At 34.6% G+C, this 132,174-nt stretch overlaps 2 protein-coding genes across 2 annotated transcripts; one reads left to right on the forward strand and one right to left on the reverse strand.

Annotated features, from left to right (window-relative positions):
• Nucleotides 1–21,065: 21,065 nt before the first annotated feature.
• On the forward strand, nt 21,066–82,304 carry LOC129284279 (active breakpoint cluster region-related protein-like). Its single transcript, XM_064106294.1, has 23 exons — nt 21,066–21,888; nt 24,989–25,158; nt 26,517–26,636; nt 31,907–32,092; nt 36,028–36,178; nt 40,627–40,679; nt 49,363–49,488; nt 52,398–52,513; nt 53,304–53,395; nt 54,862–54,959; nt 56,443–56,502; nt 60,598–60,660; nt 61,185–61,322; nt 62,159–62,204; nt 65,872–65,940; nt 66,990–67,087; nt 68,209–68,370; nt 70,850–71,021; nt 71,825–71,902; nt 73,175–73,207; nt 76,581–76,715; nt 77,235–77,340; nt 77,639–82,304. The coding sequence occupies exons 1-23, from the start codon at nt 21,066–21,068 to the stop codon at nt 77,859–77,861; spliced, it is 3,318 nt and encodes a 1,105-aa protein (XP_063962364.1). The 3' UTR covers nt 77,862–82,304.
• Nucleotides 82,305–89,389: 7,085 nt separating this feature from the next.
• LOC129284278 (uncharacterized) lies at nt 89,390–95,557 on the reverse strand. The gene is made up of 3 exons (XM_054919702.2): nt 95,493–95,557; nt 90,107–90,716; nt 89,390–89,795 (listed from the first exon to the last, which is right to left on the reverse strand). The coding sequence occupies exons 2-3, from the start codon at nt 90,592–90,594 to the stop codon at nt 89,543–89,545; spliced, it is 741 nt and encodes a 246-aa protein (XP_054775677.2). The 5' UTR covers nt 90,595–90,716; nt 95,493–95,557; the 3' UTR covers nt 89,390–89,542.
• Between the last annotated feature and the right edge of the window lie 36,617 nt (nt 95,558–132,174).

Here is a 132,174-nt window from a genome sequence, read left to right on the forward strand (position 1 = left end):
ATCCATTTACAGTAGGCCTATACTAGTCAAATGATTTATGTTAAATCTTTTTATTTCATTTTTAATCAAAATTCTGAAACCGACTAATATGTTCTCAAAAGATGGCGCTATATATAACACTCCAGAGATGTCACAATCCCGCAAAGCATGCCGTGTTTACTATTATCATCATTTTTAGTTTATGCTTGTTTGATTCCTCTATATTCGTTCATATAGGCCATACTAACTTGTATGATGATGTTCCATCATGACGTTTTTCATTTTCGTTTTATGAAAAGGCAGAAATATGTTTACAATCACATGAATCTCACTTAGAGATGACAAATACCAGCGGTTTGTTAATATCTGATATATCGGATCATTTGCCGGTTTTTTCATTTTGTGATAATGATATTCCAAAAGTAAATATACTCAAATCGACAATGTATAGAAAAGAATCTCAAAATAATATTGAATCGTTTAAAAGGGATCTTGCTATTGAAGAATGGTTGGATGTATTTAATGAGTCTAATTCAAACATTGCATACACAAATTTTAACAATAAATTGCAAACATTTTACGAGAAAAATTTTCCTCTGATACCACTGGTCAAAAGAAAGAAGGCAAAAATGCCATGGATTTCTAAAGCAATTTTAAGATCCATACGTACCCGAAATAAACTTTACAAGGCATTTTTAAAGAACCCTTCTATTCAAAACAAAAATAAATACAAAACTTATAGAAATAGACTAACCAATACAATTCGAGCTTCTCGCAAATTATTTTATTCCGAGAAGCTTTACAAAGTCAAATCAAACATGAAAGCAACATGGGAGATTATAAATGATTTGATTGGCAAGAAACCCAAAATATTACCCAAAGATAATTTCACAGCTCATGATGTTGCGATAAATTCAGAAGATGTAGCTGATACCTTTAATTCCTTTTTTGTTAACTTAGGACCCTCATTGGCAAACAAACTTGACAGAACTGATGAAAATTTTGGAAAATTTCTTCCCACACCCATTAACACTTCTTTATTCTTTAACCCAACAAATGTTCAGGAATTAATTGAAATAACAAAAAATCTCAAATCAAGCAAATCACAGGGAATTGATAGAATTAGTACTTTCCTTCTTAAGCAGATCATACACTATATTGCCTCTCCTTTGTGTCATATTTTTAATCTGTCGATTAGCACCGGAATATGTCCTGATTCCCTAAAAATTGCAAAGGTAAATCCTGTTTTAAAAAAAGACAATCCGCATGAAATAACAAATTACAGGCCTATTTCTATTCTTCCCAGCATTTCCAAAATATTAGAGAAGATTATTTACAATAGACTTTATAAGTTTCTAGATACTTGTCATTTTCTAAATTCTAACCAATATGGATTCAGGAAAGGACATTCGACTGATCAGGCGTTAATACAAATATACGATAAAATTACAAATGCAATGGCAAAAAAAGAACATATAATAGGCGTATTCATGGACTTAAGCAAAGCCTTTGACACTCTTGACCACCAGATATTACTTAAAAAACTTGAAAATTGTGGAATTCGCGGAATTACACTATCTTGGTTTAAGAGTTATTTGTCCAATAGAAAACAATATGTAATTCACAATAATATTCCTTCTGATTTTCAGTTAATACAATGCGGAGTTCCACAAGGATCAATCCTAGGCCCCTTGCTTTTTTTAATATATATCAATGATTTGACTTCTGTAACACCTTTATTATCATATGTATTATTTGCAGATGACACCAACATTTTTTGTTCACATAATAGCTTAGAAACTTTAGTAGATATAATTAACCGTGAATTACCAAAACTATCTTTGTGGTTTAAGTGTAATAAGCTTTCACTCAATATAGATAAAACAAACTTTATATATTTCAAGCATACACACTCACATGATAACGAATTTCCTTACAATATAAACATAGACAATACTCCTCTCAAAAGGAAAAGAGAAACAAAGTTTTTAGGTGTCACAATAGATGAAAATTTAAATTGGAATGAACATGTACGTTGTATAACTACTAGTATTTCTAGAAACGTTGGTATACTTTACAAAATGAAAAACATTATTCCACATACAACTCTTGTCATACTCTACAATTCATTAATATTGCCTTATATATCATATTGCAACATAGTTTGGGCAACATGTGCAAAAACTAAAATTAATACAATATACTTATTACAGAAAAAAGCAATTCGAATCTGTACTGATTCCCAATATTTATCACACACAAATCCATTATTCCATAAACTAAAGACTCTAACAGTATTAGACATAAATACTCTTCAAAGTTTACTACTTATGTTTAAGTACGTACATAACATGCTCCCACCTTCATTCCACAATTTTTATACTCTGAATACATCTATTCATTCTTACCCTACCCGTAACTCTTCAAATTTCCATTTAATCAACCCTAAATTGCTTATTGCGCAGAGATCCATAAGACACCATGGTCCAGATTTGTGGAACTCTCTACCAGAGCCTGTAAAACAATCTTCGTCTCTTCACTCATTTAAGGCAAACGTTAAATCTATGTTATTATCAGAATATTTGAAGTAAAATTTCTGTGTCATATCCTTTTTATCGTAAATGTATTCCTCCTTCGATTTAGTCATTACCAATATCTTCATCATGACCACCATCATCTCCATGGCCTTCATCATCATCATCATCATCATCATATCACCGTCACCCTCAGCTTTATCATCTTCATCTTCATACTATAATATTGCATGAATTCATGTTTCGTATTTGAAAATGTATGCCCATTCTGCTTTATAAATGTATTAATTAATTCAATTAGTATAAGTTTGGGATTGTCATTTTTTTCAAGCAATCTGCTTATGATGACAATCCTTCTCCTGCAAATTGTGAATATCATATAGTTAATCATTTTTGTCTGAAATTATCTTTTTAATACTCTTTATTTATGATTCATGCCAAAAATGCTAGCATATTATGTTTATTATGTTATGAAAAATGTATTATACGAATGTTATGGATGCAGAAGAAAACAATAAATCAAATCAAAATCAAATCAAATTGAAGCCAGTTTAGTTATGACATAGAGATATATAGTAATATGACGACATAATACGTCATCGGAAAAGGGAGGTGCCTCTCATGCGCTGCATGCAAATTTTTCAACTTTTTTATTATCATATCGTATCGTACGTGGGAATGTAAACATCATTCTTCCAAAGTTTGTGCTAGTCTACGAAAAATTACCAGACCCGTTTTTATTTCAACCGTAATAAAACTACATTAAAGACATTACACTAACAAGAATACTATCTACCAGTCAGATATAAAGTATAATTAGACATTTTTAGTTCAACTCTGTTTTGAGATTTGCCAGCAGCTGGCTGATATGCCATACTAGTTACGGACAAATCAAAAACTTGATTTTAAGAGTTTAGATAAGAGACTACGTGAGACAATGCGTGAAAACACGCAGTCCATCGCAGCATGTTTTGCTCAAAGGTACTCGGAGTTCGTTCGCTCAACTGTAACCAGTCGCGATATCAGTGGTATAAGGTAAGGTCGCACGGAGAATATCTGGGCCACCTGTTCACTAGTGTTTGGAAACAGTCGAAAATTTGTTTTAATCTAAAGGGAAAGCGACACATTTTCCTCCAATTTGAAAGAAGGGATATATACATATATCCAAAATGACGATTAAGGACGCATTTATGGAGTCATGGAGGCGAAATTTTGGTGAGTTTCCTCCACCGGGGTTGATGTTTCTCTTGGAGACTACCGCTGCCGAAGCTCTCTCTGGAGGCAAGCGGCATCTCTCGGACATCCAGCTGCTGGAGGACGACATGAAACTTTGCAAGAGCCGCATCTTTAAACTCCGCAGTGAGATTCGGAGAGAAAAATACTGCCAATCTTGGATTGCAAAAGAAATCATAAAGCGCAGGAGGGCTGATGAAGGTTTGGAATCTGTTGGGTCGGATGAGACCAACAGCATTGATCTCGATAGTGAGGATGGTTTAAAAAGTGGAGAGGAGAGCCATGATGATGATGCGGATATGATTGAAGATGAAAACCTTGATGAATCTGGCGAAATCCCAGACATTCCAATCATAATGCCTGTTGTGCCCCCAAGACCAGTCCGTTCCAACACCCTTACACAACAGAGCATCACCAGGACTCCTTTCCCCACAAATGATGATGATAGCGACAGTAGTGGTGATGACTACGAAAACGTTGCATTCATATTAGCCAACAGAGAATCTGTCCGTAGTTTAAGTCCATGCACCCCCGAAAGCAGAGGCTCAGACACTGACTATAATAATGATGAAGGTGGTGTGGTGCGTTCTGGATCATTTGGAAGTAGCCTAGAGGATGTTAACATTACTACAGAGAAGAAACTTCACATTTTGAGCTCTCGAGCAGGTAGGTACCTGCCGGGATCTCCATCTGTGTCTGTACCCCAATCTCCGATCACAGACTTTGATAAATTCAGTGAGCAGGGATATGAGAGTTCAAGCACTACAGAAGATGTTTTGTTGAGTGCCGGAGAAACAAGACCAGACTTTGGTAGGTTTTACCTTTTTATTTTTAATTATTGCTTTTAATTCTTAAAGGTTTAATTAAAAACTATTTGACTATTTTGTCTTTAATCTGATGAGAGAACTTGGTCAAAATTGATTTTAATAGAATTTTTATGTTATGTGATGACAGAGACTTACTTGAACATTAAATTTGCTAGCAAAAACAACAAAAAACTTTCCTTTTTTATTTTACTATTATTTTGGATAGGTATCGTTTAATGTTTACTAATCATTGAAATGATGCAATATGCATGCTTATTAATATTGTGGTCAATAATGGGTATTTTTTATTGCTTGCTAGTTGAAAAGAGGTTAAGGGAAGGGGTAGAGGGAGAGAAAGAGAGAGAAATATAGAAAACACAGAAAGAGTGGAAGAAAAAGACACAGTTGTAGATAAATATTGACTGTGGGAGACAGAAAATGGATAATTGTAGGGCCTACTGTAAATGATAACAGAGTAGAGTAAAACAGGGAATCTAATATCAGTAGGTGAGATGATAATGGAAAGGTGCATGAACAGTATAAAACAATAAAATTATATTACACAGATAGGCTATATTCCACCCCGGGGGGTCACTCTCCACATGGACTGCTACCAACCCGTGTCCGACAACCTCAGAAATGCACCCTAAACGGCGTAATGACATTATGTAAATTTGCAACCCTAAACGGCGTAACCCATGAGAAAAGCAACCCTAAGTGGTGTGAACAGGGAAATCCCCTAATTTGATACCCTAAGTGGCGTAAACATCAAAATCGATTAATGTGATACCTGTGGACCATGTGGGTAACGCATGCTGCCTAGTATAGAGCCAGGTGTAAGAGACTAGCTAGAACTGTACGGGGGGGGGGGGTAACTCTCATCATGGACCTAATACATGTAGGTCCATGCTCTCATAAGTGCTGCGCTGGCCGTGCCGGCGTGTGGGAGCCTGGGAGGATTGTTTTGTAAATCGCCTTTCATGGTGTTTATAGCTTAGGTCTGCTCCCGGGTCTCCTCAAATTTGCCCAAATTTGCACCCCTAAATGGCGTAATTTTCATAACCAAATTAGCAACCCTAAACAGCGTGAAGAGAGAAAGAAAAGACTACCCTTATCGGCGATTTACAAGCGAATGGTGCTGAAATGCAACCCTTTTTGCCAAAGACATCAATGCCGCCCGAGTGCCTGAAACGGGACCCTTTTCAACGCTTTTTCTGGACACGGGTGTGTAGCAGGCCATGTGGAGAGTGACCCCCCGGGTATTCCACTTTGAATGATGAAGTCCTTTTTAACATCTGCATGGCATGCAAAGCAACAACAACAGGCAAGATATCTCTACTGCATACAGTACTTGCACAGCATAGACTGCTAAAGGGGAAGTGAGTGAGATATAATATTCAATGGGATAAGCTCTGGTTTGGGAACCTTAATAGTGATTCGCCATAGATTGTGGAGATTCAATTTATGTGACCCAGTCATTCAAATCGGTTGCTGTATTTAACCATAAGTATGCACAATCTCAGATTTCTCTGTGCATTATTTTCATTTTTTTTTTAAATTTAAGATTGACATATGAAGCCAAAACCTTGTCAAAATATAAAGCTGCCCTACCCCTACATTCCTGTGTCGCTGTACACATATGACTAAAGTATATTCTCTAAGAACGAACCGTTTGTTTACATTTCTTTGCCATTCTGTGCTTGTGTGTACATGTACATGTAAAATTGATACTACAGGTCAGATTCCCTATCATAAACAGAGCCGACTAATTGGGTTTCTATTTCATATCATTAATGCCAGAATATTTATTTTCTGTGATATTGATTATTCTTAATAGCATTCATATTCAATTTTACATGAGCATTGCATTGATCAGTGAAATAAAACCATTCCAAAACAAGGATTAAGATATGTGTATTATTAGGGCCGTATGAGTTTATTAAGGAATTGCAAATTTAAATGCCTTTTCATTGTGCACAGTCAGCACAGATATATCTGCTGTACTGTATCACACCCAACTTTTGTCGGGGTTAAGAAAAGGGCCAGATCTGAAAAGAGAGTGATTTAGCTTCATGTATTGTATTTGATTTGTAGAGCATAAACCAACCTCGGGTGCTACCCTTTTATAGATAATAGACATAGACTATACTATCATGTATTCATCCATGGCATAGACATTATATAGACTTTCTCAATTGTAAGCATTATTGCAGGAAATGAAATAAAGAAGGAAAGATTGTCTTGTGAAATGTTATGGTGTAAAAATTCATTCACTTTTCAAATGACTGTATTTTCAGGGAGTGATGTAATGTGCATGATATTAATAGGTATTACCTTTTCAAACCAAGGAGATATTGGCATGTTTTTTGTATATACAGTTGCAAGTCATGAGCTGGTATCCATAAAGGATGGCAGAGTTACAGTTTTCAAAATTTTGACCCAAAAAAAAATAAATGCTGACCATTGTCCAGCAATCCATTTTCTTATCAACCAATTTGAGATACTAATTTTAAAGGTAAACATCAGAGCTACTAAATGTGATGAATATTATCAAATAGTAAGTTTATACTGAAAAATGGGAGCAGAAAGTATAAAGTGAGGTAGGGGTGGCGACGGTGGCGGAACAGGTGGAGTGCGGAGGTGTGGGAAAATTTTGACATGATTCAGAGCTGATTATTTTGTTTTTAATGGTATTTTTTTGCAAATTCGTTTCGTCTATTGCTCCTAGATGTTCTTCATGTACTGGGGTATGTGTATTACATAATGTTATTTCTAGATAAAAGGTTCTATATGATGCATATTTTAATATTCTTTCAAATTAAACTAGAAATCAAGCCATTTTTTACTCACAAATAGTTTTAAAAATATGACTAGAGATGTCAGTTGTATCCAGCTGACTGCTAATTTAGTCATCATAGTATTGTATTTTGTTTCTTTTTACATTGAACAATTACAATTGATATCAAAATCATCATAAGAAAGTGAAAGAATGTCTTGCAGGCTGTTTTGAAGAGAAGAAAAAATGAATGGGCTTTAATATCCTTCTTTGTGGTTAAATTATGATTTGCCCTTATGATTGGTAATCATCCTTTGAAACTAAACATGTAAAATTGATTTTAATTAAACCATTCAAAATAAGACTTTGCTGTTGGTTTTAATGAATGGCATTTAAAGATGACAGTCCTTGTATGATTTTCTTCCTTATTTTACTAAGAAAAATATATGATATCCTTCATGTGGCAATAATCAAACATCTTACACCACATTTCACATTGTTCAAAGGCTCAATAAGTATTTTGAATGAATATGTATAATTTAGAATTGCTAGAAAATATTAGCTTTTAACAACACTACCTATATCCAGATGGAACTTTGGAAGGGACCCGATGAAGTTCTACTTTTAGTCTGGGAAGTCAAAATTGCTGCAAATTTATGTGAAGGGTATGATATTAACCCCTACAATGTATACCATGTTTTTGATGACCAAAATATTTAGTCACTTTTTTCATAAACTGTCTCCAAAGGGAATCGGCAGACAGACAAAAATACATGTAGGTATTTTTGGTGACTGTTTCGGTGGGCTAAGGGTATGTTATTGAATTAAGACATTGAATATGGTATTAAAATATTCATTCAGGAATTGAGTGAGACAATTGAAGACTGGGATGCTGCCTGAAATGGTGAACAAGTTGATTTTAGTGATGTAGATAAGGCTCAGAATGGCCTGAAATTTCTCCTTTTTAAGGAAATCTGTGTGTTCATAAAATGATGTAAATGTCCAAGAATTGTGTTAAGATTTGAACAAAAGAGTGTAATTATTACTTTTTAAAAGTTTGCATTGCCAGTTATTCTAAAATGGGAGTAATTTTAAGCAGATTGATGAGTTGGTCACTTTAGGTTAAGACTCCATAGTTAGCATGGTAAGGATACTGGACTACTTACTCATCCCAATGGTATGATGCAAATATTGCCTTGCTGAAGGCTTCTTTATGCTATTTTTTGTAGATTTTCATTCCTAAGATGCACAGAAGCCCTGAAAGGTGCACTTGTACTTTCTAATTCTGCATGTGGGACTGGATCAACAAAAGCAGATAACACTATCCCCTTGATTTCTTGATTCCGAGGCACGCTGAACAAATTACTGCACAGCATCAGCAAACAGTCCCTGAGAACGCACCACCAATTTACAAATTATGCCTCAGAAATTTCTCTTCAGACTTCTTTGCATGAGCAGCCGTATTTTGTTTCGAAACAGATCCATACCATTTGTGGGAATTTGAGAAAGTTGATTGCCTTAACAAATTAGCGTAAGTAGTTCAAATTGTGCATGGCGCAATGTTAGGATTTTGTTGTTGATGTGCTCCAATTCCTACCATTCTCAAAAACAGCAGTGTGCATAGTTTCTTGGAGCAGACTTCTGAGTTATGCAAGGTGAAGTAAAGAAAATGAAAATCTTGGTTGGAGTTCCCAATTTCCCATTTTAGATGTGGACAAATATTCTTTGCTATTCATCTATAGATTTATCCACACACTTTAGTAAGTTTTCTTACAACCAGAGAGGATTACTAATGATGTAGGTTCATCTGCTCTTTGATATTACAAAATACTCTAGAAATGGTGTACAATGGTGTAGAGCTATCTTCTTGGATAAATAGTATGCAAGCTTTTGATTTTCTCAACAGTTATTCTGTGTATTTTTTTCTGACTCATTATGCCATGATACAAATTTTATATTCATAATTTTATGATTTTCTTGATATATCCCTTGAAAACCCGAACAAATGCTGATTAGCATTCAAATGTTAAAAGAGGTCCTTGTTTGCTTCCTATGTTACTTTTGGGAATAAGAAGAAATTGTGGAAGATGACAAGATGTAGGAGAAGAAAGAGGAACGAGAAGGAAAAGAGGAAGAGAGTGAAAGAATAGAAAGAAGAAGAAAAAAAAAGAATGAAAGAAAGAGAGAGAGAGAAAAAGCTGTAATCGCTCTTCGGCCTGCTGCTCATGAAGGCAAATTATCTCAGCTTGCCGTTTGGCAGGTGAAGTCTTTGTGAGGAGAGGAGGCATCGTGTCAAGTTTCGGCCAATCGTCACATTTTGATGACTGTGTTTGCTAACTTGGGTCGCCTTGATGCAATCCATTCCCTGGCAGCCGTCTTCGGTTTGCGGGTGTGGATTACATCGCCAGAAGATGTGGAGGGTCCTTTGTCATGCAGGATATATCCAAAAATCGTTGTTGAAATTGAATAGAGAAATTGATCTTGTAAAAACAACAGAAAAGATTTGTTGATTATCAGAGCATCATTGAATCTGACTAATCACAACGGTGATGAGCATATTACTCAAATAAAATGATTGTCAAATTACATTTTACCATTCAAATGCAAAAAAATGCTCTCTTGATTTAAGGATTTTTGCAAAGTAAATGAATGCTAATTTCTTTGTCTTGTATTAAAGTAATTTGTTATTTGCTTCATAGGTGCAATTCTTGATGCATCCTTTATAAATGAAAGACAAAAACCCAGGGAAATGTCTACCAGTATGAGAAAAGAATTTCGTTGTAGCAGTCAAATTAATATCATCCTCCTTATACATGAAGGCATCTGGCATACTAGACTCATGATGAAGCTCAAATTTTGATTTATGAGTAAAATCTGAAGAGTCAAAAATTTTATTGGAACTATGGAAGCTATACATACATGTACATGTACATGACTTGTATTTGATATCAAACAAAATATAATGGCTCAAACTCTTCACTTGTTATGTTTTGTTTTTTTCATGTATAATGTTTAGCTAATCAAAAAAAATAAAAGTATTAGACTTAATGGTTGGATTTACAAGGTCATTGACCAGTAAATGCATACAGTATCCAGTCTACATATCCACCATCCCCGAACAATAGCAACGATCAGCCTGATGTGAACTCCTCCTTCTGGATGAGTCATCTTACAGCCTTTCTCTTCTCTGGTAGAGATTGGTCTACAGACATAGACTACAATTTGAAATTTATTGTTATCAAAGTCAAGGCTCTGAAGCATTTAGCCTAATCTAAATGTAACTTTGTTTCTGTCAAAAATAATCGTAGAACATTAGGCCTTTAAGGCTCTGTAGTCTTAATACAGATCAGATCCTGATGCAAAGTCGGACAGGCAGGTGGCAATAACAGTCTGTGTGAGCAAACTAGCTTGAGATGGGGGAAACTCTGATTCTTAATGAGAGAGGACAGAGCATACATCCTCATCCCACTCAAACCTGTCAGTCTGAGTTATGAATAATGTGCATTTCAGGACATGTTTTCTACCAGATTTCTTTCTACTTCAGTGCATCTGGAGGACCTTTCATGTGGAAGAAAGTAAGAAACCACCTTGAATGTTAATTTTTTTTCTCTCTTGAACTTCACTCTTGTTCTCGCGTTCTTGAAAAATAACATCATTGACCTACGGGTGAGGTGTAAAATGTGAAACATAGAACAAATCGTTATTAAAATCTTGTAAGGGGACTGAACTTCATGGATCATTAGACACAGTGAATATTCTCTAATATGCCCATGTGGCTTAGAAAATATATGATACATAGGCCTACATCTAAGTAGTCCTATTCCATTTCCATAAAACAATTGGACGTTTCAAGTTTTAATCCTTTCTTACAAGTAGCTATTCTGAATATTTTGTACACATTACTCACCATCATTTACTTATAAATTTCCCATCATAATACTAGCAGAACAGATTGGTGATTTGTAAATTGCAGTCTGAAATTAATGAAAAAAAATCAATGATCTTCCAAGAACAAGTTTTTGAAAAGTAGGAATATAATAGGCTTATGTCCTTAATTGCTTCCTGGTTAAGACTGCCAAACAAATTTCATTTAAAAATTAAAATGGGTACAGAGAAGCCATTAGGTTTTAATAGAGGTGAAACCATCTTGCTAGGTTTGTGAGAGAGTTATAAATTTTAAGTAATCATATTGATTGGATTGCAAACCAACAGGGAATTTCCCTCAAATTGTACTTTTTTATGATACTTGCATGAGTATACGTAAAATATTGTTGGGATCTTGTTTGATTTTTATTTATTTTGGCCATGTCTCCTTTCTATGTAGATCCTGGTAACCATGAAATTGATAGGCTTCACAGCCTTGTTGGTCTACATGACTTGTACATGTGCTGTTACACTTGTGTTTTAACGGCATTTTTACATTACAAATTTTAATTGTGCCTCTCAAAGGGGGGGGGGGGGGGGGGCACGAGCCAGCTGTGTCCTCCCTCCTCGTGGATCCGCCAGTGTTTGGAACAATTCAGAACAAGCAATGTACACAAAACTTGACTGACCTCTGCTGGCCATTGGAATTAAGCTACTTTATGCTTTTCACACTGCATTTCCTTAACCCCATACTATCTTTTTTTGGTTTCGCACTGTCTTCCTTAACCCCATAGTAATTGCTTAGCCGGGGTTAACGCATTAACCCCGGACTATCGCACAGCTCATGAATATTGATGATTTTGCCATACAGAGCATGATTAACGTGCAATTTCGACTTCTGTGATTGGCTTATGCTTAGCCCCACTCTTAATTAGCACGGTTTCGTTTCACACTACATTTCTTAGCACCGCAATTGTGGTGCTAGCACCGCAATTAGCCGGCTAACCCTGCTTTTTGCAGGGCCAGATAGTACCATACTATTTACCCTGCTAGCCCAATTTGCTAAAAATGTAGTGTGAAAACGAAGTGGGGTTAAGGAAAAAATAGGTGCAGTGTGAAAAGCATATATGAGTCCACTAGAATGATTGGTATAATTTTTTGTAAATCTCTCTTTAGCTTTAGAGCTAGTACAGGTTATCTGGCGATGCTCTCAGCTCCACACCAACTTATTATTTTTTTTTAAATCAGACAGACAGTGAAAAGCAACACAGCATTATTATTTTTTTTTTTTTTTAAACCCAAAATCTAATACCACATAATATCATTGATAAATAAGGGGTAAGAATAATGAATCCACTTTTACCCCAATGCAATTTCCTGATATGGAGAACCACCTCTTCAAAGTTGGGTTGCTTTAGGTTCAAAGTCTCGGGATAGAGGTCACCATATGTTCGCAGGGTTAGTTCAAAATTGTGACGTATTGTGATGGGAGCCCAACTTTGAAGAGGTGGCACTCCGTACAGGGAAATCGGATTGGATTCATTTTGATTATCCTGTTTCATGTTGTGTTATATTTTGGGTTATATTTTCCTTCAAGTCCTTTTTCAACTGCTGCTATAGTATTAGTGATAATGAACAAAAGCCAACAGATGTGTAAAATAAATAATAAAAATAGTCAAAATCTCTTGACTTCTCCTGACTTGACAACATCACGATCACATTGTAAATTGAATCAGGACCACATTCAGATCCAATGGTCTACATACATGTACATGGTTGGGTCCTACTTCCTTGCCCTATGTAGGTACATACATGTATACGTGTAGTCAATTAACCATGGTCATTGTTCATAGGGCCTTCATGAACATATTCAATCTGGATTACAGCCTTGGCTGCTTAAACCATTAATTGATGTCATCTTTTATTATTTCAACATATAGGCCTACAGTATACATGCAGATTCATGTTTTACGTTTAGTTAAACAAAAGCCTAATTCATTGCCATTTTACATTACTGCTAAAGTGGTTTGGAAAAGGAAGTTGCGTGGAAAAACCTTTGGTATCCATAGAAGCAATATGTTTACATTTTGGCTTATCTCTGTAAATATTATATAATGTACCTCATGGCTAATGATAAGGTCAGATTTAGTGATATCCTGAAATTTGTTGTAATACCTTGTTTTGGTTATCAAGGAATTGATGTAATAATTTGTTAAAATTTAATAATCCAAACTACATGTTATAACATTTTCAGGTGAGTATTTACCTATTATAACAGTCCTTGTTATTACTGTGAAGTTTTAGTAATAGGTCAGTAGGTCTAGACGTGTTGGCATTTTTCAGCTGTAAGAATGTAAATTTGGCATAAAATATTGAGCATTGTATAAAATTTTAGAATTTTTTATGCTTTATATTGGTATTGATTCCTTCAAAGTGCGAAGTTATGAACATGGGGAGAACATCCAAGCTTTGAACGTGATTAGCTTGAAACCTTGTTTGGGAGACCAGTTGAAGTGTAGGACTGTTCTTTAATCACTCACAATATTACAATGTATGAGGATATGATCCTTAATTGATTTCTCTCTTGGTCATGTTCCATTACCATTTCTTGGGATTTTTTTCAGTACGTATAAAGATTTTATGTTGGTACTAAATAATAGAAAATACGATACAGGTCACCAATGATACAAGTGCTTCTGGACTTTGCTTCAGATAACATCCTTTTTCCGGTTTATCAACCTCAGTTTTCATTCCATATCCTGTCAAGTTCCGGTCACATAATAGCAGATGAGAACCCATCTACCGCTATTCCTTTTATGACGATGTGGTTTTCATTGTGCAAATTTGCTTATCATGACCCCACCAACAAATTATTTGTTGTTGAAAATGATGGGAATTTTTTTAATGAAAAGGATCCAGTGTCTTTGGTTATGATCATTGGCTTGTTGGCATCCTTCGTAGGATGTCTGTAAAATATTTCTTATGATAAATGTGTTGTGATAGTTTTACGGAGAAATGATGTCATTATTTACCTCAGGAAATTTTTAAAAATCACGAAAATGCCGCCCATAAGATTTTTCATTCAGAATAAAGCATTTTATTAAAAAAGAAAAAAAAAATGTTTCACAAGTCAACAAATTTATTAAAAAATCAGCTCTCTATACCAAAATGGGTGGGTGAGAAGTTATTACAATGAAAATCACAAAAATTCAGTGTCCTTGCCTTTTCCTAAATCCTCAGTCACATTTCACATTTTCACTCCCACTATACCACCATCAGTATGGCGAATAATGTATTGATCCCATTTTCTATCAGATTTTTTTTCATACTTTAATTTTGCAAAACTTTTTATAACGTTGACTTCTGAACTTCCTAACCAACAAGGATGTCAATCAGATTGTAATTGTGTCATTGTTATAAATCATTTGATGATTTTGTGCATGATACCTGTAGACTAGAAACTGCATGTTATCCTGAGAACAATAGAGGAGGACATACAGTTTTTCATGGAATCACATTTTGTTGTACTTTAGGTCATTAACATTTGTTTCATATTCTTCAAAAAATTACCAAATAACGGATAATGACCCTTGGGTAAAAAGAAAAAGTTTTCCTGCTTTCATTTTTTTTTTATACTCTTCTACTTTAATGTATGTCATTATGAATGTTCACAAGGAAAATGGGGATTAAAACTTCAAAATCATTGAAATGATGTTACATAAAGGCCTTTGAAAGTTAATATTCATATCGAATCCATTGCATAGCACGAATGTCAATTTTATGTCGATGGTAGAACAAAAATATCAATGCATCAAGATTAAGATCAATAATTGCTGCTAATTTGAAGAATACTGTAACTTGTCAACAAAGATCAATGCCTTTTCTGAAGAAAATGAGGGGAAACCCTATTTGTCAAATGATTAATCAGTTATATTAATTATATTGCATAAAAATATAGTTGATTGTAGGATACACATGTTGTTGACCCATACAGTTCATTCTGTAAACAAATGTGTCAGAGAAATAGTAAGTCAAAGTTTCAACATACACAGAGGACTGTAAACATAAGTACCAGATATTGGTTATTGACATTACACAGAAATTATTCGCTATGATGCACGTGATGCAAAGCTACCAACTAGAGTGGCCAATTGTAAATAAACTGTGAGATAATATATAGTAAGCAAGCCTTTACAGGATGTCTGAAATTGATTTGCCTTGTAATAAACAATATATTTGCTGTTAGCTTCTCAGAAGGTTATTGACTGAATAATTTTTTATAGGTAGATGCACCGACAGTATTTTGTGTTTCATCTTATTTTTCTTTCTTGCTGCTCTCTTTATTTTGTTCTTCCTTGTGAAAATTTCTGTCCTTTTCTCTATCTTTCCCACTTTCATTTTCTTTGTTTCTGTCTTTATTTGTTTCTCATTCCTCTTTCCTTTGTCTTTCCTTCCTTCCTACCTTCCTTTTCTTTCTTTCTTTCTTTCTTTCTTTCTTTCTTTCTTACTTTTGCTCTTTCTTTCTTACTTTCTTTCTTTCTTTCTTTCTTTCTTACTTTCTTTCTTTTCTTTCTCTCTCTCTCGTTGATAAGTTTTTATGCAATGATGCCTTTTCAAATGTTTTAATGCACTAGAACTTTACATTTAGGCCCTGTTTGTCCTGTTAGGACAGTATACTGGGCATAAAGGTGGCACATTTTGACCTATGTTACTACCATATATGTCTGACCACGGATTAGTGGTTAGGAAGTTACTTGTGTACATGTATGTTCAGATAATCTCACTGAATAGTGCCTTTATGATGGTTATGGACTTTAAACCCAACTAAAATATTTCTTCCTTTCATTTCTTTGTAATACGCTGGATCTGTGACTTCACTGCACGCTACTTTATGTCATGGGTTATTTTGGGATATGCTGTCTGCACACGTCTGAACAAAGAGCACCAGACTAATAGAGTGAAGAAAAAATATAGAACTTGATAAAATTGCAGTTACTACATTGTTTGTTAGTCATGAACATGATTTGAAAAAGAAAAAAAAAAATTACACAGAAGTTTGTAAAGTCTCACTTAGGGACATATGCCTATATGTGTCACTTTTCAATTATATTATTTAAAAAGCCTGTACAAAGGCTTGGGATCTTTTGATTGATATATATTTTGTTTTAAAATGTAATTCTCAAACATGTGACAGGATAAATGGGGATACAATCTAAATCCTTCTGATTAAGTTTTGACTTTTGATGTATTCAAACTTCAAATGGCCTTTAGAGTTAGACACAGTTCAATTTTGACCAAGTCATGGAGCTATGAGCTATATATCTGATCAACAGAAAATTAAAAAATAAAGAACCAGTTAATGAAATGTGATTTGTAAGATACGAATGTGAGAATTCAATTCACATTATTACAGAAGCTTTATGAGGATTTTAATAGCTTTAAAGCACATTGTTATGTTATGAGGCTGAATTGACTATAGAACTGCTCCATCTTCATTTTCTTAATGTACAATGAAAAGATTGACTTCGACTGTCAACCCAATACTTTTTTAGTAACGAGCATCATTACTAGATTCAGAACGTCATGAGAATTTGTAAAGCAAATGTCATCAGAATAAACACTAATTTTTTTTAGAATTTTGCCCAAATTGATTCATATCACCATTGTTTTCTCATTGGTCAGTTAAAATTAGTATCTTCATCATTCTCTTCTGCTAGAGGGACGTTAATTCAATGTAAACATATGAAAATACTACCTTTCTTGCTCTAGACTGTTGATACTGTCTCCTAATACAGTGAGTCAGAGGTTAGGACGTGCAGACTTCTCTGACCCCAAGCTCAGCGTGAAACTAGGGAAGCAGTCCCGCCCAGCTTGTTTGGTTTCACATTCTATGCAGTCATTCACACTGGGCTGTAATTGAACTTAAAACGATTTTAGTAGGTGGGTAATGCTGAACGGACATAAGTTTTTGTTGAAGCCATAAAATTACCTTCAGTATTTGAGTTTATATGGAAAACTCACACTGATGCGTGTGGTAATAAATTCACTTTTTGTAGGTGAAAACAAAATGATCAGCACTGTACTGTAGGTGCAATAATAGCAGCATTTCATAAAGAAAGTTGAATCTGTTTTGTAATATTTTGCACTGTCTTTGTGTATAATTTCATAAGGGGTTGGGGAGGGGATGGTGATGGGGATGGGGCAAGTGGAGCAGGATGTAAGAGGTACAATACACACACTAATACTTCCCTCCCTGTTCACGTCATGAATCTTGGGGTAAATAACCACACCCAGGTGACTTCATAGAGGTACATAAAATCCAAATGTCAACATACATCAATGAAGACTATGATAATAGTTGCATACACATTTTCATTATTCCTATTCAAGTAAAGTTTTCCTTCCAGAATAACGTCACATACCTGTGCATGTATGATTTTTGTAAAGAATGTCAGCATACGTCAATGAAGCCGATGAATAAGTACCGGTAGTTGCTTTGGCTTTATCATTATTTCTATTCAAGTGATATTGTTAACATAATACATGATGTTTTCAAGTGCAAACTATTATTTTGATATGCCCTGCCTTCGGACGATATTGTCACACTTGATGGAGACTGCTACAGTATAGTAGCAGGTGGTTACAAATCGTTGCAATGTCTGAATCCCACTCAAGATCTATGGCCATTCCACAGTTTACAAAATATATTTTTGCTTTATATAACAGGTGCCTTACAATATACTATGTGCTTTTATAGGTTTGACAATTAATTATTTTGTGTAATTTTCATTTAAACTAATTAATTTCTTAACCAGGTCTATCTAACACCACTTTTCTTTTGTGATGAAGTGACTGATGATCATGATACTTGATAGACCAAAATGATTATGTGATAAAATGGGAGGAAAAAGCAAATGGCACTTAGCTTGAATTGATATTGGACTAAATGATGATTGGGCCAAAAGCAATTAAACCAAGTAATCAAACGTTTTCGACATATTGGTGTTAAAGACAATCACTCAAAAAATCAAAGACCAACATCTGTGCAGGGTGTCTGCAGACTCGCATCTTATTCTCAATTTATTGAATCAATAAGTGGGCCTTGAAAAAATCAAACTTTGTGGTCGAAATACAATTCCATCCAGCCTTGGAGGATAAAAATTCAGACCACCCTAGTTTGTCACACCTAGTTTGTTGTGACAAACGTATGATGTATGTTTTTATGTTGTCTATACCAAGGCAACAAATGATTCTGGGTTTGAATCTCCAACCTGATGCCGAGAAAGACGAGGTTCGAGGAGCGAATAAAAATGAATCGGTACTTGGATGCTTACTATGGTTATGGCGGAAGTTGAGGATGTTTTAGTTTGATCAAATGATATTCCATGGCCGGGCAAACAAAATCTGACATTCTAACCTTGGCAAAATGAAAGTAGGCTTGGTCAAGATCAACCCAATAATTGCCACAGTTAGTTCAGTACCGGTATATACGTCAGTTTCTACATGACTTCACAGAATGAAAAGGGGACAACGTGTTAAGTATAGGCTACTATTTGTCATACAGAACCTTTTTACTGACCAAATCAGTTTGATCGAGCAATGAGGTTATATATTCGCTAAAAATAACTTGAATCACTCCACATCCTATGTGTATTTATGAACATCTATATGTAGAGCATTATGCCTTATTTTATCACATGACTTTTGTGCAAATAGGCGCATTGGGTAGCAGTGTACAGTACATGCACAGTAGTGCTATACAATTTGTTTTCAGTGAAAATAATATGACCAGCATATTTGAATAACTGTTCATGTAAGAACTTACAGAATTCATTGTTCCATCATGTGCACATAGAGGGAAAAAGGGGAAGTGTTGATGAGAAATAGTCCCATCATATCTAATGTCTTTGTGTTGTGTTTACAACTTTTTGGAGAAAGAAAATAGTTCAGAATATTTTCTTTAACTGGAGAAGCCCCCCTGCTTCTGCAGCCCCTGGTGTTGATTTAATTTCTGTATGAAATGTAAATGTACATATCAAGAAATGTCTCAAATATGGCCTTTTTGAGGGGGGGGGGTATGTGTGTGAGGACTTCCCCTTGATATTGGTAGTGTGTACATCCAGAATTTGGGGCATAAATTGTAAGTTGGATTTCTATGGTTAGGTTCTCAAAACTACTGCCACTAAATTTTCCTGTTTAGGTTTCTGGTCCTAATGAAAATAGTGCATTGCATACAGACAGCTGAAACACCCCATTGCCACCGACCATCTTCCTTCCATCCATCAGCTACCAACATCTTATAAATAACAAAAACTTTGATGATCAAGGAAACAACTGCATAGAAACCTGTATTGAGCTATCAGTCATCCACATGAACATTGAGCGATAAAACTGGTTTCTTTGAGGCCGTTCTCATTACGCTTTCTAAAACTAGTTTACTGGAAACCGATTCAGGAAACCAGTTTGGAAGATCGCTCTGTTAGCGTCCCACTTGATCACACGAAAGTGGTTTTCAAAATCACTTCACTTAAAGCGATCTTGTTGCTATGGAAACACTCTCAGTGGGTGACACGGTTCGCGCGAAATTTGAAACCGCAGCCTAGGCTTTCTACACCCGGCGTGTGGAGTAGCGTGCTCAAAATGTGTGAAGATCATTTCCCGAAGAATGGTTGTTTCCTCACTTATGCTAATACCAGTTTAACGAGGCAAAGCGATCTTGAAAATTACTTTGCGAGGTGGTTTTCTGAACCGGTTTGGAAGATCGCTTCAACCGTTCTTACTACACGTTAAACTAGTTTCCAGTAAACCAGTTTTAGGAAGGTAGTGAGAACGGTGTCTTTGTCTTCTTAACACGGTTTCGAAGGAATAGTTATATTCATTTTCACTTTTACTCCCTGTATATTCTATTGTTTTTATTTCTGTACCGTTTGATAAACTATACATACTGTTGTGTAAATCGCAAAGTTCTTTCTGAAGATCTTTCGGTATTAAAGCAGTCTGTCTTCCTTGTTGTTGGTAAACATACCTACAAAGCATACTAGCCATATCAACTACTGGTATTAGAAAGAGATGTTTCAGACAGCATGTTCCAGCAATTCATGGATGTTGCCATGGGATTTTGATAATAGTCATAGATAGATTGGGAAAAATCTCACCAGATTACCTTGTGTTTTCTTGTAAGCACTTGAGTTTCAAGTACTAATATACAGAGGAGGATGTTTCAACTTGGAGAGGCTTGGTTATTGAAAAACAATTGACTTGTCCACACAGACGACTACAGTTCACACGTTTCTCAATATACTGCAACTTGCTCACATTCATTTTCATGCTTCAAAACTGTCGTAAGGAAGACATTTTTACAATACTTGATACACTGGACATTGTGGAACTCGCAACTACAGTAAGCCTATATCAAGAAGGAACATGATTTACAGTCTTCAACTTGAACTTCCTACAGCATTTCATGGAGAACTGAAATGAAAAATGGATTTCACTACATCGATTATACACTTATCATAATTTTTTAAAGGAAGATTTCTTAAAAATTTAGTCTGCTACATTTGTGGTATACAAATTCAGATGATAACTGAAAGGTGCTATTTACAAGGGGAACTTTTTATTCCTGGAACTCTTGAGATGTCCTGTAACATTCTATGAGAGCTGAAATGGGACTATGGTGATTACCCACATTCAGTTTGGAGTCTCACAACTCTTTTGAGAAGTTCTTTTATTCTAGATTACATAGCATGGCCATGCTGACAAAATCAAATGAGCAATGAAAGGTCAATATTCTGAACAGTTTGCTCAGTGTCTGCAAGAGTACCTGCAACATTTCTGGAGAACTAAAATTCTTTGATTGCTCCATGGTAAAGAATGGAGGGCATGGATAATGGGAACTGTGCTCTCACAAATGGAAAAGAGGGACAGGTACAAGAAGATGGAGAAGGAGAGGAGCAGGAGAAAGAAGAACAGGTGCAGGACCAAGAAGATTTGGAAGACAGGGTACATGGGCAGAAGCAAGAGGAAAAAGTGCAGGAACAAGGAAACGATAAGGATAAGGATAAGGAGCAGGAACATGATGACCAAAATAATTTTGTGTTAGAGCAGGAGCAAAGGGAGCAGATGCAGGAGGACAATGGAAATTGGAAAGAAGAAAAGCAGGAGCAAGAGTACCAAGTGCTGGATCAAGAAGACAGTGAAGAAGAGGAACAGGAGGAGAAGAGAATAGAGCAGGTGCAGAAGCAAGAAGATAGGAAAGTTGAGGAGCAGAAGCAACAGCAGGAAGCCAAGAAAGAAGACAAGCATGGGATTGAACAGGTGGATGGGGAAGAAGAGGAGCAGAAGATGCATATGGGTGGTAACGAAGAGCAGGAAGATGGGGAAGGAGGGGAACATGTGCAAAAGCAAGGAGATGAGACCAAAGAGAAGCAGATGCAGGAGCAAGTTCAGGCACGAGAAGATTGGGAGGAAGGGGAGCAGAAACAAGAAAAAGTGGAGCAGCTGCAAGAGCAAGAGCAAGGAGCTGGAGGAAATGATCAATATAATAATATGCAGGAAAAAGAGAAGCAAATGCAGGAGGGTGATCAGTGGGAACATGAAGAACAAGGGAAGAGTGATGATGATGATGGAGAATGGGATAGATATTGGAGTCGAGAGGAAGATTGGTACCTGAAGATGATAGACAGAGTGTTTAGTGGTAAGTTACAAATAATACCCATAGAGAAAATAATAGGTGTGGTGCATGTGCAATGATCGATTTGAAGAAATGAAACTTAACAATGCCTGTTATGAAACTGTATGTGATGTGATCAAGGCTCCTTTGCATAAAAGTTACTATAATCATGATAATAGTAACTTTGTCATCAAATGGTGTCTTCCATAGTATCCTTGTACTTGATTGGCTATTGAGCATCGTTGCCATTGTAGTTATATCATGGCAAAGTAACCATAATATTAACTTTTATGCAATGGGCCCAGAGCCTATTCAGATTGTCGTCAATTGTCGTGATAACAGACCCTTCCAACAGAAACTAGGGAATTCGTCAACTTCTAGTACATCATTTATTATTTTTCATTAATTGAGACCAGCATATTACATCCTAAGCATGACGTTCTACCATCATTGATGGCTACAAACCAGAATGATGGGTACATAAAAATTAGAGTTTCAGTGTGATTCCAACCAAAGGTTAGATAAACAATGATTTTTCAATTTGGGAAATTGACTTACACCTATGATTCATATTTGATCTGATGTGATGTGAATGAGTAGTGACATGAATTGCATATATACACAGCAAAGATGACTATGCTAGGCTATTATGTACATGTATAGTTTGCATTTTGCAGACACAAAACTCTTTGTTTGCTGGAAAATGTGTTTTAAAGGTATGGACTTGGCTTAAATGTGATTGTGCTCTATTTTTTTGTTCAGGGAATCTGGAGGGTGGTGTCTGGATATATTTTTTGTCTGACCATTTAACTTAACTATTTTTGCTATAATACAATTGTAAAATTATTGTTCAGGGGAATAAAACAATGTAAAATGCTTTACATTGAAATTGAGTAATGGTCCTAAAAATCAGTTAAATCATGGACCTGTTACAAGAGTGGACAGGATCTTATTATTAAAAGAAAAACAAATCAGCAAATTATGAGGGTTCTCAACGATGGTGAACCCTATCTATTGAGTGCAACAGGTGGTTGATTTCCCTGAAATGATGGATCACATCAGCACACCTTTTCCTCTTATAGTATAATTTAATTGATGATTAAGGTTGGTTGATTGTCCTTCAGACGGCTCAATCTCTTTGACCCTTTTTCAGGACAAGGAAACTTCAGCAAGTTAGCAGTGCTATTACATGTATTCACCACATGGTTATAAACTTGGAAGGTTGAGTGTGTTCAAATTAATGGAAGACATATTGGCATTTGTGTTCCATCCACTAAAAACAGTGACTGCATTAATAGTACATCACATAATTATTAGTGAGATTTTAGATTAAAAGAAGTGATCATAGTGTGGCAGAATTCAAGTCAGCTATTGTCTTTCATAGCTGCCCAAATTTTGAGTGGGTTACTATAATGTGAACAATTATTTTACTGATTAAAATACTTTTATGGACCTTTTTGTACTGTTGTACATCACAAACTTTTTTTTTCCAAGTTAATAATACTGAATATACTCCCTTTTTACAACAAATTTGTTTTAGTGTGAATACCATCATTGCACACACTTCCATTCCCTATCAGTAATACAAAGCCAGAATAGCTCTATAGCTGATGAAAGGGTTTGGTGATTTGGTAGTGATATTTTACCTGATTGCAAAGAAAGCATGAATGCTTTGCAATTTTGCATAGTACATAATGCAGAGTCTGAAGTAATGAGATCTGATTCACTATTCACTTTACTCTAGACCTGTTATTGGTTAAAGTGTCAAATATAAGTCTGTGCTTGCAGACGAAGGACCAACGGCTTTGGATCCTTTCCGAGGGACCTGGTGATGAGGATTTAAATGCCTTACCATAGGGCACCAGCGCACCAAGTGGGAATCAACCCCGGTAACTTGAATGCAAAACCCCCACTCCTTTGAAACTTTTATAGCATTGATTCTTCTCGTAGCCAGCTACTGTATAATTTGAAAGCCGCTCCATATCAGACATTCCCTACCTGAAAAAGCTAATGTAAATTCTTAATTCTGTGTAGAAGCTTCAATTGTGGCATTTATTTTACTATGAAAAAGTTGCCACATTCAACCAAAGGTAATAGGATTGGGAAGGAATATGTTATCTGACAGGCAGTTTCCACAATAGCTTGCCTCTGTATAACCTTGTTGTGATTATTAAGAAATTATTTATATATCCGGAATTGACTTAGTTTACGCCAGCTGTTATATGGGAGGGGGATGATCGGGTCCATTGAGGTCAATTGATAGATAAATTAGCACAACTCATATTTCCCCTTCCCAATAGCTGAACAATTGATTATGTTTCAAAGAAGCAGGGGCCAAGAAATCTCAATGTGGTTATGACTAACCTAAACCTGTCCAGCTGTTATCGTCTTCATTTGAGTGGGCCTGTATATGAAATGAAAGCTTCAAGAAGTTATTAGGGACAGTATCGAGTGTGATGAATCGCTTTGTTTTTCCATTGGATTCCAGCTTCAGAGAATTATTTTATCTCAAGTTGTACTTATACTTTCTTTTATGCCGATTGGATAAAAAAACTCTATCATTGTGTCAGATTGAACTTGTCACCTGTATGCAGTTGTTGTTTTTTTTAGTTAAAGATTTGGAAAGGATGAATACTTCATTTATGTATTGATAAGTGACTGAAATCTTACAGGAACATTTCACATTGGTTTGACTTCGCCCCTCTACTCCCCTTCACTTGTACATGGAATCTAAACAAGGATTTGTTTTAAAGTATGCTTGTGATTGAAAAAAAAGTAATTTGATCTTTGGAAACATTTCATGGTCATCATTCATGGATCTTACATGGATTTATGCAATATTTCTTGTTCAGTGGTTATAGTCCATTGAAGGAAACAATTTTTGATCCTGGTTTTATTGGACAAAATCTTGTTTCATTGAAAGGATTCGTGTGACAGTAGCAGAAAGCCATGAGTAAGTAATTATGCTGTTTTGAGTTCCTTCTCTTGGATGAAAATGAATTATATAAGATTTTTTAATTCCTGCAAATAATAAATTCACTCCATATTTTGTCATGTAAAAAAAAGAATATCATTTGAAATAAATGAATATTAAATCTCTATCATATTTTCCCTCTCTTACCAGGAGCGCTGTCTTCAGATTCAGTAAGCCTAAGCCCATCGGTGGATTCCGTAGAAGATAAAGATGTTGATCCGGCCGTTATCAGACCTAACGATATCAACATTACACTCACAGATAATGGACAACATAGCCCTTCTCTTGATTCACCACATTCTGCTACAACACCAAGCAGGGTAAGTGGAGATGTGGAAAGGGATTCAAACTTTAAATTACCCCCCCTCCCCCTGTAAAAAAAATGGAGAATAAAAACAATAAATAACAAAAAAATAAAAACATAGAAATTAATAAAGAAATATTAATAAATAAATAAAATAAAATAATAAAAAAATCAAATAGAATACATCAATAAAAGATGAATAAATGGAAAAAAATAAAAATTAGTTGTAATCGATAATAAAATAGAATAAAAATGAATAGATTAAAAATATAGAAAGATAGATGAATAAGATATAGAGATATTCAAAATTTAAAAGAAAAGTTTTGTTTTTTTCTCAGAAGCCAACAGATCTGGGAAAGATGTAAGTGAAAGTTTTTGCAAAAAAGGGCCTCACAGTAACAAAAGTTATGAACATTTCAATTCCCACATTTATAAATGTGTTGAGATTTTAGATTAACAATGCCCTCATGCTGATAAGATGCAGGGATGTAAATATGCTCTACTGTCCATTATATGAAAATCTACCTTTCTCAAAAAGTTTCTGAGATAATATAATTTTTTTATGGATTGTAGGTGATGTAATATAATGGGTTTGCTGAAAAGTCAAAAAATCTATAGGTTAGTTCCACTGGCACCCTACAACACCTTTACCAAAAATATTTCAAGAGTGCTTCCATATTAGAGCGGGCATTGACTCATTGCACTTATATTTTCCTTTGATGTGTTGTTTCTTTGTATGGGACCAAAATGTGGTTTGCACTTTTTTGGGGGTGAATAGTATATCCTATATTGACGCTCATTGATAATAAATAGGCTAATTTGTCTGTTGTGGAATAGAGTTAGGAATATATAGGAAGATTAGAATATTGAATCCTGTGTTGGTAACTTGGTGGTCCAGAATAAAAAGTACAGTTATTATTGAACTGCTTTTGTGGCTTTTGGTAATGACTCGAGAAAACACCTGTATTATGTGTCGTGATTCATACCCTAGTTTTAATAGATTTGATTCAGCTAAAAATGTAGTATCCTATTGGCAACGATTTGAAAGGATACATCGGAAGTAGTCTACCCTCTTTTATAGTACAGAGAGAGAGAGAGAGAGAGGGGGGGGGGGTGCTTTGGATTGTTAGAGCTTAGATGGTGACAGGACAGGGAAACACGAAAGTGATGGAGGTTTTGTATAAAAGCAAGGAGAATGAGCTTTCTTTGTGAATTATCAGATGAATTAATTGGCTGAAATTGAAAAGCTCGCTATATTGTCATCTGTCACATTTATCTAAGGTTTCATATTTCAACATACATGTAATTTTCAGGACATTGTTATAATTAATTTTTAGGTGTTTGATACCATTTTGTTTGTTTGTTTGTTAACAGGGTGATTCTATCAAGCTTTCAACACCAGAGGTAGAGAAGTTGAGCATCAGGAGACTGTTATTGGGTGGCATTCTGGAGAGCGAGCAAAAATACATTAAAAGCTTGGAAATTCTGCAAAAGGTAGGTACATGTATAAGAATATGTCTCTGAAAAAAACCCACAAAAACTCAATCATATTCAAGTAGTAGCCTACTTATCAGTTCATGAAACAAGGGACAAAATAATCATTGAAATCTGCATTGATTTCCCTTACAGCTTTTCCCATTTTCTACTTTTCGTCAATTTTACCAATTCGTCCCTACTGTGGACTTTCTATAAAGAGATATTACACCTCATTAGGCAATTTATACATATGCTGTGACCTTCACATATCATAATAGTACATTGTCATTTTCACCTGATTAAATCCATATTTACTCTTTAATACAATAACATCTACCATCTCTCACTGTCGTGAATAACTACTGAAGTTTAACAAATTGAGACATATGCAAAAGCACTCCTATTGAGTTTACACAGCATTTAGTGTATGCAGGAGTTAGTATTCACAACTTCCTATTTTGTTCCACCGACTTTTCCCTTAAGATTCAATCAAGTTTCATAAAAATCTTTCCTAATTATAGTTCTTACATTGATTTGAATAATAAAGGCACATGAAGTCAATACAAGATCATTATCTGTGATACCAGATCATTTTCATCGTCACACCAAAATTAAATATTAGAAAAAAAAGTTAATTGCTGTTTCTTTTTTAAACAAAACTTGGGCTTCAGTCAATCAATGCTGATGCAGAAAATTGCAATTTCTTAGGAATTTTTTATTGCAATGTTTAGCAATGTTCTTTTGAGAAATGAATGATTTATCACCTCGATGTAATTATACATTGTAAAGATACATGGTAGAAGAGTTTATGATTGAGTGCCTGAGCATGTACTGGGTACTGTGAATGTGCAATCTGATGTACAGATAACACATGTCATTAGGCCCAATTACTCTGACCCGTCCCACACAAAGGTTTCAATAATAAATTGTCAACATGATATTGCAATGACATTTATTCCAAGGCTTTATTTAACTGACTGAATTCAATATTCAAACAAGCAAAATATTTCCTCTGCTGGCTTGCTTTCATTCTGAACAGTATTTTTTACCATTTAGTGGACTTTTCAAGCATTGTGTATTTGTGTTATTGGATGAGTTGGTGTGTATTTGTTTTGTTTGTTTATTTCCCGATTGTTTGCTTGTCAGTTCAGGATTAGTGAACAAATATAAAAGAAGGAATTTTTACAGTAGGAAAATAAACCTGGTTATAAATAGTACAAATCGTCCAAGATTCTGAAGTGTTTATAACATAGTGTGCTTGGATTTTGGGTTATGTTGCATAGTAGTATATCACACTAATTAGAGAATGTAAACATCAGTGTGAAGTTTCAGCTCTTCCACTATGTAGCTCCTTATATGGATGTGAAGATTAAGCTATTAAGTGCACGTATATTTTCCCAATATTGGATTGAAAATGCACGTTTTTAAAGAAAAAAATTGTAAATGGGATCATTTACGTGTAGGTTGGTTAAACATGGAGATGTCTGTGTTGATAGATCCCAAATTGTGCTAAATTTGTGATGTCTTTAATATAGTCATTATTATGCTAATCTATATTAAATGGTTATTCAAAACACAGAATTACTGAATGAAAAGTGCATTTTAAATGAATTGTTGTTGGATCCTGGTGGGAAATCACAATAAGTGGTTCTTGACTTTATTATGGAGATCATATATCTTCTTTCACTTTTTATTTTGATAATAAAAAGGTGAATCTCGGATCTAAATGGGAGGGGCATAGAGCATTTCGAAACTGATTTATCTCAAGTCACCTTTCCTGCTTATTGATGAGGGAGGAGAGGAATTGAGAAATAAGGGAGGGGGAGGATATGAGTGTGGGGATGAAATATATAGAAAGAGGGCAAGAGATAAAGATAGAAGAAGGGGATAAAAAACAAGGATGATTGAAGGAATTTCAGGAACTTGGTACCTGCATCCAGTTCTAAAGTTGTATCCCTTCCAAAACTTGACACCTGTTTCTGTGGCTCTTCTGCAGATTCAGGTTTCAGGTCTTCACATTTTTCACTTATATTTGCCCCTTTTTTGCCCCCTCCCCCATAAGTGGCACCTAGGGCACTTGCCCCCTTCCCCCTGTGCCATTGGTGCTCTTTTAAACCACCTTCTTGCAAATTTCTCATTTTTAACATACAAAGTATGATCCGGGGATTCCCTGGTTAGATTGCATTACAACTATTGTTGCATTTTGGCAGGGAAGTGTACGCAAGTACTTAGAGGATATTGCAACTTTGCAAAAGTTAAAAAGACAGAAATGACTCATTAATATTTCATCAATAAATGATGAATGGCTTCATTTCTGAAGCTGAAATTGCTGAATTATATATATAAAATGATGACAGAGGTGTTCCTGATTGTGAATGTTATTTTATACCATGTTTGGTAATTCTCATTTCCCAAAATGAATAAATCACTGTTTCATTTTCATTCTCTCAGCAGTATAAATGCAAAACATTTATAAGTGCCTTTCTGAGTCACTGTTATTAGATAATTTTGATTCATAAGATCTCATGGTGTTGATGTAATGTTATATGCAGATGACACACAAATGTATATTGTCTTCAATCAATGTGATCGCCAGGTTTCAGTTGAAAAACTGAATGCCTGCATCGTTGATATTAGGAATTGGGCAACCAAAAATAAACTGTCTCTTAATGATGAAAAAACTGAACTTATACATTTCACTTCGAAGTTTCGTACAGAAATAAGTATGATTGATGTTAGGGTTGGCAACAATCATGTTGCTCCTGCTGCCAATGCTAGAAACCTAGGGGTTATTTTTGATAGACATATCAATATGAAAGAGCAGATTAGTTCTATCTGCAAATCTGCCATGATAGCAATCAGATGTATCAGTCGAATAAGAGGGTTTCTGAATGTAGAGGCAACAAAAAGCCTGGTCCATGCATTTGTCACCAGTCGAATCGACTCATGTAATAGCTTGCTTTTTGGTCTTCCCCAAAAAGACATACACCGTATACAGATGCTGCAGAATATTGCAGCTAGGCTGGTAACTCGCACTCCTAGACAACACAGCATAACCAGTACCCTGAAGAAATTACATTGGCTTTCTGTTGAAAAGCGCATCACATTCAAGATTCTTTGTTTAGTTTTTAAAGCTCAGCATGGCTTATCTCCATCATACTTGTCCAATTTACTAAATGATTACAACCCACCCCGTAACCTTCGATCAAGCAAACAAGTACTTCTTCAAATTCCCAAAACCCACACAAGCTTTTATGGTAGCAGATCATTTGCTGTAGCTGGACCAACCCTTTGGAACAAATTACCCCTACATATCAGACAGGCATCCACTTATTCAACTTTCAAATCCTTACTCAAAACCCATCTTTTCCGAAACTCATAACTAGGTGTAGTATAGGTATTTATTTTATAGATAAACATTGTAAGTTTAAATATTAAGTAATTCTGTAATTCACAAGTCTATTTTCTTTGTTTGTAGCATGTTTACTTTGTAACCTTTATTGTAAAGCGCATAGAGAAACGTACAGTTTATTATGCGCTATATAAGAAAAGTATTATTATATTATTATTATAACAAGGAATCCATTTACATGATTAAATAGTCTAATACTGATTTCAACATTTTTATACAATGAATACCCTCACAAAGAAAATCATAACCTGGGTCCCGTAACACAAAGGTTAGTGATTGATCGTACGCTTGATTGTCACGATTGATTGTACATTGTATTCAGTGGAATCAATCGTAGAAAAATGTTCTACGATCATTGCTAAGCTTTGTATTACGGGCCCCTGGTTACTCAAAAGTTGGAAAACTTTTTGGCAATGCATTGGTAGTCAATAAATTTGAGGGATGAAAGTTAAGAAATATGGCGCAGAGTTTATTTTACTTTGTAATAGAAAATACATAATTCATAACTTCTTCCATATACCTCATTATTCATCATTTTGTTTATTTTGCTGCCAAGTTTATACCATTACTAAACAATCACTATTTGTGACCTACACTGTCAAAAGAGTGCTTTTATCTGCAGTACGACACATTGGAGAATTCGACATTTGAATTTGTGTGTTGAACAACTGTTTGAAAAATTTAATTTAATGTGTCAGAGATATAAAAATCACTTTCTATTAAACTATGTGAGATGTATTTGATAGGTTCAAATTCTCAATTGTCAGTTTTTTTTCAATGAGTGCCCACAAGTACTCTTATTGCTGAATATGGTCACAAATGAAAGTGAATCTTCCTGTCTCTGCATGTATACATGATCATGCACTGTTGCTTTGATTATCCCATAGAGATACAGACTTTGTGATTATTCAAACCATTGGCTAATGACTCCCCTGTTATGACTGCATTCAAGAGACCGTCGTCCTCTTGTATCTAACAGTAAATTGGCACTGCGAGGCGGCAAGCCGTTTGGGTCAAGTGTTTAGGCGCTCAACTGACGCATGTTTTATGAGATGACTCAGCCTCATGGAGGGGACTGAAAGTAACTAGAGAGGTGTGACGCCTCGAAAGGGGGAGAAAATGACTGAGAAACGGAAAAAACTCTTCAGAGTTTGGAGAGGGATTAACGAAAGTGACAAAGTGGTGTCAAGTGATTACCTTTGTTTACAATAAATATATAGAGGTACTTCATAGATAATTTGTAATACTTATAGGATGTACAAAGTGACCTTTTAAATTTTATACTTCACTGTATCTAACATCTCTCTATCTGCACATCTCTTTTCTATATGCATATTGTTTGCATACAAAAAAATTTAATCAGTCATCTTAAGAATGACAGATTAAGTTGTGATAGTGGTATACTTGCCCCTTCAAATTACTGATTATCTTGGATCAATTGATATTAATTTTTTTTTTAATTTGAAGGTGTGACCATTATACTCTTCAAAATTGTTGACTAAATTGCCCTCTTGCATAAGATTGAATTTACTTTCAGGAGATCCAGATTTATATTGTTCAGTCATCACTTTTTACTCATGCATATATATTTGAATAAAATTTATTTATTTTCCTTGAAATGATTGTTGATTAATGTTTTATATGCGGTTATTGTTGAAATGATCAGTTATATACAGCATTCGATCAAATGCTTTGATGGCACTTTCAATCAAAAGTAATACAATTACGATTCCTTGAAATCGTTATTATTTTCTGAGCCCCATATCACTATGTGATATCAAAGATATTCATAGCCAGTATTGTCATTTCCCCCCTCATATGATTGACTTGCTTGAATGAAATTAATTTTAATTTTGTCATCTTCTCTCCATCTTAGGTAATGAAGACTTTCAAAGCCAGCATCAGCACATCTACACCTGTAATGACGGAGGAAGAATATGACACCATGTTCTTCAGGATACCTGAACTCCTCAATGTTCATCGTCAGTTTGTCCATCACATGGAACCAAAGATGGAACATTGGACTCCGGAACAGATGCAGGGAGATTCTTTTAAACTTCTGGTAAAGAACAATAATTCAAACTTCATAACAGTTGCACTTTATTAATGTTGTGATGTATTAAATGCATTTTCATGATTAATATTTTGTTTCTATTTTTGCTACTCTCAACACAGATGTGATATTACGATTATTCAGAAGTGTGATTATCAACATCCCAAGGATTTCAGAGATTTATCTTTTTCTGGCTTGAAAAATGATAAAAAGTTCATAAATGTCTTAACAAAGAACTGCAATATAGGGCATGCAGAACTTCTTTAATAAAATGCATTTAACGTCATTAATATATTCCACAATCACCTAATCTTAATCAAAATTTTTATAATATTGTCCACTCTTTTAGAGATTGTCCGAGGTTTGTTAGCTTTATTGATAATGCCATGACTAATGAACTTCTACACCCATGGATGATAATGTGTAGTCAGTTTCATCAACGTATAGTGTATTCATACATGTTTTGTATAATTGTGCTCTGTGCTCGTATACAAATTGGAGCCAAGCTGTGCTTTTCGTAGAATTAGCACATGCCTGACTTTGCCGCTGGCCGTAAAGTGAATTCGTTTGGTTATTAACGTTGGACTATGCGCTGAGCTGTGGCATCAATTAGATTAATGAACCAACATGCCCGGCTATTGAGCTATTTGGCGGGAGGTAATTGGTGTATTAGCTGGCTGTCCGGATTAGGCGGGTGTTGCAATGTGTTATTGAACCCGATGTTACATTTTAATGGAAATGATAGTGAGAGGGGACGGGGGGGGGGGTAGAAATACATAGGCAGACATGGATTACTGAAACCAATATTACATACCTTGACATCAGTTATAGAGACAGACAAACATGAATAGACAGAAATGGACATGTCTATTATACGAATGACTTTAATTCATGTGAGGGTAGAAGGATTGTAAGAAACAGAAACTCAAGAAAGAGAAAGGGGAGAAGGAAAACCTAAAAGATAATAACATATAATTTATTTAAAAAGTGGGGAAAATAAGCAAAAGAAGAAGAGGATGTAAAATGAAGTAATGTTTCATTTAGTCATGAACTGAAATAAATATATTCTTTATATTCCCCTCATGGTATTATTTAAATTACTTGCTTAAAAATAAGACTGTAGTCAGCTCTTAAAATACATGTGATGACATACCCTAGTTTGCCTTTTGTTCATTTCAAACCTAAAACAAAACTAAAATATAGGGTATTGCCCAAATAGGTGTGACAACTGAGTCACAATGGTATGATAGAGAGAGAGAGATGATTGTAACTTAGTTGCAGGATCGTCTGCCTGGCAAAATATAACAAAAAACAAAAGACAATTTTGATGATGAAATTACGGACCCTTCGTGTGTTGTCTGTTGAAATCGGCAGCTCAGCCTTCATCAATAAATGGTGAGATTCCGTGAGTCACTCATTTCAGGCATCAGGGGTGTATTGTTCCTCGTTTACTTTCCTCCTCCCTAAAGTCATACCAGACGAGTTGGTGATGAGGATGGTGATGATGATGAGGGTGATGGGACCGGTGTGTCAGTCATTCTCTTCTCTTTGTTCTACTAATGAGTTTGTCCATCTCACTTTATCGCCTTTTGCCTCCTTGTCCTTCTTTCTCTCTCTATCTCTCTGTGCCTCTTTTGCCCCCTCTCTTCCCCCTCGTCTCTCTTAAATTACTCTTTCTAACTTTCCTTCTCTACATTTCTCTATCTCTCACTTTAAACTTTTCCTCACTTCGTCTCCTATTGCTTCCTTGTCCTTTCTTTCTCTCTTTCTCTTTTTCTTTGTCTTCCTCTTTCTCCCGTTGTCTCTCCCTCTCCGTCCTTGTCTCTGTCACTCTTTCTAACTTTCCTCCTCTATAATCCTCCTTTCTTATTTTCCATCTTGTCCAATTTCCGCTGATTCCCATGATTATAGGCTGAATCAACAAAAGAGAGAAAAGTCCACTTGTAAATATGATGACAGTCCTCCATACCAAGCATGGTCACTGTCACACAGAAAAATAGTCTCTGTCCACAGACTGTCCTAAATAATGGAAATCATGAAATTCTCAATTGATGTTGCAGAGATGGATGGGAATACTGTATCTGTCATGTATTGAGACTGCTAATGATTAATATTTATGATGCCCATGTACATGTTAAAAGCATTATCTCATTATGTACAATTATTACATAATATTGCTCAGGGGGAGGGGTGAGAATTTCCCCAGGGTTCAGGGGCACGGGATCAATTTGATTAATTCCTTTCAACACAGCTTTGAGGAAACATGAGTGATGAGAAAGAAAAAACTAGTTTAAAGAAGGTGTTATCATCCTTATGTTATCATCATCATCCATATTATCATCAAGATTATCCTCATCGTTGTTGTCATCTGCATTATCATCATTATCGTTCACCCATCACTACCACCACCACCATCATCATCATCATCATCTTCACCATAATCGTCACCATCATCATCATCATCATTATCATCAACGTAATATTATAATGTCTATTAAAAATGTCTATTAAAAAGCTCTCTTGTCTCTCGGCAAACTTTCAATTCAATTTCAGTCCAAAATATTGAAGAATATGATTGCCCTAAATATGTATACTGTGTGCAAACTGTGCACGTCTCGATGCAGGGCATGCTTCCATTTGTAGAATACCCCTTCTTAAATTCACAGAAATGGTCTGGATCATTACACTACCTTCATTCGTTAGAGGAAACCCTAATTAGCATGAGGGGACCAAGATGAAAAATGTTTTAATGCAATGGACCGCAAAGCTAGATACCTCATTCGGAGGATAATATTTTGTGGTTTCAGACCAGATCTTGATGGGAATGTAATTGGATAAAGAGATGGTCGATTTCAGAAACGAGGAAGGGGGGAATAAACGGGGAAGGGAAAACAGGTATATCAATATTTTCCGGGTATAAACAATAACAGTGGGGTTGTGCTATCATTGTTTGATTAGTTTCAAGGGATGAGGGATGACTCACGGAGGACCAAAATTAAATATGAAGTCGAGATGCTCTGTTTTGGAGGGAAATTGGCCTGATTGTGCTGAGCTCAGGTTTTCTGGAAAGCCATTGGTATCTGGGAATATTAAGGCTGGCAAAGTTCAGGGAACTGGTCGAGCGTTGTCCTTGTTGTGCACGTTTAAGTGATTTGAAAGAAAATTATGAAAACAGAAATGATGAGGGTACTATGATGTCATATACTACATCATATTCCCAAATAAGGTAAATGACCATTCTCATGTGATTATATGTATATCCTGGAGGTAGAATATTCATGAACTGTAAAAAGTTATTTCTGTATAATTTCTGCAATACCATTGCACCATCATGTTATCATGTAGGAGTTACATACTTTTGTTTTGTTGTGTGATGTTCAGGATATGACATAAATAAATGATATGTTCAGGATATCTATCATTATATGGGCCACAATAAAAACTATATCGATTTATAGTTCAAATAAATGCCTCCTACTTTTATAGACTTCTGTGGCCTTTATTTTTTTAAATTCTTTTGTCAATGTGATAAATTGATATTTTCTTCCCAATAGCATCAACTTATCAAATATTCTAGTGTTGGCATTGTCCATTATCATTACCCCACTTATGGAAATCCTGATTCGATTTTTCACTCTTAATTTTTTATTAACTTTTCAAGTATAAAAACTCTTCCATATTTTGACTTTTCAATCCATGTCAGTAATAAAATTTCAACCTGAGACAAGATTGCATACTCATCTTATGATAACATTATTGTAATACCAATAGACTTTTGTAATCTGAGCGGGCCTTTCAGTACGCATGAATAGGAACTTCTTCCTGTGCACGTCATAACTATTTATCATTCGCCCGTCACCCCAGTGCCAGCAAATTGCTTTTTGATATTCCACCCTGATAACCCTCTGTCTCTTTTTTTCGGTTGTCACCCCCCCCCCTCACAGGCAAGCCATTTTGACATCCATGAAGAATACATCGCCAACTACAAGCGTGCCATGAGCACCTTACAACGCCTTCAAACCGAGAACGAGCTCTTCCGCAACATTGCCCAGCAGGCACTCAAACTGGAATCGGGAGAGATGTATACTCTAGAGGGTAGGTCTCATTAGAATGGGTCACTCTTTTGTGTTCTCGCCAGTGATTTTCACTGACAAATTTGCTATCCACCAATGAGATGCAAGGATTTCAGTAGCATATCACATTTATCAGTAAAAAAATCATGAACTATTTTGTTTCATGAAATGCTCCCCTTGAGAGAGCATCAGGGTATTATAATACCTGCATAATGCTTAGATACAATGTATGAAGCCCTATATAAAAAGCAGAATATGATAACTATATTACAGCAAAATCATATTGCTTTCATTACAGAGAAGAGGAGGGGGAGGATCCCACAATATAACAGATTTTACAGTAATATTACAGGTGCACATTGGTAACCACTTTCCATAACCCTCTTTCATAATATGCCTCAAAACACATTATTGCCCCAATATGGAGTAATATTGCAATATTCTGTCAAGGGTCAAATAGCTGCAAAATAAGGAGAAAGCAAAATCATGTTAAATGCCATTGAATGGATCATATCCATAAAATAGTCTCAATATTAATTGCTTTTGATAATATTGATAGCTGGAGTATATGAATGGGATAGAGGGTACAGTAGGTACATGTTACTATAAAGAGGATATGAAGTAAAGAGGAAGAGATAAGATAAGGTAAAAGAATATAAGAGAAGTAGCAAAATCAAACCCCTTCCTGAAATGGAAGGAGTGGGGCTATACAAAGGATAGATAGCATCCAGAGGTATTTCCATCTCGATAAAGTTATCACTAAAATGATCTTCAAACAGGAAAACTCGGCAATACTAAAGGTTATTTATAGCAGAGACAGCATCATAGTGTAGCGTAGTATTATTATGGCCTCATGTTTTTAAATTTTGTGGGGAGTAAAATCATCTTCATGTGGATAACAATGATCGCCTTAAACTTCAGCTTATTAAATGTACAATTGAAATATCATCAATTCTATAAAAGAGTTTGAAAATAGTGAGTTTTTTAATTTTAAGTGTTTCATTTATAAAGTGTGATTATATCTTTAACATTTTTGGTTTTATGAATAATTAACTTTGTGTGCACTTTAGACTGTTTACTTCTACATTATAATGAAAATGATAAAAAATTTGGAGATGAGTTATAACAACTATAGAGAGGGTCTGATTTCTGACTGTTTAAGTGGTATGTTTTCAGCTGGGTGTTATTTCTTAACCCTTCCCCAACTAGCTATTTTAATCATTACAATACAGCAAATTTAAATGTAATAAAGGATAAATTGAAGATTTTATTAGTTTACCACCACCAGTGATTCAAAGGATATTTTGGACTTGATTAGATAAATGCCAGTATTACTTGAAACAGAAATTTATGATTTCATAAACATTTGCTCATCCACTTTAGGATATTACTGGCCAATAAATTTGATATGATACTAATTTAGAAGATTCCCCCCAAAGCATCCCCAGGCAATCTTGAGTGTAGTATCAGAGCCCCATGTTTTCCCTCTCTAATAATTGATGCCAAGCACTCGGGTTTTGATTCATTGCAAGATGCGTAAGCCGGAGGTTATTTATGAATAATTATCTTGTTTCTGTAGCTCTCATTAGGGGGATATCGTAAGGCGAGCTGCAGTGATGATTGCGAATGATGCGTCCAAATTAGATAAACTTCTTTTGCTGCTCGTAATTCATTTGAGAAGGCCTGAACTGCATAGTTTTTTATAAGGACTCTCTGTGTTTTCATTCATTTTGAATTGTTTTGCTGCATAGGGTTTCTCTGGTAGTTAACAATAATTTTCAGGTGTATATTTTCCTCTCAACTTCCTTCTCAGATTTCTTCTGATTTTTTTAACAGTTTGCTTTAACAGTTCCAAGAAGTAAAATTATTTGATTTGAAGTTTGGCATAATGCTATTAAAGAATACTGAAATCAGATTTTCTTTACTAGCCTTGAGGTAGGAGTAAAGTTTAAATCAAAAATTTGATTGTTCAGATCTTATTGGTTAGAATGTTCATACCAAATGCTATTAGAATTTATTTGAAAATTAGATCACAACAGATTATATAGTGTTGTTTGGTGTGAGACAGCAAAACTAGAGCTGAAATTCCATTAATAAATCTAAACATATATTGAAATTATGAAGGACTTATTTGTTTATTAGAAAAAAGAACATAAAAGATAATAATTTGCAGTCTTAATATAGAATTGATTTTATTCTTATTTTTTTTAGTCCAATAACATCTTTTCAAGGTCTGAATACTTCAAAGACAAAAGTGCAAATAATTAGAGAGGCACTTATCAACTAAAACATGTGGATGTTATTCCAAAAGTATGAATGTACAAGGAATTCTAATAAGAAGTATTCAATATTTGTGTCACAAGACAAACATAGTGCTTTGTCTAATAGTATCAGTACTCCATTAGTCCATTAGACTATAGAACTTACAAAAAGATGAAAGATGGTATTAGCATACGGTGTACCTAATCTGGGAGCCTCTTTCGAGCTTTGCACAAACCCTTGTGCCAAGGTTGTGATAAATTTAGAACTGAGCCAAATATATGTGAGTGAATATTAGTCATAATTGTTGAAAATTGAATACATTTTATGATACCACGTGATCTACTCCTGGGATGTCTTTATTCAATGAGGAATTGCAAAATTGTGAGGAATGTCTGTTTTGAGTTTGGGGTACTCATTTTGATAACAGGGAGGCCTTTATTGAATGTATCTAGTTTGAAATACATGTTCATTCCATTTTTTTGGGTTCAAGTTGTGAGATTGAATTGTTGAAGAACTGGGCTCAAAGTGATCAAATGAGAATACAAGTTAAGATAAATATGTTGTGTGCTGTTCCAGAAATGCTAAAGGATAAAAATTGACTCCATTTTAGACAAAGAGATGCAAGCATGGGAGTGCATGGTTCTCTCTGAATATTCCAGTAATTTTGTAATGTTGTGAATGAAATGATATTTGAAGAGCATTTCTTTGCATTGGGCTTTTTAAAGAATAATTTTTATCCAATGAATGTGACGAAATCAAAACTCACAATACTGTATTCACACCTTTTACAACTATGTATATACCTTTTACATGTACCACTGTTAATGTTGCTAAATTACAAAGTTGTAAAATTAAATTGAACAATGATAATCAGATTCCGGACCTGCATGCTGCAGAACTAATGGCTCAAGTGCAAAATTGATATATTTAGAAAAATACCTTAATCATAAATATAGTAAGAAAAAAAGATTAAAAGAAATAGGAAAACGAAAACCAACAACATGAAACAGTTTACATAGTCATTCCATCTGAATTGATTCCAATTTAAATTCAGTATTCAAAGAGTTATACCCCTTTCATAAACCTAATTATGTGGCTAATAGCAGCATAATTTGGTCGTAAAATCGGAGGAGGACCAGAGTTATCCACATTATTTTGATGCTGCAATTATCCGCATAATAGCGGCATCGGGACCAGATTTTGACTTTATGGACGCAATCCAAAGTAATGCAGATAATTGCCATGGTGCGGTCACAAGGTCACCCTTTTCCAACACAACCGCATCGGAGGGGGTGTGTGCGGTTGAAATGACGATTATCCACCTTTTTCAGGACGGGCGCTCGTAAAAATAGTGCGGATTATTTTCGGAGTTTGTGAACGCAATTTTTATTGATTTATCCGCATTACTCTTAGGCGGCTAATTGGAGGATGGGTTTATGAAAGGGGTATTATTGTCTTTTATATCCAAATTGCTTGCTCCCTTTATGAGATGGGAGCAATTAAAAATAGCATGAATTGAAGTAAGTTACACAAATATGATAAATCCAGCTTCATTGTTCTTTGATTCTGGGCAGCTGCACGATGTTTACCAAATAATCCAGCTTATTATCCTGGATGCATCTATCTAATAGCTTCTATTTAGAGATAATAGAAGTGCTATTCATGCTAATAAACCATGCACAGTGGGACATAATTAATTAAACTCTTGCCAGAATGCCAAGCTTTTGATCTAATGAGCTTGTTTGATTTCCAGACGGAAGGAAAAATGGAGTGTGAAACAGGAGGCCCCATTGCCATTTTCAATGAATAAAAATAGAGTTTTGTGCCAAGTTTTCTCTCCTTATTTTTGTAGAGAGTGATACAGTAGGCTCAGTATCATTAAGACTAAAGCCTTGCTTTAATGGATGAGGGATGCCTTATAAGAAGACAAAAAGAGGTCCTGGTTGTGCTTCCCCATCTGAAACTAGGATAAATTTTAGCTGAAAATTTAGAATTAATGGCAGTTCTGTATTTTATTGTATTGGTGTTAAATATAATATAATCATTTAAGATTAGTGGCATAATCTCAGATATTTGTAATTTTATTTTATTTTAAAATATTACTGGTATACTGATATGTCTTTTTTCTTCAAAATTTACAAGAGATATTATGATGTTTATTATGATTGGTGATAGTCATTTTTCCTCTACCTTTGCTCTCATTTTCAGCTATGCTATATAGCCCCCTCCAAGGTATCACCAAGCTCACAATGATACTCAATGTAAGTATTCATTCACAAGTTTATACTCACTAGTAATCACAAAAAATAACTTGTTTTGCTTGTTAGAGGTCTCAGGTCATCAATATCTATTAAAATGATGGTTTAAAAGATATTACAGAATTGATAATTTTGTGGAGCGTTGTGGCCCAGTGGATTAGTCTTCTGACTTTGAAACAGAGGGTCGTGGGTTCGAATCCCAGCCATCGCGTAATTTCTTCAGCAAGAAATTTATCCACATTGTGCTGCACTCAACCCAGGTGAGGTGAATGGGGACCCGGCAGGATTAATTCCTTGAATGCATGAGTGCTGAAAGGCAGCTCGAGCTAAAGCCGGGGTAATAATAATAATAACAACGCGCCTCGGAATAGAATATTTCTAGATAGATGGCGCTATATAAATGCCTATTATTATTATAATTTCACTGGTGTTAGACACAAGAAATTTGTGAGTAGACTACTTAATGTATATGAATATACTCATCAGTATAATGGCTTGTAGGGACCTATAACACTGACTTTTTTTCTGTTCGAGTTCAAGAATGCCAATTATTATTTTCTATATATTTATTAACCATTGACCTGTAAAAAGATGGATATTATACAAATATATCAGGCTTTGAGAAAGTATAGTGGGAATTATTTATCCGAGGTTGGACTGGCAATTACTATTTTTCCCGAGGAAAAATAGTTACATTGCCAGTCCAACCGAGGATTAATAATTCCCACTATGCTTTCGAAAGAAACGCCTGATATATTTGTTTTATATCCCTCCAGTCCTTGCTGATTTTTAACCAATCTCGAACAAATCTAACATTGCCGGACCTAGTCCTACTCTAGCTGTCGAGCTATAAAATTTGCTAGACAGTTCATGGGTAGGCTGCGCGCGGCTTCTACCCGACTGCACTTAATGAGAGGTCCGCTGCGCTGCGTTGCCGCAGTGGCACTCAAAATAAATACCGGTACGCGCAGTTAAAATGTATGCTCTAACGTTAAAAATTAATATCGGATCTTGACTCACCTTGTTAGGTATGTTTATTCCATATTTAAGGATCCTGTATGAATGGCCGTCGGAATTATATTTTCTGCATTGTAATCTAGACCCAATTCCACACTGTTTTTCAGATTGTCGGCACGGTTATTTGGGCGAGAGCTTGTATTTTACTTTATTTACTTTTTGCGGATGATCGATACCGGTATATGGGTCAAGTCAGGGAGCATGCGCAATTCAAAGTTGAGAGAAAATATCGAGCATGAGCATGCGCAGTTATGCCCATGAAAGTATATCGAAAAATATACGGAGCTACAAGAAAACTATACGGAGCTAATTGCAGCGATGTGTTTTCCTATTGAAATTATACTTTGTCACATGATCACGAATTGACCAACCGTTTATCTAGAATACTCATGAATATTCATAAGAGGGATATAATAAATATTAAATGTATTCAATTCAATTTAATCTAATCCAATTTCAGTCTTGTGATAAATTGGATACATGACAGATGTTCAGAGATCAAATTTTTTAACATTTACAAGAAACAAATTTTAATGGAATTCTTTGATGACAAATTATTTCAAAGCTACACATCAAAACGATGCAACTTAGACACCACATACAACAGAAAAAAATTAGCGGTAGGCTAATTATTCATTTCAATAGGTTTGCACATTTATTATTGAATTTTCACTACATGATGTGCACTCAAGCTGGAAATTGGAATAATGGTTCTCGCAGCTTCATTAATGTTGGTCGTCTAGAACATAATAATTTTCCTGAGGTGAACCAAAACTCATCCATCACGTTTGGTTTGTCACGACACAGCTGTGGAAGGTGGACTGAGTCACAAACGTGCAACAAAAGTAATTTGAGAGGGCGTAACGAGATGATGAATAAGTGTTTAAAAGTTTTTCAGGTTCCTCCTGTCTCTGACTGTTCTGTGTTGCTCACACTAGTTTATGTATTTTTTGGTCTCATGAATCATTTTTGTTTCACTTTATTATTTTTGTTCTTTGTCAGTCTGTTTGTTTCTCTTTTTCTTGTTTGTCTTTTTGTAAGTTTTCTCTCTTTACCATTATCATCATCATCATCATCGTTGTCATTATTATTGTCATTGTCATTATTGTCATGGTCATGTCACTGTCATTACCACTACCACCACCACCACCATCCTCATCGTCATCAGCATCATCATTATCATCATCAGCATCATCATCATCATTGTAATCATCATCTCATTCATCTGTCTCCCCCTTCACATGGCTTCCCCATCCCGAGAAGTATCAATGAGATGAGTGTCTTATACTGAAAATATTACTTTATCAATCAAATTTGACCATTGGAATTTGACTCATTTCCAAATAAAATATGACTAAAATATTTAGAATTTAATGTAAAGTTTGTATGTTTTGGGATCATTGACTTCACCTTGTAACACCTATTATTTGCATTCATCAATATGAACATAAATCCAAGCTCCTGCCAACACTATAGCAACCAATCCAATGAAGTTGTGTTATTGTAGCATTCTAACATTATGTCAATCCCACATAGTTTCTTGTGTAAATCATGCCTTGTTCTAAAATGTATATGAGCAGATCCCCTATGTGAGCTCTGGAAATCCAGTTTCAGTTGTGGTCGCAGACTGTGAGCGAGGAGTGGGCTTACAACCCATCAGGAATTTACACACAGAAACCAAAACTTTGCTCTTCTCACCAGCTGCCTCAACAGAGGTCATGTTCTCACTTGCAAATAAGAACGTTTTGTGTAATTAAAAGCAGAATTTTATTCCAGACATGTTTGAATTAAAGTCCTTCAGTGATTAACAATAAATCCAGATATGCTACATGGTTAGTGACCATTTAAACTCTGTATTTAATTTGAATCCTAAAGATATGTTTTCAAATCTCAATAGATTTAATTTCAAATTTTAAAGGTTTAAATCTAAATTCAGTGTTCGCATGGTCATTAGTCACAGCTCAATATGATTTTATTTTATTCCATGAAATTCAGAGTGTATGATGTACAATCATTCTCTTAGCAATCATGATTTTGCTGTTGGGTGAAATTAACACATGATAGTACAATATTTTTGTTATTTTAGATTTCAGAGACAATGTCTGCGAATATTTAGAGAATTTAGATTCAATTCTAATTCAGTTTTATTCAGGAATCTTAACAAAATCGCAGAGGGCTAACAATGTAAGTTTACAATAATAAAACAAAAAACATGTAGGTATGAAAACAACAAAAAATGTACAAGTTAGTTAGTTACATGTTAAAAAGTATAAAATTCATAAATCATTATACTTTGTAAAATAGTATGCATTTAAGTCACTCTAATTATATCTTCTACATATATTTCTGTCAATACAGAATAAAAAAACCCCAATAATTTGGCAAAATTGGAAAATTAAATCATGCAAACATGATGTAGAGCAGTGAATAGTACTATACATGTACAGGAGTACGATTTAAATCTTTTGAATATCCATAGATTGGGTGTAGATCCTTTTCTTATGCATGGCATCATAGAGCTCAAGCTCAGATCAAAGTGGATATTGATATTTATTAGATATTTTAAAAAAGGATAAACTGAAGAGCTTTTTGGGGGAAAGTCACCTTTCAACATTGTAGACCAAAGGAGGAAAGAAAGATTACCTCTCAATTAAAAAAATGAATATAATACTCTCAAGAATTTTTTTCAAATTTGTTATGTATTTGATGGTCAATCAACCGGTGAGATAGATATTTTGTGAAGTGACTCTTCTTTTAGTAAGGAATTTTTTTATATACTCCTCTATTTCCTGCGGATATCTCGATGGATAGGCCTGAATAATCTCACTTTACTTGCGTATGAGAGGAGCGAAGCTTGATTAGAACATTTAATCAGAAAGGGAACCCGGGGATTTTGATTTATTACATCCTAAGCGGTCAGTTGGGCTGTTGAAACATCAGATTAATGGTGTCTCTTATTTTAGTCAGTGATCTGTTGGTTGTGGATGTCGTGTTACAGCTAGAGTTGTGCTCATAAGTTAGTGAACCCCAAAAGAAAAGCACTCCTTTATGCTGAGTGTTGATTGTAGACAACAACACTGCAATGTTTGGCAAGCCCAGAGAATCAAACTATTGAATGTAACATTTTATTATCTGACTTCACAATTAAATATCCAAAACGTGGCAGAACTTAAACACTTTAAACATGTTCATTTTCTGGTGGGGTTCACTAACTTTTTAGTACCGTACCATTGTGTTTGTGTTGTTATAGATTAGGGTTTGAAATAATGTTCATTTAATGATTTGGCGGTTATTGATGTTACTTTTTTTTCTTCTTTTTTTGCTGGGATTGATGAATCAAATCAATCTAACTCCTATTCCTACACATCTAAAAATAATCTCAAGTTGATTTTAACTTATCAACACATGCACAGTATGTGTAAACAAATCATTCCTTGTTGAAATGAATTGCACTTATGAGAAGGCCGGAAAGTTATATTTAGAGTGAAAACTTTCAATCAGTAGTTAAGTGCTGGTCATGAGATTTAATTGCATAAGAAACTGCCTCAAAGTTATTGGGATATGGTTATTATACTAGTTAATAAAACTATGAATTAGTGTAAATGATCTCAGGATCACCATACTGATGAAAACCTTACACAATTCTATGAAGAGTCCTCTGCACTTCACATACAAATGCATGTATTGGAGTACACACAAATATTTTGCTAAATATGTAAGCATGTTAGTGTATCACTCTTTTTTTTTTGGGGGGGGGATATATTTTGAATTGTGAATTGTGAGGAATCTGAAGAGTAATTCATTGTATGTGACTTTTATTCTTGTCAAATAACATTGAAAGAATTTGAAAAAAAAGTTTTTCTGATTGAATTTCCTTTTAAATACAGCCCTGTCATAGGCTAAGTTGTTAAACAAACCTGATAATATTAATTCATTGATGTCTTGATGTAGTTCTTTTTTCTCAAACGCTCAATACCAGCATAAAACAAAGAGCTGTCAATTCTGATAGTTCTCATTCCTAACTTTTAGTTAATGATGATCTTTCCCTCAGAAGACACTTTAATTTCCTTCTATGCACACTATTTTGGAATGAAAGTCGATAATCCGTGTTTTGAGATGCCCCGATTCAGGGCCTTTTCATCGATCTCCATAATGTAATACTTCCTGATAGGAACATGGCATTCATTTACTCCTAATGAACCATTCAAGGAGGTCATAAACCCTTCTACTCACTGAGCTGTGTCTCGCCAGGTGCAGTACATTGCGCATGATTTCCGCCATTTTCCATTTCCCCATTCATAATCTAGAATTAAACGCACCCCAGAATTCTAATGATAACATTCTGTATTCATATTGAAATTGGAATAGGAATTTTCGGATCTACTGAGAACTAAAATACCTCTAATTTATAAGATATTGTTCAGGCCTTGAAATGCCCTAGAAAATTATTTTTACACTAGTTCTTGAGGTTTTTAGCAAGTGACACTTGCTTTCAAATTTACTCACTTGGCAAACTAGCAACCCAACCTGGCAGGCGATAGTATATCTGTCATTTACAATCTTGCTAGGCTAAGCACTTGACACGTCTTCAAGGAAAACCATTTAACACCTGGGTAGAAAGTGGCAGACCTACATGTATTGGATGCTAGATGTGTGTATTATTTTCATTTTTTCTCCAAAATTGTCAGGATATTATTAGAATTTGAATAGGGAAAGGTACTCTTCAATAAAGGCACTATAAATAGCTGCATGTCTGCAGACGACAATTTACATGACTGGCTTACGTGCAAAATATTTTATATGAATGCCACGTGATATCCACTCTTTACAAGAATGCCCTTTCGAGTAAAATAAGGTCAGGAAATTCCACACCTTCCTTTGCAATGTATGCTCTCACCTTATTCATTAAATGTTGTCATAATTTCATAGTCTTTTCTCTCTTTTTTTCCAATACAAGATCGAAACCAAAAATATGATGAGAATGCTGTTTTATGACATTTTTGTTTGTTTTTAGGATGCAGCATTTGAATGGGGAGGGTTATTCACAATGTCTTTAATCTGCACTTCTTTTCAATAATACAACAGAGTCCAAAGGCTACCAAGGTGGTATTCCCCTTATTTGTTCTGCTTCAGGTCAGGTTGATCTAAGAACAATATTCCATTATAAATTTACATATTTTCTTTCATTTCTTTTTTTCTTTTTGTATACATCAACTTCATCAAGATGTATTTCAAACTTCAAGGTCTGCTTTGTTAGTCTTTTCATACAGACTCTTGGTGGTAATTAATAATTTCAATTTCTTGTGCAAAAAACCCCAATCATTTGTGAAGTGCATACAGGTTATGAATATTATGCACTTTTGAAAACACCATATCATTATGATTATTTTTTCTTACTTTAACTTACAAAGTATTTTATTTGTTAAAAGTATGCTGTAAATCATCATGCCAACAAGCAAATTCCATTCAGATGCATTCTTGTCAATTTCAGTTTCACAAAAGTGTGATTAATTTTGCAGTTGACAACTTTTCTCCTTAAGCCTCTGTAGCATGCACTGTGAGAATTGAAATATTAAAGAATATTGAATTAATGATGAATCCCAAGCACAGGGAAGAATAAGGGTTAATGAAGAGAACTTGCTTTGATATTCCTGGAAAAGAGTAGTGTTTAAATGAAATTTGTAATCACTTTGAATTAGAAAACATTCATTAATGCATTGTTGAACTCTTATTGTCGAGTAAACTTAACCAAAAGGATAAATGCAGAGGAGTGATGTCACAATATAAAGGGCGCAACTTGCGGGCACGTATTACAAAATGCATAAATTAACTTACTCTGCAATGTATAGCCTATATATTTTGTACTTGGAGTATTTTTTAACATTTTCCTTAATTCTGAGAATGAATGTTTACAATTTATTATGTTCAACTTTTTAAGCATGTAGGTATATGAGGAAGTGAATAAGTATGGGGTTGTTCAGTAGAAAAATCCTAGGCTAGTAAATAACAAGAGTGGTGAAAGTCTGTATGAAAATGGTTATTCTCGTCAAGTACTAAAATGTGTGTTATTATGGCAATTCCAATTCTTTTGTACTCTCAGATGCATATTATATTTTATGTTCATTTTCATAAAAAGGCCATTGCAAGAAAATTGTTGATACTGTACATGTAGTGTTGCTTTAATTCAACTATTTTTTGGTAACTCTAATTGTTCGAGGAAATTTGTATTTAGATTGGTGTGTTTATGGAGTAGAATAAGTAATCTATTAAAGTAAATTTGCCCTTAAGAATTTCAATATTTATGTTTGTACCTTACCTTTGAACAAATCATTAAAAATATATCATTCATTTACATCCATCTGTGATGTTACCTAGATATGATTCATTTTGTTATTGTGTGATATAAAATATATTTGTAAGGTGACTGTTGAAAATTAATGGTCCACTGTAAACAGAAAGTTGTATTTCTATTGAAGAACTTTTAGAAAACATTATGAATATACATTTTAGGAAGTAATATGAATTGTAAATGCAGTTCATTTATTACATTTATCAACGTGTAAATATGTCATGTGATATTGAATTATTGATGATACAAATTGATTAATAAATAGTTCTGTATGTTTTATGATAGTGCAGGAAGCAAAGTTTCAATTAATAGCCAAGATTACATTGTCACTGTGAACTCATCATTTAAAGTGTGTAGCATTAAAAACTTATTTGCAATTGAATGCAAATATTGATTGCAATTTTTGGAATTGATAAATGATTTAGGTATAGCAAATCTTTTTAATACTTCTTGTTGAAAGAAGCAGATTCAACAACTTTCATTTATGAATTCTCAAATGATTACAATAGGAAAACTTACAATTATTTTTTTGGTTTAAAACAGATTAGCTATTGATTGTAACTTTTTTGTTGTATGCCTGCTTAGTCTGTGGCTTATGCATTTCTGTCTTTGATGATTTATGTGTGTCAAAGGATTGTTAAGACAATCCAACATAAACATAATTTTTCTGCATATGTACCTTCTAGTTCTATACACAGTAAAAAAGGACAATTTTTTTCACCTGTCATTCCTAACAATTAGGTGATTGAAACTTTTGAATAACTTAAAAGAAAAATTAAAACAACTTGCTTAAAACTGTTGTTGGTGACCACTTTAACCAGGTTGCCATGACATTAATGCAAAGCAATGTAATCTGTCTATAATAAATTTTCATTGAAGACAAGGAGAGTGGTCTCTATGGCCAGGTTTCTTCAGCAGATGCTCAAATGAGAAATGATATTCAAGGGAAACAGAAAGTGATGATAAGCGATAAACAGACAGTCACTATATTAAAAAATAATAATTATAGCTGGATTTTTATAGTGAATTTTGAAGGAGGACACAAAGTGCTACTATTATTACCCTGGCTTTAGTTCATGGCACCGTTAATGGCACTCAGTTCATTCAAGGAATTAATCCTCCCGGGTACCCATTCACCTCACCTGGGTCAAGTGCGGCACAGTGTGGATAAATTTCTTGCTGAAGGAAAACACGCCATGGCTAGGATTCAAACCGATGACCTTCTGTTGGAAAGGCTAGAGTTAGAACCATCCCCATTAAAAGCAGGTGTGGTTGATTAAATTAGCCCATTATTCTTTTTTTTTTCTTGATGGAATGTAGGACCTCTTGAAGCACACACCAGAGCACCATGAGGATCACAGTATTCTTAGCCAAGTTCTTGAGAAGACCAGAAAGTTCTTCAAACAGGTTGATGATGCCACAAGAGAGATACACAGTACAAAACAGGTATGAAATAAACAAAGAGACAAGCAAATAAACAATTAGTCATTCAAATCATAGCTTGCACAATTAAGAGTGTCTTGCTATCAGCCATGATGAAGAAAAGACCAGAGAGAGGACAAAACGGGTATGGAATAATCAAAGAGACAAACAAACAAGCAAATAAACGTTCAAATCACTGAAAATCCTTACAAGCGAAGCTTCCAAAAAAGATATAAATTTTTGTGATTGTGGAATAAAGAACGATTTCTCATACATTTACTTCATAAATAGAACAGTCGGGATAATTTTTTTTTTGAATGATCAAGGAGATCTTCCAACCATTAAAACATTTTTTTTAAATATGTTTCCTCATGAATGATTATATCACATTTCATTTTAACATTTTTTTTACAATCTATTAGATTGAATTGAATTGATCACTGCTCAGCAATTCTGCCATTCACTGGCACATAATGTATAAAAACTTTTCCAAAAGAAAAGCAACTAGGTAGGGCCTGCATGAAATGATAAACTAGTTGCATGAAATATTTTGTTAAAAAGTACATTGAGGAAAGAAAACCAAGGAGTGACTAAAATATCAATGGTTTTATCAAAACCTTGACCATTGCATTAGGGAGAGAGAAAGAGAGAGTCATAATAATCCCCATGTAAAAGGCAGAAGGGCATTAAAGTCTGTATTACATGTGTATGATACAACTTTTAGTGCCCTTCTGTTACTGAATAGTCAATCTGTGGTTTCCTTTTGTAAAGGAAGTAAATCCAATGCTGTATTCATTGACCATGGCAGAGATAAAGAATAAAACGAGGGTTACATTTGTCAAATTGGTCATTAAAACTACTTTCATGGTGATCTAGATGGAGTGTATAGTGCTAATAGCATACACAATCGCTCGGCATCGAATAAATGATTAAGACACACCAAATATATGCCATTATTTGAATGTATTTTCAATTTGATGGCAATCTTCTGAATATTGCATTTAGGCTGATGATGAAGTCAAAAGCTAATTTCTTTCCACCCTTTCTATCTTTTCCAAAATATTCACCTAAAATCAAAGCCTTTGAAACTGAATTTTCTTCATTTATTTCACCTTCATGTATAAAAAGAACAAAATGTGAACTCACAATAAATACAAATGTTAGGTGTTGTTCAGTGCTTTTTACAAAATAAGTATACCTCTTCAATAAGATAGACAATGAGCATGTATTTTATTTCTTCACCTTTGAAAGGTCTGGCATCATTGCACACCTTTTTGCAAGAAAACATGGCATATTCCTGACCAAGGTGTATGAATATAATCAAATTAGAGCGGCCAATTTAAGTTTGCAATGTGTTTGACATCTTGCGCTAGGCAACTTAATGCCTGCTTGTAAGTTATTCCTTTGTCTTTGCAAGTAAATTGAATTAAGAGTGTATTCCCAGTGGAGAAATCTGCAAGTAATGCAGGTAATTTGATTGAGATGTACAAAGTCTTGGAGGGTTTGAAGCTGGTCTAGGGTATGGTATATAAAGTTGTAAGATAAGCTGTGTGGAGGGAATGTTTGAGATTTCTGTTTAGGTTGAGACTTCAAATGCTATAAATTTGAAACTGATTATAACTTTTAGAAGTATTATAAGAAACTGGAATGTACATTTTAGAATAGATAATTTTATTTATTTTTTCATATAAAAGAAAATACTATTTCTTAGTGATTTCTCATTTATCATTGTTCCTGTTTCTATATTTTTATCACAGTTTGCAATATTTCTGTTGTTGGGTGGGATATATCATTTCCTAATCTATTATCACCTTGGTGATTTATCAATTTCAAACAAGAAATGAGAATTATGTTTGAACCTTTAATGCTTATTTTCTTGTTCTTGACCCAGGGTGGTGTTTCATAAAGCTGTTCGTAAAGTTACGCACAACTGTTAGAACGACAGGAACATGTTCTAATACATAAGTCAGCTACATAGGGATATATCATATAGCACAAGAAAGGGTCACCAGCCGTGTGTTAAGTCATTCATAACTTACGGACAGCTTTATGAAACGGGCCCCTGGTATTGTAACTTTATGTATTGAACTATTCAGTCAACACAATCCTGCTCTCTAACAGTGAACCTAATATAGACATACATGAAAACAGTCACCTCCCTGTGTTATAGCATGGTTCAGTTAATAGTTGCATATTTATAGGCCTATATATGACTGCAGTATACAATATACTTCAGAATTCCTTAACAGTATAGAAAGAGGAACTGTAACAAGAAAATCACAACCTATAGAGCAGTTGATGTATGACAAAGAGAATAGATTTCTAGGGAGACATAAGCTGAGATAACTAACTTTTTCAGGAATTTGAAGAAAAAAAAAGAAGTTTGATTATAGGTACATGTATTTACCCCAATTTCTTTCATATATGTACAAAATTGTAATAGGTTTTACTTATGAAATCTTGGGAAAACATATTGTGTGTGAACTATAACAGATAATACTTTTGAAACTAATTGTGCTGTATTGATGATGATTTATTGTGTCATAATAATCCCCATTCAGACACTAGATCATGAAAGAATTGTCTGGGGAACAGTCAGTTGTTTCCTCATACATGTAAATCTGTGATATTGAATAAGAATGAAATTTTATTACCAAAGATTCCTTCACCTTGTTATGTATTTTGTCATTTATTCACCATTTATCTTGATTTGAAACAATTTTAAGTCATGAGAAGAACTTATTTCAAATGACTGTGATTTCATATCCAACTAATCTAAAAAAAAATTACAAAAATTTATTAGTCTGTATCTTTTTTGTGTTGTACATTGATGTATGTTTTATAGCTAACAATATATCAATAGAAAGAAAAAGATATCAACATATGCATAGAGAAATAGATAGTTGTTACTTTCTTTGTTTTTTATTCTCCAGAAGCGAGAGTTGGTTCGTCAGGGTTACCTCGTGGAATGGACAGAGGGAGGGCGTAAACTAAGGAGAGTACTTCTCTGGTCAGATCTTATCATTTGTGCTTCAAAAAGAAATACCAGGTACTTACATGGACCATCTATCCTCCATTTGTTCAAAAAGCAAAAAGAAGATTGTTGATGCATTATTTAGCATTTATTAGCACATTGAGTGTAATCCATTTTTTTAATTAAATTATTCTGTTTAGGCGTTTCCCCCCAAAAAAGAAAATGATGGTAATTTACCAAATGGATGAGAACATAGAAATTGTATTTCTAAATTTTTAAAATGTGTCAATGATACTTTTTTGTAGTTAGAGAATGATTGATGGTTGTTTTTTTTTTTTTTTTTTGCTAAAGATAGGTTATAGTTTAATAAAGAAGTGATTTTTTTTTTTAATTTCTTGTGAGATTGTAACAATGAAAATGAGGTAGAAATAAAGCTGTATATATTCTTTTATTCCTCTTTAATCTATAGAAACTTCTTGCCATATTTATGAGAATATGCTTTTCACTCCAATTGTAGTCTTTTGTAAAGTGACACTGCTTTACAATTGATATTATAATTAACCTTTAATTTTTCCCATTTTTGAAATAAATATTTCCATAGCAATGATTCCACTTGTGCATACAAGCATTTATTGTTAATTTATTCATTGTAATTATAGTAATATTACTGTTTTAGTAAAAGGCATGATTTATAGACCTTATACAACTTACGTATCTTTACCATATATAATATACACATGTTTGTGTTAGTGAATACCGTAAAATCCAGTATACATGTAGGTTAATGCTCTCAAATTTCTTGTGTATCCTCACCATATTCATAACCTGATCTGTGATTGTATATTTCTGCTGGTCAATATTTCAGTGGTATGTTCCAGCGTGACAAAGGCCAATACGACTTCCAATGGTACATTCCACTCACCGAGTTGTCACTCACACCGAATGATCGATGCGAAGGTTGGTGTTTGAAGGTTTATTGCTTTATAGGAATATATAGAATGGAGGTCAAAGGTCATTTTATCATGGCTTGATGAGATATATCACAGTGTTGATGCAAGAACACCCTTAACACCACTCTTTCGCGCATCGCATGCGTGCAAAAACGCCCTTAGTGAATTGTGTGAGGTCATTTCTGTACTGATGTGGTGCACGAAAATGTTTTGATAAGGGCATCCTTGCACTGACACAATGTTATTATGCATGACACAATGATGATTTCATACATTAGTTCTTGGTGTTTTAATGCTTGTTTATTCTTAAATCACAGTTTGACAAATGAACAACTACCATCAGAGTTCAGATGCCTTGAAACTAGATTGAATTAAATAAAACTTGACTCAAAACCATAATAATTAAAACCATTGCATCAATGTGACTGTCACATAAATGTTTGGGACATATAGATCACAATCTTTGTTTTATTTTGGGTTTATAGGTTGCTACTTGAAAGAGAAATCTGTACCTGATTCTATAAATTCTGTATAAAAAGTACTTTTACGCATGACAACCATCAGGATATTTCCTTAGTGCATTAAAACTCTTTAATCCAGTTAAAAAGACAGGTCAAGGGGTTGATATTTTTGCCTGGTGCCAATATTTCTTCATAGACAAGTCATTTTATCTGGAAAGGCCTCTCTTGACCCAGGTGTCAAGTAGGTGTATAGTGCATAGGAGTTGTTTATTGGCAGCTGGTAACAGCTGTGCATGATATACAACAAAGTGCAGTGACATATTTGTTAATTAAACTAAATGAAACTCCTGAATTAACTTTTGCATTGATAAATTCAATTTAGTTTGCCAGTGAGCAATTATATGCCCATCAATATTCCAATATGACAGTTCATATATATGTCTGTTTGGAAGCCTATAGTAGAAAACATATTCATAAACTAGGTGTTCTATGATCATGTTCTCGCACCAAGCATGACATGAGTTGAAATGATAAGAACACTGTACTACAAATGAAAATCAACAGCCATACATGTACAGTATATTGCATATATCTTATTTTGCAGGACACAAAAGTATTTCACTGGTAGGATCATTTAAGAAATTAAAAGCCAAGTACTTTGGTCACATTTGATAGTACCAAATCCTTGTAAAGGAGATGAAAAAGGGAAGAAATGAAGCCTTGGACTGAGAAAGAGATCCAGAACCAGAATCATTTATTATAAGTAAATGTAAAGAACCACAGTGGGGTAAAGCTAAAAATATTTACTGAAATGGCAGAAGATATAGTTTAAAAGGAAGTGCTGAAATCAGCAACCCCAAGAGAAGATACTTTGATGGATTGACATTGCTCAAGCATTTTTTCCATCATTCTCAATCTCTGTCTCTCACTGTTTCACTCTGTCTCTGACTGTTTTTCTCTCTCTCTGTGTCTTTATCTGTTTCTGTCTGACTCTATTTTTGAAATCCTTTAGCTGAACCAGATGTAGTTGCCAAGAGTGATTTTGAGTTGAGGCAGATGAAGAAAGACATCTCAGAACTACAAGAAAAGATTAAAAGAGACAAGGCAGCAGTAAGTATCATCTAACATGATAACATTCATCTATATTTGCTTCACTTTACCCACGTGAAAGAAATTCTTACCTGGCAGGAATTGATTCTTTGAAATGTTAAGCTGACTGATCAGCAGCTGTGCTAGTGCCAGAGTAATAATTCTGTAGAACCAGCAGTGGCACATTTGACTGACATGAGAGCTATATAGGGGAAGGCAGGGTAAGTTGAGCATAGGGGCAAGTTGAGCCACCGCCCCCAGGCCAATAATGAATTAGTTAGACATTATGGTGGTGTCATGTATTGATGACCCATTACATAACCCTTAACCCCACCACATTGTTTTCAACTTTGAAACAAAAAGTACTTTTTTAGAGGGAAAAATACAAATTTCAGCCAAAAAAAGTAAAAAAGGGTGTGAAATAGATAAGTGTTTTTTACACACACACTTCTTTACATATAATAAAGCATATGAACAACATTGTCAGTCCAGGTATGGATCTTCATTCTTGTCACAGTTTTTTACATGATGGATACATAAGAAATGTGTGGATGCGAAATTATCGCATTAAGTTCGGACTGGGGTAAGTTGAGCCAGCAAACATGGGGCAAGTTGAGCCATGGTAATTCTTATGGTAATGTAAATGAAAACACAATCAAACCTTAAAAAGTCATCGATATGCAGGCAGAAAAGAGCAAATTCACATGACAGTTCTTTTCCTTTTAGAGAATGTTAGTATTTTTAGAGAATTAGCAAGTGAAAAGACTTTAAATAAAAAAGTTGACATGCTGGTTCTTCCCGCATACATTTTGTACATAGTTTTTGTGGCTCAACTTACACTCGAAGGTGGCACAACTTACCCCCACAGATGGGGCAAGTTGTGCCACTTGACATCGTTTTTTTCAAAGGTCACATCGACTTTCAGTGTGGGGGTAGAAAGTTGAATATAGGTGAAAAAGATTTCCCAATAATCATATTTAAAGGCAAGGTACTTATTTCTACAATATTATTAGTCATATCAATTCTATCATGCAAAATGCAAAAAGTGTCACAACTTACCCCGTCTTCCCCTAAGGTTCTACTAAAATATCACTTCCATTATCATTTTTGAAATAGTACTCATCTTTTATGTCATTGTAATGATTCGGTATATCTTGGAACATTTGTTGTACAATTCTGTTTTTCATTAAGGAAGAGTGATGATAGTAATGATGCCCCTTCCCCCACCCCCCCCTCCAAAAAACAAAGAAGTGACATGAAGCATCAGGGATACAATCCAACCTAAGATTAGTTCTAACTTATTCTCTGACTTTGCGATAGGGTGCAGTCATACTTCGTAAACAACAAAGGGGGGAGTTCTGGTGACAAAATAGGAAATTCCCTTTAACTTTAGTGACCCCCTGCTTTTAAAGTGACAACTCTTTAGCATGTCTTAGATTATTTGAGCTGATGTATATCTACCTCTCTTCAAATCATAACTTTCTTTGATGTACTTACATTTCAGAAACAATCAAGAGCAATTCTGAAGAGTATTGATCAGAAAAGGAAACAAATGGGAGAATTGGTAAGAACACCTTACATTATATATGCAGTGTATAACCATATAGCCTCATTTTGTTGAAGGTGGTACAAAATCAATGAATGATTCACATTATAGTGATATAGTTAAAGAAGCTCAAACTAATTCTTTGTTCAATACTCTTGTTTGTGGCATGCAGTAATGTTCAGATTGATATATATGAATGATGTTATTTTCAAGATATCTGTGACTGAATAGTGCAATTCATGAAATGGTGTTTTGGTAATGGTACAATTTGTATGCAGTTGCAGGAATGATAACTCAATCTAGCAATGTTGTCTACTTACCAATTCTTTAATCTGTTGAAGCACATGATGACACTTATGATATGAAGTTCTGGGACCTTATCTTTATTTGAATTACATGTTTTTATACCATGTAGGACCATGCCACTCGTATGTTTACAAAGCTTCAAAATCTTGTCAGAACATAAGAAGGATATCAATAAATTTCAAAGTGCATGAAAGTGTAGACTATCATGATCCAACTTCTCTTTCATTTGATACTTTTGTAATTTGTTTAATGATTTAAAACAAGGTTTAATTATGTAAATACTGAACAAGAATCTAATGAACCAATTCATGAGGTAAACTTCCCTTTAAGTAAGCTCCCTTACTCGTCACACATTCTTTTGGAACAATGTGACTCTTATTAGGAACAATGCCTACATTACTTGTATTTAGAGTTGTGAATTTTAAAAAGAAATAATAAAAAAAAAATGAAAATGAGTCCAAATTTACAAAATGGTTGGGGAGGGGGGTATGGTATAGGAGAAGCATTAGGCATGTGATGCACTTTCAACACTTCAATTCAAAGAAGAAATGGACTTCAGTCAAAATAGATACTTGACTTGATAAGATATTTTCTCTTGCATCTCCCCCCAAAAATGAATTGAATGAGAATAAGCAGTGTGTCATGGAGAATCGTCATAGGAAAGATCTCTATTATGGTGCCAGTGGGGATTTCCATTTTATGAAAAATTTTAACCACACAGAAAATCATTGGGTTTATTGACATTCACAAGCATGCATTAGTGATGTCTTGATGAACAAATTCATTGTGTGAGTTGTATGTTTGAAATGAAGCATTCCCACAGTACAATACACATTTGTTCAGCTTTGTTTGCCTTTTATTACTCGTATACAACACACATCACATGGATATACAGATCCAGGGGGGCCGCAAAGGGTGCTTGTCCTTCCCTCTTGCCTCAAATTGGCCTTATGTCCCCTTGCCAGATCATATTTATTATAAAGTGATAGCCTGTCCCCATTATTTTGGTTGTTTTGGTTGTTTTGGTTGATTTATTTGTTGTTTGTCAGGTAATTGTATCCCCTCTCTTTCTGTAGAATCCTGGGTCCGCCCCTGATGGCGTGTACCTTTTGCCCTCGACTTGTGGTATCAATAGAACCCAAATTCCAGGGATACAAAAATATGGCTCGGCTCAAGGGCGGAAAATATCATTTTTAGAATCATATTCATCCCTTCTTTGACAAACAGTCTGTACTTTCATGGTTGCTCTGCCATTCTGATACGAAGTACTGAAATATGTGAATATTTTTACCACCAGCAAGTCAAAAAGCTATTGTTATTAGCCAATGGAATTGTGCAGATGTGATCAGCAAGTGCAAATTTATTATCAAATTCAGATATGTTCTCTATAGAAAATGCAAAAATAACCCATCCAATTTATTTTGTGTATTTTTTGGCCCTAAGTAGAACAGGTAGATTTTTCAATGCATTAAAATATGAATAAAAATGGATACAAGCAAATATTACCTGATGTAAATTTAAAGGTAATAGGTTGTCTACTGTTACAATTTTTTTTCTTAGCATTTTCTGATCTTTGATGTTACAAACAGTAGTTTAAGTGAATAGGAATTGGTTAAACCTTTGTACCCATGCAAAAATAACATCCCAGCAAAGAAATTGCATGTTTATTCAGTTTCTATGAACAAAATACTTTTTATGCGGAAAATAGACTAAGGGTATTAAGACCCTGAATGCATGTACTTTATGACATTATTATAATAATTTTTTGGTCATAACACTTTTCAAAATAAAGTATTGATGGTTTGACATACCAGATATCCATTTATGTATTATACGTGTATTTATTAGACATCATTGAACCGTATTCATATCACCCTGATCAGAACAAAATGTCTATTTCAAAAAGATTTTAATGTTCTAATGGCTGTTCACAGTATATTTATTGCCTTCCATTTGGCTATGGAAACCTAGACTAGGTGCATTCATTTTTTGCTCTTTGAATTCATCTGCTATTTTATTGCAAAAGTATTGCACATGCTATATAGCTACAGTTGAGGCCAGAAGTTTACATACACCCATGAAATTCAAAGAAAAGTTGACACTTGCCAAACATCATAAAATTACTGTATCTTATAAAATATTTGTGCTATCATGATGAATATGATATTAACAAATGAGTATGTCATGCCCCTTCATCACATTGCTTTGTCATCAGGAGCCAAAAAGTATTTAGGTGTCATTTTTCCCCAAAATCTTCATATTTTAGACAAATTAAAAACAAAAGCTTGACAGAAGCATTTCATATTTGTGCGGCTAGTTACTTCTCAACACAAACATTTTAGATTACACTTTTTTTGTTCAGTGGTGACATATCATGATAGAAAATGTAATATAAATCATAGATTTGACATTTATATATTTCTAGGAAACGATGTTTGAAAATATAATAAACAATAAATACATTAGGCACGAATATACCTGAAATATACTTTAATCCCAACTGCATCCCAATCATGTGAAAGAGCTTAATACACTTTTTCATTTGATACCCAATTCGTCATGGTAGTATTTATATTTCTGAAGATATAGTAAATTTTACAATGTTTGGCAAGTGAACAAATTTCACTGAATTCCATGGGTGTATGCAAACTTTTGGCCTCAACTGTATATATATATATATATATATATATATATAGTTAGGAAGATAAGAATTATACATGATTAAAATTTACAAGCGGTGCTCGAGTTGAAAGCTAGTAGTCGCTGATATAAACCTCAGTATGGTTATTAAAGCTGGTACCCATTTTAATAGCAGTGTCATATTACTTTAATGTATGAAGTGGAGTAATATGGTTGCAGGTGTGTGGAAACTGGGCTTGTTTGGATCTATGTAAGATATGTTAAAGCTTTATTAGTCTTGTGAGTCCAGGGTGGAGTGGGGTGAGGGAGGTCACAGTGTTTTAAGTCTGACCAGGGCCCTGTCTTACAAAGAGTTACGATTGATCCGATCAGTCACAATTCTATGGAAATCCAGTATTGTCATAATATTTTTTACAAGAAATTTTACAAACGTCCTTTGTAAACAAAAAGAAGCACACTGAATTTTCAAGAAAACCATGGATGTATGAATACATGTACATCATAGTAAGAAAATATTTTGAACAAACATGCATTTCAGATGTTGACATTCCTGGCTTTCCATAGTTGAGATTGATTGGATCAATCGCAACTCTTTGTTAAGACGGAGCCCAGAAATCACACTGAAATTCTCAATTATGTGTGGTACATAATGCATCACTACAATGGTCAGAGTATGCTGATGGAATGTGCATTAATGGTTACAGCATATTGAAAATATTGCACTCATTGTGGCACTTATGCGTGGTCTTTAAATCTTTTGGAACCATTTTAGACTGCCACCACAGAGAACATAATAAAATAATAACGCAGTACTTGTATAGCGCATATCACGTTATGTCATAACGTCCCTATACGCTTCCAAAGGACTTGGATATTATTACCCTGGCTTGTTGTCAAGTCCTTATATTTTATACAGATGATTCTTCTCTTGTATTGTCTTGTTTGAAGTTGAGGAAAATGATGTATTATACTCACCGCTGTATTTGATGACAAAAAGTAACATTATACATGTAGGAGTATTGGCAATTATGATTTCAGTTGAAAATTTTATTTTTTACTAGGTTTATATAGTTTTTATATAGTTTAAATGATATTGATAATTATTTATTATTGACACTTTAATTTGTTCATGTTACCATTTATTTTAAATAATTTCTCTTTTTGCAGGAAGTTGGATATGTTCTTGAATCTCCCAAGCTTCCATTTCACTTATATCACCATTCAGGAAAGGTAAATATTAGCTATTTCATAATAAGGGTTTTCAATAAAATGAAAGAGAAAAGGAAGAAAAGTGCATCCTTCAAAGAATATCACCCAAATTACTCTCTTAAATATTGTCCTGTACTGCTTAATTCTCTCTTCTATTCTTTGTGACTGAATTCTTTTAGATCTTCTGTGTGTGAAAATTTTCATTCATTTTAGTTGATTATTGCTATTAAATGTTCCAGTGCTTCCTGGTATCCATTGTTGTTTTAATTATAGTTGTTATTGTCATTATTCATAGATCAAGATGACAGCCCGTTTATAATGATTAACCAAAGATACTTTCAAGATGTAAATGAAATTAATTGAAATATGACAATATTATAACCACTTCATCAAAGCAATAACTTTGGGGAAAGCAAGGGGAACTAGGAAATGAATAATGATTTGACCTTCGATTAAAATTTCTAAATTATTCTAATTACAGGTTTCCTCTTTAATTTATGTTATAAATTATGAATTACATGTGTATGTTTCCCATTATCATACAGACCTACACCATTTTGATGTCATCGGACTATGAGAGATCAGACTGGAAAGAAGCCATCTTGACAACGAAGAGAGAGTGCAGAATGACGCCTTCTATCACTCCATACCACATTAGCAAGCTTATACCAAAGACAAGACGGGTAAGAACTATGGGAGCTAGAGAAATTATCGTATTAATTATCAAATATTGAGGCCCCTCGTTTCCCCCTCTAATGCAATACAGATTCAGATTTATATTTTTGTTGTCCATATATTTTGGAATGGAAATTCATACTTTTTGCACATTATATATATATATATTATAGAAAATATGAAAAATTTGAAAGAAAATAAGTAGACCTACAATGAATATGTGAACAAACAAAGTAATCTACATAATGCATGTAGCTGGTACATATGTCTGCTTATCCATCTACTCTTGAGAGGATAGTCGTGATCAAAGGAATGTCCAATTCATTTCATAAAATGTTCAACGAATTTCTCAGAATATAATATCTGTTAGTAAATGCAACATCACAGGGGAATAGAGGGCAATTTTTTTTTGTATGGAGAAGAACAGCGGGTATTCAAACCATTAAGTGAATTGGAAGGGATTTGTCCCTTACAAAATGGTAGAGATTTAACACAATACTCACTTTATGTCACCATCCATAAAAACTTGATAAAACCCTGTGTAATCTACATAATTATTGATATATTTCTTTTGTGTTATTTTTTTATCCATAGCTTCAAAAGAAAAACAATGAATTTTCTCTCATAATATCTTTATAATTGACTCTCTGATGACCAAATGTAGATTTGGTTGTTCAGAAGTAGACAAAAAAAAATTGAACCAAAGAGCAAAACCCTCAACCACTTTGCTGTACCTCGATGATTTTTAGGGCCACTTTTTTGGTTGTCATGTTTCGGTTTAGAGTTTGTTAGAGTGTATTTACTCCTGTTTCCTTCCTCTTTCCTGTTGCCATTTTCTATTCAGGGACGAGATTCCTATGTCAACATCAGCTCAGTTTTACTGAAAGACAGTGAGTATATAATCTGCAGCTGGGTCCTGTATTATAAAGCTTAAGGATTGATTGGAAGATTAATTTTGATTGATGATTGCATTGAACATTATGCATAATCAGTCTTTAGAATCAGTTGTACAATCGATTGCTAAAGTGTATGTTACAGGTCCCAGGTTAATATGTAATAAAGCCATCAGAAACTATGTCAAGTAACTTTATGAAGAACTTGCATACATGTACGTGCAGTATGAAAAGTCAAGTGTGATCATTTCCATTTTCATTAGCTCTTAAAAGTAGAACTAGGACTAATGTAGATTAAATGTCTTATTTGGTTTTACTTGTACAGCAGGTGCAATAAAACTAGGAATAGTAGTTGGAGGGGTGGGATCGAGAGATTTGCCGGGGGGGGGGGGGTTGTCATCTGCTTAATGGACGCCAACTGCTGACATCATGATTTGCTTCTCACGTACCATGGTTAATATGAAACTGAAACAAAGTCCAAGGATGGGTGGTTATGTATGTAATGCAGTACATAGAGACTGCATACATGTGTCATGCTGTACGCAGGGCCTCCTATTATAGAAAGTTTATATTTCAATCAATATCACGTATGTAAAGCCACCTGTTGCAAATTTATGACTTGTGGGGTGTCCGTTACTGAACAAAACGAGCATGCAGAGTGGTCAATTTGACGACGAATGCACAAGCATATATATACATCGTACATGTACATCTTGAGCATTATGCTTCATGCGTTCATATTCTGCATGACAAGTATAACACCTGAATGGGCCCATCACTTTTCATTTTTGAGAAATTATTTTTAAAGATTAAAGATCATTAGCATAGCTTTATATGGTAGTGTATCAGTATTTTTTTAGGGGGGTATTTAAGCAAATTTTCATTACTTCTGCATAATTTTCCTTGTGAATCATAAAATCCAGGGTAGTAATTAGCAAACAAACTCAGACAACATCTGTATCGATTAAAAGTTATTATGTAGTACAATGATACAGAGTAAACATACTTTGGCTATCATTATCTATGTTCAGATAATGTGTGTGCTTTGGAGGTGGAGTCTTACACAGCTTTTATTTCCATTTGTTCTTTATGTTTGGTTTAAACTTGTTTCAATGTTTGAACATGTTTTATGGTTTATTTTCTGAGATACATATGAGTGAGTCATGGCATCTTGTTAGATTATTATAAAAATCAACTACCAGCTTATGCTTTTCAATATTTGGTGTTCAAGTTAATATTAAACAGATATATTGGATGAAGAAGTTAGTCATCCTTATTTTTCTGTAGAAAAAAAATTCTTTAAAACTAATTCCCTAAAAACTCATTTATTTCCCCAAAAGGCGTGACCCCTAATACACCCAAAAAAGTCTGGTATTTTTCCTTGTTAAGGAGCGTCACATGTTTAGAGGCTAGATAGGTCAAAAGGTTCCAAGTTTGTTTGCCCATCCATGTTTTTTGTAGATGATTTAGAAGACATGTGCTAATGGATGTGTACACCAATGTGTATATGACACAACCCCTCCCCCTTGCAGTATTTCCCTTGTCTAAGGGCATAGACTTAATAAATTTGACCCTATAACACAAACTTAAATCATGGATCAATTTTAATGCATGATTATCAATCATGACAATCAGTTCTGCAATCAATTACAATGCTTTGTGTCATGGGGTCTTCATTAGTAATCAGCTCAAACCAAAATGTTCTGATAAAGTCATCAGTATTAGGACTGACATCTCATCCACTCATACTGTTAGTAATATCCTGCATACCTTGGTGTTCATAACAGTATTCCCATTAACTGTTGGCTATAAACTTGATGCCATATTTGTACATCGGGGCCTGTAGACATGTTTGAATGTCCTCAAATGGAATATAGACAATTGTTGAGGATCCATCCTATACATGTAGTGTTTTATAGTATAAAACAAGGCATGTCATTGTATAGATTGCTATTAAAGCAGGAAGCAGAGCAAGCTATTAGGACGCTAATCACCTTCCTGAATTCTCGTGTGGCTTTTCCCTATATTATTCTCCTTTTTTTGTTTTGCAATTAGCTTTTTATTCAGCATATTTCCTTTGTTTTTGAAAAAGAAAGACCTTTTCTTAGCTAAATGAAAAGCATGATATTTCAGTTCAACAAATATGGTATCTTTCTATGTGATTTATAAGATGATGTACATACACTTGCACACTGCACTTCACCAGTGCGACAATACACCTGACGGTGGCCTGTACTGTTTCCAGAAGAAGAAGATTTGTTTTAGCCCTTGTGTGCATAGGAGTATACATATCTTTATGCAGTTATTTTTCTCCTTAATGGTATTCAGTATTAGGACACTATAATTTATTCCTTTTCCAATGATTGAACAAGATCATATCTTATATTCTAATCTTTAATAAATACCCAATAATTTTAGCTGGTTTTCTTCAGAATATAATCATGATAAAAGTCAGTATTAGCTCAATTTTGTCTTGCAAAAACTTAGTCTTCTTAGTTCCTGAATCATATGTTCTACCTTTATTCTCATTAACTTTAATTACCGGTATGCTTGCTAATGTAAATGTGGGATGTATGGGTTATTCAAAGGTATTTAAAACCATTTAGTGTTTGTGATGTGCTGGTTTACAATAATGTATTTAATGAGTACTCGTCAAAGGACAGGTGCAAACTTCAATGATGACTTGATGAGGTGGGATGTTTATGTCGTGATAAAAGATCTGTGAAACATAAATTGCATAGTTTAATGAGATTTGTTTACAATATGATATATCAATGGGCAGTAGAAACTTGGGAGTACCCCACCTTGCACATACTAGTAGTTATAAAACATAATTTATGTGGTATATATGTTTACATTAATTTGCTCATTATAGAGTACTAGTATGGAAAGGATTCAGGAAGTATCTGTAGTTTCAAAGAGAAATATGAAAGGGTGTGTTTGCATCTAGGTATAAAAATTACATTTTTAATTACTTTTTTCTAGTCAATGAAAAGTAATGATAAACCAAATTTTTTGAATCAGTGAACTATGAAACATATAAACATTTGAACAAGGGTGTTGAGGAACCATCTCACACTGTGTAAAGTAATATGTTCAGTTTTGTAGAAGACGGTATTTCCACAGCACAAAACAAAAAATCTCCAAACTGAATCCTGAATTTCTTTAAATTTATAAGCATTTCCTGGAATTATCAAGTTTATTTTTAAACAAAAATAGGACAATAAGTCAAAGTCCTCTTTTATTTATACACTCCCTCGATGTGGACAAAGCAGTGCAAGTGAAATTTTTTGAGCTGAATAATGAGTTGAATAACTGTCCAAAAGGACATGTATATTAAAACTTGTTACATTTGATTATGTTGTATTTTTAATTTTTGTACTTCCCATAATTTTCTGGATTTTTTTTTCATTTCATGAAGATGGCCTGGATTTCCTGGAATTCAGGAAATTTCATTCTAAAGTGGAAACACTCGTAAAAGAGGGTTTTTTTTAGATATATCAAAGATATTACTGGACGTTTGAAGAAAGTGTTACTTTATGATTTCACTCAAACTGAGGCAAAGATATATTTTGCATCACAAGAATGTTTTTTGAATCGTTATATTTTAATTTTCATTCACATACATGTGTTATCTTTTATTTCTTGATTTGTTTCTTCCTAGATGACGAGCTGCTTACGGGCATGCTGCATGTAATAGTGAAAGAAGCTAGAGGGTTAACAGTCCCCTCCCGTAAGTAAACACATTGTATTCGAACCTCAAATTATCTTACATTAATTGAGGTCAATAAACTTTACTTTACTTGTAGGACTAAACCTATTCATCGATCAAAGTAGAGATGTCCTTTGCTGCTCTCCTTCAGATAAAATTATACTGTCAAGTCTATTCTTAAATGCATTCACTGAACAAGTAGTAACTACATCTTCTAGGAGACTGTTCCACACATTTATCACTCGGTTAGCAAAGAAAAACTTACACACATCAAGACGTGAATATTTTTTTCTAGCTTTAAGGAATGACCACGTGTTTTACCACTATTTCTCAGACAGAAAAGCTCAGAACTTGTATCATAGTATACCATGCAGATATTGTACACATTAATCATGTCACCTCTATTTCGTCTGTGACTGAGTGGCATTAATTTCAGGTGGCGAAACATCCAGTGTATGAAAGGTGCTTAATACCTGGGATCAATTAATATGGTAAAGATTATCAAATATGTTATCTGTTATTGTGTATTGTGGGAAATTGTGCATTTGTATAATTCATGAGCAATAACAATGCTTGCCTTTCTAAGTACTGTCTGTACTACTAGAGATATTGAAAAATTAGCTACTGTACGATTGATAATCATGATTTTCAAAGCTGCAGTGACCAAATACAGATTTTAAACTTAACATTACTGTCCCATCAGAATTAATTCAACACACAAAGAATATCAAATCATTGTCATGGCAGGAATGAACATCCATATAACTTCACCATGCGATTCCATGAGCCGTTGATTGTATATCTGATTTTTACAATTGATTCCAAAATTAAGGACCAAGACCCTGTTGCATAAAGTTACCATTATGGTAACTTTGCCATCCATTGGTGGCTTGTATGGAACCCTTGATTTTGATTGGCTGTTGATCATCAGCGTACCCTGGTAGTTACCATTGGATGGTAAAGTTACTATAAAAGTAACTCTTATGCAACAGGGCCCTGATCTTTGAACAATGGTTGCCAAAAGATGGCAGCAAACAGAATAGACAAATACTGTCACGTTTTTTTTTCAGAGTTGTATTGCTGTCTGGAGACTGATGCATACGGAATCTTCTCTCGTATGGCAAAAACTAGGAAGACATCAAATACAATCAAACCAAAGTGGAATGAGGTAAGTATTAATTTGTCGGTTTGCTTATTTAAAATCAACTCTTTTCCCACATGAATGCGTTAACACAAATGTATAATCATATGAAAAATGTATCACTCAAAAGAAAAATTTTATTCCAACTTATTAATATAATAATTTCCTTATTACTGAAATGTTATTTATCCAGGGCACTAAGTTATTCTAATGTCGACTCTGTTCTCTTGACCAAAGGCCATGTTATAGTTTTTGTTTGTAATTGCTTGTTGGGCTCACCCTACAAATGTGACTGTATCTGGTGTGCGCTAGATCATTTTTTTTTCATAAACACCCTCAAAGAGGTGTAAATGAACCACTGAGGCATGCAAATAAGCATACAGTAATAAACAGCCCCATTTTCACTACCACACTTATAAAGCGCCTGCACCGTACATGAACAAATATCTGGGGTAATGTGAATGGGGTCATAGTTTAATAGCCTTCTTGATGATTGATTATGGTTGTCCCCTCACTCAGTTTCACTTTCATAAATCTATTTTCATTAATGTCCAAAATATTGAATATTAGAGGGAAGTAGGCCCTTTAAAATCATAATAAAAGTTTCAATTTCGACCTTATACTTAAGTGCTTTGCTTTATAGCATTCTAATTGTGTAGTATCTGATGTTTCTATTCAAAGTTTAATTGAAGTATCTCATATTACATTAAAAGTGCACGTCACAAATCTAGCTAAGGGGTTCACGTAACAACCTTTTTTTAAATTACAATTTTCCTTTGTCTTCCATATGTCATAGAGCTATGCAATACATATTATGGTGTGATGATAATCATAACCACATTTTAATCATTAAAAATGCATATTAATTCCTACTTCAATTGATTGTAATTAGTTCAGTTTTTCAGTTCTTGAATAACAAAATATGAAAATAAAATGCATCAAATGACTTCAAATTCCACTTTATTTCTAGATTGAAACATTTTGCGTATCATCATGACCATTATGTGTTATTAAAAAGGTATCAATTTAGGCAACCAAAGTTTCTGACTTCCATTTCATTGACATTTAAATCATTTGTGATTCATGTATGATAAATGTTGATAAAAACTGGCTTTAAAATCTTCATTGAATTCTTATGATGGCAATAGGAGTTTGCTCTTGACGTGGATGGAGCGAAGACGCTGAGGATCCTATGCTATGATTTCACCAAGGGTCTGGATGATGAGATGTATGACAAGGGTGCTGTCAGTCTTGCAAAGCAGGATATCAGTGTTACAGGAGGCAAGGATTTCACCATTCTCATGGACCAGGTAAGTCATGTGGTATGACAGCGATATCATCGGGTTCATAGAATAGGAGATTTAGGGTTGCTCTCCACCCAGGTGTAGTAAATGAATACTCGGTAGAAAGGAATTCTGATAGTGCCTAGGCAGCCCAGCTAAAGCCGGTGTAATAATGTTATCATTAAGCAGGGCCCATTGGGAGAACATTTTTCAGAACTACAGTAAAGTGGCTATATACCATGGGTAAATATGACATTATTATCGTTTCTGTTGTTCTGTTATTATTATCAGAGAGTGGTATAAGTGGCAAAGACTTAATGGAACAGGTGCATATAAGAGAGGTTTCATACCACTGTTTATGAAGAGATGTTGAAAATGTATATGTATGTGAAGGATGGTAATAATTTGTACTGTCTTCCCATGGTATAAAGCTGAGTGAAATAGTACATGTGTAGTCTAAATAGTAGTTAGTGCAGATATACCAGATACATGGTGTTGCATAGGGGTAACATATTTCACTGATTGACACCAATTGGTCCAGAAAGACAGAATTGTACCTTTTGTACCACCAGTATTTATATTTAGTAAGACATACACAAAGAAAATCAAGTGTCATTTAATTGATTTTAGGCCTATTTCCCTAAAGACTCTTTATATTGATGATACGAAAGATGTTCAATAGGCATGACACTACCACTATATCAATGCTACTGTTGACTTCAACAATGGTTATCTGCCTATTATGTGATTTTAATCCATGAACCTGGACAATGAGGATTAGCACATCAATCACCCACTGGCCTGGATTGATTAAGCCCTCATCCTCTTGTCTTTGTCAGATGATAATTGAATAGAACTGTCCCCAGGATTTTATTGATTATCTCTGATCCTATATAGAGCGTTTTTGTGTGATGTTATTGTTTAGGGTTTATATCCATGTTCAGTGAGGTGGTCAAGAGCATTTTGAAGTCTCTGGGAACTGTGTGTTTTAACTCAAGTTTCTCAGGTAACATTACCTGTCTTGTCTTGGGTACAGTAGGCATCTGCAAGCTTGCAAGCTCCACACGTCCATCTTCATTGTGGTTAAATGTCATATTCTCTACCAGAAGAAGTATGCATCTACTTGTACTCTGGGTTTTAATTAGCTCTTTATAAAAAAAGTTCATCCTCACTCCTTTTGAAGAAGATTGTTTGCAGTGTTGGTAGCCAGGATTACATCTGGATCTTTGGACTCACATCCTTGGTTAAATTGTCCTCTCTTTGGTTACTTTCCAAAACCAAGGTTGCCTCTACAAGCGAACTTTGAGCAGGATACCACTCCTGCACATACAGGATACTTAGAGTCATTTGGATCACTTTTGATAGTTATTTTCTATAAACAGTATATGTGTTTGCAGCTATTTGGTATAAACACATACCTCATCAGAACTTCCTTCCACAGACATTTTGTGCTGTCTTAAATTTGGCCCATCCGTGATGGACCACTTGGGAGATCTGTCCACTTAGCGAACAGGAGGATTGTTATGATCATACGGATTGCTTTTTAATACTTCCTTGATATATCACCTGTTTTGATACATATATAAACATATATGCATTAAGATATCCTTCCGCTCAGATATACACTGGCATCATTGACTCAGCATTTGCCATGGCCTGTTAACAGACTCCATCTTCATTGCGGGACTGTATGCCAGATTTGTTAACTTTACCAGTTGAAGAATCTTTGTCATTTCAATCATCTTTGCTACCTGTTGATGAATGGTATAGCATGCGTATAGATGGACTGAAAGAAAAATGCTCATCCTTCAGAAGTTAACCGTCATCAGATGTACACTGTCCTTGTGAGTCTCTTATTTGCTTCGTCAACAGAGGATATCAAGAATCAGGTTGCCATTTGCATCATTTGACAAATAATTTCTTTTCACATACTGAAAGACAAAGGATTTCATAAAGATGTGGAGATTTTGTCTTGTGGTATATGCCTACGCAAGGAACAATCTGTTTGGGTGTTTTGGGATACCTTCAATAAAACTCAAAACGAAAGATGATGTGGTGAGTATCGTGACCAGGGATTCCTCAAAGGTCACCATCGCCCCCCCCTTCCACTCCCTCTCCATCTTTCCCTGCAAATTCACATGTATTTATGATTTATATTTATGTATGAGGTGTGCGTACGCAGATGATATTGATATATCCAGCACATGTACAATTGATTTGTCATTGTCTGGTTCCTAAGGACAGACATTATCACATTGAATTGCTTCAGCTATTCAATCAAAACCAAGCTCAAGGCTGGACCAAAATATATGTTACATGTAAGTGTTTGGAATGAAGCAGTAATATTTTTTTTTCTTTCTTTCCTTTTCATTCCATGGTTGGTACATGTATGTAGTCACTTTTTGTTCTGAATGGGGCATGTACCGATATATATTTTGTGCACAAATATATTTGTATAGTAGTCATCCTAAATGCATTTTTATATTTTCTAAATATCCATTCACAGCTCCAAGTTGATGTGACAGTACGCTTCGAGTCATCTGAAAAGACTCTAAAGAGAGTTCATTCAAGGAAGAAGATGGGAGTCTTTGGGGTACAGGTTGGAACCTTGGCTCATCGGCAGGGCAAGAATATCCCCAACATTATCACACTTTGCGTGGAAGAGGTCGATAGGAGAGGTATGTCCACTTTTCATTTTCTCCTAGGCCTGTTGTAAATAAATTTTGCAATTGACGGCAACTATACTTTCAATGACAATTACCTTAGTGACATATCAAACCAATGAAAACCAAGGTTTTCCTGCAGTGGCACAGGTACAGTCATATAATCTTTATGTAACATTGACCTGGTGATGTTGAGATTTTGGGCGACAGTTTGGAAAGTTTAACTTATTCATTTTAGGTATCTCTGTGATACAAACAGTTGTATTTACCATGGCCAAATGGCAGGGAAAAAAATATCAAAATATAAAAATCTAGAAAAAGGTGTGAAACAACATTTTAATAGTTGATTGACAAGTACACCCATTTGTGATATTCTCTAACTCTGAAGTGAAATTTCTGCAGAATAGTTTGAAATTATTAGACTTTGACTTCACATTAATATCTTTGGAGCTCATCAAAGAAGTATAGCACATGTACATTCAGAAGTATTCTGAACATTCCATGAGTGCGGGAGTCGGTAGCTTGATATGATGGCTTAATTCTCTTGGTTTTCATCATTGTGAACCTTAAGGTTTATTGATTTCAACTCGCTTCATATGTCTTGGTTGTACTTTCCCATAGCTTTGCTGGTTTATTACACCAGCTGTAAAATTTCTAGTGTTAATTCCATCTTTACCTGGTACATTTCACCTGCTACATGTAAGAATTCCTTGTTAATTCCTATATTTGATTGAGTGAAGCTTACATTAAGAGATTCCGATGGTTAATTGATGAAACCGCCACATAACTTTCCATTCTATTTTTCATCACTTTTGTAGGTATCCACGAAATGGGAATTTACAGGATATCAGGATCATCAGCTGACATTCAGAAATTGAAGAAAGCCTTTGAAATAAGTAAGTTAATTGGAGTCTTCAAAATGTTATTTCATATTTCATGAATATCTGCCAATCCATATTCATGTTATTACTCAATTATTAATCCATTTCTAATATGAATATTATTCTTTTCATGCCTTAATTTATTGCAGGTCTCAAATATTTTTCTTTCTAGTTTACATGTAGGGCAAATTTGCAAGTATTTTTTTTTCTTTAAAAAGAAGGATTTAGATAGAAGTTACCAAAAAGAGTAAGCATGTAGTATTTCTAAAACTGCATAATACACTCATTCAATTCCACATATACAGTATCTGGGCATTTTAGAAGAAAAGTTCAGATGATATTTAAAGAGGTGCTTAATTTCCTTAGCAGATCACTGAAGAATAATCCTAAATGGATACTATGTTTTACAATATAAATTCACATCACAGTACCCATTCTAGGCTGTAGTCCCACTTCATATATTTTCATGCCATATTTGCATCTCTAATGGTCCTATTATCTTTATATTTAATATCAGTGCTAGATATCAAGTAGTATCTTACATTTATTCACTAAATCTTTATTCTCGCTCAAAAGTCTCAATCTGTCTTCTTAATATGCTCTATAGTACTAGTAGATATGTGACATCCCATCCCAAAACCAACAATAAGTTGCCGAAAAATGAAAATTTAGAATTTTATTTGAGCTTGAAATAGTAGATCCTTACCTTTAAAAGGATATATGACTTTTCCAAACTTGATCAACGATAACCCACATAACTACTTGATTGAATGTAGTAGACATTAACGTTAGAGCTTCAGAAAATAAGGAGAAAACAAGGTTTGAAATTAAGGGTTCCCCAAGCATAAGATGTGCATGGTGTGCAATCTGTGTTAAACTTCCAAGCAGTCTACAAACAATAGTGTAAAAAATCTAATTTTCTTCTTGACTTCGCAACTTCAAATAAGCTAATTTCTATTTTTGGCTATTTACAAAGAAATTTCCCTGGTGACCTGTTGTTGGTTTTGGGGTGGTTAATCACATATGGATATGCAATTTTAAGACTTTTTATGCTCCATTGTATTGCAGAACAGCATAATTATTAAAGTATATCACATGAACACTTTCATCTCTTTTTTGCTTTAGAAGGTTCTGTCCCTTTTTAAGAAATAAAATACTTCTATGCCTTTTCAGATTTATAAAAAGTATGTGTCTAAACCTCATTATATAATGTGTAATCCATATTTTTGCATCTATTAATCTTTTTGCCATATATTTATTAATCCCTTTTTAATGGATAAATGACAGCATTCCATGATCTGTGTGAAATTACCGAATCTGGTATGTGTATTTCATTGCTGTGTAATCTTTTCAGAGCCAGAAATACATCATTTCTATGCACTCAATGGTGCTCCACTCCTTTATATGTCAAAACAAAAAACAAAAATATAATTGGAAATCTTTCTAGAAAAATGTAAGGAAACTTGTTAGTGATGCATGGTTTTGGATAACATTATTCCATATTTGAATGCAATAAAATACATTTCAGAGTATTTGCTGTTAAATTTGAATTGCTTTATAGCAATCAGTAATATTATAGTTGTCCAAAATATTGTATTTTAGCTTTGAGACGGATTTCCGTAAATGATATCTGAATATCAAAGTGTAGGGGTACAATATTTGTTCAATTTACAGGAATGTGCAAAACATTGACAATCCCTTCAAGAAATGATGCAAATTTCTGGTGTTGAGAAGACTTTGTTATTGCTTTTTGTGCATGTTGCATGCATGTTCCTTCTAGTTGTATGCATTCATTGTTTTCTATCCTACATTACGCATGCAGGCCTGGCCAGTTTCCCCAATGGTATGTTATTTAATGCATTTTTTTTTAAATTGGTACTTCTATGCCTGCTGTATGCTACACATTATATGCATGCTGTATCAACATTACTTGTGGATATATCTTATTCTTCTGCTTCTGCTTCTACCAGCTTGAAAACTATGTGCAGCTATTGCTACATTGTAGAGCCCAACTAATTGTTGATATTGTATCTAGGCAAGGTGACACAGTCAAGGGTTCCTATAGCTTGCTCTACTATACTCCACTCCCCATGGACCATGCTTTATAAACTCTGATTTGCAAAAGTGTGGAGAGTTACATTTTAATCAATAATTTTGATCATTATATCATGTCTTTTTTAATATGGCCTTTGTAAATCTGTGTATATGTATCCTGCAATGTTTTTTTTCTTCTCCTATTTTTTATTACCTGAATGATTGCAGTTTAATCTTTATACATGTAATTCAGTGCCATTCTTATTCTTTTTTTAAATTTTAATCTTATGTTTGACCAATATGAACATATCTCTTTCTTAAAAATAGAGTAAATGATAATATCCTTTTCAATAGTCATACTGCATATGACCAATTCTTAGTCATATTCAGTATCTTTTGGTCTGTTTGGTGTTTTATTTTGGATGTGATATTTGTAAGTAAGTGTTTCTATTTAAAACATCTTTTTTTCTTTTATACCTTTCCTTATTAATTGATGTACTATTGCAACTACATATGTGTATGTACATGTATATATACATACATACTGTCTACAGCCTTTAAGGGGAATCCAACCCAAATAAAAACTTGATTTTATAAGGAAAAGAACAATCAGACAAGTTGACCGGTGACAGTTTGAACAATATTGGACAAACAACAAGAAAGTTATGAATTTTTAAAAGTTGTAAATATTGGTAATCACTATACCCATGGAGACTTCAAATTGGCTGCATATGGGATGTCATAGTGATGTAAGGCAAGGACTACTCTTCCATGTACTCCAATACATATTATGGCTAAAATGTCATTTTTCCCAAAAGTTTTATTTCAAATTATATTTTTATTTCATGATGACATAAAACAATATACTAGCTACCTGGGTTATATTTAGATTACTGCCCCAGGGGAATGGGTACTTAGGAGAAAACCACAAATCCCTGATAATAAAGTACATGGCCTACATGTATGGGAAAGTTGTCCTTGCCCCTTGTCATAATTTACTTACCCAGTTGCCAATTTGAAATCTACATATTATTAGTGATCTCAATTTTAAAGCAGCTATAACTTTCTTATTGCCTGTCCGATTTCATTCAAACTTTCACCATTCTATTTAATTTATTTTTCTCCTTCCCAACACAACATTTAATGGCCAAGGCTGGATTCCCCTTTAAGGTCTTTAAAGTGGTTTTATCAATCATTTAGAATCAGGGGATGGGGTTGTTTCATAAAGCTGTTTGTTTGTACATGCATTACAACTGAATGCAGGACTGGAACCTGTTCTTGTGTGTGAAATCAAGATTCTCAATCGCTTAATTTGATTGCTATCTGGTAAAACTGAAATCAGGTCTTTGTAGGTTAGAATTCTTGCTGTTAACAAACATCTGCAATCATTTATTTTATTTGTCAAAATTATGAGATATTAGGTCCCACTTTGTTAAAATGGGAAAAGTTTGGTATCTCATATTAAAACAGGTCACCAGTTGTGCATAAATTTGTGAGTAAATTACAAACGGCTTTATGAAACATCCTTGGGAATTTTTTTTTGGTCTTTTCTTTTAGTTTTATTGCATCACATGCTTTAATTTTGCACATTTAAACATGTATGCTCACCCTATTGATATTCTTTTGTAAAACTAGTACAATCAACTTTGGCCTTTTAATGGTTATTCATGTATTGTGTACCCTCTCAAGCACACATGCTATCACATCACACTTAGAAGTATGACTTAATTTTAATGAATTTGCTTAGTACATTAGGAATATTGAATTTCAGCAATGGTTACAATGTACATGTAGTTGCAGCAGTATACATGGTGAACCTTGTCTAGGGGCAGAAATTTTCTGACTCATAGAAAAAGAAGAGGTAAAAACCATGAAAACCATTTACTGGCAAGCAAAAAAAAGGAGGGAACGTCATGGAAAGTCTGTCAGGAGGGGGTTAGTTCCCTTCACCCCCCCCCCCCATAATGCAAGTGGTTAGCAGTGATTGGACATACTAATGACCGAATGTTGCTAATCTGAATATTTTTCAAATACTTTTATAAGTAATTTAAACATAGTAATTTATTTTTGTTGCTTGATGTGCACGCTTGCACATGCATGTTCTGTTATTTGTATTTTTGAAATAAGTAAGCCTATATGTTACCTTTACAAATGAAGGAAATATTGAATTTGTTAGGATGAGAAAAATGGCTCTAGCTAGTTTATTTTTGAAAGCTCTTTGATTGATATTAAGAAGTCATCAAAGGAAAATTATATAAAAGCAAAACATTGTACTGTTTGACTTCTATTTCAAATCTTTTTATGATTTGGATTGGAGATTTCTCCCCTCTGAAGAGTCTCTTGGACGTTCCCGGATTCGATACATTCAATACATTTGGCCTGAAAAGAGAACAGCCTTTAGTTATATTTCTACCTGCTTCCAAGTTTGGCCAATGATTTATCAACTCTGGATTTTCTCAAACATGTGCACTGATGCAGTTTGATAATGAATATGTTCTCAATTGAGAAACCGCTGGAACGGAATTGAATTTGATAAACATGTAGGTCAGTATAGAGCAGGTCTGACTGTTTATTGCATAGTGTCCCTAACCAAGGGTAACTTTTTACATCAGAGAATGTTTATGATGATTTAATCAAATATAATATTTTTTTCCCCTAGATCGTCGGAACATATCTTCCATGTTGAAACAGAGTGATATCCATGCTGTAGCTGGTCTCTTGAAAGCCTACCTCAGGGAATTACCCGAGCCGCTCTTTACCCATGCTCTCTACCCACAGTTTGTAGATGGACTACGTAAGTAGTAGCTTTAGATGGGACTATGAGGAAGGGGGTTTCAGGGAAGGGGTATTCTTATTGAACACATTTGATGGGGATTATTGGGGGAAGGGTAATTTCAAGTGAGGAGACATTCTTATGAATCTTGTTCTTCCTCTGCTGTCTTCAGAGATCTGCGGTAAACAGCTGCATGAAAATTAATTGATGAGGTTATGCTCGACGGTGTATTGGACAAAGAGAAAGGACATACATGAAAAAAAGATGCATAACTTTTTAGAGTCTCAAGTAAGCCTTTTTATGGGAATCAGGCTCTGGGTTCCATCTGATCAAGCTAATAAACACAGCTGTTCTTTACATGTGCATCATAATATGTTGTCATTGTAACATTTACAAAATGAATGATAAACAAAACAAATAATGAACAAAACAAATAATAAATAAAACAAAAGGAAATAAATCCTTGCAATTCTATGTGTTTTTATTTGTAGAATCAAAATTTGCTTTAACATATTGATTTTTGCTCTTTTTCTTGTATAGAATTGACTGATCCTGTCGCAAGGAAGAAATGTTTCATGTCACTGCTGAAGAGTGTTGTTGAACCAAACAGAACAATCATCTTTCTTATCTTCAATCACCTCAGAAGGTTAGTTATACTAATTGGAATGATAAAACTATAGAAACAGGATAGGAAACAGGTTTACTAAAGAGTTTTTTCTGATGTATGTATAAAGTTGCAAACCCTTACGTCTTAGGGCAGGTAGACCAAGTTGGGGGGGCAAAGGAGGCATATGCTAGAAAGGTCCTTTTCATCTGAGGGTTATGAGGAAGAAATAATATATGAAACAAAATAAACACATGTGTATGAAATAGGGTCGATATAAAACAATTTACATTATAAACATATATAAAAACATGTAATCTTTGACATTTTCCATCTTTAGAATTGCCAAAGAAGAAGAAAAGAACAAGATGTCCCTTCACAACCTTTCAACCGTGTTTGGTCCTACGCTTCTCGGTCCTGCTGCCATCACCAATGCATCGGGTAAGCCTGACATCCTGGCCGAGATCATGGGCATGTCCAGCGTCATCTCGCAGGTTGGCATCTTACATTACTGCTTAGAACACTTCAGTGACACCACAGAACTATTGGAGACTGACCTTTGAGAACGTATTCTTCCATTAGATTATTGCATGTCTGGTTTCTAGTATGTGAATTCATGCTTGGAGCACTTGCGTGACTCGTCATGGAGAAGAACTGATCATTCCTTGTGATTATTCGAGTTTGATGACTGAAATCTGTAGGTCCGTTCATGTAAGAACTGATCATTGCTTAGGATTTGTCTTATAGGTTTTGCTATTTTGCTCGGAGCAAAAACAAGTGATCAAATTGAAGGTTATGGCAACAGACCAATTATTGATGGATGTAGACAGAAGCGAACTGATCATTCTTAAGGATTTCTCTAATTTTTTTTTGCATTCTATATGTACATTAATGCTTGCCACATGTAAATGACTCAGTCAAAATCATGGATAATATTTATGTGTACTTTTAGGTCTAAAAAATCTGATCATACGCATGTATGAATAATTACCGGTAATTGAAATAAGCCACTAAGATTCATGGAGTTGTCCCTTTAAGGCTTGATGATTCCTTTTGATTTTGTAAATTTGCCATTCTACAGTACCACATGGAGCGTGTCTGTGACTCATATACATACAAACTTATCCTTGTGATCACTGAACCATTAAAAAAAATCAAACTTGTGCATTGCTTTTCAAAGCTTTTAGTAACTTGGCAATTCTGTAAGATGTATGGTTTGTGGTTTACTGACTTAATTTAAAACAGTATGCACGCAATCCCGAAAGGCTGGCAAAGGAAATTAATGATTATAAAAAAAATTAAGAAACATTAGAACAGAGAATGAATGAGTGGAAAGATTTGATTAGACTTTTGCACTTGGGTATCTTACCCAATTTAATAGAAAGAAGAAAAAGGAAGCAATATTTCCAATAATGAATGGTGTCCTTTGATATCAAATGATTGATGATGATTGTAAAAACTTGGTGTTTGATAGTGGACATATACATAGACTGCCTTAAGCGAGTAGATGTTGTGCAAAATGTATAGTAAGGAAGTGAAATAGACATATTATCAGACTAACAATTAAAAAAATGTATAAAAAATGAAGGAATAGTATTTCTATAGGGATGTTACATGCTGGTGTCAATAGCAAACATTATATTTTTGATACATTTGTATTATCTACATGTACCTTTGTATTGAGTTAAACAGATATTGTAGATGATCATGTTTTCCCTAATTGTACATTCTACTTTGGCAAGAGTCAGGAAGCACATTCTTCTATTATGTTATGATTCATAATGCGCAGCACAGTGATTTATGTTATATGATTATTACATGTATATCTACCAAGTCAGTGCATCACAGAACACAATAGGTGGTGTGTGTTAATAGTGTGGGAGCTGTTTTGTATATGTAGGTTTTATGATCATCCGTATTTCCAGTTTAAAGATAGCAAATATTTCTGGTTTACATTTTAATGATAATACAAGAACATGCCAATGCAGATGGAATATACTAATACATGCATTGCGAATTCGAGCCAGAATAAGAATTTTTTTATTTTCTTTCATTGCTCACATGTTTCTTATTTTTAATATGGGTGCTGGATCCATTTATTGATATTTATAATTCCATTATTTTGTATTGCTTTAAATAGAAAGCCAGCAGGTATGGCATTTGTAGATTAGAAAATTTGATATTGTACAACTCATTTTATAGTAACCACAGCATTTGAAATGTACCGGTACATGTACCCAGTATTTGTTCCAGAATAGAGAAATTTTAAATTATTACCGGTATGGTGTATTTTGTTACATGTCTAACTTAAGAATATTGATTTAGAAATGTATAGTTACAATATGTATGTGTAAATATTGTAGAGACGTTGAATAGAGAGAAAAAAAGATGAGTGTAACTATGTAAATGTTTAAAGCAGATTTTGATACTATACACACACAAGTATGTTCACACAAATGGGACTAGCATGTACAATACCGGTATACAGTCTGTCTATTAGTAGTGAAACAGAGAGAGAGGGGGAAAATGGTGTTTTGTCTTTGATCACATTTGAGTTGGAATCCACTGTATTGTCCTATTTTTTGCATATTACAATAATTCTTGCTTTATTGCTTGTGGGGAAATTAATTGAAGTTTTGAATATTGTAGATTTAATATAAGCACTTCAAATCTTTTAATTGAATTTAATTGCCTACTGTAGCTATATTTCTTAGTGGAGAGATTTCAGTGCTGTAAATAATTCATGAAAGATGTATTTTTCCAAACTAATAAACATCTAATTTTTAACTTGGTGTATGGCCTGTAGGCCTATTATTGGGCAGGTAACTCACAAAGTGTAAATGAAAAAATAAGGGAACAAGAAAGAATGATTTCATATTATATCCATATTGTAAATAGCAAATTTGGGATATGTTTCTTAATACCCCTCAGTATTTATTCTCAGTAAAATTCTTGGAATATTATATTTTAATTTAAAGAATAAAAGATAAATTGCCTTTAAGCCATCCTTATGATGAATGTATCATCGTAGATTGGAAACTTCTATATGCATGTATACTTTACTTCTTTCTATTTAGCATACACGTAGGCATGTTTCAGGGTGTGAACACATTGTGCATGGTCAGAAAGGGAGCAATTAACATGGATAGAACTACATTATATATTTTATTTCATTCTTTTGCTACTATGATATGTACAAGTATCAGTGAAGTTGTCAATAACAATAGCAAGTTAATATTGTAAACTATATCAAAGACACTACAAGGGAAGACTTGGACACACAATGGAGCATGTAATAAAATGCTTTGAAAGTGCCCAATTTTGTTTGGTACAATGTAGGTATAAATTTGCAAATTGTCATTTGGAGTCGTGTATAAAACATATGGGGAAAATTGGATAGGGGTGGGGGAGTAGGCAATTTTGACACTTGAACATATTTTTCTAAAGTGGCAACAATATTAAAGACGATATACCTGGGAAAAAGGAGAGGTGTACCAGGCCTGCACCTCTATCATTTCCTGTACCGTATATGTTTTATAAACCACCCCGTGCCAATAAGTTTACCTACACAATGTTGTTTGGCACTCTTCATCATGCAATTGAGCATTTGAAAAAAAAATCCTTGGAGTGTCCCGTCTTCCCCTAGTAGTGTCTTTGTACTTTAAATGTACCTCTTTTGACCATCAAATGATTACGCAGGCCATGGTATCTGTATTTTGCTTTCAAAGTTAATATTGTGTAGATTTCACAATGCATATTTTGCAATGTCAAAGCTTGACTTTATATTTTAACTTCATCACATTTATATTCTGAAACATACTGGTGATTTTGATTACAGTTATGCAATTATGTGTAGCTTGGTTTGCGGTAGTATTACTTATTTTAGAAAAAAAAATGACTGCTGTTTTGCAGGGAATATATCCTGTAATGCATATGAATAACAGGTACATTTATTTATGTAAATTTTGATAATTTTCATTCTTTACATCAATAAACTGATGCGATAGTAATTTTTGTTGTTGTTCATTTAGTGTACATCCTATATTTCCCAACACTGTAAAATCTTATAATCATTTCCTTGTGAATTCCATAGGAAAGCAAATGTATGATTTCAACCTTGGCTTAAAATGTATGCCACAGGAATTTGTATGTCAATATTTGTTTATCTGTAATCTTGTAAGAAACATGATTTTAAACATTTCTGCTAATAATGTTGAAAGTGCCTAAGCAGTGCATAATATCCAACTAAATACTTCCATTTTTATCCTTGTTTTGAACAACTTTCTTCCTGACCATGACATTTTTTGCAACTGTAATCATTTTTTTTAATTAATAGGTGCTTGACTTGCAACCATTTTTGTTGTGAACAAGAGCAAGAGAATTTGTAATTTCTGTGTGATACATTTTGAAATGTTATCTTTTAATAACATTAGCCTCTGCAACACTTGTATACTGTACTTATCTCAGACAAACACATTTTTATGTCAAATCTGTTCTTATATGTGATTCAAGTCAATGCACTTGGAAATTAAGCATACCTTAGTTTTGTTGAGAGGCAAATTTTCTCATTTCCCAACAGAAAATGGGAAAATCAGCATGATTACAATAAGTTGGATGCAGAAATTGAAATGTGTGAAGAACTCTTGTATGGGAGAAAATAAATCTCGGATGTGTAATCTTTTAAATCACATTTTGAGTGGTCAATGGTACAAATGATTCTCTGATGGAATTTACATGGTTGGAGTTGAAGGTCATACCTGAATATGTGATAGGCTTAAAGGATGTTTAGCAGTCAATGGGAGGATTATAGTAAGCTGTGTTTTATTAATTTCATTGCAGAGTTTGTAACTTATTGAGTTTTTAAGTATATTTAATGTGAAGTCATATTGGTCTTGTTTTTGTATGATGTAATAGGTTACCTATTTCTGTATATGATATATATACTCAGAAAGGCAGAAAGGAGAATGTTTATATGGACAATAAAGTCACTACACATTTGTATTGAACTGCAGACAATGTAGCTTGTTAATGTTTAATAATCAATGTGTGGAGTGCTATTGATAGAGAGAGAGAGGGTGGGGGAGGGAGGGGTGGAGAGGATGGGGGCAGAAAGTGAAGAATTTGGAGCTGGAAGAATTGAGGAGGATGTGACAATGATACATATGTACATGGGAGAAGGAATTGATAGGAAGTGTGATAAGAGAAAACAAAGGAGTAGAGAAAATGGGATGAGAATACTAGGGAATGCAAGAGAGAGTTGGAGGAAACTACTTAGGTGAACTTCTGGTGAAGATGGGAGATCAGAGATGAGGAATAACAGGCAATGAAGAACAGGAAAAGGGAAACAGAATGTGAGAATTGGAAGGGAATGACCGAGTGAAAGAGTCCCTTCATCTCTTTTTCTCAACCTCAATCTTCCAATTTGTGACAAACCTCATCAACATTTTGTGTACAAAGTCAATGGATATAAGGACTTTAAAAATTCAATTCTTCTGCTGAAGTCCAATCAGATTCCTATTGAAATATTCTTTATCACAAGTTTCGAGAACTTGTGACACCATCTAATATCAAGCCATCATCATGGAATAATTGTGATGTTTTAACTTTTCCATGCATCTTTCGCCAATTTTCTTAGACTTGAAGCATGTAAATCATCTTTATTGGCATAAGTCTCACCATATCTAAACGAGTCTCTTCACACCCCTCTCTCCCTCCTATCATTTTTGAGCAATTAGTACATTAAACATACAAATGTCTATGATGATTGATATTACATGTCTCCATCCCCCTCCACTTTCTCTGCCCCCCCCCCCCTCCCCTCAACTTTCTTCCTCTCAGCAATCCATGGTTGGAAGTCTAGAGAAAACAAAACACATTTTCATCTCAGAGAATAAAAAGGAATATTCCCATTATGTAAAGACATATCACAGTCTTCAAGAGTTTTTTAATTCATTGAAAGTTTCCACGTAGCTGTACATTACCATTCCATTGAGTTGCAGTGCATACAATCATAACAGTGGGAATAAAAGGCAAGTATTTTTAAATTCATAAGGATAAAATAATTTGCCAAGGTAATATAAGGACTTAGTACAAAAACATGTATATCATTTTGTTCTAAGTTTTCTATATGTATGCGTACACTACCGCACAACTGTCATATACATGTACAATGCAAAGCTCTTCATAAATAAATTTAAAATCATAATATACATACTGACAGTGATGATTAAAATCCACTGAAATACTTTGATCTCATACAATACAAAAACTTAGATAACATTTTTTGTGTATACATGATTTATTTGAAAAAAAAAATTTGCTTTTATTTTGTACTTTCAATTTTTAAAATTTCAAATTCATTAATGATTTTCAAATGGTTCAACTAATCGATTCTGTATTATAGTAATTGAATTTTAATGACATGAATTTACCTATTAATCTTTTTATCAAAATAATGAAAATTTCAATATTACCTTTGATATCAAATAAAGTAATGCACAGTCTTGCTAAACATCTTCATCTTAAATAATCGTGGAATGTAATTTACAGTACTTCAAATTGGACTTTAACATTGTAATAGCATTATTTTTTTTATGTCCATGTGTACAAGTACATGAATAATTGAAGGGAATGGGGGGGGGCAGTGATAAAAAATACATTATATTTGAACATGTATTTGTGTTATAACATCTAGACAATTGATGAAATAAAAATCATACATGATTTTAAGATAATGAATCAAAACTGTGAAATATCTTGTAAACACTATCAACATCTTTATCTTAACAGTCTGTATGCTCAATGCTCATAGGCCCAAATCTCTCCTATATTCTCCTTGGCAGCAAAATTTTTGTGCTAAAGCATGCAAATGACAATTGTAAGTATTTATCAATTTGTCCTTTTTAATGGAAAAGAAAAATAAGGCACCATTAAATTTCCTGCTTCTTAAAAACTGACAATTCTTAATTCATTCAAACATGATATAAGATTAACGTAACATGAACTTTCATGATACAATAATATAATACATACAATTTTTTTGTATAACATATGCCATACCAGCGAGTTTCAATATGTTTACTGATAGCTTTCGCAAAAATACTCCATATAGCAGGAGAATATGATTCTTTACTACAAACGTTTGTAAATGATCTCTCCTCTCTGCATAAATATTCATAAATGATCTGAGCACAAAGAGAGACAAAAGGAGACAGAGAGATAAGAGATAGTTGTGTGGGAGATATTTAGGAAAAACAAGGCAGTGTTGTATCGCACATAACATAGTAAACAAATATACCAGGCTTTGAGTAAGTATAGCGGGAATTATTTGTCCGAGGTTGGACTGGCATTACTTTTTTAGTAATTTCAGCCAGTACAACCGAGGATGAATTATTCTCTCTGTACTTTTTGAATAAAGGCCTGGTATATTTTGTTTTATATCATTATATTCATACATTAAATAAGTTAGAACAATAGATCTTGATAATCTAGTACACGTAGTTCATCTTTTTTCAAACTGAACCAAACTGTAGATAACACACTGCCTGACTGATCTACTTTTCCCGAAGCCACGCGCTCAGCGAAACGCAGATTTGTGCCTGTGGGGCCAAATAATGAACAATGTGTAAGAGGAGCCAATGGATATACCGCACCAAGGTCCGCAGGACCGAGTGCGGTATATCCATTTGGCGAGTCGAGCACAGAGTTCATTATTTAGGTCCTCTATGCACAAGAATATGTGCATTGTTTGTTTTATACACCCCCCTCTCCAATGTTTACTGAGCGTGCATAATGTCAGAGCTATAACATGTGTTATGCTAAAAACTGTGCATAAATATCTCTGCATGCAAGCAAATATACATGTATTGATACAGTAAAAAGCATTCTGAAAAATCTTTTTGAAAATGCCATGCCAATGACAAGTATGATATCTATCTTAAGCACAGTAATGCACTTACATGTAAGTGGCAAGGGCACAATTATGCGCTAAATCTTTTTACAACAAAGACACTAAAAGTTCTATTACTTGATCTAATCATATAAAATGATATATCATTGGTTGACAAACAATGAATGTGCGTCTTCAGAGATAAAATATGGGACTTTCGGGCGGGACTTCCTGACAGAGATAATACAAATTTCAGAATAGAGATAATATCAGGCAGTTATTATCTCAGTGAGATAAAATCAAAGATACAAGAAAAGATAAGACAATTTTCAGAATACCAGAATACCACCTCGGATTAATGAAGAAATGAAACATGATAAAAAATACTTTACCTGTACACATGTATCATACTTGTAGATCATTTTCAACACAATATGTATACATGTATTATGCATTAAAATATCAGCCTTTTATAAAATACAATACTTCAGTTCATATACATGTATCAGTTCTGCAAACAGGGAGATTAAGATGTATAAAAATTGACAAGTATGACAAGCTTAGCAAAGATTGTATCATAACTATAGGTGTGCAAATGTGCAGTCAAGTTTTTTACGTGTGTGTGGGGGGGGGGGATGAAACAATAGATCAACCCTCTCTGGCGACAATGGTTTAATCATGAAGGCTGAAATCTACAATACTGCCTTAATGCATGTATGTAAATATTAGTACATTAAATTTCATCTCTCGAACTCTACTTTTTGAAATTGAAACAGAGTATTATCTTAAGCTTTATCCCAGCCAATTTAGACAAAGGATAAACAATGTAAATACATTTGGTGATCCATATACGGAATACAGATATTGGCAGTGAGTCTGCTTCATGAGTGCATATGTTCTATGCTATTTCAGTAAAACAATACATTTATCTAGAGACTGAGCTACTATGTTGTGCTAAGCATTTAGCAGTTGATTTTTTTTTCAGTCATAATACAGGAAGCAGAGCAATGATACAGTCATGGGAAATGGATATGAAATGGTTTCATTCATATTTCTACATGATACTTAAACATGGCAGAAGACACCATTATTATTACAATTATCATTATAATGATAGCAATAATATTCATTAAGATCAGTTCATTCTATTGTAATATTTTGTATATGTTATGCAATGTTTAAATGTACTTATACGTTCAAGTCCACCTGCATGTTTTAATTTTTATGTATAATAGTATATAAATAGTACATATATAAAAAACATATTTTCTTGACAACCTGAGAGCATTCCAATGGTTGCCTGAATAAACAAAATTTGGAATGAATTTAAAGAGTGTTAATCAAAATTTCACAAGGTGATTTTGTTTTAGAAACAAAAACAAACACTGAGTTTGTGGCCAGTTTAATGTAGTGTGGGACATTACGAGGATTGGCATTCCATCGAAATAAATCTGGTGTATGGAAAGCTAGGAACGTCCTAAATCTCCATCTCGAAAGTATAGAACACTTTCTATTTATAATTGAACAAATAGGAACGTGCTGATCCATCAAGGGTTAAAGAAATATTGGGCATAAATCATCTCTTGAGGGCACTATTCTTGGATATCGATTGTAGGTGATGAATAATGAGATCACTTGCTTTCCATGGTCGAGTGTTTTGAATCAATGGTAATCTTTGAGAAGGACCAAGATAACTACTGCAGTACAGACACAGAGATAACTGTAACCTTTCATTTATACTCATAATGATGTCTTTCAACTCTCTTGAAATTATAACAGACCATTATTACACCAAGTCCTATTCTTTAATAATAATAGCTGGATTTATATAGTGCTTTTTGCCTGAGGATACAGAGAGTTGAGATTGATCTGGTAAATCGCCAAAATGGAAAGCCAGCAACATGAATTAAACAGCTGAAATGCATTACTTTGTCAGCTAAAAGTATTTTCTAAATGTAACTGATTCATACTTGTGCATCCATTATTTCCTTGACCAACAAATATCTGCATGCTTCTCTTTGTTTTCTAAGGGAAGTTGTGTATATCTCTTTTAATCATGGATGATTCTAACATTGGTGGATTTATATAATTGAGATTGATTGAACCAATCAAAACTCTTTCTCAGATGGAATCCAAGCTTTTACTTTATTTTCAACATTTACTTCTTCTACAAGGATTACTGAAAATGTCAATGAAAATCCATGATCTAAGTCTATCACAGTTGCTGTCAAAAGGAATAAAGAAAAGAACTATTATACAAGGAACAAAACATCAAATTCAATTTAAAAAATAAATACTGAAGCCCTTTATATGGTTTCAACATACAACACAACTTGAATGACTATTATGGGGCAATAAGAAATCAAACTGAAGTACACAGATAGTAAAAGACATAAATAAAATAATATTTCTCGTTCATCTTATTAATCTATTTATTGGTCCACATTGGTGCATTTTAATTAAAAAAGTCAATATCTGACATCTGCAACAACAAAAATACAGAAACTCAAATATTGACATTTTGTTCAATGAAATGGCATCACTCATCCAAGTTTCCCAAAAACGATCAATAGATGATATGATTGGCCCTATGGTCCGTATTCTGAAGTCGGGTTTAATTTAAACTCGGGTTTAAAGTTGTGGTTTAAGTATGGATAGCCAATACTGTCATAAAATCTATAACAGTATGACTTCAATGTATCAGCTCATTTTTCTCTCAAATCATTCTTAAAGGAAGGATAGATAAGATAGCTTTCTTCACCATGACGAGTTAGAAAAGAGCACAATAATCATGAGAAATATACAATGTAAGTAAAAATTGTGACATTTTTGCTATCCATAATTTTAGCAGACCATGGTCTAAGTTAAACCTGACTTCAGAATACGGGCCTATGTGTTGCTTGCTACTGGAATATATCTTGGATGTCCCCAAAATAGATCGCTACCTCATGACAAAGCTCATTTGTGTCTCACATGATAGCATCACCTAATATGTCACTTTAGAAAAATATATGGTAAAAATTGAAGTCATGCTAAGTATAATTAGCATGGTGTAAGCCTACTTTGCAATAAATGAAAGTAAAAGTAAAAAGATTTTTAAAATCAGTGATAATATCAAAATACACTCAATTTACTTATACAAAAGACATAGTCCCATATAAGAAGTGAACTGTGCTTTCGTACAAAGTACCTGTACCTAATATGCCCATAATTTACTAGCAATTTGCATTATGAAATCGAGAAGAAAATGTAATTTCACTTTAAAAAAAAAGAGAACCAATATCCACAACAGATATTTTAGCAATTCAGATTTGTATAAATATATCTCCTGTGTGAGTAAAAAAACTTGACACTTCACACATCCCCAATTTAAGGGAAAAATGTCATGAACAAATACAGTAACTATCATTTATGGCCTGAAAGAGTATGTTCTTCCGAATAATTTGGTACCAATAACGGATGATCAGGAGGTATTCTCTGCAGTGATGTATATTTTAATTTGCACCCAAAGTAAGGCATGACTGCAATGAATGAATCCAGATGTCAATGATGTCATAATCCTACAAGGGTTGCATTAAATGCATTTCAGAACACTTTTACAGTAATTTACATTATAATAGTTTAATCAAACACTTTTCAGTATTTATTTCTCAAGTTAATTTCATTGAAAAGGGATTTTTGTTTACTAACTCATGTAGGATTATAACATTGGCATCTGGAGTTCATTCATTGCAGTCATGTCTTACCTTGGCACATATTAAAATTTACATCACTGCAAAGAATACCTGTTGATTATCAAAGCGTGAATACATACCACATAAATATGGTATCAAATTCATTGGAAGAAGATACTTTTTCCAACAAGATATAATGATTATACGTTCTTGACATGTTTTTTTCTTAAATTGGGGATTTGTGAGGTGTCAAGTTTGTTTTACTCACATGGTAGTTACAGTATAAGGCAATACTGGTAGTACAATTACATGATAAGATTTCAAAGACAGTACTGGAACCCTGGTAACCATGCAATATGAAAAATCGAGTTAAGAAAGAAATCAGATCAAAGACATAACATTCTCCATTTTGAAAAATTAAGTTTCATTTTCCAATGTTAATTATTTAAATCAATTTCTATATCAACTTCTGACATTTGCAGAAAATAGAGCATAATTTTTACTACAAGTATACATTTTCAATAAATAATCTGCCTTTAAATGACTATTTCACAATTCCATATTCATATTGTACAAGCAAGCATGCTGCTAGCAGTGTTTCTTCTGTGGCTATTCTCCGCCATGCTGTGACCATTGACATCACGGCTTCTAACCACATTTCAGGGTAGAGTTTTTATGACAATCAATGGATGTAAAAGGTCTGAGGGCGAACGTTCTCAAGGCGTCGTCTGCGCATCCTCATGGTAAGTGCTGCACTCTCTGTCCTAGCTGCTGCCGTTAAGAGGTCAGCAGAGAAGAGAAAGTAGCCTAAGACATAGCCCCCGACGGTTGCAACCAGGAACCAGACATTGTAGGTCATGACAATGAGCATGAGCAGATATGCCATGGCGAATCGGAGCGTGTAGTTCACTGACTGCACACAGTGATATAGGAACCTGGACAGAAAATGTTGGAAAAACAGAAAAAGGGAAAACAGCAATAAGTACAAGGTCACATGTTCAGTATTTTATTCATTGAAAAAGGTTCTGCTAGAATGACATCCTAGTTTTCTTTGAAGTTCATCTAGTCTCATTCCATTAAGATTTTAATTTAAAATGGATTCTTATTTATGCAATGACTTCATTTTCCAGAAAGGGAGCTATGACTTGGACGAGCCCCCACTTGACAGATCATCCAGTCATTGATAAAAAAATCCTTAAAATCTGAAATACCCAAGCATTGTTGTTTCATTGAAGTTATACTGTACCTATAGCACTTGAGTCCACCTCTTGAATGGTTCCCAATATAACCTTTCTTATTCCTTTGAAGGGAGTTCCATCTATTTGGGTCCATATCAATAGAAAGATTTCTTTCATGTCTTGATCCCCTGGATTCTGACCTTCCACGGTCCCCTGTTAACGTCCTTACATCCCCACTCAAGTCTGAAAGTACTGTTGTATTCTGGGTAGCATTAGATTCAAGGAACACATCCTCTTCGCCATCCTCTAGCGCTAAGTGGCTTGGACTGTTGTTGCTCTCCAATAAACTTGCATTTCGTTGCTGCTGACGTTGTACCTGTGCAGCCAAGCTACTGTCAAGATTTCGTTGCCTTTCATGATGCGCATCCAAGAGTTCCATGTAGTCTGCGGACTGGTGAAACACATGGCCATTATGGTAAAGATACGCAGGTCGCTTGGACTGTCCGTCAGGTGTCCTGTCATGTTTTCTGTCCCTGCGTTGGCGCTGTTCTCGCATAACCAGCTGAGCTTCGAGTTTTGCATAGTAGCAAGCTTTCTGATGGAGAACTCTGCTCAAACGTCCCAATCCTTGCCAGATGAAAGAAAGGAATACTGCCCCAATGATGACAATGATGAAATCTGTACAATAAATCAGACAGACATCATGCCAATGAAAAATTATAGATATTCTATCTTGGGAAAAAAATTGATATAACAGGGGTTATTTTCCGTACTTCTGTTCCCACCAAGGGAGACTGCCCATGTGGTTTAGGGGTGGCTCTTGGTACTATATATCCAATGATGAAACACTGGAAAATGCGACATTGGAGTAAAAATCATTATGAAGGCCATTGGTTCCTTAGCTCAATTAATAATGCATTCAAGCATACTGTGAACATTTGTTTCTTGGAATTATACCTGTATGAAAACAGAAGAAAATAATTCATCAATCTTGAGGGCATACATGTACATGCTTTCTTGAAGACATGATCAAAATGTTGTATCCAGAAATCCTGCATAAGGATCAAGAAACTGCAACAGTAGTGTAGGACTAGAGCTGGTGATGTTCAAACTGGATACAGCATACAATTTGCTTCTACTCTCACTACTAGAATCTTGTTAATACTCAATACTGGTTATCATCAAACACTTTAAAGATTATGATATAATTCCTGGGACAGTGAAAATCTAACCCTTGCTCTTAAACATGTTTAACAAAGGAAACATGTACCCGGGACAACTTCCTTTTCAAACCCAATATTTTGGTACCTGTCAGTTTGTATTACAAGAAAGTGGACAATGGATATGATTATATAGCTTGGAGGATTGATTGAAGGTTGAATGTCCTCTTGGTCTAATGGCCGTTTAGTGTCACCCAATATGATCTGATCCCATTTTGTCTGATCATCATTTTATGTGCTACGTACTTAGCAAACGCATCATCTTATCTGATTTTCAATTGGTAATAGACCTAGTAGGCATTAAATATAGTCAGCATATTAAATATGCTATGCCAAAAAGACACAAACCACCAAAATATAAAACCAAGCATGCTTGCTACATAGTATGTAGTCAAAGTATTCAATATCTATGAAACATGCAAAAAATTATACATGTATATTTGAATTTTTTGTGGGGGGGGGGTACTTTTCACAACTTACAGTGTAATTCTGCAACATTGGATAGGCTTTAACATTTTTGGGATATTCAAAGGGCTCCTTTAAAAAAAAATAGTTTCCAGGGTTCTTTTTTGAGCATTTCAGGGGATGAAATCGCCATGAACCCTGGTAGATTTTTTTCTCTGCTAGGAAATGGTTCTAATATTTTTTGAAGAATGAGGCTAGAATACATGTAGTTCACAAACAGGAAAAATGGACGTTTAACTCTGTCAGGTCATGGCCAATTTAGTTTCATAACCCATGGATATCAATGCATCATCCTGATCAGAATATATGACCCATTTGCATCAGCTCAAGTTTTCATGTGCAGAAAAATAACAAAAAACCTACCATTCAGTAAATGCCATAATACAATGGCTTTGATATTTGTAAAATACGACAAGACATTGTGAAATAGAGGAACGATATATTGTGTACAATAAATCCAAGCTATAATTCAAGCACACAATTAGAAGGTGCATCTAGAACTTAAAAAATTTTGAATTAAAGACTCTATTACATGAGTTCCTAGACATATAGACATTTTATTTTATACAAAATGATATTGGATATATACTAACATGCGATTCTTCCCAATTTTTCATCTCTGTCTTCAAGGAAATCTCTCCCACTTTTCAAGCGCATGTGCTGAGAAGGGACAAAATTATACAGGGGCTCTGGGCTAATTTGCCCCTGTAATGCACAAAAGAGCCTGGAAAATACCCCATTCACTGCATGTTACTATTATTTTTTATATCCAATGTTGCAGATTTTAGGAAGTAGGTTTAGAAAAGTAGCCCCCGAAAAAGAAAAACTAGTCTTTTTTGCATGGCGCTGAGTATATACATGTACCAGTGTATGTAATACCTTGCCAACTTTCAACTTTCTAAATATAATGGTAATAAGAATCTCCTGAGAATCAGATTTAGGAAATGCTAGGTATCTGTATTTTTTATGCTAAATACTTTGAAGTTTAGCTGTCAGATGAAAATGGTAGATACACAATGAGGTTCATAGTAAGAAATACAGAGAAAACAGAGAAGAGATTCATTCCTCTCAACACTGTAGCCGAAAGCATTTATAAAGAATCAAGCTAGTGCAAACGGGGAAATTGTGGAAAACAATATACATGTACCACCTGAGAGGAAATATCTACAGCTGCACTCCCAACTCCCTGAATAAATCATGATAAAGGGCATGAAACGTAACAATAAAACAAATAATGAAATTCATTTGATCAAACACCATCTGTCATCCACTTCCTAGGAAAATGTCATTTAGATCGAGACATCAAAAGAAAAAAGACAACTTTTGTGTCATGCCCTCTGATCTATGAAATCACTGAATACTAGTTTAAAGAAAATTTATCATTGTATTCTGCATTTTATTACTTTTGTTATGAAGCCTCGGACAGGGCTTAAAAAGTACAAGTAGGTCAATGTATTGTATACAAACAATATAGGATTATCCTTTCTGTATTTAGAACTACATGTAGGACTTAATATAACAGGTATAGGCATAATAAAGATGCAAGAAAACCAAACCCTCGTTTGAACATTTGAAACCTGCCAACCCAGAAAAACAGACACCAAACTCAGACCAAATATATCAGAAAATTCTCCAATATCACAAAAAATGTCCCCATACTTGCTTTTAATAACAAAGATTGCCATTAAAAATATCACTTACAGTTTTAAGAGCATCCCTGTATTCCAGAGACCATTAACCTAGAAAATTTATCCAGGGAGTTGGGAGGTAGATGATGTAGCCTTAATGGTCAAATGTGCACTACACTTTTTCAACTTGACACACACTCCACAAGAAACTTCACTCAAAATCCAAAGACATTGATTAAAAAAGAAAATTCATGAAGCGGTTAATAATCCCTGTAGGCTGAATTTGTGGCAAAGGTCTCTGAAATGATTACAAATGTTTGTATACATGGGAGCAACCCCCTGCGGCAACCAAACAAACCCCTGCCAAATCTCATTCAGGGTTGCTTTCAGAGGGGAACTTGGACTAGCTCCCTCGCTTGGACTGCAGTGGTGATGATAGAATAGGGTGAGAGCAGAGGTGATAGAGCATATAGAATTAGACAGTGTACTCATTATTTAAAGGGGTCTACTTTCTGGTACATGCACTGATAGGCACCTTGGGTTACATCATTGGTTTCTATGCAGAAATTGTTTTGAAAAATGGCAATCAATATTAAAACGAAAATTAAAAAATAAAGCAAGATTTATTAAACCAAATTATTTTGGATACGAGTGCATGCATTGAAGGGAGCGATGACCTTTTATGGAATACACAAATGCCTGAAATGGAGCGGCTGAGGGGGGGTTAAAGTTGGGTGCTTGATTCCTCCTACATTACAAAAAATGTATTTCACGCATCTCAGCAGTAACTAAAAGCAAAAGAAAAAGGCCTACTCAAATTAATTTTGTAAAAGATTATCTGCAATCAAAATTTGAAAAATATTTGAAAGTATATGTAAGTTCTTGTTTCTATAATTGATCCATATCCAATTTTTAAAATAGTTTTCAATTAAATATTTGAAAAATATGAGAAAGGGAATAAGAAAGAGAGAAATCAAATATCATGCCAAAAGAGATTAAACACTCTCCAAGCAAAACAAATATTTATCAACTTTTTTTTTTATTTCTTAATAATTTTCTGATGGAATAGAACCTTTTCCAAATTTAATCCATCCAATCATGCCCTATTTTTTCAGAGAAAATACAATGTTATAGCCAGGGAGGAGGAGGGTGTCATAAGCAGTGCATGCAGATGTCTTGGTGCATGGGTTGCCTTTAACATACTTGACCGGGCTAAGACTCCAAGTTCAGGTAGGATGAACAAACCCTTACAAGGGTCAAAGGTCATGAATTCCACACAGCAGGGTAGGGAGTTTTGTCAACACAGGGATAGAAATATGCCTCAGGATCTTCCCATAATAGCACTGTCCAGGGCAGCTAAATTTGAGTGTGGACCTAGGTCCATGATTTGAGATACTCTGCACCCATACATGCAGCTCTGTATATTAAATACATATTCTACATGTGGGTGTCTTCCTGCTTAATTTTTGGAGGCAGAAGGATAGTTTGAAAGCTTTGAAATTGTTTAACAGGTTACAAATTCGTATTTCCATGCAATTTAAATTCATGCATGAAATTTCATAGGTTTGAGTGCTGGTATGTCAGGTAAGCAACTAGAAGGTCCTACACTGCACAATATTAGTTGGCATGTTGAGGGAAACATAATATAGATGTGTTATGCTTCCCTATTAATAATTTAACTTTCATAAACTAATTTAAAACCCGACCACTCTCTTAATTCACACTCAACGTTCAAGTCACAACCATGCTTTGAATCAAACATATTTCAAATTTTGGGAATTTGTTTTCAAGTATCAAGAGTTTTGTTCTTTGTAAAGTTTTTTCTTATTTTTTTTATTTGAATAGTTTCACATGCAATTTTTACTACCAAGAGCTAAAAATAATCACATAAAGTACTACATTTCAAAAAAAAAAAAAAAAAATTACCATCAATTTTAAGGTTAATAGACGAAACTAAATTTGCAGCACTATAACCTATGGCGACCATGACTGGGAGATTTCCAAAGAACAAAAGTTTTTAAATGCAATGAGCAATTTATGACGCTATGTCAGTGTATTTAATTATCTTTTATTTCAAGCCCTGCATTTGATTACCATTACAATACCCAAACCAAACATGTATTTTCAAAAGGTTTACAAACCTATTATTGGATCCCCAGTCCATCTCTCTACGATTAGATGTCTGACTTCAGTTGCAAGAAAGAAATAACTCTGGAGGAATGAAAAAGATATAAAATTCAAAGAAAAGTTAACAATGCTATCACATGTAGAGTAAGTTCTCAACTTCATTATCAGTCTTAAGATTTGAAAATTCCCAACAGTAGAAAAATACATGTATGTAATTCATCAGAACTGCACTTTTGCCATCATAATCAATTATTGAATTATGATATAGAAAAAAAATCAACCCTGCTGTCTTCTATTCCATTATTTATTTTACAAAAAGTAGCTTGATGATGATGATAATCTATGATTGCAGAAACCAATAGAACACTTTGTAGTTCCATCTTTTCAATTTTTGTACATAATGTATATACACGTATGTACGATTTATACACAATCAAACCAGTGATCTTACATTCACACTTTGTCATGCATTCTGAAATTCTATTCCACCACAATCATTCAGCCCTTTCATTTCCAGTTATACTGAGGATTTTTTTTATGAATGACTGATGGTCTTTACTACCCTCATTTCTAATAATATCCAGGACATACTGAACACAGACGAATGAAATATGATTGTACAAGACAGGAATAGTTGAGATTCATACTTGTGTTTTATGTTCAAAATTTGCATGACTACATATCCCATTGTAACAACACTGAGATCTTCAAATTTGAACGTACATGTACTGTAAGACCTATTTCTTGTAGCAACTGTATTATAAAAGTCTGTATGCATAATGTGTGATCAGGGAGTTACTGTGTGATATTCTTTGGGAAAGAGATAAATAGTGCTATACAAATGCTGTTCATCATCATCAAAAGCTACATGTACCTTTGATCTCATGCCACCTTAAAGGGATGGTCCGGGCTGAATGTATAGCTTAATAAATAGAGTAGAATTCACTAAGCAAAATGCCGAAAATTTCATCAAAATCGGATAACAAATAATAAAGTTATTGAATTTTAAAGTTTAGCAATATTTTGTGAAAACAGTCGTCATGAATATTCATTAGGTGGGCTGATGATGTCACATCTCAACTTGTTCTTTTGTATTTTATTATATGAAATTAGGTTTATTCAAATTTTTTCCTCCAAGAACTAGAAAAATTGGATTGGCAACTGATATTGCATTAGATATTTATTGCTGCAACTTATTTCATTATAAGGAAAACATATTATTCACACAAGTATGAAATAATGAAAAAATTATGATTTTATGTAATAACACTTTCAGTGTTATGCTTGTTGAATTTTTCTCTTTTTCATTCAAATCAACTTTTTGTTGGGGTGGACTTGTCCTTTAAATTTGCATAATGGTAAGAATTCCGGAGAGCACAAAGAGATTCAAATTTGACTTTCAAAGTCAATGACTATAAAGATAAACAGCTAGGGAATAAGAAAATACCAAAAAGAAAAATACAATGTACATATTGGTAAAAATGCTTTATATTTGCAGAAGAATGTAAGAGCACACAGTCATCATTATGGTAATTGATGTTTGCTCAGCTTGTTTCACACACCTCTTAAGTGGGGGAAATAATTTTTTTTCCTCATTTCATACAATCCAACTGTTTGCTCAAATTCAAAGTACACTGGAGTGAAAAACAATAACTGGTCATTAGACGTTCATGTATTACAGTCACAATTTTAAGGAAGGTTCATCCTTATATCAAATGGTTTCAATACAAACAGAAAATGAGAGAAATCATACAGGTTTGATCAACAAAAAAATACATGGTGGCGACGGGCGATTCACCCCGAAACCTGTGAAATCGGCACAGTAAATGACAATCAACCATTGAATATCAAGCAGGATTTTTTCTAAATTTAATTTCAACATTTTGCAGATCACACTCATCATAATCAAGATCATACATAGTCTATCTTGGTCCCTATAATAGCATTGAGAACAAAAGGTGATAAATTGATTTTAAAAAAATCTTTTAACATTTGGAAAGACACCTTGTAATAATCATTTGTTTAAATTAACTGGATCACTGTTCTAGAAAATTATGTGGCTGAGAATGAATATTTCATCTGTGTTGCACAGTATCATTAAATTTTTTTTTTCAATTTGAGAAAATGCCAAATAGCACATTTCCTTTGCGGTTAACATTATAATTCATGAAGACAGGTTATATAAAATTTACTTGTACAACTGACAACTATGCAAGTGTATACCATAAAATCTTTTTATATAATCTCCATTTTCTCTTGATTCAATATTGTGGTGTTTATCCATGGGAACAAAATCCCCTGAAAATTTATCATAAGCTCAATGTCACCCTAGCATGTCTTAGCCTGATTCCTTCACAGCTTCTTTTCATCCAAGGATTATTCTGGACTATTCATTTGATCTTTTTTCTACTGAATAAATGTGAGGTGATAATCTTTCTCATCTGGAATTTTGGAATTTGGATATAAGATTTTTTTCCTGGTTGCCATTCTGAAATTCATAAACCTCTCAGTTATCAGGAAAACAAACAAATCTATGGGGCTTTGCCACTGTAATGAAAAAAGCTCTTTAATTCTAAGAGTGATGCTAACATTTGGTATAGTTGATATAAATTTACTCTCAGATAAAATAAAGATTGACAAAAAAAATCACAGGGCCAATGGATATAAAGATAATACAGCTCAGTTTTCAGAATAAAGCTTTAGTTTAAACAGACTTGACCCATCCAAGACTCTCAATGTTTTGTTTCAACACAATTTTTTTTTTTATTACTACAGAAATTTCCTGAAAAGCTTTCCTTTGATCTTATATCGTCTGTTGACCTCTGTAACCTTGTGATATGGCATATAGGAAAAGGACAGTTTATAGCCATTGTAGGTTATGTAAGAAAAATTTGGAAATCTAGAAGTCCAGCCTGATATTATGAAAGGTGAATATCTGCAGACTTAGGAAGAAAATTTGGGGTAGGGGGTGGGGGACTCGCCAAGGCAACTGTGCTTCACTGCATCTCAAATAGGAAAATAATATTTAAGAAGATGAAAGAAAACACAACAGATAATCTACCAGATTGAAGTGCGTCCAACTTAACTCCAACAATCAGTAGTCAGTAATTGCATAATTGCATAAAATCAGTTTGAGCACGTGAAATTAAAAAATTACACACCAGTGATGGGTAATTCACCCGTATGGGCTAACCTGATCAAAAAAGGCTTGAAAAATTGCCCAAAACTTTGTAATATTGACACCATCCTCTAAATCATACTGTACATTGCAGTTTTATTGATTTTATAAAATATATTGGAAAGGTTTCAATAACATGTATTTATGTACAGTATATAATTAATAAATTAGAAATATTAAAATTGCCTTCTCTTTTGCTAATAAAAAGCTGTTGTTGTTGTTATTATGGCGCAATCTCATCAATCTTCGCTGATTTAAATGTCATGCATGATATAGGAGGAAGGAGTACAAACTGGAATCTACAGCTGGGTCCCGTAACACACGGTTCACGATTGATCGTACGCTAGATTTTTACGATTGATTGTACCTACAAAATGTTCATGAAGTTTCTGCTTCCATTTGAATTTCAACTCTTAATGGGTGCATTTAATTTTTACATCATTTGACTCCAGGGTAATAATCGGCAACCAGTGCAAATGGCTTAGGGAATGAGTCATAAAGGCTTAAAGCTAATCACATCTCTTTTGCTATCCAATGTACATAAAAGATTAACAGGGTCAGATAATTTGCTTTCAAAGAAAAGAGGATCCTATTATGAAGAGATATGACTGTATCAGGTTTAAAAAATGGGATGAACAGAAGCAGGAATCCCCTCCTGTAGTTTTTCTTTCTTCCACCTATCGGAAAAATGAGTGAATCCTAAAAACCAGTAACTTCTGATCTTTATCATCCATCCAGTGTCTCTTCAACTTCAACTGGAGGAATTGCCCCACAATCCAATTCTGTATATGTTTGGTAGGAAACATTAGAAGATAAAGTGGGCAAATTGCATATTTGTCTGTTGTAACAAAATTTAGATTCCATTACCCCCAAAAATAAGTTGAATAGAAAGCTGGTTTCTACAAAATTTACTTTGAGAATTTTCATTGGGAGTAGAAAATCATTCTGAAACGATCTAGTTCGTTTTGGAGAAATATGAGGATAACTCGGCTTCAATTTAAAGTTCAACCAATAGACCGAACAGAGAAATCAGATCTGCTTCAGGCTAGCATCCATTATATTGTGGGATTGTATAGAAAGTAGGCAAGTCTGAATGGTCCTCCACAATCAACATTTGAATGGCCTGCTGTCTTTTGACCTCAGATTCAAATTAATATTGCTATTCTCATATCATCATCCCCCTTTGGTGTGGCTGAAAGATATAATCAACAGTATTTTTCCTTTACAAACTGAAGTTTACAATATCTTTATTTATTTATATTTATATATTTTCATTTCAAATTTATTTATCTACATGTATTTCTTTATTTAGATCTATTTATTTATTAATTAATTTATTTCATTTTATTTAATTTTCATTTTATTTAATGTACAATTGCACGGTCAGGAACAAGGTGACATCACTAAAAAAATTAGGATTCAATGCAGTATGCTTAGTAAATGTAAGTCCAATAAATGTAGGGCTTTAATAATAACTACATGCACACTACTGCTGCATATCAGATGCACGTTTGAGGGATTTTGCTTTTCGCTTTCAATAATTCGTTTTTTATTTTCATAACTTATCATAGGAAAAATGAATACATGTACATACTACATGTATATTATTTGAATTTTTAATATTTTACGAGGCGCTGTACGACCCAAATAGCGAATATTCTCATTCGTGCAATGGTGCGACATTTCGCATTCCATGAAAGATAAAAGAGACGCTTTAATCAACTCAGCTATGCCTCGTTGAACAGAGCATCTTTTTTTCACCTTAAAGACCCTGGCCGGGGTAAAAACAACCATACATCAACAAAAAGGTAATGATTCATAAAATAGAAATATACTAAAAATATTACATATATCTCCTTCCATTATTTAAAAAATCAAATAGAAATCATAGAAATCGCTCCTCCCGAACTCGTTTCGATTGAGCACCCCCACGTCACATGGAAATGATGACGTCATGTTGTGTATGGAGGGTCGGGATTCCATAGGTTTGTGTACAAAAAATCTGGGTGATTTTTCTGATTTCCAGATTATGAATTAATTTTTTTTCATTTTCAGATGAAAATGGCAGTCACAATAAAATTATTCAGTGTTCAAATGGAGGGAAACTTACAACTATTCACTACTTTTTTGTGATTTTTTGTTTGGCTCTTATTGGGCCTAAATTGCTATGTCAGGAAAAGTTGTTACACATAATCTGAATGCAGATAGAATTGAAATCTGCGCCATATAAGCAGGAAATAAAATATGGCAAAAACTAGTCCAAAACTGTAGATTTCATAAATTCAAGCATGCGGGAAAAAATATATGTGATATCACTCTGTGATAGAAGTGAAGAAAATAAAATGCGTAATCTAGAAAGCAAAAAAAATCACCCAGTTTTTCTGTGTACAAACCTATGGAATCACGACGCTTCTCACACAACGTGACGTCACGGTCTCGAGGCCGGTGAAAAGCACAATAAAGCCTGTTTTCTAAGCCTGATAATTGGAGCTGTTCTTAAGCAAAATACTCAGCTGTTAAGCAGTGAAAATGCATACATTTTTACATTGCTGTATTTAGTAGTCTATAAACTTTCGATTGGTATATGATTTGTCATTTTCATTTTTGGGTCCGGTCTGGGTCTTTAAGGGAATTCTCGGACCATCGCACTCATGCCTATTCGCTATTATAGTATACCATGCTCAATAGCCAACTAAAATCAAGGGCCTGAATTCACAAAGGTGGTTTTCAAAGCCATCGTTTGAAAATCCTGCTTGATATTCCATAAATTACGTTTTACATGTATTTACCGCATAGATATTTAAATGCTGATGCACGCTTTTGTCACAGTATGCCAAATTGATGCCCGTTGCCAAGGTTAAGTACGCTATTTAATTCATGAGTCCACTGTTTGAAGAGTGGTCTCATTAATTGAAAACAGTGGACTCATGAATAAAATAGCGTGGATAATCGCTGCAACAGGCGTCAATTTGGCGCACTGTGACAAAAGTGTGCATCAGCATTGGATATATTTTAATATACGCAGTTAATAAGCATAATTTATACCAGAAATCTGCATAAACTGTGGGTTCAACCCATGGTTTTAAAAACCACCTTTGTGAATTTGGGCCAAGGAATTCCATGGATTATAATAATATCATACAAAATGGTTCATAAATTTGAAGTACAAATACATGTCCTAAGCACAGATACAGTTATACTCTATGCCTTCCAAAAATCAATCATGACCGGCATACCGTATTTGGGAGGTTTCTCAACCTCTTTTTTACTTCTCTCTCTCTCTCTCTCTCTCAAGATGCTTGGGTTTTCCCCATCTCTTCAAGAAATTTTCAAAAGTTCAGAAAACTGAAGGGGAAGTAACACCTAAATACAAAGAAGCACAAAGAGTCACTTGGAGTAGAGAGCAGGTGGGCCCCTGAATACAATATTAGCTTTCCTTTTTCAGTTTGTTTAAAAAGGGTCAACAAACTTTGCTCACAATCTTGGTTCACATATTGTAATGGTTTATGACCAAACTTCACCAAAGAGATTTAAGGAAGGGCGTATGATTATAATTGTCTGAAAACACTTGTAAAATAACTAAAAAGAGCTCAAAAGGGCAGTTCTCAGCAGAAGTAATCTTCCATTTTATTTCTAGTTGGGGAGTTCCATTTATATTCAGCCCAATTCAAGTTGACTCAAGATCCAAAATAAACACCACATTCATGTTCCAAACCTCATTGGAAGCAGACATTTTAAGTCACATCCGCTCCCCATAAAAAGAGTTGAAATAGTATCGCTAGTACAGTATGGGATGCTTATGTACTTCCAATAGTTTTGTCATGGATTGATAAATTAAAAAATTTTAGTCAGGACTTGGTCCTCATTTGAACCCTTACTAGCACTAGATATAAAAGAGTTATCACAGTGTTTTACAGTGCAAATAACTGACTTCACTCTGTCACAAAAGGAGCACTGTAATGCAGTGTATTTTTAGACCACAATAAGCTTTGCATGTTGAAGAAGACTTTGATATGCAGCTCACAACAAACAAGAGTAGCACGTTGTAGGAAAATCATTGATAATAGCATCCTTGTTTTTCTTGATGAATTAAATCTCATTATCCTATGCAGAAAGCATTCAAAAACCCTTTGCTGTCTCCATGCATCATTTCCTCAATCTCCCTGTTGAAATCTATGTGGCTGACTGAGAAAGAGTTTACCGTATAACAAAGATGAAGAACTGCTTGAATGATTATGTACAGTAAAATGCCAGGACTATATGCACTTCCTTAAACTGCTGATGGGTAGGGTTGACATGAATCAGTCTTCAAAGTCAAAGTAAAAAGGAAATAATGTAATTCCTCCATCTTAAAACACCCTGAGTACATAAGAAGCAAGATTTCATAAGTGGCGAAACAAAAAACCATTGATCACCATTTGTGTTTTGTCAATCTTTTCTTTTAATTCATACATTTGAAAAAAAAATTACTTCCTTGGAATAAAAGGGTATATTAATGCAGTTTCTTATTCTATTTTTCTTTAAAGGGATAGAGCTATTTTTAAAGAGGACATGAGAGACATGTATTCATGTTAATTACAATTATTACACATGAGCAAGGTTATGGGTAAAACTGGAAATAGCAGTAATGTTTTTGTTCTGTCTTAAAACATATATGTAAAAAACAAAAATTAAAGAGAGGAACATCATTGATTATATTTTTGAAATACCATGAACAATAAACTATGACTTACTGCATTGTACATACATGTACATGTACATATATGTATGTAATCCTTATTTTCAGTCTACCACACTCCCTAGAAAATGCCAGAGTGCACACTGAGTTGCTAATTTCTATTAGAGTACTGGTCAACTGTTTTCTATCTCTCTCTAATAATCAATAACCGAGTGCATCTGGTAGCCTTTTTAACTTCAAATAACGAGGTGGTTTCCAAGGCTAAGATGAAATTCTAAATTTAATAAGGCAAGCGTGTAAGCTGCAAGACCTGCGGGCACACGAAGAAGATGCAATAGAGTGAGAAAGACTTTTTGACTTCCATGCATGCTACATGTACAGAGTATGGTAGGCCTATGCTATACTGTATAGAAGTTTCAATTTTAATTATGTATTCATGAATTGTTACTGTTAAAAAAATATGGTGTAAAGCTTTGGCAAATTTCAATAAATGAATTACAATGGAGACTTCAAGTATCATATAATTCATTCTAATCGGCTTAAAAATCTCTTTCCACATCGATTCTTTGTACAAATTTGAATTTTCACATACTGTACATGTCATGCAAATATCTTAGCACCGTCTCTTTGTATATTTTCCCTACAAACACTGTACTGTATCTTATTAATTACAATGATAAGAAATAAAAGCTACACAGATGTGTACAACCTGAAATTTCACACCATTCCATGCTTGATGGATTTATAATGAAAACAAGTGGAGCACCTCTGGCAGTCTCACCTGCATTACGTGATTCACTATAACAGCAGTGCTGACTTTGAAAACTACTATAAAATAATTATTCACAAAAGACACCATTCATGTAATGATGCAATACATTCATTGACCCTAAATGACATTTGACCTTGGTCATGTGACCTAAGACTTGTCAGTGATACTTGATTACCCCTATGACCACAATTCATAAAATATATCCATAAACTTTGAAAATTATGACAGCAATTTAATAATTACCTCCAACATGGCCAAAGTTCATTGACCTTGGTCATGTTACCTGAAACTCGCACAGGATGTTCAGTGATACATGTACTTGATTACTCTTACATGTATGTCCAAGTTTTATAAACTAGACCAATACAATTTCAGAGTTATGATGGTAATTCGACAAATTATGATAAAAATGAATGCATACCCTTTTCTCAGAAAATTGAAAATGGTTTTGATTTTCATTGCAGTGTAATAGACAAATCATTTTGCACCTGTTCCTTAAAAGAAAACAAAAATAAGTTAACTTATCACAAACCATTACAAAGTTGAAATTTATTCATTTTATATTACATAACATATGGGGCAGCTGCTCATCACAAATCCAAAACTTATTCTAGTTAAACTTTCATACTCTTTAATGGATTTTCCTCAAAACCATTATTTTAATTACCCAATATGCATTATCAATAAAAAACGTAACTTAGTACAAGATATATGAAAAACTGTGTCTCTGAAAGGATACATTATACAAGATGAAAAGTTTACTTCAAAATCTACACTGATTGATCAAAACAAGAAGACAAGAGAACCGGCTCTGCTTTTTATATACCAGAACTGGATGTTAGAAGATACTATAGATTAACTTTTGTAGGTATAATGAGAGCAGAATTAGCAGCAATGGTAATGGCACTTGATTAGCTGGAGATAACAGAGGTATGTCCGTGGAAATTTTTACAGATTCATTGTCGGCTCTTCAAGCACTCAAATGTAATCGAATACAAAATAATTTTATTGTTGATATCTTGTATAAAATCAAGGTTTTACAATCACCAGATATCTATGTAAAATTTTGAATGGATACCATCCCATTGTGGTATTCACGGGAATGAAGTGGCATACCTTTTAGCCCCCAAAAATGGAGCATCAAAAGAACTGAATTACACATTCCATATAGCAAAGAGGAATGGAAAAACCACATGTCTTTGATCTATAAAGAAATCTGGCAGGCTCAATGGGTATCCTCATATCTAAAGGAAGCCGTTTGTATAAATTTAGCAACCAACCCAACGTGGCAGAAACAATTAGTTATCAAGGTCTCATTCGGTTTGAAGAGACTATGATGCAATGGTTAAAACTTGGAAAATGTAAATGTCTACATGTATGTTCCCATTGTCAGGTTCCTGGGACAATTAAGAAATATGAAAGAGAAAGAAGAACTACATGTACCTGTAAGTACATGCAAAGAAGCCTGAAATTTAACAAGCAAATATCAGATCTAGCAACATTACTGGGAAGAAATGCAGATTATAAAGTCATCCTGAATTATGTAAAAAACACAAAGAGATTCAATAAAGATTTTCATCACTGATCTCCCTCCCTACATCTCTCTCTCTCTCTCTCTCTTCCTTTTGTTCTGATGATTAAATTATTAATATTATCATTAGTGATGTTAATTCTTAGACTACAAAAATTGAGCTTCGATCTAGCTTCTTAATAAGTTTGCATACTATGAAGTACAAAAACGCACAATTCAATGGTAACTAATCATAATTACATGTACATTGCATTGCACCTCACTATATGACAGATCAGCTCTAACACAGAGGACATTAAAATGGAATTTAGCAAATAACTCAAAACGACCTGGTGCAGATAAATCTCTTCAGATTAAATAGCTCCAACACCAACCTTCAGGTGAACTTCCCCTTTAAGCATTCAATTGTGTATTATGTCAACAGTCAAGTGCCACTGCTAAATAAATTTGTAGGTCTAGATCAAAAGTTACAGATCTGCAACGATCGACAACAGTAAATTCTACTTCAAATTCATGATAAAGACCTAGGACGGCCTATAATAGTCCCCCCCCCCCAAAAAAAAAAAAAAAAGCAAAAAACATAAACCAAAACAAAACTAAACTAAAAACAGACTTAAGTTAAAGTTCAACAACAATTGACAAGTTATTTTTTTTCAGAAGTTCAGAACGGGAACAAAATACAAATTGTCTTAAATCAAACCCAGCCCCAGGCCAGGCCAGAACTTCAGAACAGAAGCAGAGCTCGGAAACAAATGCCTGAAATGATTTTGGATGGGGTAATGTGAAGTCCAATACCGAAACAGAAAAACAAACTGAGAATTAGCTAAGTGATAGTATACCCAGTTGTTGTGTGTCCGGACAGGTTGTGTGTCCGGACGATCAATTTTAGAAAGTCATTTGGAAAAATTTACAAGGAAAGTTTTATCAATTTTTAGTACAAAATGTCAGGAAATATTACAGAGAACAAAATAGAAGATGATTACAACTATTGATTTCGTATTTGTAGTGTAATCCAATGACAAAAAAGAAGGCTTCAAAAATATAAAGTGTCCGGACACCCGATCCCCCATCCTACAGGACTTAAAACTTTCTTCGCACGCCCACCACGCCCAATTTATCTCTCCCAAGAAAATCTTGTCAGGTCAGCGGTACGGTACTCTCGCGATTACTTACGCTCTCCAATGGGGGAAGCAATCACGACTTTCCGCTACAGAAGTTACAAACCCGTGGGCGAAAACGTGGAACGTGTTGCATGTTTCAGCAATTCGGATAAAACAAATGATTTAATGATTGCAGAAATTGCTTACCGGATGGGATTGGCTAGGCTCTGCACTAGGTGTTGGTGGTGTAGAGGACATCTTGCTCCCAAATATTAGATGAAAATCGACAAAACATAACCCTTTTCAATTTTGTTTCATTGATCCTGTTCAAACGTCGAGCAACAACAATTTGCAATTCGCGAGTCTGCATTTATTTTCAAGGTCACACACTAGTTATTAGTGGACGTAGGTGGAGTGAATACACATTTCTCAGAGTTATCAATAGACAGAGTGGCGAAACCGGAAGTGTGCTCTGATTGGTCCGATATTTCATGGAGCCCCAATTAGTTCCCTCTGGCATATTTTCTGCGCTTGTGATCTTCTGCTAGGTGCATACCTCCGGCAATTTCAATAAATCACACGTTTTCTCACATTTCGTGATTAAATACCTTGACACTTTCAACTCATGGATATATTTTCTAGACGCTAATGTGAGTATTTTAACATTTAAAGGTGTCCTTTTGTAGATATATTTTGTGGTATTTTGCATAAATCGGCTTCCAAAATAATGTCGAAAAAAGTGTTTGGTAAGAGAGAAAAATTGCAATTTTTAAAGTTTTGTGTAATTATGTTTTGCACAAATTATCTCACCGTGTTAAAAAGAGTGTTTTACTATGACTGTCAAGGTTAAATTATCTTTAACATGCTGTTTCATGTTTTTTAAAACGGAAATCCATTTAATTTCTACTAAAAACAGTGCACAAAATTCAGCATATGGGACTACCCTACATAAGACCCTAGCCAAAGATAAGGAGCTGCGCCGCCGGAGCTTTCGGCGGCGGAAACCTTCGTCCACGTACCCTATAGGCCGTGGGCGGTTGATTGCAGGGATGGCACCATCAATGCCTGGAGGCACTTTTTAACTTTAGTCTAGCCTAAAAGCCTAGATGATCTACTAATATATAGCTGGAAAAATATCCCATCAGAGAAAGAAAGTATCCCTATGTAGAGTCTAGAGACCAGAGTCTGTTTTTTTACAGTCTGTTTTTTGCACTTTTTAACTTTAGTCTAGCCTATAGGCCTAATGTTAGATGATAGATCTAAGTTACTAGTCTTAATCTTAAATCTACTAATATATAGATGGAATATCCCATCAGAGAAAGAAAGTATCCCTAATCCCTATGTAGAGTCTAGAGACTAGAGTCTGTTTTTTTACATTAAAAAAAAAAGGCAAATGGGTTAAAAATTTTAGATTTTTTTAAAGAATACCCAACAGTAACATATATTTATCATCTAACGTTAGGCCTAAGTAGTAATGGTTAGTAATAAGACTTAGGCACTGCATGCAGTGCAGTTGTTAGATTAAAATCTGAACTGCAGTGCTCGAGTCTATTTACTCTGGACTAGGGTCTAATGTTAGTGAAGATCTACAGTAGATGTAGACCTAGTCTAGGCCTAGATCGATTCTAACTAATCTATATTTAGATACTAAAATCCAAGAAAAGAGCTTAGATCTACTTCTCAAGACAGCAGGTGAATCAATCTAGATTCTTGTTAATACAAACAGATGATGACACAAAGTGCTTTGGCCTATGTCCTCACATTCACAAGCAGTAATGGTGCTAGATCTACATGTACAAATATATTTATCAGCGACTATTGCTGCATGTAACCCAGCTGTGTTTGGTTTTTGGGGATGTTTTGAGTTCATCTAGCTACGAGTTCAGGGCCTCCTGACAGTACTGTAATTTTATTCACTCCTAGTGTACGTCAGTGTAGTATTCAAAATGTGTTAACATGTGCTTTGACCTTAATATGACTGTGACAACAATGCTTGCTTGGACTGATGGTGGAAATGGCACAGGTCCAAAGTGTAGCCGCATTGTAGCACCTCATATCTTCATTATGGATTATCTGCTGGTAATTGTACTTGCTCACTAATTTTTTTATCATAATTGCATGTGTTTTTCAAAGATCATGCAATTAAGGTAATGACCTCAGTGACTACAAGTTTTAAGCATCAACTTTGGAAACAACTAGCTGAACAGAGTTTACTTATTTCAAAGGTGGTTTCTGGTAAGTTATAATCTAATCAACATCTCAGCTGATAATGTTTTAAGACAATTTATCAGGGAATGAAAGTTAACACAATCAGGAAATAATGCAAGATTGAAAGTAAAATATATTTTCATTCCCCCTTATAATTGTGCAATTTGGAAAGAATGAACAACTTATATCAATATAATTTTTATGTATGATTGGTTTTTTTATTTTCATAAATGTATTGTTAGGGTATTTCCTATTTTTGTTTACAAATGCATCATGTCATTGGGATTATTGTAATATCCATTTCAATAAAATTCCCTTATTATCACCTTATGTGTTAGGATGTACATTTATATTTCCATGTATACCCATCTTTTTATATTTTATATTAATATGCATTTCTATATAGTGTCCGTTATTCAAATTTGAAATTCATTATTAAAAAATCTAGTTTATATAAAATTGATTAAACAACCTGGTTTTCTGATCCAATGCATGTGATAATGTAAATGGAAAAAAGTTCACCCTTATTCTTTTCACCAAGATATGATTTTCTGATTGAGATTTATTTCATTCTTATCGTCATTCTCAATAGACTTATATATAGGATGTGCATGCGCAAATCAAAGCTATTTATGAGCCTTAGTGGATGTGAAGGATCGAGTGGCATAAAGCAAGATTAAAAACAAAGTATTGTTTGGATCCATCTTATTGTGCATAGAGAAATGTATTTCTTACATGGAAATCACTTATGATATCTTATTATTGTTTTCTCTTTCAAATAAATCCTATCAGGTTATCAGGAGCGGATCCAGCTTTCGCCAAGGGGGGGGGGGGCAGAATTTTTTCACCAAGATTTTCCTCGATCGACTGCTCAAAGTTTATTTTTGTTTGTTTCTTTTAAGGGGTAGACCTAACAGTCGCTTCATTCTTACAAAACAACATATAAAGGCCCTATTTAAACTATTGCGAGCGCGAAGCGCGATCTAAAATTTTAAAAATATTCATGTAGTTTGTCCTAAAAATTGAACATTCTGGGTAATGTTTGTGAACCTGAGCAAGATGCGTATGTAATTTAGTAATTACTACGAGCGCCAAATTTTTAATATACGTTCTGGCCTGATCGAAAAGGGACCCGTTCAGGACTGTTTGCAGTAAGCCATGAAGACGATACATATTAGATCAATCAAATAATGCAAGCGCGAAGTGCGAGCTGAAAATTTTTGACATTCCGACCTAAACAAAAGGACATTCTAAGCATTTTTTGTAGTCATGAACAGAATAGGTATATAATTGAACAATGCGAGCGGAAAAAAAGAGACTTAGACCTAGAAACGGGACTCTCTATTCATGTTTTGTAAACCATGAAGATGGGTAATTAAGTATCTTCCTACATTAAAAATGTTGTTATTCTTATCTGAAAAATGACCATTAAAGCTCTATTACAAGCACTGAAAATGAAAATTGTGAAGTGGATATGGATTGCACGTAATAGCTGATATTTCTTAAATTATTTTAACCTAGGACTGGGACATTCTAAGGACATTTTGTCATCATATGAAAATGGACATCTTCCTATTCCTCTTCCTAAGCGCCAAATGAAATTTGTCAATATTCCATTATAAAAAAAGAGCCCAATTCAATAAGAAATTCATGAAAAAATTATTATCAAATAAGCCCAATGAGAGCGCGAAGTTTGTTGATATCAAGGCTTGAAAACTTGATATTTTTAGTTAAGTACTTTTGTAATTATGAACAGGATGCATGAGTCAATATTTTCTTAACAATTCATCAGGGTTGTAATAAAAAACGTTTTTTAATAATAAAAAAACAAATAAAACGTTTTTTATTGTTTTAGAACGTTTTAAATCGTTTTTAAAGTTTTTTGTTTTACGAATTATGCAATTTTATGTAAATCAAAATATACAGTATGATTTAAGCTCTTGATGTTTTAAATACATTTTTGGAGTATTAAAGAGATTACTACAATTTTTAAACTGATTTTCCAATATAAAAGATAATATTTCCCAGAAATCAATTTGTAAATCAAAGAAAATAATGAAAACTCGATGTCCGAACTTAAATATGTTTTGTAGTATTGCCTATTGAGCAAGATATGTATCCCGGACATCAAACATGCAATATATTGTGATATGAAAGATATTTTTTTGGTATTTTCCAACTCTTCCCCTCACCTTATTTTATTCACTCGTCTTCTTCCCCCCTTTCCTCCTCTCTTTCCCTTTCCTTTTTTTCTTCTTTCCCTTTTTTTTTTTTTTTGCCCCGCCAATAAATCCGCCTATGGGTTATGCAGTCTAGTTATTTTCTCTCTCATTTTCAATATTCGTCACGGTCCCTGATCCTGCTATAGCTATAAGCTTTCCATCTTAAACATGCACAGGCGTCTAATTAGTTGAGACTCTGTTTTTCTTTTTTTAATTACACTAAACAAGAGAAAGGAAGAGAGACATCGGAGAATGAAATAGAGAGAGAGAGACCCAGAGATGACAGAGGCAAAGAGAGTGATAAAGGGAGGGGTAGTATTGATAAACATGTACATTCACAACTAAAAGATTTTTGACAATTTCCACCATTTGCCAGAAGAATTGTCAGATCAAATCAAACAGAGGAAATTGATGTAACATTTTTTTTTAATGTGACAATTATTGTCAATCCGCGAATTTATAATCAAGTGAAATTGCTTTTACTAGGAAGATCGAAAAGTGCCGAAAATAATCAGCATTCAGTTTTTAAATAGACAATAATTTCAGAATTATTTCCTGGCTTAAAGCCGGGAAAACATCGCTATGTATAAAACATTACTCTGTGCTACATTATTTCACTTAAAATAAAAACATGGCGCCCGCTAATGAAAGTTAGGATAGAAACAACTATAAATTACATTTCTTCAAATATTTACAAGATATAATGATAATGATGATCGGGCGCCACGGGTTGAAAGGCGATAATCCCCTACTTATTTATTGAAATAGTTCAAACAAAGAAGAGAAAATCGAAGGGAATTGGGAATTATACGGTGTCCGATTGTATGGGTATTCAGAAGCGGATCTAGAGGGGGGTTGGGGGGGTTGAACCCCCCCCCCCCCCAAAAAAAAAATATCCGGGGACCATTTTTTAAAATCTTATCTTTTCCAAGGCGTCTCTTCATCCAAGGCGTCTCTTCTGCCAGTCCATCATATTTGACTGAGATTTGCCAGTGAGTATCAGTGACAAGCTGTTCATAATAAAAGTATTAGGCTAACAGTGCTTATTCCAAGGTCCCCAATTCTTTGTATCTGTGTTGTTAACTGGCCTTACATTGCAGGAAAATGCAACTTAATTTTACAAATTTTCATGGGGGTTAATTTGGCAACGACCTCTATACCAAAAAGAGTGGTGTTTTAGATGCAAGAAAACGCCATTTTCACACACAGATTTTCAAAAATTTTCCCTACTGTGGGAGGGGGGACACCCCCCTCCCACACCCTCCCCCCTCGCTCGCTCCGCTCGCTTGGAGCTACTTTTTAATAAAACATATGAAGTCAAAATATATGCTTTTCCTATATATTCTGTGATCACTATACTTTGCTTCTTGTTTATTATCCTCGTACGATACTGGCGTTGTTATTACAAAAGTTCAATGCAGTTTTTCAGAAGTAGAAAACTGCCCCGCCCCCTCCCCCGAATTTTCCACTCTATTATGTCTTCAGCATCACTTTGTTGATTTTTCGTGTTCCCATATTTCTTTGTTGCCTATTTTTTCTATATTTCCATTTAGATTGAGTGAATCAAACCTTTATAATTCTTCACATTAATTTTCAATAAAAAAAAAATGGAATTGATCTTTAATAAACATGATAAATAATAATGCCAGACAAACCAAACTGTTAAAGGGGATCCATCATCAAGCTCTAAACCAAAGAGGAGAAATTACATAGTATTCTCAGTAATTGCAGTACAAATTTGACTCGATTATTATTTCTTCTGGACCTAGGCTAGTTTGCCGAAAATCAATTAATCAGGAATAATAAACACGGGAATAAAAATAGCGATGTTTGCCAAATCATTGCATGTGCGCAGAGGGAACTAATCAGCCCCCCATGGCTGACCTTTGACCGCGCGTATCCTGTTTTCAGTGCGCGTGTCGCCACTCTGTCTATTGATAACTCTGACATTTCTTTCGGGAGCTTATTCCATATTTTCATCTCGAATACCCTACAAAAAGACGGATTTAATGATTATCAAGAATGATGAATGTTTGAATATTATATCAAATATTTTTTTCATCCCTAAACTATATCTAAAATACAAACCAAAAAATATCTAATTTACATATTGTATATTCAGGACTGATTGCCAATAGTTTGACGCCCCCAGCCCTTGACAACATCACTGATATTATTTTTGAAATGTATAGGCCTATCAATAAACAAAAATGTCTCCCCCTTCCAGTCTCAACCATATCCTTTCATGATTTACTTCATGTCAAATGACTCAGATGACACAAGGACATTTTGAAATGATATAAATTTTGAAAATAATAATATAACTTAAAGAAACATTAATTTGGCTCGATGACTCCATTTGGCTCAATGTTAGGTAGGCCTACTATAGTTTAATGAAAGCCGACTCCTGACTACGACAGAGCGCCAGATAAATGGTCAAAACAGTCTAACAGAAGGGAATTAAAATCAATATCTATGTTGTGAAGTTATTTCCCTTTTATAGTTAACAAATGTGTTTCATATTGATATTTCAAAATATATAGCTGAAAAGCACATCATCTACAAGGGCTTGTAATTTCCTCTTTAATATACCCATTATTCCAATTAAAACCCACGAAAGAATCAAGTGAAAGATCTGACACAATGATCTGATAATATTGTTACCTTTTGACTGACAGAAACAATGCAATGCAATTTAAACGGTACGATTTAAAGCCACATGAGAACTAATATATTTTGTTATTAACCATCTATAGTAATATCGATTTTATTTCATTTTTTATTTTTTGTAATTATGTGTATTTAGATAATACTTGGGATGGAAAAAAATGAAATGTCGAGTTCAAGCACTGAGCCATAAAGCTTAAAACCTATGCTTTTATTTTGCAATGATTCATTTCGTTTGATTTGTTTGGTATGTATTTTTAAATTCCACATCTGCTTATCACTGTTACATTATAATCTCGTACACAAACGATTTTTTCTCCGGTCCGACCGTGAACTTCTTTTGAATTGCAGACTAACGACTGCTCGGGTCATTTGAGGCCATGTTCAGAAATTATAGAATAGAACCAAAGAATGGAAGAATAACAATTTCTGTCAGATTCATATTTCTTACTTTTCAATTATATTTATGTTCTTCGCAGAATGCCCGACTGTGAAAACAACAAATGCAGTTAACCTAAACAAGAGATTCAGAAAACATGATTATTATAAACAATACATAAATCTAAATCGATATAAAATTAGTATTCAACTCAAAAGTATTTGGCATCATTGATGTAACATTGTATGATGATGTAAATATTCCGGTTTTATGTGTCGAAACGAAAATAATCTCCAAGATCTTCAAAACATAAAATGCAACAATAAACCCACAGGACTGGCAACAGATGGGGACTGCGCTTTCCCCCGCCCTCCAAATGTGAATGATAAAGGAAAACATAATAAAAAGGGAATATGAATATTAAATTATTTTAGGGGATAAAATCTGTCAATTTTTTTAGATTTTTATTCTAAAAGGTTTTTTTTTCCTCGCTCGTTTTTTTTTAGTGGTCTGTGGGGGTATAGTCAGGGACCAAGCTGAGATGAGGTGGGGGCAACCGTGCATCAAACATGCATGGTTGAAATGTGTTTCTGATTTTATCATAACTGCTTTTGGGGAAAAAATTAAGGAAGAGAAAAAGTTCAGATCTTAGAAAATATCAAGGACAATAAAGGATACGTACGTATACAGAGATAGTGGTGACTTGATGCTATATAGAGGGCATCTCCTACCCCCCCCCCCCCCCAGACCCCCTATCTCCCTCCCTCTGTCATATGTTTTGTCAAATGCGTAAATTCATTTCAATGTGTCTAATAATAATTAGACACGTATAATATACAAATCATCACAAGCGTAAAGCCAGAAACGATGCAATCTCTCACAAATCATACATGCAGTCAGTCGCCAACACAACACAGGACATATTTTCACTTTATGAACAGGGGCTCTTAGCTATATATAGATAGAATAAAGAATATTAGCACATGCACCGACGGGACAAGCAAGAACTAGGGACGTCTTAACTTCACAAGGTCGAATTAGCCCCCATGAGATCGGGACCACATGCCGGATGACGCACATGAAAACTCGTTATTATTGGTATCACAATATGGAATGTTTATACTATTTTCCCACGAATATTACATTCTTATTTTTTGCCATTGGCTTCGCTTTATGGTAGCTTTGAACATGACGACAAAAAGAAATATATATTTTTAAAAGGTATGAAGGTGGCGTTTCGGGCGAGAGGGGGATGGGGACAATTTTTAAAAAGGATGAAGAAGAAGGGGGTAATAAAGATTAAAAAGCACACAATAAAAGTTTAATCTCACCAGCCATCTCCGGTGTCAGATGCTGGAGGGGGGGGGGCGATTTTAGCACATACCCCGGCGATAAAAACATCACTGATGATTTTAATCATTGTTATAATAGTATTATCAATACTTGTTTATTATTTGAATATTACATTTTCCTTTTCTAATGTCTCTTATATTCATATTTTTCGTGTAAAAATATGAAGCTGTTTCACACTATAGAAATGCAAACACGTACATTGAAATCAAACCTAAAATAAAGAAATCTGACGATTGATAAATAGGCTACACTACGCAAGTAGATATGTATAAAAATCAGATAGCTTATGCCCAATTTCATGAAGATAGTTGGGCAACAGAACCTTTATTAACGGATTGTAGCTAGCTCTCAATCTCATCCCATCTGTATGCGTTTTAGGTCAAATTCGGTCAAATTTATCAACATGTTGATTGTTTAGACCAATCCTTTTTAAGAATATCCATTAAAAAAGCAAAGGAACTTGCAGACATTATACAAGCTCTGCTTTTTATGCAGGTTCCTTCATATTTCACTTTCATATATTGTCATTCTGTATTTTGTATTACAATCAAATGTATTTCTTGTATTGCGTCATATTTTTGTTAGATATTTTGTGACGTATGAAAACAAATGGTTGGGTTGTCATTAAAATCCCGTCTTCTTTCTCAACGTCCATTAGTGGAAGAAAATTTCTGTCATTCCCACTGGAGAAACCGACTCCAGATCGATCAAAGCTATCACGTTTATTTTGAATGGCATATCATCTATCGATTTGGAGTTGGTCTCATTGGTGTGACTGTATTAGGGAGATCATTGAGTTCGATGGTCAACTAACTTGATATCCAAGTCTTGGCCATGATGCAGATATGCCATAAATAAAAGTATATTAAACTTAAACTTCTGAAATACACCAAAACTATAATAGACAAACAAACAAATTACCGGATCGACTGCATGTACATGATGTAAATCGGAAACAAGATAGGCTTATTTAAAATATTATTAAATTTGCTTATCATAACAATCGCGAGCCGGAATCGAAAATGTATCATTGCAGTTTTGGAAGCTAGTTTACGATTTGAGCCTTAATTGAAATTAAAGGCAATTTAATAAGTATATTTTACCAATGCCACCAAAAGAACGTTTTAAATTGGAGTTTTAAAGGACAGAAAATGAATATACGTAACACATGAGAATATTGTATAAAAAAACATGATGTAAACTAAAAAATTTATAGCATTTTAAGATTTCACTTTTTTGTTATTTACTTTATTTATTTTGTTTCATTTCAGCAGGGTAGTCCGATCAGTTATTAAAATACTATTTTACACCATGACCCTCCATTAAATCATTATCATCATCTTGGAATGTAAAAAGAAATATCTGAGAGCCTAAACTCCTCCGATCAAAATTATCAAGAAAATCATAATCATTGTTAATTTTTTTTCTCTAATCACCATGTTTAAACAATAAAGTATAAAAAAAAAAACAGTTATTTGCATTTTCGGGATAACAAAAAAAAAGTTATGCACAGCAAGGTCGATTTATACTTCACATACCCACTATTCCTTTGCACTTTATTACATGAAAATGACATGTTTAATTTTCCTTACAATTAACAAAAATGTTCCGACTCTACCTTAACGACCAGCATTATTGTAAGTTATCATGCTTCAATCAACAGATTAGCAATTATACAAAATTGATTTATCATAATGTATGATGAATATGGAATCCAGAGTGAGTGTGTGACATCACAAGCTGTCACTGTCCATTTGCATACTCGCATTCATACACAACTGCTATAATGACGAAACTTATAAGAGTAAGCGTTTTTTATTTCACAACCGATTTTGATGAAATTTTTAGTGATATGCTTATTTGACTTTTCACTATATCATTTCATTGTTGGGATGAACTGACCTTTGAAATTGAAAAATGCGGGGTCAATCTGTTTTATAGTTTAAGGTGTGAAGCTTGATTCCGAAATCACTTTGATTATAGATATTTTATACAAGCGCAGCAGCGTAGCCATCAGGATTTAATTTTGGAGGGGCGGTAGGTGCACGCGAAGTTTTTGATATATCTCATCAAATTAAAATCAAAAGAAGGCGTCTCTTGCGTCTCTAGTACCCTTATCAACTAGAATAATGACTTGCTGTGATTAAAACAATTTTTTTTTCGAAAGAAATTATGAGCGCACCCCAAAATGGAAAAGACTGAAGAATTTCAAATAATTCCTCTTACCGCGAGAAGCGCAGAAGCTTAAAACGTTTTAGAAAAATAGAGAACAGAAATAATACAATTATGCCTACCTTGGTCACATCAGATTTGATTGTCAAAAGTTTATCCACATTAAATTTCGTTAACTCGATCAAGTCGCCAAACAGAAGACGTAGAAGACGGGTATAGAAATAGCCCCTATTCCTTCCCGCGAATGGCGTTGAAGCTCAGAATTTTTAGAAATTTCTCCGAAACTTTAACCTGTTTTAATTTTGATATTTCTTAGAGTATATATAACTCGATTAAGAAGAAAAACGAGCTCAAAATGTGAAAGGGATGATGCAAGCTAGAAGAAGGACTTTTCCTTTCCCATGCTCGCAAAGCACGGAAACCTCTGTGATTTATTTTGGAAGAAAAAAAATGTGTAATTTCGCTCATATTAAGCGCTTCCTTTTGTTTGATTAAGAAACTTAAGTGATGTTCAAAATTTCAAATCAATGGCGCAAAACAAGACAGGAGATAGATGTGCAGCGATGTAGAATAAAGTTTAATATCGTACATACTTTTGCATATAGAACGGCATGAATTTAATGCCTCCCCTTTGAGCAGATACTTTGCCAAAAATTACTTGCTGAAATGCGGAAGTAATTGCATTTGGGGACTTGGGGAGTGACGGTAATGTTTACACGCTCCGAACATAAGAGCCAAAATTTGGTGTCAATGCAATTGAAAAAAAAATACTTTTCATACTCTTTACACCCATATACTTTATAATTTCTGGCAAGAATATACGATTCCCACAGCCGGGAAGGGGAAAAACAGAGTAGAAAAAAGGTGTGGGAAACAAAAGGGAATGGCAATTTTGATATTTTCCCGCGCGGAGCGCGGATGCAAAACATTGTATGAAAAGAGAAGAACGTATCGTTTATAGGTTTTTATTCTTTTGACCAAAACAGAAGGAAATAAAAACAAAAATTGAGCTTCACATTTCTCCTTTCGCTTTTTCTTTTTCTCCCTTTCCCTTCTTATTCTTTTCTTTTGTGAGCTTTTTAAGGGGGAGGGGCGACCGCCCCCCACCAGTACAAGTGAGCGGAGCGAACGATAAAAAGTGTTATTTCAACCTTGCTTCTCACCAAACCTGCACCCCTGATAATTTTCTAACCTTAGACATGTAAAAGGAATGCTGTCTAAAATTGATTGAGACAGATGGCAAACCCGAGAGATGGACATGTCGGCAATTACCAACATACAGCAACAGCTGAATCTATAGATAAAGTATTGGAAAAAGAGGATGACACATTATCATGACTATGGAAGAGACACTTTGGGAGGTTGACTCTATCATTTGGTTTCGATGGCGTCGATAGAGTAAGACTGCATTTAATGAGAGATGGGAGGGACGTTTACTCCAACACTCAATCTCCACGCATCTCTTTATAAAATGGTTATCATACATCCCATGATCTCGAGGAAAGGAGATCAGGGGGCGTTTCATGAAAGGACTTGTCAGACGTTTTATCCGACAAGTCCCATTTTATCCGACAGTTACCATAGGAACAGTGCCTCTCAGCCAATCAAAATCATGGAAAGATGTCAGATCTGACAACTTGTCAGATGAAAATATTGATGTCCGACAAGTTGTCAGATCTGACAACTTTCCCCGATTCTGATTGGCCGAGAGGTATACTGTTGCTATGGTAATTGTCGGATAAAACAAGACTTGTCGGATAAAATCCTTTCATGAAACGCTCCCCTGGGGAGCATTTCATCAACATTTTTGTCCGACAAGATGTCAGATCTGACAACTTTCCATGATATTGATTGGCTAAGAAGCACTGTTACTATGGTAACTGTCGGATAAAACGTATGATAACTCCTTTCATGAAACACGCCCCAGCACGTCGTCACTGAAATTAAACTTGACCCGAGACACTCCCCAGGTATCTCATAAAACAAGGTTTAAATGTCAAAGTGGAGCTCGAAGAAAATATATTGAAGATGTTAGAGGAATACCAGTGTTTTCACGCTGATGGACCATGCAGGAAATAAGAATCGTTCATCGATCTATTATTCAAACCATGTGTTGGATACCCCGGGGAAATATTACATGGATAAATATGATGTTTTTATGCGAATGTAGGCGAGATGTACAGATTGGGGGGGGGGGGGGGTGGGCACCTATTAGTCTCCAAAACGTTCCATGAACGAGAAAATAAAACGAAAGTTAAAGTAAAGAAAACTTAAGGGAAAGGGTAAAATTTTGAATTGGTTTTCTAAATAATTCTTATGATAAACTCGGTCACAAAGTCAGATTTTCGTTATGATTTTTTTTTAGGGCGAGGGTGGTCATCTCACTCGCTATAATTCAGACATTTCCCCCTTACGCCATTTTCTGCCGCTCAAATTATGCCCTGTACTCGAGTCATTATGCACTGTACACGAAAGTTATACATCTAACCGCTGAGTGAAAGGAGACATGGGGGGGGGGGGGCAGGGTGCATCCCGGTTGATAGCCAGACTTTGGCCATATTCTTCAACAAACTATAGAATAAGGGTCACCTGGTCATGGGTTCATTTTAATCAATTTATACTTTTAATGCCAACAACCAAGCCTTGTGTGAAATACTCCAAGTTTTAAAGACGAAAAATAAAACTTATATATAAGCATGTAACAACCTTCCCAACATGTATTTCTATCTACCGGTGAATGTGCACAGATGAGTAGAAAGGGGGTGGATGCAGAGAACTGAATAAGATGAGTTATGGCCACATGACGCTAATTTTGTTTTATTGCAAGAGCGCCGCCCCTACATGCCCTATAAATCCAACTATTCATTCCACATATCGTATATAATATGTTTAAAGCTGCTGATATTTGCGGAAATTCTATGAAATTTCTATGAAAGTAAAAAAAAAAAGTCAAACCATCATTATACAGTTATATAAAAATATCGTGATTTTTTTTTTCATTGGGGACGTGGCTGTAGCCACCCCCACTACATAATGTAAGCACATATCATATTGATGTCAGTCCACATAAGCATTGAAGTCTGAGGGGGGGGGACAAACAAACAAGAAACTGATGACGGATACGTCTTTGTGCCTGAAAAAAAAACTTTCCCATTTTAATTGAACAAACACACACGTCTTGAGGTACATCTTGCAAGCGTATACCTTTGGCCCTATGACAGTAATCTTTCTAATTGGAGGCCATGGAAGAGACATTGCTTTGACCTTGTATACGAATTTTAATACATGCTAATTTTCAAACCTCGTTATTTTGTAAGCACATGTTTGTTTTACTGTATAGTATATAAAACATTATGTAAAATTTTCTTGTCCATGCAAAGTGAAACAAGTGGAGCGCCTTTGGCAGTTTCGCCTGCATTACGCGATTCAATATAGCAGCAGTGTTGACTTGGAAACGACTATAGAATAATTTTTTCACAAAAAACACCATTCATATGAGAATAAAATACTATGTTCGATTTTTTACCCTAAATGACATTTGACCTTGATTATGTGACCTAAGATTTGTGCAAGATGATCAATGATATCAGTACTTGATTACCCCAATGTCCACATTAATTTGATGAACTATCCATAAACTTTCAATTTTATGATGGTAATTCAGCAAATACCCCCAATATGGTCAAAGTTCATTGACCCTAAATGACATTTGACGTTAGTCACGTGACTTGAAACTCATGCATGATTTTCACTGATACTTGATTACTCCTATGTCCAAGTTTCATGAACTAGATCCATATACATGTACTTTAAAAGTTATGACATAAAAAAAATAACCTTGGTTAAGATTGATTCCCCCAACATAATGTAAGTTCATTGACTCTAAATGACCTTTGACCTTGATCATGTGACCTGAAACTCGCAAGAGATCTTCAGTGATACTTGATTACTCTTATGTCCAAGTTCCATTAACTAGAACCATACAAATTATATGAAACGGTAGCCCTGTAGTTTTGCATTATAGGTTTATAGTAATTAATCTGGGTTCGAGCTTCTCCGTGCACGTCGGCACCTTCGAAAAGTATCAAAGCATTTCATACTGGGGACCTGGGGTCCGTTTCATAATTGGCTCTAAATTCATTACAATTGTTTTCGGGGCGACCCTAATGTATTTTGATGGCCGGGATAGGGGGACACAACTGAATAAGATAGTGAATATAGTTACATAACTCAGACCGCCCTTTTTCGATTCTCTTGGTTAAACAATATATCAGAAATAACTACAGCAGGCTAAATGGTATCACTGTCTTTCGTAATTTAACAGTTGCTTATCTCTGATCAACGCATATTGTATTCATGTATAAGAAATACTAATAAAATGATGCAGCCCTTTAAAACAGAGAGAAAATCTGCAATGGACAAGGATAACATCTCAATTATAAATACCCACGTTATCATCACCCTCATCTTTCGTTACCATAGCGACCAAGAGGGCTTACCTTCATCATCATCATATCCATGCTTGAAGAGTTTGGGTACATGTCTGTCATATCACCATGGTTACCCATCCCTCCTCCTCCTCCACTTTGGTTTCTCATCCGCATCAGTTCCTCATCCCTTCGCCTCATGATGCTATCCATGGCTCTTGTCTTTAGCTCTTGACTTCTCGATGACGAATATTATGGAAGAAACTAAAGACAGCAAATGTTTTCAGAGTTTCAATTTACATATTCTGACGCAAATGACGTATATTCACATGTCAGTTTGAATCTTGAAGTTGAATTATCGTGTCCGCCATTCTGACTTGGACTCGTAACGACGCAAATATACAGATAATTATTGCTTTGGTTGGCATATATTCATTGATATACATATACATATGTAAGTCTTTGACTTTTCACCTTTTCATTTCGTTCCCGCTCAGAAGTAGATGATTCTCATTCCATCATAGACAGTTATAACAGTTATGTTAAGCAAAACCTGTTTTTCAAAACCCGAGCTATATTGCCCAGTAACTTGAGGTGATGAATTTGTTGAAAATCTTCAAATTAGACCATTTTGTATCACACTAGAAAATATTCCAAATTTATCACCTTGATATTACCACACATCCAAAACTTTGGCAAATAATGTATACGATTCGTTTTCAACACAACATGTCTATTATATTAATCCACTTATCCAAGCTTGTTTACTAACAGGAGCATCGATCATCTCTTCAGAAATGTATATTTGGTGATGTTCATTAAATTCCAAGATGAAAACAAGCGGTTCAGCTGTGCACGGGTTGGATTCTGCAGTTAAAACATAGAATCTCACTGACATCAACTTGCTTAAACATAATAATCACATATATCCGATAAGAATTCGGCATCCAAAGATTAATGAAAAACTGTAAGTGGAAAACAAGAAAGAATCAAAACCTCATCTCTTGAAATAAAACACCATTCTCCTAAATTTAGGATGCGGTAGCAAGGTTCCGATCGTATCGTAATTCACTTTTGGTATCTTTCTTCATCCATATCCTCATATCCCCATCCAAATCCAAGTTCAAAACTGCGCCATGCATGGAATCCTTCATTATTTATTAGCTGTCTCAATCTGTTGCGTTCGATGGACGAGAAGAACTCGGCAGGTGCGTGTGAACGTTTAAAAATCATACAACAGATCGACGTACTCCTCCAAATGCGTTTATCAGCTCGTGCTGGATCTTGACTCGTCGGGGCGCATATATTTTGTTGTGGAGCTATAAATAATCATATTCCAGCGTCTTGTTTTCCATCCTCTCTGTTCGATCGGAGGTGAAGGTATTGCCTTCAAGAAGGATGCGAGCCCACCTTGATGGCACCCCTGTCAAATAATGCGGAAAATCAATGGAAAGTAGGCTAAAAGGCCTGTATAATGAAGCATGTCATCTGGATGTCATGTCGGGGGCGGTCTGAGGGGGCGATTTGGGGGTACTACGCGGGACGTTAAATGGACAATCAATAAAATTTCATGCCAGGCTCAAATTCAAGCCACAGATACGATTCCTGCTCTCAATAAAGAATGATGATTATAATGATAGAAAAGGGAGGAATGGGAGGAGGAATTTAGAACGAAAAGTGCCCCTCGATGTCGATGCAATGAAGATGCATGGTGGCTGCACATCATATCATTATCAAAATAGGAGGAACAGAACAGTAGGTATGCATTTCAAATAAAATATAAATTTATTATTTCTGTTGGAATTGATTCAGTCCCTTCAAGAAGCCCCCTTTTGCACTATACGGATACTCTTTACCTTACGGATTGTTTGGCTATTCAGTTTTAATGCAATATTATGAAGGACATTTAGGCGTAAGTCCATGGTTCATGTGGGAAAAGATTTATAACATAGTCGCGGTGAGCCAAAATGTTGACATTTTAAAAATGAGAATGTAAACTTGGGACAGAATTTTAACATGATCTGTTGATCTGTTGTATACATAATCATGCAGGTATCCACCAAACCAATTAGCTTTCCCGGATAAAACTGCAACAGTGCCAATACTATAATATTATACAATATTCTTCATATTCATTTTTTTAAATCTAATTTATTGTCTGAACCTATATTATATTATAAGCAAATTAACAAAAAAATGCAATAAACAGTGCATGTAACAAAAATATTTGATTTGTATCAAAGTGATACTTGAAAAAAGCGTCTTCTTTTGAAAAAAACTACTGGAATAAATCATTCCCCACTTATACAAATAGTTAATGGTGAAAAAACTCTGCATTTTCAAAATTTAAATGGGGGAGGGGGGCTTTCCATTTTTTATGGCCCAGCTATATGGACTGTTTTACTCTCTTTGAAATAAAATGTTAACTAACGAGTACCTCATCATTAATCGTGTGAATAAAGTTTGTACTAAAACATGACCATCGTGTATAATGACTTCCTGTTTTGCCGTGCATGGCATGCAATGATTTCAAATGGTTGACTCTGTCGTCAGCTAATACGTTAAATTGAGTTCCTTTTTCCCGTCTGATGCGGACTTTGAAATCATGCCAATGTGATTGATTAATACCTCAGGCAAATCTTTCTCAACCATCCACGCAAAACTAACATGAAAACGGAATCTAATGTTGGGGTTTCCTTACATTTGGGTGACGGGTAAATATACGTTTGTGCCCTTCAAAATGTAAACCCGGTGTGCAAAGAGGGAAGCCATATTTTCATAGAAAAAATAGAAAATGAATATTTCAATTTGACTCCGATTGTGTGAGGCACTGATTCGCTCCTTGTGGTAGGAGCACCATCATCAGTATTGTAATATCAACAACAAAAAAACCCACAAAGAACGGGGGGGGGGTCACATCCTCAAATAACTTTAAAAAAGGTCTATCAAAATTAAAATGCATTTAATTCACAACGATACACAGCCCCGATGTAATTTGGCTTTTAATTGGCTTTCATCGTAATAATTAGCACACGGCCATAACCCTGCGTACATGTTCTGAACTTGGTATATTATATTATGTGATTATGTATGCACAGGTGTTATTTTTATTCACAGACGATGTTCCCAGACACACTTGAGATCATCTCAGATGAGCTGCAAGCAACCCAAGATGCGAAAGAGAGGGAGAGAGAGAGGGAGAGAGAGAGGGGGATGGGGATAGAAAGAAAGGGTGAAAAGGTTGATATCCATCAATAAGCCTATGAAGTAAGACATTGGATGCATTTTTTTACGAGGAGGGAAATAGCCTATATACCCCGTAGCCTACATTTTGGTCGGGGGTATACGCTGTATGCACTGAACCGTGCAAACATATCTAAAACTGATACTGCTAAGTAATATTTTTATTCGAAAAAAAAACTCTCATGTAATTTTTAAATCATTTAAAATACTATTTTTATTTTGTGACGGGGACGAATCTGATTGAGAATCAATCAAACAAAAGCTGATGCCCAAGGACACTTTCCCCAATAGCAAAATAATGGTGACAAAATGATTCTAAGTTTGCCCCAAATACAGTAAGGGGAGAATTTTAGGCATGCACTCAAAACGATAATCTGAATTCACATTTTCACTCAAAAGAGTGACCCCATTTCAAAATTTTATGCCTACATGATAATACCACCAAGTATACAAAATATCATGTGTATATCTATTATACATTAAGTCAAATATTAATGTCACCCCTCATAAGATTTCCGACGTTTTATCTTTTTTTGCATTGGAATTTTGACAAGGAAACGTCCCCATCTTCCAGTAAAACCATGAGAGCAAGTTGTATAAAATAATCAAGGTAACTTTACCAACCAATGCTACCGTAAAAACATCCATCAGCCAATCACAATCATGGATTCCATGGAACAGGCCATGGAAGTAATTGATTATGTCTTCATGTTTTTTGAGGATCGAGGTGCATGGCGTCCGCGCGGCAGTGAAAATCTTCTCCATTTATTGAGACGAGAGCTGATGATACTTAGCTCTCGGCTAAATAGAAGTTAATCATGCAACAGTTACACCATTCTTTGAGTAATACACCATTTTTTTTTTGCAAGAAGTGCCCCGCACTGCCGTAGGAGGTTTCCGTAAAATAATCTTTACCCCCCCCCCTGCAGTATATGATGTATAGTATGTAGAATATTAAGGAGCCATGAACGCATGTAGCCTATGCATGAGTTTGTTTCGAACAGAATAATTACTCGACTTTTCATGCGTGCATCTTGCATGGTCCGCAAGCAGGAAGGGGGGGGGGTATAGTATACTACAAAAGTCAAAGAAAAATATTGTAAAATGGCTTTAAAGTGCTTTACTCCCTTCCGATCTTGATCAATACAAACTAACAGTTTCAAAGAAAACTCTTGGCAATGAGGAAAGAAAAGCCATGGTTATATAGCAGGGAGTGGAACCTCCCGGGGGAACCTAGGGTGGGGCGACATGGAAGAGGTGGTTTAGTTCGAGGCATACTGGAATTCAAACTGATTTCTTAATTTAATTTTGCGTTATTCAGATACAACATGCTATCAGGCAATCAATCGCTTCAATTTTCACTATTATGCAAGCATAGTAATGCTGAAAGTGGGTATACATTTTTATTTCATTTAAGTGACAGTGATATCTTGGAAAAATATTACATAAAATAAAATCAAACAGTATAATCATGTAGGCCTACTGGGCTAGACAAAACCAAAATTATTGTACTTACATTTTCCAGTTACAACAGAATTGTCTAAAAAACCATGAAAATGGTCGTTTTTCTCCCTCTTAACTGCATTCTTATCTATGCTCAAATCAAGTTCGTCAAAAGCAAACGTGAGACTAAACATAACATATACATGGAAGTGCATGAAAACACGAAATACAGCTATACAAGCTCCTAAAACACTAAATGCTATCTCCTCTCTGCTCTATACTCATCTCTACCAAATCCACTGATCAGCGATGAAAAGACCGCCAGTTGAAATTGTGTTTCCAAAATGTGATCGCCTGTATATCGATTGTAGATTCAATGATCGTCTAGGCATCCTCTGGGCTACCTGTCGTCTGGTAATTAAGAGCGTATTCTCGATTGATTGCTTATCCAAACCATATTAAAAACGAATTTTCTCGTTTGTCCAGATGTTTTGATAATAATTCCACGCATGAGCGACAGACTTGAACGACACCCATGCATGTTCATTACAAGGAAACGAATAGATACCGGGAGTGCCATTTGTTTTTACAATCATTAATATTCAGTTTGAGGCTTTTTTTCATCGCAGCATGGAGCTCCATGATCGCAGATCTTCCTCACCCTTTACCAATTTTTTACATGAATATCTTGATAATGAGCTTGAAGAAATATGTAACGAAAGAACATAGACAGACCAATAATTAATAATTATAATGATAATATATAACAGTAATTAATAATCATGATTATTATATGGTATTTATGAGGCGCTGCCTTCATCTCGTCATTGTGCGTTATCTTCAATGGCGCTCTATTATAGGCCTACACGAATGCGCCAGGATGTCGAGTTTTTATCAAATTTCCATTCCAATATAATTACAAATCTGAAAATACTGTTGCCCAAGAGCAGGCAAAGTGTTTCACTATAGGCAGAGGTAAGTAAGGGGAATAATGGTTGATATTTAATGACGATATTTTTAAAGAAAAGAAAATAAAGAAAACTTGGGAATTTGGGAAAATGTATATCCCAAAATCAAATTTGCCCAAATCTCATTCAAACACTGGGAGCAATTCTATTAACAGGGAGGGACACAAGTGTCCGCAAGATCACTTATATCATTGTTCAAATTTAGATCACGCCCCTGTCCGGTGCCATGTTTGATCCTAGTTCGCTTGATTCAATAATATACAAATTATATTTCAATATAACAGAGAGAGAGAGGGGAGAGAGGGGAGAGAGGGGGGGGGGGAGAGAGAAGGGGAGAGAAGGGGAGAGAGAGAGAGAGGGGGGGGGTTGAGAGCAGGGGAGACGTCGGTTATGGTGAAAAAATAAAAATTGAAAAGAAATTTGATTATGCAGTAGGAGTCCTGAAAAATACTTTCCAGTTTGCAATAAAAGCAACGTTTCATACGGTTTACTTTTTTTTCAAGATCACAATATATGGAAATCATGGAAATCACTTTGAAACATCAATCTACTTGCGTAACTCGGGGGGGGGGGGGGAGGGGATAATAACTACTTTTCGGGGGAGCGCTGCGCTTTTCTTTAAAGTCAGTCTGCATCCTATAGAATTATTGCCTTTGAAATAGGCCTACCATGAAACAGGGGCGGAAATCTCTCCCAAACGGTAGGGGGACAAGGGGCTGGAAAATTTGACAAGCAGAAAAAAAGGTTATCACCCTAAATTTAAGGTCATTTCGACGAAAATAAATTTGATAAGCATAAAAAGAAAAAAAGGTTATCATCCCAAAATTTAAGGTCATTTCGACGAAAAAAAATTTGACAAGCAAAAAAAAAAAAAAGGTTATCATCCCAAAAGTAAGGTCATCTCGTCCTAAAATACATGTTTTATTTCGATTTTGAATGATGTGTTTCTTACCATCATCAAAGACCAGAAATAGTAGGGGGGACGTTTGATATTGTGTCCCACCTACTATTTTGAGTCAGGGGGACACGTCCCCCTGGGATTTCCGCCCATGCCATAAAAAAAATGACTTCTTCAATACTTTCTAAAATTCAAAGACTGCACAGCATTTATCAGCATGTTTGTCAAAAGTGAAGAACTTTTTGTTTAGTAATTTTGAAGATTCTATCAACTCTTTATCTTATGTAAGGATTATCGAAAGTCTTTCCTGTGTTACCTTTACCCATCTGAGGCATATATCCTTTTAGATCCCTTTCTGTAGCACATGTCCCAAGAGCATCATGTCCGTATATCGCCTCAGTCCACCTACTACGAAGTGACATTGAGGCAGGACCCTGCTCCTGGAACGATTTTTTTTTACAGGGGTACTATCTTAAATATGAAAGCCCCCCCAAAAAAGAAGAAAAAAAACTCACTACAAAACGAAAGTCATTTTGGTTAAATTTCTGTTATACCCACCAAATTTCTATGCAGGTGCTGCCTATGGTAAATAGAACATGAAGCACCCCCAGCTTCCCCGTTTCACAGGACCATGTAGGCCCTATTGTGGTATCTGATTGTATAATAGTTCAACATAATTCATTTGATAAAGGCATCCTTAATTCAGCGGCTGATCCCGCGCAGTGTCCAACAGGGGGCGGGAGAGGCGGGGTGCGAAAAAAAAAGAATCATCATTTTTGCCGATCGGTTGTTCAGGCAAAGAGCAGGCGCGGATCCAAGGGGGGGGGGGGGGGGCCGGCCCCCCTATTTTTTGGCAACCCCCCCCCCCCAAAAAAAAAAAATCCTTTTTAACTTGAGAGAAACGCTGATCAACAGAAAGAAAAGTACTAAGGAGGTATTATACCCATGTTTAATTTACGGCCTCCTATAACGGCCGGCCCCGATCCCCAAAGGCCTACTCGCAGTGGCACCGCATTCTGTTGTAGGCAAACCACGCTACCACAACTGCGTGCGCATCAAGACATTCTCCTGCACATCAACGGCCGATACATATTAAGATTACCATAATTATACAAGTAGGTCGTAAAACAATATTAAAAAATGTTTAAAATGTTCGGTTTTCAGGCCTTAATTAGGGACGGATCCAGCCTTCGCCAATGGGGGGGGGGGGGCGATTTTTTTTTCAACCACATTTTCCCCGATCGGCAGCTCGAAGTTGATTTTTTGCCTTATTTAAATAGTGCGAGCGCGGAACGCGAGCTATTAAAAAAAAAAATTAATGTATTTTATCCTAAAAATCTATACATTCTGGGCAATGTTTTGTGATCCTAAACGAGATGCTTGAAATAGTGCTTAAATTGATCCTTTTCAAATCGCCATCAATTTTTTTTCAGCTCGCGCTGATTTTCATAATAAAAGAAATGTATTTATAGCCAAGATGCCAAGATTCTAGGTCTAAATCTCAAAAACACGCGCACACAATAGATACGCAGTTTGTTCTTTAAAAACGTGCTTAAATTATCCAGTTTCATATCAGAATATCAAAAAATTTCTTCTCGCGCTTCGCGCTCGCATTATTAATGTAGGAAGATACCTTATTTGTCATCCATTTCGTGATTTACAAAACATGAATAGTGTGTCCCGTTTTTAGGTCTAAATGTCTTTTTTTTTGCTCGCGCTTCGCGCTAGCATGAAATGTTTAGTTATATACCTATCTTGTTTATGATTACAAAAAGTGCCTAGAATGTCAATATTTAGGATAAAATGTCAAAAATTTTCAGCTCGCGCTTCCCGCTCGCATCATTAGATTGTGGAAATATGTATCGTTTTCGTGGGTAACTGCAAACAGTCCTTAAAAGGTCTGTTTTCCATCAGGCCAGAACGTAAAATTTCTGCTCGCGATTCGCGCTCGCAGTAGTTACTTAGTTAGTACACACAGCGTCGTAACAGGGGTCGGTGGCCAGGGGGGGGGGGGGCAAGAGCCAAAAATTTCCCGGTCATATTTACCGTGTTTACACTTAATCGGCTTTTGGTTCAGAACCAAAAGCCGATGCAACACTTTTATTCAACCCAGTTGAACCAAATATTTTGAGGGGGCAAAAAATGTGGGAACATTATTTTGTAAAAAGTCGCCAGCGAGCAAAGCGAGCTGAAAAAAAAAGCCTATTGAAATTAAAAGTTGATTATGTGATAGATATCCATTATATTCAGCAAATAACACATTTCATTGTTTCCATTAATTTCATTATATGTTGTCTCCTATAATTTCGTTTCTTGGGGTGTGGAATCAAGACCCCCCCCCCGCAGGCCTGTACGCCAGTGATTGAACGTAAAGCTTAATGTAGGAAGGGTCCCTACAGGGGGAGTTATAGAGCTATTTGAAGGTTATAGATGAAGAGCCCCTACTGCGTTGGGTCCGGGGGCAAAGCCCCGGCAACTTATTTGCATAAAATTTAGCAAGTTCATTATAGCACAATATTGTATACAGTCCATCTTTCTTCCCGCTCTTTATTTTCTATCCTCGGCAGCCCGGTCATGTTATTAATTTTATCTTGTCCCTTTTCTTTGTTTTCCAATTTAGCTTTTGACTAATTCCATTCTACCTTCATTTCCCGCTTTTGTTTGCAATTTTTTCATCTTTTAATTATTTCCCATCATGCTTTTGCATTACATAGGCCTATTTCGGAATGATTTGTTCTTTCTCAGATGTTCTTTCGTTCCTTTTCCCGCTTTCCTTCCTATTCCATTAAAAATATTTTTTTCTTCTTCGATTCCTTTTAACTTTTCCCTTTCCTTTCCCTCCTTTTCTTTTCCCCTTTCCTTCCCCTTTCTCTTTCTTTCTTTCTTTCTCCCTCCCTTTTCTTTTTTCCCCCGTTTTTTTATTTTCCCTGTGAAATCCGCCAGGGGGGCAGCTTGCCCCCCTGCCCCCCGCCTGTTACGCCACTTCGTACACACAGAGGCGTCGATCCTGATGGGGGGCAGGGTGGCGATTGCCCCACCAATGAAAATATTGGGTGGGCAAACATATCGTTTTGCCCCCCCAATAATTCCGGATGTGCAAAAATAAAATAAGATTGTAATGTTACACAGAAATCGGAAAGCGAGATTGAGTTACACAACTCGCTCTTTATTAAAAATCGTGCTCAAAATGTTCGCTTTTCAGATTGGATTATAAAAATTTTCAGCTTGCGCTTCGCGCTCGCATCATTTCTTTAGCAAAAGCCCATACTTTTCATTATTAAATAGGTGAACAGAATGTCCCGTTTTCGGTTCTAAACCTCAAAAGAACTCCCGCTTCGATTAGCAATAATCGTTTATTGGATATTTATCTTGTTCTTTATTAAAAACATCCATTAAACTGTCAATTTCTTTCAGATCGAATTATAAAAAAAACATTGAAAAATGCTTAGAATATCAA

This window comes from Lytechinus pictus, chromosome 2, assembly GCF_037042905.1.
Source record: "Lytechinus pictus isolate F3 Inbred chromosome 2, Lp3.0, whole genome shotgun sequence".
NCBI lineage: Eukaryota > Metazoa > Echinodermata > Echinoidea > Temnopleuroida > Toxopneustidae > Lytechinus > Lytechinus pictus.

Coding starts and splice junctions, on each gene's coding strand:
- LOC129284279 (XM_064106294.1), top strand. CDS start 21,066: ATGGAGGGCATGGATAATGGGAACTGTGCTCTCACAAATGGAAAAGAG. Junction 62,205..65,871: donor CTCAGTTTTACTGAAAGACA/GTGAGTATATAA, acceptor GTTTCTTCCTAG/ATGACGAGCTGCTTACGGGC. Junction 65,941..66,989: donor AGGGTTAACAGTCCCCTCCC/GTAAGTAAACAC, acceptor TTTTTTTTTCAG/AGTTGTATTGCTGTCTGGAG.
- LOC129284278 (XM_054919702.2), bottom strand. CDS start 90,594: ATGCGAGAACAGCGCCAACGCAGGGACAGAAAACATGACAGGACACCT. Junction 89,796..90,106: donor GGTGGACTCAAGTGCTATAG/GTACAGTATAAC, acceptor TTTTCTGTCCAG/GTTCCTATATCACTGTGTGC.